Below are 121,948 nucleotides of genomic sequence, written 5' to 3' on the forward strand. Positions count from 1 at the left end.
GGCGGACATGAAAAGCAGGAGTAAATAAATGATTTTGAGGTCTGCTCTATTCCTAGAAAGCTGACATTAGTTTACTTATCGCTTCCCTCTTGCCAAGGCTGGAGTATGTTTCATTTGTTGAAATATTCATTTTCCCCCGTCCCTTGAAAGGAGCATTACAAATGAAAGCATAAATTGCTTCTGGACAGATCTTTGCTTCCTTCCTACTTGCCTCCAGAAACCCGTGTACTAACAAATGCAACGTTTACCTTGTGAATCTGCCAGGTGCCGGGTCATCTGCTGTTTACAGTGTGGAAAAACGACCTGGTAATTTATCTTTTTCTACTTGAACCATTTTCAACGTCCCCCCCGCCCCCGCCGCCCCTGGCAGACGGAATGGGAGCGGTGGCAGTTTCGAATCTCCGATGGAACCTTGCAGCGATGAGCAGAGCACGCACCGCGTTTGCTCCGGACCCCGTCAAACTGTTGCTGCTTTATGCCGCGCTCGGCATCCTGACCGTCCATGGCTTTGGGTGAGTGAATGTTTCCCAGGCCGTGTCACCATGGGCTGATACGATAAAGAGTGAAAATCAGCCCAGACTCTCTGCTTTCACGTCGGATGGCACGTAATTGCTGTCTGGAGCGCTTTCTGTATTTCTAATGAATAGCGCAAGACATTGTTTTGAAGTTAACATAGTGCAACGTGTCTGCCTTTAGAAAAATAATCCCGTTTGATAAATCTGAGATGACAAATTGGCACGGTCATGTTGTAATGTGCTATTTGCAACGTGCAGCCTCCTCCCGTGCTAGCTGCCCGGCAGTGTGCTGGAGAGACGGGCTTTTGTTTCCTTTGAGTACGTTAAATGGCAAGAATCTGGCTGAGAGTTGTTCCTTTCTCTGCTAGCTTAACAGATACTGCTCTTTCAGAGGACTGCGGTCAATCAGTGACTGTAATCTTTCCAATCTAACTATATTTTTCCACTGTTCTCTGAACTTTGAGCTCTGATTTCATGCCTCAGTGAGCTGATGAGTTTTTGTAATTCCTTTATTCCGTGTGATTTTTAATACGCAGTAATGGGAGCCCCTTGCCAGGCACTAAATCATACTTAAAGCTTCAGCTGATGCTATTCCTTGTCTCGGTGGAAGAATTGGGAACGCTACTGTGGTAGTTTACTTGTCAAAGTGGGTATGAAAAGAAACTAATTGTCAACATATTACTACAGCTTCCCACTTAGATTAGGTGCAACAAGGAAGCATTTGTCTGGGATGAGGATTTAATCAGAAATACTGAATCCGCCAAAAGAATGGGCAGCATTTTAGCTGTGGCATCGTGGAAACCTTGGAGACAGTCATCACATGAAGGGGCAAGAGAGGGGCTGGGGTGAAGAGTAAAGGCTCGTACTTGGGGTTCAGGTTCACTGCTGGGATGAATGGGATTAATGGGTTAATGACTCTATTGTGAACCAAGAATAGAGTCTAAAACTAATGGGTTTAGGCAGCTTGAGGAAAAAAAGGCAAAGGGAGACACTTAAACCTGGTTTCCAAAAATGCTGAGTGCACGCCAGTCCTTAGCATTGCAGCTGGTGTTTGTCATGGAAGTGTCCGACCTTGTATCTGTTCATCGTGTACGGCAGCGAGGTACCAAAGTGCCGCCCGTACAGCAAGCAACAGGGAGCGATGGGGCAAGGGCAGCAACTGATGGTGCAGATTTTACTGCTGACCACTTGGCCAGGTTATTTGGGAGGGCTTGATCAGCTTGAGATGAAGCCCGGGTTGGTGGGACACGGGTTGAGTTTCCCATGCTGGCTAGATGAAACGCGTGTCCTGCGGTCACCCCTCCTGAGTGCTCTGCAGACTTGCTCTCATGGTGGTGGTGTAGAGGACTGGGTCTACTCTTGGTCATTGAAGAGTGCGTCAGGTTTCATACAGAATTAATGCCAGTATGAAATGACTACTGAGACCTAGAGGTCACATGGTAGCTTTGGTGAGGTCTAACAAGCGTTAGTTCTCTTTGGTGTGTAGTTTTACACGGTTATAGGCCAAGTTGCTCTGTCCTCGCAACTGGGTGGTTTCACATGATGAAGCTTTTCTGTTGTTGAATGCAGCGGTGAAGAGGAGACCCTTAACCTCAGCAGCTCCAACAAGAGCGTGGCCAACCGCAGGTGGGCCCGGTCAGTGAGCACCCTGCCACAGCCCCGTGACTGCGAGCTCTCCGCCTGGTCCTCATGGAGCAAATGCGATCCCTGTCAAAAGAAAAGGGTGAGTGTTTGTGGTCTAGGCATGAAGTTTGAGAAACCAGGAGGCAGGACCTCCTCCAAGCCTTGTCTTTTTTATCCGTGGGGTCTGGCAAACAGCGGGGAGCTGCTGAGGAAAGCCCTGTACAGGTGAGGCTGCATGCTTTTGCTTTCAGGTGGCTTTTAGTTCTTCAGCTCTTCACCCCCAGTAAATCCAGTGGTTTCCAGGCTGCTTCGCTGTCCTGAGAAGGTGTAAGCCCAGATTTGGTGAAAACACAGGCAGGAAGCCCAGGCTTTGCAGGGACTTTCTCTCCCATCGCAGTCCTCCTCTTCCAGCTTCAGCGGGAAACACCATCCTTACTAATGGTCCCCTGTGGGACCTGGAGACACTCAGTGCCCCTCAGGATTAAGATGCTTTTTCTTGTCTGCCAACGAGCATTTTCTACCCGAGAAGCCCCATCAAACGGAAGTAATGATCCCACTAGCGTGAAGAGCAAAATCCCTGTTGCTAGAGGGACCTCTGCTAACGAGTTGGAGAAGCCGTTCCCAGCCTTATGCGGGAATAACCAGTGATGGGAGCTGGGAAGAGTGAAGCTTCATATCAAAGAGTTAATCTTAAAAGCTGGGAAGAAAAGGAGGGCTAACATATTGGACGGAGTAATTGACTGCTTCACAGCAGTGTTGTGGGCGGAAAAAAATCCCTAATGATACAGAGGGCCAAGTAAATACACTGACAGAAAATAACAAGGGATGTCGTTACCAGCGTTAATTGAAAGAGAGGAGATGTAACTGAATCCTTCCTTACTCTTGCAAATGCCCACACTACCCTGTCAGGCTCATTTAAACAAACTGTCAAAGAAAAGCAAACTTTCCTTCATCCCTTCCAATCCTCAATCCTTCCTTAGTAAAATTAAACCTGTCGCAGATCAGAAACCTTTGAAATGGGGCACGTTACCAGCATCACGCTTCTTTGACGACACTTTTTTTTTTTTTTTTTATATGACAGTAGTCTCAGATCAGATCTCCCCGACACAAAGTTTGTTTTTTAACTAGGCAAGCGTGAAATTCACAATTTCTGTACACTTGAGTCAATATTTTTTATTTCATCACAGTACAGATTTGCCCGCCTGGAACAACCTTCTCAGTTCAATGGAGATCCATGTGATTACTCTGACAAAGAAACCGAAGACTGCGTTACAAATAATCCTTGCAGGAATAGAGTTAGATGTGATGGGTTTGTGTGTGCAGTTACAGGTAAGGACTTACAGAGTGAGAAGTGGTGGAGCTCAGGTGGCATCTCTGACACCACCATGCTGAGCTTTCTGCTCCTACAAGGGTTTGCTGGGCTAAAGAGATGTCAGGAGTTGACCCGGGTCCATCCATGCCTGTGTTGCGTTTGCACCAGTGATTTTGAGTTGATTGGCCAACATCTGTCAGTCTAAAGCATGTCTTTAAAATCTCCAAATAGGAAATTAAGACCCAGTTATCAGTAAAATTATCAGTAAAATTTGTAAGGACAAGTGGATCTGACAGCATGAGGAGAACATGCATTGGGCATCCTTGACACATGCCCAAGAGCACAGCAGGTTCTGATGGTGGTCCTCATGGCATTTCCCTCCATCCTTATCAATGACTAATTAGTCGGGAGCACTGTAAGCAGTGTGGGGAAGCAAGGCAGCAATTAGCTGTGTCCAAAATCTCATCAGCCTCTGCTTTGCATCTGCGCCCTGGTGGCAGAGAGGACGGTGCGCAGGGAGCAGGGCGCTGGGGCAGAGGGGATGGGGCAAAGGAGAGCGACTCTCATCTCTGTTCCCTGGGATAGTGTTTTGGTGAGACTGAAAACCAAGAATTCAGGGATTATTATGGACATGGGAAGGTGGGGAAAAAAATAATACCACACACGAGATCTGCTGAACAGTTTGCAGCATGTTTGTTTTCTCAAAACTAAAAAATTTTAGCAACAGAAAAACTCCATCGCTTTTTACACTTTTAGTGAGGGATTTCTTTTGTTGTTTTTTTTTTTTCCTAGGTTGAACAAGGAATTTTAAGATTTTGAAAGTTTTGAGCAAAACTGAGCAGATGGAGTTTGGTGATTAAAAATCTGAGGTTTTCCATGCAGATAGAGAGGAAATATTTTCCAGCTAGTTTTGAACCGTTCGCCGCAGGAGTCTTTTCTTTTGTTTCTAGACTCCGAATCAGGGACTGTGCTTTTGCAATATTACCAGTTAGCATGATAAGACGTCGGTTTATTAAGTAATTTTTGGCTTGCATCCTAGGGAGATGCATTGCACGGAGGCTGCTTTGTAATGGGGATGATGACTGTGGGGACCAGTCAGACGAAAAAAACTGCAAAAAAGTGTTTAAAAAATGTGACCAGAAGATGGAGGAATACTGGGGAATAGAGAATCTGGCAAAAGGGTAAGTCAGCGACCTTCACGAGATGTTTCCGTACTTAAGGATAGGAATGATCTTATGTGGCTTCAGACATAAACATTGAATGGAGAAAAGCTGTAGCATTTGCGGTATCCAGGAGTTGGGATCCAACAGCCTTTGGGGTCCTGGTCCAAAGCCTGATGGGAAAATCCTGATGGACTCCATGAGTCTTTCGGAGAGAGATGAGGTGAGTTAAAGTCCCAGCTGTCCCCAGGAGTACTTGTGCACCCTGTGGAGGTCATCAGCTCAGCTCTCAAATGTGTCATGCAAGAGCCTGTGCACGCTCTTTGTCTTGCCAAAACCTGGTGGGTGAAGAGGGGAATGTCCGCACCAAATATTTCTCTAATATCTACAGGTATTTGCCCTTAAATTAACGACTGGGAGAGTTTCGGTAATTCAGTTATCTTGCACAGATGTAAGTAGAGCTAGACTCAGGCCTAGTTCAGTCTGTGGGGAGCAGGAAGGACCTAGCCTTTAGGAACCAAGAAACTACTTCAAACCCTGCTTTTGAAATAAAAACAAAGGAAGGTTCATTAAAATCCGAACATTGTCATACCATTCTATAAAGAGTGACTTAAACCAGCATCTTGGTGTCGTGGATGGAAATATTTGACATGGTTTTGATTCAGCAGCAACTCAAAATTTATTAATAGGTTGAGGTAAATCAAGAGGTTAAATTTTAGCAGCACTTAATCATTAACCAATTTAAGGATTTACCCGGCGATTTAACAAAATAATTGAACAGCGACTTGATTACAGATTCGAAAATAACAAGATTCGCACTAACTTAACTGTAAGGTGTCCTAAATCACTGTGTTTGTATAAATACCAAAACATATAAACACACGGCACTCGAGGAGTTGTACACACGCACCACCCGAGTCTTTCTCTACAAGGACCAAGGTCCCTTTGCAGCAGGCGACTCCAGTGAACTGACAGGTGCCCCTTCTCCTGAATCAATACGGAGGCCCCACCTCAAGCACTATGTCCAGTTTTGGGCCACTCGCCACAACAAAGACATTGAGGTGCTGGAGCGGGTCCAGAGAAGGGCAACGGAGCTGGTGAGGGGTCTGGAGCACAAGTCTGGTGAGGAGCAGCTGAGGGAGCTGGGGGTGTTCAGCCTGGAGAAAGGGAGGCTGAGGGGAGACCTTCTCGCTCTCTACAGCTCCCTGAAAGGAGGGTGTAGAGAGGTGGGGGTCGGTCTCTTCTCCCATGTAACAGGCGATGGGACAAGACGAAGCGGTCTCAAGTTGTGCCAGAGGAGGTTTAGATTGGATATTAGGAAAAATTTTTGCACTGAAAGGGTTATCAAACATTGGAACAGCTGCCCAGGGAAGTGGTGGAGTCCCCATCCCTGGAGGTTTTTAAAAGACGGGCAGACATCGTGCTTACAGATGTGGTTTAGTGATGGTTTTCATCAGAGTTAGGTTGATGGTTGGACTTGATGATCTGAACGGTCCCTTCCAACCTGGGCAATTCTATGATTCTGTGAACACATACACACAGACTAACAGACGGAAAATATTTGGATCCGGTACAATATATATACACCCACACTTGCAAAAGCTAATGTGTGTATCACAAACACATAGATAGATAGAGAGGTGGATGAAAGAGAGACTAGCCTATAATTAAAATTTCCCTCATAAGTTTAGAGTAAATACTGCCAATGCATCAGCATTCCTCAACGGGCAATAATTGAGACTCAAGAAGGTTGACTCACCCTGGCCCTCTAACCCTCAAGGTATTTGCCTCATCCCAACTCAGGGGAGATGCCGGTCACAGCCCGCTGCGATCCAGGAGAACTCAAAGGGTCTCACTAGCGTCGCTATTTATAGGGTCTGAGATAATGGACTTTCATCAGGTACTTTTGCACTCCGGCCCAAGTCGGACAATGGGATATTCTGGTACATTCCACCAGTTGTGCAAATGCAGAACTTGCTAGATCTTGAGGTTCTGGTAGCACCCCCCCTTCCTCCTTAGGCAACGATCCAGGAGGTGATCGATTTTCGACTGTTTCCAAGCACTAGGGGACACGGGAACCAGGTGCACTAAGGGGTTGCCATAACATTCTGCTCCGTTGCCTTTCGCATTCTTTCCTATTTTATGTTGGGTTGTTTTGTGGCCCAGGTTGCCATGTGGTCCAGGTGTTATGGGGTTGCCATAACATTCTGGTCCATTGTCCTTTGCCTTCTTTACTGTTTTATGTGGGGTTATTATGTGGCCCAGGTGGGGGGAAATCGAGCCAAGCGCTGAGTGGCCTTAGGTGGGGGGGGAACGTTGCGCCACCACACTTGGATTGCCTAAACTCTGAACCTGGCTGTGGATTTGTATTTTTGCACAGCGTATGAATTGGAAGGGGTGTCAAAATTTCTTGGATTTCTTTTCCATCAGTGAGAGAAAGTGGAATTTTTGTCCTTGTGTGAGCAGGGTAGGATTAACCTGTATGTTACCAAGCCCCAACTTTTTGGGGATTCAAATCCATATCTGACTTGATCCAGCTTTTACTGGCTAAAACTGTGGCAACTGTCTGCAAGATTGGATGGTGTGAAAAGAGTCTTTTCTCAATCTGCAGGGAAGAAAATGCTTTTTGCATAAAAAAAAAAAAAAAAAGGAAAAGCAAAAAATCATATTGTGAGGAAAAATTATAATTTCCTCCTTATTCTCTGGAGATATGGCTGCTGCACATGTCATTGCTAATGCTTTGTACTTCTGAGTTTAATCAAAATTAAAAATAATGTTGGACAATTATAGGAACATGCTTCTCATCTCTTTGAAGCTACAATTGCTCAGTAATTTGCTTTTAGTGGACTTCCCTTCTTTTCAGATTGTGCTAAAATTAGAGTTAATATTTTACAGCTTCAAAGTCATTATCATGCAAGCCTCTCTCCCCAAAATAAGGAGAGGCAGATCTAACAGAGGCCTGGAACACTAATAGGGACACGACACGGACTATGTGCAATTATTGTCTTTTTTTTAGCAAAGTTTTATCTAACAACTCTTGTTACTATTTGAGCATGAGTTTGTGGAGGTGAGTGCCATGTCCTCAGCTGTGTGCCGTGAGGGTGTCCTGCCAATGAGCAACAGAAAAGCTTTTACTGCAACAGATCCCATCAGCCCGGTTTAATCACCCCATCTAAAAAGATTGCAGTGCGACATCCTTTCTCAGCGCAGACAGGTTAAGACTACTGTCCATCATCCGCTAAAATCAAAGGAAAACTTCCCAGTGACTTCAAGGAGTAGGTGGACATTTGCTTGAGTATCTAGATCTTGTTCCCTGACAATTTTCACTCTCATTGACTGACCGCTGGTTGATCCTTGGCCAACCCAGCAAAGACTATGACTGATAAACCAGAACAGAGTAATGTGAATTAAAAATGACTATGGACTGATGATGTGGGTTGGCAAACCAGTCTTTGAAGATCCTGCTGGATGCTGCCGGCATCTGGGGATGATCGGGGTGAGCAAACTGGTGGGATGGAGGTGTGGCTGGTCCAGTTTATTCTGCTCTTCCCAAAGAGTTCCGGTAAGGGCTACAGAAGCTGCCAGTGCTGGTGGGGTCTCCTTCGTAGCTGGGTGATGAAAATTGCCCTTCTGAAATTACTGTATTCATTGAAGTGTCAAAATTTGACTCTGTCTTTCATTTTCTTGTTAGTCATTTAGTTTTTTCTGGAACAAATGGGTTGATCGGACAGTGAAAGAGGCAAAACTTTCGTTTGGGGTTTCAAAATGAAGAAGGCCTCAAAACGAAGAGCCCTCAGCCAAACAAAAAGTCTTTTGCCTTTCACAGCCAAGTCATTTGATGTTTACACCTAAATCGATGATAATATTTTGTTGTTATGCTTCACGTACAGGTTAAATATCTTCACAAACAACTTGGAAGGATTAGTTCTTGATCACAGGTACTATGCTGGGGGATGTTCTCCCCATTATATCCTGGACACAAGATTCAGAAAGCCATACAACGTAGAGAGCTATATGCCAGAGGTACGTGTCAGGTTCATCTGCAAATAAACATATCTTCCAATAAATTTAGAGGGTAATATCGATAAAGTTTCATTACGAAATAATTTTATCAAGAATTAGAAAACTCATGAGATCAAGTGGGTTGAGATTGAATTTAGCCCTACTTCTAGAACGTCGTCACACCCCGTGCGCTATATGAAGTTGGACAGTCCTCTTGTAATATCCGTGTGCTGGAATAGATGGCAATGTTCCCTTGCACCTTGTCATTGCAAAAACTGAGCTTAACCTTCCCGGTTGCCATTTGTGCAGGAGGGCCCAAAAGCCACCCACTGGGCACAGGGAGGTTGATTTTAGACGGAATTGTAGAGTGCCTTGAGAGCCAGGCTGGGAAAGCTGTAACAGCACACCGTGGGCTTTGTGCGAAAGCGAAGGCACCTGGCTCATTTCTGTGGCGCATCAAGGCTCTATTTCAAATATTATATATTTGACCTTCATGCTCTTGATGACATAGCGTGATATTTTTGAGTGTTGCCCATTAGGAAACCTTTTCCTCTTAGAATTCATACTTTAATTGATGCCTCTATTTAAGATTTCACCTTCTTTGCATAAGATTGACGTAAAAGCCTGAGGTCCTTGCGGTATGGAGGAGATAGTAGCTTTCCTGCCACTCTAAGTCAAGTATTCTTGAAGTACCAGTGTTAATAATAATAGTCCTTTGCAATTATACAAGGCTTTTCATCTTCAAAGTGCAAGCATTAATTCATAAGTATATTTGTATCTGTGTTCCTTCCCTATGCTTCAGGTATACAATCACTATGCAGGAAATTAAACGTGTTGTTTTTGCTTTCTGTTTAGACCAAAGGCAAATATGAATTTACAATGACTGAATATGACTCCTACTCAAATTATGAAAGCAACGTCCTGAAGGCAAAAGCTTCGCAGTCTAGCTTCAGCTTTGGTATAAAAATACCAAAACTGTTTGAACTGGGTTACAATTCAAACGACAACAGGTTCAAGAAGTTCATTCAAAGGATGAAAAAATTTTCTTCAACTGTAAGCACTGCTCCACTTAATTCTCTGCTAACACTTTATCTGTGTGTGTGTGTGTGTGTGTATCGGTTTGATCCCCATCATCAAGTCAACAGCCCGGACTAGGATAAATGAAATCTTTCCTCCCGATTGGATTTTTCAGTTTGTATTGGTCAAGTGTTTACTAAGGCCACAACGTCTTCGTTTGCGTTTACGGCACCCAGGAGTTTTTCCATTCCCCTGTCAGCCAGGAACTGGACTGCCTAACCTCTGAAATTAGCCACGATTGAGTGCAGTCTGTCCTGTGCCATGCTGGGCATCCACATTTGGATGTTTCTAGCGAAGTTGTTTTGTAAAAAATGAAACTAAGGAGCAGGTTCAAGAGGCCTCCCCTCCGTATGGTGAACTCGCTACTAGGAGATGTACCAGTGATGCTCTTAGCAGGTGCTCCATGCTGCACCCCAGCCATGGGACGCTGTGCACCTTGCCCTGCCAGCTGTTAAAAAAGTTCTTACCGCTGATGCCCAAACAGTCTGGCAGGTGGGGGGTGAATTTGTGCAACCAACACATTGATTCCTCCAAGGGAGTCTGCACGGGTAGAATTGGGGTTTAGCTAATGAAGCCAGGAGCCCAGAGTTCCCTGTGCCCTGCGGGTGAGTTTCAGTGACTAATCGAGAAATCTGGGGTGAAAGAAGGGCAAATACAATTTTCTGCAGTTCCAGAAATTTCCGCACCTGTACACACAGTCCAGAAACCTGTCTGCCGTGTGGGTGGCTACGGCGCGTGCGAACACTGCGGAACGTCATCTCACACGTGAAGGGCCATCCCTCTCTTAGGTGGGCTCAGCCAGGCAGGAGCTGTCACTTCGGTAAATGATAATGCAAACAGCGAAGCCAAGCTGTTCAACTGCAGGGCAGCCTTGACAATAACATAGAACAAAGACTGCTAGCAGCCCTTCTGCGGGTTTAATTATAGACTAACACACGCCACTTTACTTCGGCTGGTGTGGTCTGTCTGCCGAGTACATCATTCACCAGATCGGGGGACACACGCCACAAAATATGGACGGCACAGTCACTTCCAGTCTCGTCGGCGGAGGTTTGGTCACGGCTGTGGTGTGATGCACACTTTAAGCTGGCTGGAGATGCTTTAATCTAGAACTCTTAGGACTGCTTTATGGGATTCAGTCTGAGGTAGTGCGTGCCATCATTTGATTTCTTTTTTTCATCTGTTATTGCTGCAAACAAACCCAGCTCGTGTCAGTGGTTTAACAGCATCACTGATCTATGTGTCTCCCCTCAGTATAAAGTGCGCTCAGGAACAGCTGAGTATTCCTTGTTGCTATTAAACTGGCATTTGCTTCTTCCTGCAAAGAGGCATTTCCCCTGACAAGATCAGAGGTATATGAGAAGCATTTGCAATAGATAGCCATAAAGAAACCCAATACTAACTCTTGGCTTTATTAAGCTACAGAGGTCTATATTGAGCCCCCCTTGATGTGCTTGTCCTGCTGGCTCCAACAACTGGACACTAAATCCTTTGGACATGACAAAAGGCCTCTTCTGTTCCTGACTTTTATGCCAGGAAGGGGAGATATAATATATACCCACGTACACGTATCTATGCAGAGACATACAAATACACGTGTGTGTGTGTGAGTGTTTGTGTTTTCTTCTTCCTTTGAATTTTTGTAATGGCATCTTCTGCGGAATATAAATATGAATTTCAATCAGACAAGGAGTTACCGTTTCACATATCATCATGATTTCAGATGTTAACATTTTTCAGGAGAGAGATGGTGAAAGGCAGAGGCTGGTTGACACCATTAGGGGTGGAGCGGTCTCTTGGGATGCTGCTTGTGTCCGTGCATCCCGTGTCTGTCAGAGCAGAGCCTGAAGCCTGGCTGTCCCCATGTCCCAGTCGTGGCCTGAGGCACCACCTAACCTGTAACGGGTGTCTCTCCCTCTTCCTCCTTCTTTTCTCTCTGTAATACCGGTCAGAATCCTGATTTTCAGAAGCTAATACTAAAAGTTTTGGTTTTGGTAAGTTAAAAGATTTCCAGTTGCAAACTGTTAACTTGACAACTCCTGACCAGTGTTAATTGTTTGATGGCAAATAACTACAGATTGTCACACGAACGACATCCCTCACTTCTGGATTCTCTCGTGTTTCCGCATTTCGTGTAGTCCAGCAAATTTATTCACGCCCGTTCTGAGCTGGCTGTTGCCATTTATAAACTGAAGCCCCGAGCGCTGATGCTGCATTACGAGTTCCTGCAGAGACTCCATCAGCTCCCGTCGGAGTACAGCTACGGGGAGTACCGAGAGCTCTACAGAGACTACGGCACCCATTACATCACGGAGGCTACCGTCGGTGGCATCTACGAGTATACTTTGGTCGTGAACAGCGACGAGCTCCAAAAGGCAGGTACGCGCATCTGATGGTTGCGAAAAAGCTTCGGGGCCAGCTTTTTGGTGGGCAAACCCCTCTGCGGGCACCCAGTGATGGTTCAGGTCTGAGGCCAGAAACGAGAGATGGTGGAAGGAGGAATCGGCGGCGTCTCAAAGAAAGCCTGCAGGAAATACGGGAGTAGGAGCGCTTTATGGCAGTGAATAAAGAGCCTGGTTTTCAAAGCGTGTTCAGCATCGGGGGCTTCATCTAGCTCTCAAGCTGTGGGTGCTGCCAGTTCATAAAAAGGGCCCTGTAGCAAGTCTCTTAGACGATACGTTTTGGAGGCCGACAAGATGTTGAGATGAATGAGAGTCGTGTAGCTTAACGCTTTTGTTAGCTTTGAAAACCTTCACCTGAGTTCTTTTTCCGTTGCCTTTCAAATGACAGTTTTGAAACACCTTTAGCCTCAAGAGCTTTTCCAGCATGTAGGAAACAGTAAATAATTTGCTGGGTGACTCTTGTGCCTGACATTGCTCTTGCTCTTTGACTCTGGCTTCTTTTTTTGCGAGAAATGATGATTGTTGTGTAGGATAGAGCCAGCCGTGTGACATTAATCAATAGCTGCACTCTCTTATTTATTCATTGGCATGGGAGTGAGTAACTGCCTTCGCTGTCTATTTGCGAAAGCATTTAGTGGACGCTGCCGTGTGTGACACTCAGGCCGTTTGCTCTTCTGCTGCCTAGGAAATCGCTTATCCTGTAGTCAGGTACAGCCCGGAGGGACAGAATTTAGATTCGGATTTCAGATATTCAAAACATTAGCACCGCCCAATTTCTCAGCCATTGGTCTGGGCCCGCCACAGGCCACGTTTGTTTGCGCTGAAGGGTATTATTTTTTTGCATCAAAGTGCTACCTGACGGCGTCTGCTGACTGAGGTCAGGATCCTGCAGTAGTACTGGCGTTTTCACACGCTCCCCAGTGCTGAGCTGGGCTGTAAGTTCTCACCGGGGTTTGGTAAGTCCAGTCTGAGAATTCAGGTTTGTCCCTTCAGATCCGTCATCGTGTTTCTGTTGTCTGTGCTGGAAATCAAGTCGTCTTTTGCAGATCCAGTATCACATGCCGTGTCACCTTGGTTGGTACTTCCACTGCTTTCACACATGATCCGATACGCCGGATGTGTCTGTGGGTCATGATTTGATACCTTCTGTGGGAAAGTCGTGTGGCAGGAGAGAGATCTGGATTGTGCTGTACGTCCTTATGTCATAAAATAGTGCTCCTGCCTTTGGGTACATATGGACTATGAGCATTAATAGGGACCATCCTGCGTCAACCCAAAACTCGCTGCATCCTCTTTCCTGATCTAGAAACTGGCCAGCCAATATTGGATGTATGAGGAGAGCCGTAAGAACAGGACAGCCGTACAGTGATACTTGCGTTGTGAGCTCAAGTAACGGGGAACAGTGGGGGATTACAACAAAAAAGCAGAAAAAGAGATACTTGGATGTTCTATCTGGCGTTTCACCATGATAACTGCTTAAATGAGTGTCGGGACAGCAAGGAGTTTGGCGGAGGACTTTGGGGAAGAAGATATGATGGATTTACAGGTTTTTAGGGCAAATTCTTATATGCCCGGAAAAAAGTTATAGTAGAGCTTCGTGGAGAAACTTCCATGAAACAATTAAGGCTCTTCTGGCAGCAAAGAGTTGGAGATGTGAGCTAGCAAAGGGAGGAAAAGCCACTTCACCTGTTACTCTTAAAAAGCCCCTCTCCTGATGATGGAGATGGGTGGTTGGTCATCCAAGATGTTTGGTGTTAAGTCACAGACCAGTCTCCCACCCATTGACAGCTCTGCATAACCCAGTACAGCAGAGCTGGTCATTGAAAGCCTCTTCCAGCATTTACCTTGCATTTGCTCTTGGTTTCAGAGTTCTGTAAAATGTAGACATTTCATTTCATTTCATATGGTTCTGTTAAATGTAAAAAAAAAAAAAGGCTTCTTCATCTCATCTTCTTTTTTTCCCGAAGGAAAAATATTTATCAACTCACGTTTTCTGTGTATATGGACATAAAACATTGAGCAGTTGTATTAAAATGCTACTTTTTTTTGGTGTGTATTTAAGGTTATTCTCTGAGCGATGTCCAGAAATGTGCACAGCATGGCTTTAGCATTGGTGGAAATATTCGTGCTGTCTATCTGAAGCTTGGAATAACTGTAGCTGGCTGTAAATCCCTTTTAAAAGAGATTGGAGGTAAGCATGAAACACTTCTGCCATTTCATTTCTAGCCTTTGTCGTAGTGAAAAGAAGATTTTTTTGATCTTGCCTGCCTGAAAGATTTCTCCACGCCTTCACAGCCGCTCTTGAGTCTGCTGCCTAACCCCAGCCAAGCTTAACAGAGGTGGAGGTGTCTCAAAATTTGGGGTTTTTTTGCAAGGTTTTCTTTGCTGGGTAGAGAAGAAATATCGACTCAGTGTCCCAGGGAAAAGCACGGGCTGATCAACCATTATCCACCTGGCTGGTGCTATGTTACCAGTCCACCCACCTCTCAGCAGAGCTGGTTTTTGCACCCGAAAAAAGCCAAATGGGGAAAGCAGGGAGGTAACGGTGATGTGGGAGCCTCAGGGGACACATGGGAAGCTGGGGCTGCTGCAGTGGGAGGAGGGTGGACCTGAAGATCAGCGAAGGAGAACAGGTAATATTCATGGTGGTGAGGAGCATCGGGCTATGGAAGGACCTGCGAGCTTATAACCATAGGGAGGAAATTTACGGGGAAAGATACAGGGTGCAGGAGAGTAGGACGGGGGTATTGGTGCAAGAGAGCAGCAGGGGCACAGGTTTTCTTTATTAGGAGGAAATTTTTCCCTCTGAGGGCGGTGAGCCCCTGGCCCAGGTTGCCCAGAGAAGCTGTGGCTGCCCCATCCCTGGAGGGGTTCAAGGCCAGGTTGGACGGGGCTTTGGAGCAGCCTGGGCGGGTGGGAGGTGTCCCTGCCCAGGGCAGGGGGGTGGAACTAGGTGATCCTTAAGGTCCTTTCCAACCCAAACCCTTCTGTGATTTCTATGATTCTGGTGTGAAACATTGTGGCCTTTTTCCTTTCCCCTCTCAGTGGGATGGGTCATACACAGGGGGGTTTTGCTGTGAGCTTGTGTCTCGTCTGCAATCCACAAAGACATACCTGAGCAGAGCCGGCTGCTTTCTGAATGCGTTTTTGCAGACAGCACCGCCAAAAAACAGTATGTGGAAGATTTCATCGCCCTTGTTCGTGGCGGAGCGAGCGAACACATTACCACGTTGGCTTACAAAGACCTGCCGACGGCTGCGCTCATGCAGGAGTGGGGGGACGCTGTACAGTACAACCCCGAAATCATAAAGCTAAAGGTACTGTAGCCATCGCTTCCTTCAGCCTCACTTAGCCGGGCGCCTTGGAGAACTCTGTGTTTAAATAAACGGGATTTAAAAGGAAAAAAAAAAAAAAAAAAAAAGGGAAATTTCTAGGGCCAGTGATAGACCTGTATTTTGCAAGGTGGTTTCTCAAAGACTGGGTATTCGGAAAATCAAAGGTGCGGTGCGGTGCGTTAGGAAGGGTGCTGTGGTTGGGCTGGCATGAATTCAACAGCTTTAATCCTCCTAACTTGGCTGTGCAGATGTGGTCGCTTGCTGCCTGCCAAGCAGGTCAGACTCTCCACTTTCTGTTCTACCGATGTATCACCTATCAAAAAGGTATCTGGCAGCATATATTTTTTTAAGGACTTTTTTCCCCCTGAAATTTCTCCCGTCTTCTGTGAGCACCGGTGTCTATTTAGCTCCAATTCTCTCTGGTTCAGAAGGTCAAGTAGTTCACCGTATATGCCTGGGTGTTTGTGCAGCAGAGCTAAGCCTTAAAAATATGAGTTAGGTTTTGAAGAGTCAAGGTTTTTTGATCCGGAAGAGTTTTAGAAATGCTAGGCGCTGTAAAAGTAAAAAGTGAGCAGAAGTATGTAGCAATTCTGCCTCATCATTTTTAACGTCAAAATAAGTTCACTCTGAGTGAATAGTACGAAGGTGCAAGAGAACATCCTTTTAACCAGGAGTTTGGACTGGTAGCGGTGGAAGTTAATTTTATTATTGTGTAGTTGTCTTCGGTTGTCAAATTTAATTTCAGGCAAAAATATATTTGTAAAAGGTTTTTGCTTCTCATCGAAAATTCTGACTTTTCACTTCAAAAAAAAAAAAGAGGGGAATTTAAAAAATAAGAAGCAGAGCAAAAATTGGTAATTTGGAAGTACATACAATGATTTTATTATTGTGTAATTGGTTTTCAGTGTAAAATTTAATTTTAGGCCAAAATATTTATATTTGTAAAAGGTGTTTGCTTCTCATCGATAATTCTGACTTTTCACTTCAAAAGAAAAAAAGACAAAAAAAAGAGGGGAATTCTAAAAAATATGAATCAAAGCAAAAATGGGTAATTTGGAAATACAGCCAGTGCCTGTCCGGCGCTCGCTGCAGCCGAGGTGACGTTCCCAAGCCCCTGGTGTGGACAGACCTTCCAGAAATGCTCTGGGAGGTCTCTGGGCAGGAGACAACATCAATGCAACCTCCCGTGCTGGATCCCACGGGCAGAAAACTCTCACACATGAAATGGCGACGTTTCTTTGTCTTGCCTGGCATCAGTGACCAGGCTGCCCAGTGAAAAACCTCCGACGGCTGTAATGCAGATTTGGTATCTATAATCCTTCATTTCCATACCAATATCCCCGTGGGGCTTGGAGATCAAAAGTACCGGCAGAGTGTGACTAAATGTCAGCCCAGGAATGCTTAGTTAGGGAAAACTAAAGCAAATCAGTTCATAAATCATCTGCTGAAGGGACTTGGCAGGTCACTCTTAGTGTATTTCCTCATTTGTATGATCTGAATTCAAAAAGCAAAGTATGGATCACAGATAATTGATGAAGAGTGAATGTACAGCGGCAGGAAATGAGCATTTTTTATTGAAACATTCTTCTATTTCTTGTAGCTTGAGCCTGTGATAGCAGTAGGGTGATCTTTCATGCTTACTGCCTTGCCGTGGCCTATGCGGCAGGCATCTCTATAGCAAGGACGGGAATTTGGGATGGATCCTCTGGTGACACGTGCCAATGTCATCCCGACGGCGTTAGCGGGTGACTGGCAATGTTGAGACCGCTCTTTAACTTTCTCTTGCTCTCAGGAAAAAAAATAAATGAGCGAGTCCAAGTCTCCTTGGCCCCTACTGCCCGTTCACCGTGCTGTGCACCCCCTTATCTTCTCCCACCGACCCCACCTGCGGGTGAAGGTCACAGTCCTCCCCCTTCTGAAGGCAGTGGAAACCCTTACCTTGGTTTCATAAGGAGAGAGGTCAGTCTTGAAGTGCAGAAGTGGTTAAGGTGAAGGTGCGGATGTGAATGCCTGTGGCTGCGGTGTGTGGCTGTACGAGGAACGAAGGAGATTTTTGTGGGTGGGGTTTTTTTTCTGGGGGGGGCCCTTTTTAAATCAGAGTGAGAGCGCACTCAGGAAAGGTAAGTTTGAGCAAATCTGGTCTAAAAATGTCAAAATTTGGAAAATGGATGAGAAAGGATTTAATGAAACTTCTGTGGAACTTTGCCCCTTTGCCAGCTAACGGTACGGCTGTTGTATTTTATTATGCATTTTCTTTGGTGTTGTAAAGCAGGGAGAGGATCCCTGTAAGTAGTCCTGACATCGCTGCCTTGCTGTTCATGAGGTTTAAGGAAACACTAATGGGAAACCTGGAGCCCGTGCCACAAGGTCTTCATTTCCCTCTCCAGCTGTGCTCCCACCGAGCCCTGGGACGCTCGCACCATCCCGAACTTGGAAACAAATGCGGTTTCTTCCCTCCCTGTAGGCAGAGCCGCTCTATCAGCTGGTGACTCCAACTGACTTTGCTAATGCAATCACAATAAAGGAAAATCTGCGACGGGCTCTCGATGAGTTCCAGATGGAGACCAGTTCTTGTCGCTGTGCTCCGTGCCACGGCAACGGCATCCCCTTTCTGCAAGGTAGAGGGATTTTGCATCTCTTCTTTACCCTCTAAGAAATGAGCTGGGAATTTGTGGGGAGCGAGGAAGCGCGGCGAGTAATCTGCTCTTTAGTTTCTTCTCTCATTTCTCTTTCAGGTGATTAAATATTTTTTTTTAAAGTTGGTCTACTTGTAGAGTGCCGCCGGTGAGTAAAGACAGCAAAGTCAAGGGATGAGCCCCGTTAATGGGAGTGAGCATCTGCATCAGTTTTGTGGAGGAATTTGTTCCATCTCAATTATGCATTAAAAAAAACCCTTGACATCTTTAAGTCCCCTCCTTTGCTTTTAAGATTACTTCCATCCTCCTAGAGAACTGACTACTGTCTCAGCATTAATTAGTGTTTGTAAAAAGTGTTTTGAAGATGAAAAGCACCGTATAAGTGCCAAGCACAGTTACCGCCACCACCTCCCCCCATTTCTAATAGAAGCTGTCCTCCTTTGTAAGCAGGCTGTGATTTAAAAATGAAGGGGAAAAATAATCAAATTGAATGAAAAGCCGCACTGCCTAAACAGAGGTATATGATGTGATGAGAGCTTCTAACAAAGGGACCATTTTGTCGAGTGCATAATTCCAATCTGCATCTGCAGAAGTCCTGATGAGAATCGTTATCATCTAAATGTATCTAATGCCGAAACCAGCGCTTCAGGTACCAGCTAGTTGATTGTAGCACTTAAAGGATTCGTCTCGTGATTGCTCTTGTTTAAATAACTTTTTAGGTGCTGACTCAGGTTAGCGTTTCATTTAGGAATTTCTCCACAAGAGCTTTTAAATGACTGTTATTTTCCGAAGTGGGAGCTCTCCTGCGGGGTCGTGCCATGGGATGCTCACCGGGCAGCCGGCGTGGGGTTACGTGGACTTTTCCTTTGCCACCAAGCCAAGCTGGGATGCTCCGGTCTTGGGTGCTCATTCCTGAGGCTGCAGTTTCCTCCCTCCCTGCTCAACAAAGATGCCTTTCTTGGAGGGGAGCAGGGGGACTGGTGGTACCTTGGGTTGCCGAATTTCTGCACCGGCGTGGCTGGGCTCGAGGCGCCGTGCCGCGGCAGGAGCAAATGGCTGGGGGAGGCGAAAGGGGCGGCGGGGTAGTCACAGCCCCCCTGCTTTATTGCTATTTCATACTTTCACCATCGGAGAAAAACGCTGATATCATTTCACCCGCTGTCCCTCCCTCACAGAAGATGAAGCGCTGAGAAGAAACGGGTGTCCGCGGGGAAATGTGACTTGAAGTCTCTAATCCCACCTTCTCTGCTTACTTTCAGGGTCTGAGTGTAAATGCCTGTGTCCCCTTGGCTACAGGGGCACTGCCTGCGAGATCAGCAAGAGGAAAGGTAAGAGGGACCCCAAGTCTGAGGAGACGGTCCCAACAGGATTTCGGAGTGTCCGGGGATGGCAGATGATGGATGGGGAGTGACGCCCAGTGCTGGCTGTCCCCACTCTGCCCGGCCCAGTGCAGAAGGGATTAGGGTCCTGCAGAGGGACAGATGCACTTTGCCTGCCCTCTTCTGAATTTCTGTGCACTCACAAGGAGGTGGCTTTACTTTTGCAGTTCAAAGCTGCATAAATGCACCTTGCAATGATATCAAAATACGAACTACCTAATTTTACAATCCATGACAGGCCTCAGGTCTCCTCCAGCGGCTCTGTTCCCTAAATTTTTCCCTTTGATACAGCCAGTATGTTGCAAACGGCTTTCCCCCAGATATACTACCATGCATTTTAATCTTAAAATCTTATTACGTTGTTTTGAAGCATTTACTAGTGCTTCTTGGTCACTTTGGATTGCTGCTGTCTCCTGGCTGGTGCTCTTAACTCCTTCTAGTTTAGGGTGATCCGTGAATTTAATCATTTTGTTTACTTCTTCCAGCTCATTAATTTAGATGCTAAACAATACCAGATCTCAGGCACCCAGAGGTCTGGCACCCTCCCACAGTTTGACGCACTGCGTTTATCATTGCGCTTTGTTTACAGTCTTTTATCTAGTTCTCATTCTGCATGACTGTGTCCTAACTAAGCCAGGCTGAAATGCATTTTTAAACCAAGATTTCACCAAGCGGAGGGTCAGTTTTGTAGGTGTTTCTAAGGAAGCCCAGGGAGCCTTAATCCGTGGAGTCACTTACACCTTGTTCCAGTCTGCTTACCACACGCGTAATCGCATCCGACCCTCCCAAAGACTCACATCCATCCAGTTGTCAGCGTGTAACTTCCTTTCTCACTCCCCTTTCCTCCTTTTATGTATTGCCTCCGTGTTCGGCTCCGCGAGTCTCAGGGTTTTGAGTTTATGTCACTCACATGCTCAGGGTCCAGAAGAAACAGTGTAATAGGAAAAGCAGTGGATGGAGAGCTGAATATTCAAGCTGTTGTTCATTGAAGAAGAACATGCTAACATTTCCCCTAGCACCTCAAAACGTGGCTGACAGGAGTTTAGTTGCTCTTTTTCTTACCTGGCCTTAGACTATGTCAGAGAGAGAGAAACACCCCACGAGCAAATATAAAGCTACTGGATTTCTTTATTTTTTCCTTGACCTTTCTGTATAAAGTGTAGTTTGAACAAACACCAGAAATTCCGAACGGAGAATTAACATCTTTAAAACAATCACTCTTTGTTAATGACTCGAGTGTGTTCTTAGTGGTGCGGACAGGGCAGAGCTGTTTGTATTTAAATACGATTCGTGGAAGCTGACAGGTCTTCCCACGGAAAGAGCTGCTTTATTCTGACAGTCCTTTCTGGCCTCGGTGGTGTTTTTTTTCCAGATGCTGCTATTAATGGAAACTGGGGTTGCTGGGCCAGCTGGTCGCCATGCTCAGGGGGTCAACGAACAAGGAGACGACAGTGCAACAACCCTGCCCCGCAAAACGGTGGTTCATCATGCTCAGGGCCAGATGCTGAGACGGTTCCTTGCTAGAGGGAATCGTTAGCAGCTTACACAAAACTGATGAGCAGTTTGCAAACGGAGTGGGAAGATGTCACCTGGCTGGCTTACTGAGTTGGCCTCACCGATGGGTCTCATCCAAGGGAATTGAAGCGCGAACACTTCAGAAGACATTGGGAGCTGGGTGTGTGTTATGAATCACGCCTTTTGGACATGCTTCGCAGTTGTCCCATGGGATTGAATGTGCTTACTGTTCTTAAGATTTTGACTTTTCTCTGCCTTCATTGCAATGGTCTAACTGAGACGTGCTTTATCTCCTGCCCTGTTTGGTAGCTGCATGATTTTAAATTTCCCTGTCTTGTTTTTGAAAGTTCCTTTGAGATAAGAAAAGCCTGTTTGATCTTCGGTGCACCAGAATGCGCGCTAATATGCAGGTTCTGTGAAGACAGCTGTGTCATGTGGAGAAAAATACAGCATATTAAAGTCTAAATCTCAATGAGCCCAACAGTATCTAATGTGACATTTAAAGCCGCTGTGCCTCACTACTCCAGTTTCCCAATTTATTGTATTTAACTTAAATTGTCTGTTGTGTTAGAAATTGTCTTGAAGGAGTGAAAACCAAATTGTGAAGAACAGTCTGGTGACACCAAAGCATTGTTAGACTGTAGAGCGGTTGTACTCCTACCGCAGTGATGAGCTTCCTCCTGTAGAATAGATACCCTGAGAGTATTGGATTCACCCCGCTACGCTCAGATACACTAGTGCTCCGGTTCCTTGGGAAGGGGGAGGGAAGGACAGAGGGATGCTACTGGGATGGGGAGTTGGAAAGCAGCTGCTTGGAGATATTGGAAGGCAGGAGAGATGGCTGCACTTGCAGGAGAGGCTGGACCTTCTGCACCCTGACGAGGGGCTGTCACGTCTTTGCACGTCCCCTGAAGTCTTCTGGCCTTAGTAGTTGCCTCTGTCCCAGACAGGCTCTGGTTCAGCTGTCTGATCCCATGAAAGCCGGTATGGAAAGCTAGTGGACTGGCTGCACTGCTAGTCCACTCAGGTTAGGACATCCGAGATGGAGAGAGTTTGCTATGAAAAGAGCCAAAGCAAAGTGAGTGGTTTGCCCTTCGTATCGTCCCTGGAGCCCTGCATCACAATCCAGGTCAAACAAACGAGGAACTTGTAATATTGTAATACTGTGCACCGTTTCATGACTGACCTGGGCTTGGCTTGTTCCAGGGACGTGCCTCCTACAGCACCGTTGGTGGTTAATGATTTTTGCAAAGACATTTGTCGGGGAGACGTTTTACATGCTGTAAAATAAACAGCAGTAGCTTTGCTCCAGGAAAACAATTCCACCAGAGCAAAGTTGTTCATAAGTGTTGCGAGTCTTTTACATCTGCAAGGTCAAACATACTCTTCCGAGGGTTTTTAGCGATGCTGGTGATGATGGGTTGGTATCACCAGTTTCTCTCCTTTCAGACTGACGTTGTCTAAGTGTAATTCTTGTAAGAACAACTCAGGCTCTCTGACATCTGAACAATGGAACGTGCATTTAGTTGTAGCCCTCGTGCCGCCTCCACACTTATTGACAAGGTTTCTGTGACAGCTTTAAGAAAGGAAGAGCACATTGCATATGTAAAAGAAGAGTGCTCTGTATTCATTAGGGGCTTCATAATTGAGCTGCCAACCCAAAACATTTCCGTTATCCGCTGTGTAACTGTGGTATCTTTTGTGTGATAGAAATTTGCCAAGAGGCTCATTTAGGGTCATGGTCAAAGAGGTCACTGCTTATGTGAGTATGATATTCTTCAAAGCTTTTTAAAGAGACGCTGTAGAAGCTGTGCAGCAGAGGACGTGATCATGGTTCGTGGATGCCTGTGAGGACACATACTGCAGTGCGGTTGCCTGCCCTTCTCAAGAAGCATCGATGTAATCTGATTAAGGAACCTTCTCAGATGAGTTGAGTGGCTTTTGCAAATTTGACCGCCTTTCCCAACCATCAGGCTGGAGGAAGCGCTCTGACACGTAGCCATGGTGTGTCCATCCACTGCTACGGCAAGCAGAGCCAAGTGTAGCAACCTGAATTTGGGCTGTTGTTCCCAGTTCAGAAAAGCCCAGATTTTATGAAGTCGCAGTGCCTGGGCTTGGATATTTGGGGTTTTTTTTGTAGGAAGAGAGGAAGCGAGCTGACAGTCTTCAAGCAGGATAGTCTAACTGAAGTATGATTTCAGTAGTGGTTGAATATTGACCCTCTAGGCTTAGAAGCCTCCCATAAAGGACAGAATATTTTCTTGTCCTTGTGATTTTATGCTTTGATTCAACCAACTAATGATTTATTATGACATGGAGGGTTATAAAAAATACTCTGCTGAAGCTTTTATTGTCTCATTTTGGTATGCATTAAATTTTGGTGTTATCTTTAACTGGTGTCTCTAACTTCCACTTTCTGCGTGAGTTTAGATTAATAACCCATGTATGGAAACTTGGGAAAGCTGTGGGCACGATGCGTGCACGTTCAGCGCTGCTTGCGCTGCTCTAGCCCATTTCTCCGGTTAAGACACTTGTCGCAATGGGCTTTACTACACCCCGTATTATATTTTCACCAGCAGTTTGCTGGTGAAAAAAAGAAACTCAATAAACATGGAGAAGCCGTGTTTTCTACACCTCCCTGCTTGAAGACATCGCTGCTGTGATGTGTGCTGGATCTAGTCAACATGGCTTAGGACGCTCCCAAAAGAGTATTTCGGGTAAGTTTTAATTGCCACATCCAGCTTTCCCAGGACAAAGTCAACTCTTGCAGTCCCTAATACCTCCATGAGGAGCGGGTAAATCAGGCTGATTTCCAGCCTGGATTCGTTTTTTCCCTTTCTTTTCACGTCATGTAGACACTTTATGTTTATCTCTGAAGCTGGGACAGAGTCTAGGCTGTAAGTGGGGACTTGCAAACTCTGTGGTCATCCCCCCCAGTATTGCTAAATTACTTTACCGTGCTCCTGTTTCTCCTGCTATCAGGTGAATATAGTTGTTCCACCCCAAGTTCTCTCCTAGAGGGAGAGATTTTGTTGAAAGCGACCCAGCGAGTCCCTGCAGAGGTGTTAGTGGTCCCCAGATTTCCAGCTCCTGGTTCTTCTACCTTGATGGCTGAAGAGCCCAGTGAGCACCCAAGGCAACTGCCAGATTTCAGGTCAAATTATGCCTGCAGATTTGTCTTCCTTTTATATCCTATTTTAACACTCCCCTGCTTCTGTAAATCAACAAAACTGGAGACGAAGGCAGTAATTATTACCGTTAGGAATGTTTTTTCTTAGTTATTTGTAACGCAGCCCCAAGGGTCTGCTGTGTTGGGCATGATGCAGCAGCCCAACGAGTGCCAGTCCCTCCCCAAACGCTCCAGAATCTGGGGATTCTTTGGTTGCAGATTTTTAGGGGTAGGATTAAATGTTTTGTATCTTCCTGCGCCTCTGCGGTTCACCGTATAAAAAGGAAGGCGGTAATTTTTTGAGCCACTCCTGCTGGGGAAATTTTTTGCCCGCTCAAAAATCGCAGGCTGGGAGGGACGCAGGCATTGGGGTAGTTGCCGTGACATTGACCCCGAGGTAGAAAACCGCTCTGTCTCAAGCGCTGCCCTTATCTACTCTGCTGTTAGCTGGTTATCTGGAGTCTGCACCTTGCAACCTCAGGTGTATTGTCATCAATCATTTGCTATTTTCTTTTGCGTACTGGTTCCTCTCTGCCCTTCCTTTGTTAATAACCCAGTTTGCCTATATCCATAAAAATATCTGATTGCGATACCGTTTATCCAAAGCACCATACATCCATCATGTGCTTATGAGCAAGATAAACAAGGTCTCCTGGGAAATATGCCGCAAGAAATATATAGAATAAATAACTATATCAAATGTATGTCAGTGTGCAAGAGGGGAAAATCCATTCATTAAAGCCAGGGTAGAACTGCGGTGTTTTATGGTACCCTCTAAGCTTTACATTTAAGTAAGAAATGTACAGTTTTGCTGCTTATCTCATCTAGCGCAACTCTCAGGCTGGCCACTTCAGCATGAGATATATTAGCTTCTTTGACTGGCATTGTAAATGCGTAATTGCTCATAATCTGGTTTGGTTTGTTTGTTTTGGTTTTTTTTCCCCTCCAGATCTCGCAGGCGGCTTCTTCCTTTCTTTTGACTTCAGCTTCGCTGCTCCCGAGTTTCTGCCGCATGGATGTCTGAGCCCTGGATGCGGAGTGGGAGGGGAGGGGCCGCTGCCCAGCCGCCTTTGGCGTTTGAAGGGAACCCTTGGCTTTGTAATTTCGTTGCCCTGGGCTGCGAGGTGAGCCACGAACTCTGCGCCACATGCATCCTCGCTTCCACCTCTGTGCTCCAACACCCCGCAGTTCCAAGTGGAGAACGAACAACTGCAGGCAAATCCCAGCTTTTTTGCTCTTACTCGTGTGTGTTCCGTGGCGCTATTTCACATGCGGTTTCTTTAATCACTTGTATTTATTCCCTTTTTTGTGTGGTTCTCCAGCCTGGGATGTATCCCGCTAGAAATGGCTCTAAAAGCTGAGGATGCAGGTTGCCATCCTGCAGGCCCCGTCCCTCCCCAGCCTCCAAGGCATCCCATCTTTCTGTTCATTAGTTTCTTCCCTCTGGTCCCAAAAGAAGCACACTTGGCTTTCTAGCTAAAGTGACTTTATACACGCTTCTTTTCAGGCATTTTCCTGAGTCCTAAGCAGTCGGTGTAAAGGTAAGAGTCGCCTATGAGCCGGGCGAGTCCGTGGTGTAAGATCACTGTCTGATGTTCCTACATAACCTGCCAGCCCAACGCCAAACAGTATTGATAAAACCAGGGGTGGGAAAACTTACTTTGATCATTCCCCATTCCTCTGGGGTGTCTAAATCATAGCGATATACGGGTGCTTCATGCTGCTGCATTTTCCCAACGTAGAAGACATCAGATCCAAGCCCCTGGGAGAAAATTCCTCTCTGGGTGAATATCACCTTTACCTGGCAAAACAAGTTGGCGAATGGGCCTCGGCTTTACCACTCGTCATAGGGATTTTTCACAGAACAATTACATCTCAGAGTTTGAGACAACACGGCTTGTTGTTTTCATATACGAAACCAGCCTATGGTGTCATTGCCAAGCAAAAGAGAAGTGGTGGAAAAATTGTCCTTTGGCAAACACGCACACAAAAGAAAACATGGGGCCAGATCTTCAGGTAGCGTAAATCCGCCGCGGCGAAGGAGCGACACTGATTTACATCAGCCAAGTGTCAGGCTCTAAATCACCACTGACGCGCTGTTGAAAAACAAGCATTTCCAAGAATCAGAGCTATAGCTGAGCAATTTCTTTCACTAAACCGCAATTCCTTTCTACTCCCTGTTTCCATTCACATGTATATAGAAGTGCTCCTTTGTGCTTTGAGGTTTTGTTGCTGTTGTTGCTTTTCATAATGCCAGATTCCTTCCCAGGGCTTTTTTTTCCTCTTTCTTCCCTCGTAATGAAAAGCACAGTAAAATGAAGTGCCGTTCGCCTGCCGTCCACCCCAGGTTTTTGCGGCAGTTCATTAAGAAGAGGGAGCTGCGGGCTCTGGCTGTGGTCTCTGGACGCAGTTCAATACTGTGTGTATTCCTGGGCCGAGATTTACGTCTTACGTTCAGAAAAGCTCCTTAAATCAAGCAGCCCGTTAGCATCTTCTCCGGCTCCGGGTGTCTGGGAGATAAAACGCCCGCATGCTAATAGTCAGTTCATCACTGATCTTAAAGAAGAGTAGCCTTCGCTTGTGTGTGAACATCCTCTGCAGAATGGTTGTGTTCGAGCATATCTGTTGATTATCTTATTTATTTATTTAAGATTTTTCGTCAGCTTGGGTTCGCGTTTCGCAATGATGCTTCGGCATCTTTAGGCTTCAGCCTCCTCCCATACAGAGCGGCATATGGCTTTGCTGCAAATGCAGCCCTGGCCAATATGCTGGACTTAAAAAATCCGACAGCGCCAACTTATAAAAATTTCATGGTACATATGTCAATACCAACTGCATAAAAATGCAAGGATCATGAGCTTTTAATGGGTTTTCCAAAGGCAAATATAGAAATTTCTGCGAGTCAAGCTTACTTATGTCAACACTTTCAGTAAATTTATTTCACGACACGTTATAGCCCCGTGGTCACCCAGCAGCAAAACCACCCGTGTGGATTCCCCACCATCTCCCGTATCGCCGCCGGGCCGCTGTGAAGTGGTGGGGCTCCCATGGCATCTCGTGGTGTGAGGGGGGCAGCCAGGGCTGCGTTCGGTCAGCCGGAGCAGTTGGTCTGGTTTTGTACAGCGAATCCAGAATGTCTCCATATGGAAATGCAACACTTCACAATTATTTTTTCCCAGCATAATTCCATGGGAGGATTATTCCCAGGGTATTTATAGCCCAGCACGGACTCTGAACCGCTCTCGACCATATAACCCGTGGGGAGCGATGCCGTGCTGTGGGTTCTCAGCAGGCTTTGCTCTGCAGGTTCCTCCCAGCGCAGGGCTCCCCGCCGTGCTGTGGGGACGGGTTGTCGCAGTGCCGCCTGCGCTGCATCGTGCCCGACTGGCAGGGACCCCACTGGGACCAGCAGCTCCAGCGCCCATCCGTCTGTCCGCCTGGGAATGCATTAAAATAGGGGGGAAAAAAAAATAAAAAAAAATTATTCAGGTCTGAAGTGCTACATATGGCCTGACTGCAGCGGCATACTTTGGGTGGGAGCGGACTCCCTGGTCCATCCCAGCCATGCCCAGCGCACAGCTTTTGAGATCAAGGTGCTCTGAAGCCAGGGGAGATGAAGCAGCATCACCTTCTTCAGCCAACAATACCCGTTTCTTTTTCTCCACTGCTCATTTCAAAGGCTGCGGTTTGGCTTTCCTTTCCCAACGGGCAGCTGACAGCTCTCTCCGCGCTAAACTTTCCCACCTCGACCAAGCCAGAGGGACAAAAGTCTCCTAACGTCACGGAGGTGTTTTGAAAAGTCTTCCCGTCCCTTTGGAGATGGGTCATTTCAAGGCTTTTTCATTACAGTACAGACTGAGTTGTCAGGAGCGGTCGATACTATGGATTATGGCGGCGCTCCTGAATGATGGGAATGCTTGATGGCTGTCATTTACTGTCGTTTTTTATTTACTCAACTGGCCTTCATGCCTGGCTTGGGCACTTTATTAATCCAGACAGCACAAATGGATGTGTGTGCTCTTACTTAGTGCTGGCTGAAAAGCTGGGTTTCCCATCTGCTGGAACATCGTTCTTTAAAAAACTGGGTTTGGTCTTAAATTAGTTTTGAAACTAAAAATTGGCTACATTTCCCATGAGCTAGAAGTGCACGTGTCCATCCCCGTTATTGCTAAAAGCAGGGAGCACAGGGGCCGGCCAGTTTGGTGGGCTGCTCTGGGCCAGATCCTGAGCTTTCCACGCGCCTCATGATTCCTTGGATTTGGAAGCAACTCAAAGAACCTGAGATTTTTTTTGAAGAAGCCCGCTTTTGAGTCACTGAAGCAATGCTTTTGAGTTCCGCTTCATGAACCGTCTACCCATCTCTGCTCTAATTCCTTAATCTCATCACAACTTTGTTTTTCCAGTGGTGAGACCCTAGTTCCGAGCACAGGGTTGGAGGCCTGGAGCTCTGCCTGGTGGAGCTGCTCTGAAGATGGGTTTTTCTGCCAGCTTCATGTTGCTGAGATTTGGAATTTTTTTGCCATCACAAATCGGGACAAGAACGTACAGAAAGAACCGTGACTTTTTTTGAAATCAAAGAGCATGTTCCAAGGTTTGCTTTTTTTGCCACCCATTTGATTTTTTAGGACAGTATGTAAAGTAATAAAGGAATCCTAAATAAAAGCCTGTCACTTTGGAAAAACACATTTTTTCTCCCCCAAAATAGATACTTCCCTCTAGTTAAACAGTTACCCTACGGGGAACAGGGGGGGAAGTCTGGCAACGCGGTGATTTTTTACTAAAACGGCGTTTTTGGTGGCGCATTGCTTGAGCACCACGTCCCAGTCGCTTAGCCTGCCCCTTTCAGCCCCCCTTCCCTCCCTGCCTGTCGAGGTTTGCACTCTCGCCCTTGTAGCAGGTGTCCATGGGGGGATGCCGCAAGCGCTCCGGAGAATCCCCATCCCGAGGATGTGACATGCCGGTCAGTGAGGACCAGGTGACGGTCTCGTTTACGGTAACGAGCTGCATCCACAGAGCACCGCAGGCAGGCAGAGCCCACCCCTTCGCTGGCAATGTGGCACACCGCTGCTGCACCCCAGCTCGGCTTTCTGCAACGTGGCCGTAGGTCTCCAGCCATTAAACACGTCCTCATTTCCACTAATTTATTTATAATAACCGCCCGAACTGTTAATTTAATTCTTTTGCAGGGCTGCTTGGGATAGCGTTGCAACAAAAGCGATGCAGAAGCGAAGGCTTGATTGACGTGTGGATGCAACGAGCTGTTGGTTAATGACGCGGAGGGGAAAACCCTGTCCCTTTGCTGCTTTTGGCCCTCCCCTGCTACGGGTACACGCCGGGGTCTTACCTTGCCGCTTCGTCTGCTCGCAGGCGGGGCCTCCGTCACCTGGCCGACACTGGCAGAAACACGTGTCTCCCACCAAAATGGGTTCACCGTTGTTCTGGCACGGTCCGCAGCGGCAAGCGTTGAATTCCGACAAGTAATCGTCCAAAGCCCGTTTCAGGTTTCGCCGTTTGGTTTCCATGTCGCCAAGGTTGCTTCTGCGGAGAATTTCGTGGATGGGCTGCAGCTGCGTGGGATGGAGATGAATAGCAGGGAGACAATTTCAGCTGGGCATCAACTGAGATGGTACCACGCGGCAGTCAGAGAGCTGTGACATTGCTGGATAAACTCCGGGCTCAGAAAAAACTCATTTGTCTTCCTTGACAGCTCCATGTACATCATGCAAATGCATTACCACGGCTGATGGAACCTAGTAAGGAACTACCGTTCCAAAACCCTCCTCATCTTGGAGGTTTGTGTGGGATTGGCTTTTCTGGACACGCGTTGGAGTTTCAGTCTGGATTCAAATGATAAATTAAAGCAGCCTGGTAAGTCCATTTTTTGACTGATTTCTTAGTGCTGTCACGATCTCAGAGATTCTTGTGTGCTTTTTTGCCTTTTTGAATCAAAATGTTTTGGTAAGAGCTTTGGACAGCGGGTGTCATCACAACTTAATGCCAGCTTACCACTAATGGTGACAAAATTGTGAAGTATCCAGTAAAAGCTGCGTGTGAAGAATTTTACCTACCTACTTTTTGCCCTTTGATGCGGCGAAATAACATTGTGCCATTTACAGCTTGAAGAATACAACATGGCCGTAGTATTTTCAGTAGCAAAATCCAGTTCCTATATACCATTCAGCAAAAATAGTCCAGTGCGGGCAACTGTAATTATAACTTGCCCAACTGAATATTAATATTCAACTGGATATTAAAGCTAAAAGCTCAGGGCTGGTCTGAGGACACATATTTATTTTTGTCTATCCATGCGTCTGTGTGAACGCTGCGTGTCCTGGCTGGGAATCGGCGGAAACCAGTCCCAAAGAAGAGCTGGGCATCGTCTCATTGCGCAAGGAGCAGTGAGAGCGGTTTGTGGGAAGGATCAGCTGGGCTTTGGGAAGAGCTCAGAGACAAATTTGCACAAGGCTGTTTAACAAACGAGAGGGAGCTGCCGATAAGAGCCGCTGAAGTGGACTTGAGCACTTATCGGCAGCTCCGGTTGCACAGCGACTGCTGAGCTCTGGAGCAGCCAGCAGAGAGGTCAGCGCATGGTTTACTGGAAAACTGCAATAAGTTTTGCTCAGAATTGATGGGAACTTGTGCAGAAAGGTGAATAACCTGCAGCCTGAGTTCAGCTGGAACGGAAAGCGCTCCTACTTAGTCAGGGCTTTCTGCCGCCAGGGTGCTGCCCGGGAAGGTTTGCAGATTCCCTCTTGCCCCGCCAATAGCACAGATGGTTCCTGATTCCACCTTCCCTTCTCCTGCCCTCTGACAGAGCCAGGAGTGGGTGTGCTTTCAAACGAAGATGAGAGGGGTGGAAGTAGCAGTGTGTCCCTGCCATGTCCGCAGCTGCCCTCCCAGAGCAGACCAGTGATGGTAGCATCCCGGGGTAGAGGTGGTACTCCTGACCACAGCTGAGGAGCGCACCCGCCTCCTCATGCCTCCATGGCCTCTGGCCCTGGATTCTCTCCTCTTTTCCATCCCTTGTGCTCCCACGCATCTCCACATCTCTGAAGCCCAGTAGGATGCTTCAGTGGCCTTTCCACTGGACGAGGCATCCAATAAAATGAAGGGAGGAGGAGAACTTGGCTGATTTTTATGGCCACGGACCTTTCTTTGTGGAGCATGGAGAGAGACAGGACCCACCTGACAAAGCAACCAGGAGTCCCCTGGTCTAAAAACTCCTGGAAGCACCCATAGCAATACCCACCGTGGTCTGCAGAGGTTAGGCATAGCCACTGCAGCTCTGAGGCAGGTGAAAAGCAGGGGGGGTCTATGCAGAGCCTTTGCTGGGGGGAAGAAGACTCCTTCCCCAGCCCCCCCGCGAGTCCCCTGCTTATACAGGAGGGCGGACAGCGTCGGGGAGAATAATAGGGATGAATGCAACCGCAGAGAGCCATTCATCGAGAAGCTGTTTGGGGACACATCAAAAACTTAACTCGGCACTAATCCAGCATTAAGCTCCTTGTCTGTCTCCCTGCGGATGCAGTCGGTGGGAGATGTACTCCCCATTGTGAAATGAATAAGAGGTTACCAGATCAGTGGCCCATTACATTTAATCTTGTTCTGTGATGGGATCACAATAAAAATACGAAATGATCTGCTCGACTACACTTTCATTCCTTATAGCGGCAGAGTTTCTTCAACTGCAGAAAAGCCTTACCTCAAAATCAATAACAGCAGGATTATATTTTAATGACCTTCCCCAGTGACGATACATATTGCCATCCCAACTGTTTAAGAGCCCTCCGCTGTAACTGGTATCTCCACCTCTAATCCGGGGAATAATATCTTCCACAACTGCACTGTTGCTCTCAGCATCTGAAAAGTTGAATTGCACCCATATTATTTAGTTATCGTTTCCACACATATGCTTGAAACCGCTTAATGGAGGTGAGATCAATCGTGCAAGGGGGGCTGTCAGTGAGCGGCACTGATGCTGCCTCCTGAAATCGATGGGAGCTCGGCGTCCCCCGCTCGCGGGGCGAGCCCTGCCGCCTTATCACAAGGCAGTCGGTGATGAGTGGAACGTCACAAATGCTCTAAGCTGGTAAGACCTGAAGAGCCTGCATGCCTCCAGCCTTTGTTTCTAGTTAGCACGTGGGCATTGGATCACACTGTCTATAGCTGGCTAAGTGATTTACAAATCTGGCGCTTCTTAGCCTCTTTGGGTACTTCTTATACTCAGTTTTGACTTCTTGTCAATGTTGGCCTTGTCATCTGTGCCCAGTGTGTCGTGGCTATAGGGACTGCGGCCTTCCAGCCACCCCATGCCTCTATTTACAGATGTTTCGAGTTCAGGTATTGCTACCTTAATTCCTGCTCTTTCAAGAGCAGTCGGTACTCCTGGAGACTTGGACCTAAAGTTGCTTTGGTGCCACAATTGGGCCTGAGCCATGGCTGGGGATGGCACGAGAGCTCCCTTCTTTGTACCCTTCTGGACCCTACTTGAATCTCCATGCCCAAGTGACCAAAAGAAGTGACGCAAGATGCCTTAACAGATAACTGCCCTCCTATCGTACCAGTTTTCAGAAATCCTTTCTGCGCACAGGTAGAGGCTGACACAGATGCGCCGAAATGCAGTTTACTCATGCCGAATGTAAGGCCGATTGACCCCCCAAGACAGGCGCTTATCTCTTCAGCGCTGATGTCTGCAAAACAGAAAGGAAACCAGTAAAGTTGGTGACTCCTCCTGAGTGGAAGGATGCTCATTTTCCTGTGTTGTATTTTTTTTTTTCTATCAACGAAGAAAATATTCACTTATTTGTATGGCTCGTTTTTCAAAGTCAAGAGCTACTCCAGGCAGGGGGAAGCCTTTAGTCTCACAGTGGAAATGCCAATATTTTATTGGGGTATATTGGACTTATCCCATAACAGGTGAAAACGGAAATGTCCTCACTGTAAAAATGTTTCCTTTGAAAGTATTAGAAGAAAGTAAAAATCTAAACGCAAGGCTTCAGGCATGTATTTCCTTGTTTGGTCTCTTGATTTAAAAATAAAACGTGTTTTTTTTTACAGACTAACTTATAACCAGGGTAAAGCTGGGAATAGCAGCTGAAATCAATAGATCCGCGCTGATTTTCCTAAACCGAAGATCTGACCTGTGTATTAGTGGCTTAAGCACCATCTTAAGTAGCAACTTGCAAAAGGTCTGTCTGCGGAGAGCTGCCAAAACCTTACTGCCTGCTGCTGGGCTGCTGCTACCAGCACCGCCACATTCATCATGAAAATATGTAACTGGAGACCCATGAAGCGACTGCGGAGGGGAGAAGGGAACTAATGAGGTGGTTTCACCAAGGTAAGCAATGCGCATATTTCATACAGCCTGGGTTTATGTACACACTTCAGCGTACTGCGAATATAGGGCCGTCTTCTGAAGTAGTTAAAAAATCCATTGATTTCAATAAACGCGGGTATTGTAAGTAATAGGTAACTTTTACACTGCTCTTTTTGTCAGAAGACCTTAAAGTGTTTTACAAAGCAGCCGGGCGATCAATACCCCGGTATTGAAAGGGAGGCACAGAGGTCAGCGGGATTTGTGCATCATGGCTTAATGGGCTAAAGATCGAACCTCCAGCCGAGCTCCAGCCTAGAGCGCTGTCTGCTGAACTGCCTCACCCCAGCGCTGGGGAGCAGTGGCTTGTCTTCCTCGCGTTTAAAATACTGGCGAAACGCCCAGAGCTCTGGTTTCGCTGCCTTCTGCCCACCCTGCAGGAGAGGCTTGCTGGAGTTGCGGGGGGCGTGGACCTACTCGTTGGCTTGGTAGGTCCCAACCAGCGGAGGTGCTCAGCATCCCGAGAAAGGGGCTGCGAGTCCTGGATTCATACTGGTGAGAGCTGAAGCGTACCCATGACTTTAGGGGGAATTACATCCCGTTGCAAAACCGGGCCCTCGAGAAAGATTAAATGTGCAGCACTCAATTACTTGCACTAAACTGTTCAACAGTTGTAAACACAGTGGGTAAAGTTCATTCACCCAAAGCAACGTGAGTGATTGCTTATCTTGGTGTTGGAGTGCCATAAAATTAAACTTGAGGAACACCCTGATTAATCGATTCACCATGGTTCCCGTTGAGTAATTATGTTCAGCGAGGGTCTGTCAATACAATTTGCTATTGGTTGCAGCAAGATCGGGTCTTGATAAATGAAAAGTGGTTATCATTGCAAAAGGGTGGTCATAGAAAATATTGGCACTTGAGGGGGGAAGCCTTGATAGGTTTTTTTATATGATATAATTTGCGATAGTTAAATGTGCTCGAGTGATAAGATTTACTGCTGCATTTTGAATTAATCAGAATATATGAAGACTCTTTCTAATTTACTCTGCGCATAATGTTTCTCCCATAAATGTTCCTGTAATGTGTGAACACATTATACTGTTTTCTGCTAAATAATAGAACCATAACAATCTATTTTAAAAACAAGTAATGAAAAATATTGATGGCAGAGCAACAAGGGACCTCGTTCTGACATATGTATTTATTTCACTCATGACCACATCCATACAAGCCCTTGCAGCCTGAAAGCTAGAAAAGGGTCTGGCAGCAAAACTGCAGTCCTAAACCCTGCACCGGTGAGTGGTGGTCTATTCCCGGGTATCTAAACCCAGAAGGGAACTTAATTTTCAAATTTCAGGTGCTTAAAGTCTAGCTCCTGCCTATGTCTAGCTGGATGCTCAGCAACCGCCCAAGCTGCCTCTCGTTTAAGGAGGATTCAGAGTAGGGATCTCTTTCCTGGGCATGTGCTTTATTCACTGGTCTATAAAAAAGGAGTGTTTTCTCTTCCAGAGCATTTAACACGTAGCCTCATGGCGTAGGCGGGCTCTCAGGATGCGGCGGTTGATCTGAAGCGGGTGCCGTGCCGCTCAGCCCCATGGGGACTCAGCGGTACATCTCCAGGCATCTGCAAAGCTTCAGACTCATCTTTTGAAGCTCTGATTTTAAGACTTGAGCTCTTATATCCTGATCCTGACCGTTCCTCAGGGGAGGCGGATAATCCTCTTGCAAACACAGCCTTCAAGCATGGCTGTGATCACCATTAGAAAAATCGGGTTTTTCACTAAAAGCTTTTAGGAAGTGGCATATCAGTCACTGCAGGTGGGTCCTTCTGGGTCTACGTCGCGTGACGTAGAGCGCTGCTGACTTGGTAAATGTGGACTTTCTTGCAGAGTCTGGGTTAGATGAAAATTACAGAAGTGTGCTATGTTAGAATGAAAATTACATCTCTGCTGGGGCTCATTTTTGTCTTTTGCTGAACTTCAACACTCTTCTTTCCTAAGATAAGGCATCTCGTAGCGGTAAATCTCCTCCTTATATACAGAGCAAGCACAAGATGAAGCAAAATAATAGCCTCCCTCCACACGCTCTTGATTCATTCTTCCTCTGAAATTGGCAGGCTGCTTCCTGAAGACTTGCTTGCCAAGATCTTGTTCACTTCTATATCACTCACTCTTCAAAGTGAATAAATGATTTGAAGAGGCATCATGTTTCCAAACATTAGTATTTCAGTAACTTGATGAAAATCCTCTCAGTTGGTAATTTCTTGTGGAAAAATTGACATGGTTAAAACTCAATATGGAGTGCGTGATGGTACCAAACCATTTCAGACGGGAAGCAGAATTTGGGACAGAACCATGGAAATTAAGGGAATTAATGGAATTGCAGCAATTTCCACCAACTGCATCAATTTGCACCTGTTGTCCAAGATCACAATTTTCTTTTGCGTAGATGTCCAGCCTGGAGTTACCAAGGCAGCATTACCCTCAGCAGAGCAGAGTGATGGTTCTTAGGGAAAGTGGGATCTATTGCGTTGTCGACACCTTTGCAAAAGCTGACAATCTGGTTAGTGTACTAAAGTACCGTATTAGTGTTCTGCATCTTATGTTCTTGATTAGGAAAAATGTTATGCTTTGGCTTGCCAGTAATGGCTATTCTTGCGCTCTACACATCTACGGTGGATATTTTATGTAACTGAGATTTAGAGGTATGGCTCTCCAGCCTCATGCACTCTAATTGGTTGAGAACTGGAGCTAAGAGAGGTCTGTTAGCCTCCAGATGTGACACTAACCAGAGTAAAGCGGCAGAGGTATTGCCAAGTGCAATGCATTATTTCCATTTACAGAAAATTGGAACCCTCACTATTAGGAGGCTAAAATGCGAGTGGGCTATCTTTCTTTAGTCTGGATGAGTTTCCAGTCCTTGAGCATTCATAAGCATGGCCAGAACAAAGACTATAAGAAATCGCAGAAGTTTAGAGAAGTCTAGCAAGTGACACCGAAAGAAAGGGAGAAAAAGACACTCAGGTTCCTTCTTAAACTACCAAAATCTCACCCAGATTCTTCAGAAATTAGCACATTTTGCGACACTCAAGCTTATCCCCTGCTTTGTGGCCAGTGGTGCATCCATCTTGTAAACAGCACGTGGATACCCCTCCACCCCTCCACCCACCCCCACTGTGCATTTTTCGGCTTGCGACGAGTATGTGTCTATCGTGATGAGAAATGCCAGCCAGCTCGGCAAAGAGGGGCCGATGAGCACCCACCCTCCCAGGGCCCAGGGAGATGACGGCTGTGGGGAGCAGCCAGAGCCAGATGAATTACTGCGGTGGACCGGACCCACCCCGTGGTCTCCAGGTTGGAAACGCCCTGTTTAAAGCAAAGAGTTGTGAACAGAGAATTTCGAGTGGTTTTCTAACCTTTTCTTCTCATTTCCTCTTTGTTAATGACAAGGATGTACTCAAAGACGCCTCCCATCGTGCCGGATGTCACAAAGTGGGTGCCGTAGTTGTTGATGAATTTAGCATACATGCCGTAGTTGTAGGTCTCTGGAAGCTCCCACAGGGAGAGCAGCATATCTTCATCCAAAACAATGTTGTCCCTTCTCATCTTGAAACGGGCCGTCTGTACCTTCGTCACAGCTCTAATGAATCCAACATTCTGCAGGTAAAGAAAACAGGAGCTGCTGCTCAACGTTCTTTTTTTTTAAAAAAAAAAAAAAAGTCATTTCTAGGCTTTAGGTTTGCAGAGGAAAGCCTGAATCTTTGACTGTCAGTGGATGTTAAAGGCACGAAAACCAGCCCAGGTTTAAATGAAAGCAGTGGTAATTCTTTTTCAGAGAGTGTCTCTCATGTGCTGTGTGAGACGGAGGGCAGACCCATGGGTTTGGACGTTATGGGTTTTTTTACCGATGTGTGAATACGATCAGAATTGGGCTCCACATGATTCTCCTCCATCCTCCATTTCTGCCGTTTCTTTTTCTCTCGTTTCCTTTCCATACTGTTTATTCCCTTTTGCTTTTTTCTCAGCCTACACCGGTGATGCAGGGCAAGGACTCATGGCAAGCCCAGCCCAAGCGGGCAGTGGGGGGAAACCCTGGCCAGGAAGGTGCTGATGGGGAGAGGATTTCCCGGATATACCCCCAGGTCCACGACTCCTCTTCTAGATTAGCCATTGCCTCGGAGAAGGCTCCAGTGCAACCAGAACAGCCTTTTACACGATTCCTCCAATAATTGATCATCGCTTAGCTGCAAACATCGTGTGAGTCTAGACGAGGGCACAGTAAATACTATAATGGTGCCAATTTCCAACCGCTTTTAAGGCCATTTCAACTCAGAACACCATCAAAGTAATTCTTCTTTATTGTTTTCTGTCAGCAGCCAGGAGAAGTGGAGACGGGGCACGGTAAATGCGGGAAATACCAGCACTTGAGATATTAGATTGGAAAGAGGTCGCCACAACTAGTCCATGATGTAAATGCACTGTGAGAAATATACCCTGTTATCGGGTACTCTTCTTTCAGTGCCGTATTTTAACCTCTCATAAAAAGTAGCATATTTCCCCATCATAAGGCAGCGTGTATTAATTTGAACAAGATATATCTGCTACCGGAGATCATTCCCTGAGGACAACTGTTTTGATCAACATCTTGATATTTCCTCCTCCCTCATCGTCACTTTAAGCATTTTTTTATTTATGCGCTTAATGTAGCCATGAAACAGGATGGGGTGAGATGACATGTGTTGTGGTACTTCGTAATTCAATTTTATTCCCACTCCCTGTTTGCTAAAACGTAATAAGAACAACAAACAGGATTACTAACGATCATACGTTTGCAATTACAAGAACAAATTAAGGTACAATTACTATGTGTTAAGAAATGCAATTGAGAGAATAAACTGACATAAGTTATAGCCAGACCATGCGATGCACAGATGACACGACTGGAGCATATGCGTCATTGATTTATTTATTTTTTTTTACCTTTGCTGTGTATTGCGTGAAATTCTTCAGGGATCCTTTCCCACCTGATAAAGTGAAGCCCAGGTTTAATCGGATAGGAACTTGTTTAGGCCCAATTCCAATGGTAAAGCCTACTTTGTGGGATTTATCACTTTTAAGGGCATCAAGCAGATCCTTTGAATCATCGTAAAACTCAAAAGCGAATCCAGAATCAGCGTGAGCCTAAAGAGAAAGGAGCAGACATTAATTTTTCAGGTACTTCCCTTCCTTTTTAATTTCCAGTTCTTTAAGGAGCTGATGGTGCCTCTATTGAAGCCTGTGATGCTCCTGACACGGACTTCAGTGAATGTGGAATAAAGAACTGAGTCACGTGCTGTTTCATTTGGAAATATGTGAGAAATGCAGCTAAAGCCATGCATTTTGCTTCATCCATTTCCAGGCAGGGGAAAGGTTTTGGGTTTAGCCACTCCAAGCAGTGCCATTACAGGCAGAGCTGGTACTGGTGCCTATTAAGCTAGCTTGACACTTCCCATTACAAAATCCTCCTTCCAGTTCCTTACAGCTTTGCCAAATCCTAACGATTTGGAGTTATTTTTTTCTCTCCAGCCTGCTTCTGGATGAATTTATTTAGGAAAAAAATTCAACAGCGGTGATCCAGCCACTTGGGTTGGCAACGCTGGAAAACAAACATTGTTTTGCCCGTTGTTTGAGAGAAGTGACCTTTTCCTTGACAGCTCTGCTTTGCCGGCATGTGGAATTGAGCAGCCTTGCTGAATCTGGGCTGTGCCATTTGCCATCTCTATAAAAAGCTGGCTCAATTACCAACAGTGAAAAAAATCATCTCGCGTTGTCGTCAGTGACTTCCTAGACCCCGGTGGTAGTAGCTCCTAAGCCAAGGTGCGTACAGGGCACGCTCAAGCATCCCGCAGTGCCTGACCATGGTGCAGATGTCCTTCCACTGCCTACAGCAGATAAAGGGGAGAAGAAAATGTGGCCCGTGTGGTGGGTCTGTCTGGGTTGAGACTGGGGACTAAGGGTCACAGGAGAGTCTGCTTGCTGGGAGGACGTGAAAGCCACTTGCGATGAGCTGGTGGCTGTAATATTTCCCTGGATAATAGTACGTTTCATTCATTCATTGCAAAAAGCAAGGTAAATGTTTAGCAGCCTGGCCAGGGCACCCACTTACAACGTGGGCGACCCAGGTTGAATCCCTCCTCTACTTAGTTCAGTCTTCAACATCAGATGTGACTCTCCAGAGTATAGGCGTTGTGATACATGGTGATGGCTTTCGAGATCTTTGGCTCACTCAGAATTTGGATTTATGTCTCTTGTAGCCATGCCGTAGACTTAAAATGCTTTCAAAGATTGAACTGGTAGCATTGTTCCTGTTTTACACATAGCCAACTTCATCCCTAGGGAGGCAAGTGGCTTGCACAAGCTCTACAGGTCATTAATAGCAGAATTTAGAGAAAAACCGTTTATCTTGGCTCTGACTAGGCCAGAGTAAGCAGATGCCTGGGTGATGAAGCACGTTAGTTCCTTGATGTGCCATAAAACAGCATCGATTGCTTGTTTTCTTGGGGACAGCTGGAGGGAGGTACCTTGAAAGACAACCTATCGTGAATGATAAAACGTACGTAATATATTTGTAGGAAGCTTGGCTTTTAGCTGGGAACACATTGCTAACTTTGGCCACCCGAAGCACTTACTAGGAACTGGTATATGTGAAAGTTGTAAGGTTTGCGGAAATACTTCTCGTCGTCTCCGTAGTACAGATGTTCACACGCAGCGTCGTACTTCAGCTCCCGCCACTCTCCGTTGTAGACATACTCACAGTGGCCTCCAAAAAAATTAGGATCATATACATACTGGCTCTCTTCCTGTGTTAGGATATTGTATCTTGGAAAGAAATAGCATTCAGAAAGTTATCATTAGCTCCCGTTTTATTTCCCCAGCAGTCTCCGTCACTGTTTCTGTTCTCCTGACACTACACATTACCTGCCTGTCTCTGACTTTGAATTTGGATAGCACCTAAACTATAAGATTTGAGTCTGTTCTCCTTGCGTTCTCCTTCCCAAAGCTAACAGGAGACAAACAGACATTTTATTTCCAAGACGTTAGTTTGGACTCGTATGCTAGGGACGGAAGAAATCAGTTAAATTGTCCAATTACGAATTGTTACAGTTATGAAGGTCCCAAGCTCCTGGAATTCCTCCAGGTCTGCCGTGAGTCTCTTGCAGCCCGGTGCATCTCACTGTCACAAAGTGTTTCCTGGCATTCCCTGTAATTGTTTTCTATCTTTATTTCATCTCCTTCCTTTTAATAATGGTCCCATGTCTCAGGGGAGTTAGCACCCTCCCTAGACTTGCAGTCTGCTTGTGCTTTTTGCCAAGTCTCTCGCTTATTATTTCCTTACGCCTCTTCCTTCCTGCTCTCCAGCCATCACAGCTGCTGCCCTCTGAAATCCCGCCTGTTACTTAACATTCCCTGTACTTCCATGGCCCCAGATGAAGGCATCATTCAGGCTAGAGAGCAGCGTCGCTCCTCACAACAGGGAATAATCTTTGAGACCAAGATAGTAAATACTATTGCTCTTATGTGTTCTGTGGGAGAAACGCCTCGGAGAGCAGTACTAAATGGGGTGCTCGGTGAAAATTAATACGTCTTGAAAAACTTTTGATGGACTCTCCCAGGCCCTGGGCCAAAGAGACATTTATCTCTTGGACTCCAGAGAGTATTGGATCCAGCTGATGGGGAAGTTTTCTATTGGGTGACTACGTTCTCATACTGTAGCCCATGCTCTCCAAGTGAAAGTAGGCGGTATCTTGGTTAAAACACAAGATTAAAAACAAGAATGTCACAATGGACTATTTGCCTTTTTAGTTGCTCTGGATTCCTCTTTTGCACGTATTGCCTAACCAAAATATGAAACTGAACAGGGTAACACTTTTTCATGGATAGGAGTTTCTACCCTGCACATGTTCACGTGGAGCTCAGGCTCTCTGCCTTGAATCTGTGCTCTGAAGCCCTAAATCCTGGAGTTAAACCTTCACCTGAAGGATTAAAACCACCAGGATGCTGCTTCTCCAGAGTCTACTCTTTGCTTTAATATATTGCTTTTATCAACTGGAGAAAGCTTTAAGATAACTGGGATATACTTCTTACATGAGTATAAAGGGGACATCACAAGTACAGAGTAGCTGGGTGAGGCCAAGGTCAGATAGTAAATTCAAGACAGAATTTGAAATAAAAGCTGGGATGAACCCTCCTGCCTCCCTCATTGCTGCCCACGGCCAGGTGGGACAGTAGCTCTCCTTTGGCTTTTGTACAGCTCCCTATCAATCCGTGGAGCACTGCTGTTACTAAGGCAGAGCAATATGAAAACCTGAATCCAGTTTTGATTATGAGAGTAGCAGCTATTGATTAATTACTTACCCTTGGACTACTTTTTCAGAGCCTGGGATTGGGAACAGATGTTCACAAGGGCTTTCAATATCTTCATCCTCACAGTTAGCCTCATCCGATCCATCTCTGCAGTCTTGCTCTCCGTTGCACACAAGATGCTGTTTAATACAGCGACCTAAAGTGTACAGGTACAGGCGATCGCTTATGCGCCCTTCAGAAAACCTTTTTGGCAGCTTGCCCCGATTGTGCTGCTTTCCGCCCGTATCTCAGGGCCACAAGAAGTCACGCTGGGTGTTAAACCCGCGCTCCTCCATTGGGAGCTTGCTTTTCCCAGCTCCTTGGGGACACTTTTTCCTTTGCAACCTGGAGCGAGCACAGCTCGGCTGCCGAGCCAGCCACCTCCTTGGGCTCCCGTGGGACGGGAATTGAGTAGAGGTCACCTTACTGGCCTGATTTTATTATCTACAATCATGCTTTTGTAAGGGAGCTCCAGGAAGAAATAGATTCTCCACTTGGCTTAGGGAAGTCAACTCTGTCTGGTTAAAGTGCATGTTTTTGCCTCTTCCCATTGCAGGCGGTATTTGGGGAGTTTATTGCAAGAATTATAGGTCAAGAATGGATGTTTGCAGAAAGGGCAACTTGGAAGTTCTTTTGCTTCTGGGAGTAAGGAAAAAGCCTTGACCTGACATTCGTGGCAGGAGGGAACTGGTACCGCTGCACTTGCCTCAATGAATCAGTGATGACCCGCTCCAGTTGATGAGCTGGTGCGTCTTTCTAAATGTCAATAGAATTTTCGTTAAAAGCTCAAGATGGGAGTTTGTGTAAATTTGTGTAAAAACAAAAATCTGTCAAGGCTAGTCAAACTTTCAGAGAACAGCCGTAGTATATCCCAATCCTCAGAGCTGGGGATGGCTAAAAATAAATAAATCACCCCAACAGATTGCTAGTTGGATTCATGATTGAACTATGTCTTCTGCAGGGGGAGAAAGGGGTGCGTTGTGGGAGCGCTGGTGCCCATGGAGGGGAGTGTGAGCGTGTAGCACAGCAGTTGGAGCAGAATATTTCTATTCTCTTTGTTCCACTGAAAAATTAACCTTTTCCATGTCACACAGCCTTCATTTCTATCCAAATCCAAGCGTAACACGGATGGGTTTCTGTAAAAGTGGGGAAGAAAGCAAAGATGGGGAAATTTCCTGCTTTCTCTTGCATCACTCACCTGTTTCCTCGCACCGAAAGTCCTTCCCGCAGCTGGGGGGTCCAGTGCAGGTTGTCTCGGCACGACAAGCCTGCTCGTCCCAGAGGTGCCCCGCACATTGCCACCCGGAGAACCCCGCCGGCTGCACCAGCCTCTGGTACCGGTGCTGGACCGCACAGGAGAGAAAAACACCACCAACGCCTCACTTTTGCCCCCCAGAGACATCCCCTCCACAGGGTATACAGCAATTAGAGCTATCCCTTTTCTATACAGCAATTAGAGCTATCCCTTTTCTCTATATTGTTATTTTTCTGTCTATTCCACAGACTTTGCACGTGATAAATGGAGAAGGGGAGTCAGCAGAGAGGTGGGAGCTCAGCAGATTGGCTTGACGTTCATACGAGTGAATTTGGGGGGGCTGGAATGACTGTTTTTAAAAATCCCTTCCCTCTTTCATACCTTGGAGATAACGTGGCATTTTTCCAGTTACATATGCTTTGTCCCAGAACGTAACAGGCTCAGATGGACAGAGACACTAATTACAACACTGATCCTGCAACATTTCTGATGGATTATTAATGAGTATTGCTGCTCTTTAAACTAGGGGGGGAAAAAAAAAAGGGAAAGAGAGAAGAGCCAAATAATTTGCTGATTGCAAGCACAGGAACAAAAAAATGCAGGGATATAAACACAGTAGAAAGCAAAATTATGTCAGGTATTTGAAAATAAATTCTTGAATTATGAAGACATATGTGAAACGATATAAAAAATTGAGATCAGGAGCTGATGAATGAAGGCTGCTTTTAATTTCTTTTCATTGGAATATCCGCGTTAAGAATCAGGGGATAGTTAATTAAATCTGAGATAGAAAAGGAAAAAAAGTCTTGGGCAAATATTCTGGCCAGATTCTTCCAGCATTTGCCTTGATTTTGCATTTTGCTATTCTGCTGCCTTAAATGAACTTATTCCCCAGTTTACACCAGGGTTAAGTAAGAGCCTCTCTAGTAGAGGAGCATCTCCATCATATTTGGATGAGTTTACTGGATGCTTCAGAATGATGAATATGTATAATATATATAATTAATGTGTGTACATCCTCATCACAGACACATCTGAAGATAAATGAATACATTACGGGAGAGTCTTACTTTTTTCTCTTGGCAAGGAAAGCAATCAGTCCATTCTGACCACTGGCTCAGCTGGCAGTCGACGGGAGCTGGAGAATTAACATCTCTGCTGCTTCTTCTAAGGAGGGGAAGAGATAGCGGTCTAAGGTCTTTGAAGTTGCGTTTTAAGGAGGGCTGGGGGCTAGCAGGGAGAAAATGATCTGCGCGTGTGTGTTTTGCCACCAGGAACCTATTTTGTAGGAAATGGGAAGCATCCCTTAGCAGGGGTGGCGGTACCACCCGAGATGCTCCATCCAAGTATTCACCATCGGAACTGGTCGGGGGCAGCAGGTGCGGGACCCGAGTATTTTGTCTTGGGTTTCCTGCTCTCCCCAAGAGATCCTCGCCCTTTCCAATAGGTAGATTGCAATAAAATATATGTGCATCATATACATAAGACCAAACACACTGCGTAAACAGAAGGAATGTCAAGAAGAGACAGGTTTTAAGGAAAGGCTTCTTTTGTTTTTGGTTTTCTTCTCAGAAGCACATCTCAAACCCCGGGAGTAGTGGTGTTTATCACCTTGGGCCTGTTCTGAAATCTACGGATTTCACTTTTTTTATACCACAGTGAATTCACGATCAGTATTTTTCCCGACAAGTGTGAACTCAGGGTCTGATTCCAGTGGGCTTTGCGGAGCGGTGGGAATGGCTGCACCGACAGCGCTGAGAAGGCGAGGTACAAAGCCGCGTTGACTATGCGGATTTGTTGGCCGACTATTTCGAAAAGGAAATACATAAGTTCTGAGAAGAGGAAAATAACTAAAGGAAGAGCAGAAAAGCAGAACACGGCAAGGGTGCTGTACCGCAATGGCCCTTGGCTCAGACTCTCTGCACGTGCACTGAATGTCACCGTACAACAGCAAGAAAAGACTCCTCCTGCCCCCCAGCCCAGTCACTGTGATCCCTATTTCTGTCCCTACTCCTACAATCTTTTTTTTGTATAGTGTGTTTCTTTGTCTTGAGGAGCAATCTGTGGCGTGTCAGTACAGCTCTGTGTTTGCCACAGCCTTTGAAGCATTTTGAGGGGTTTATTCTGAGCCAAAAACATTATTATTGTTATTTTGGTGATTAACTAATGAGCAGTCTGTTTTACTTCCGAGACCGCACTCCAAAGAGAAATATTGATAATTAGCAGAGGTACGGAGCACATTGGGGATTCATCAGAGGCTGCAGAAGAGGGACTTACTCAATGAAAGCCACAACGGCTCAGCCAGGGAGCCCGTGGGTGCAGATCAGCGCGTGAGAGAAAACCTCGCCGTCTCTCTAGGAAAACAACGGGAGCCCGCAGACAAACAGGGAGCTGGAGGACACGCACGTATCGGCGCCTTTTCGCGCTGACAGGAGGATTTGTGGGCTGTATCCTTCAGCACTTCACAAAGTACTTAATTGGCTCACCTTCGATTGGGTTTTACATTTACCTCTTCATTATTCTGCCTTGTTTGATAAGTTCATCAAACATCAAAAATCTCGTCTTTGTTCATTTTCAAAAGGGATTATCGGAATAAGCCTTCATAATTAAGTGTATCACTACCACTTTTTTTTTTTTCCTTTCCGCCTTCCCCTTGTCTCCACGTTCCAATTATCACTGATGCCTTTTTTTGATCCATCTAAATCATATTTGCCTTTAGAACAAGCCTGAAACTAATAGCTGTAGAAAAAAAAATCCAGCCATTTTCCTATCATGACACTGTAGCTTTAGAAAAAGGTAACTTGTTTATTCCCTTCCTTCAAAGCCTAAATGACACTCGTATAGGTTAATAATATTGTTCAGGGATAAAAAACCAGAGGTATGCGGATTGGGCTTGGATTGAAAATTGGGTTATAAACATGCACTTGTTAACTCCACGTTGTCAAATGCAAAATAATTATAATGGAAAAGAATATGAAAAATATTCGCTCATAACTCGTGCTGTATGGGGGGAATTAATTCCAAGCGCCCAAAACCAGTATGGTAATTTTGGTAAGGAAGTTTAGGGCGGCTTAATAGTAATCTCTAAAAGAAAAACCATTATGCAAACAGTTCATATAAGAAGGAGTTACGATGCCTAGCTTGGGCTTTGGACAACTGCCAACGTATTTTATTTTTTTTTTCCCCAGTAGCTGTTTACAGAGAGCACAGTGTGCACATGCCTCAAGTCGGGACCAAACGGATGGGCTGACTGACTGGCCCGTGATTTCTATACGTAAAGTTGCGGGGGATGGGGAGCAGACTTACCTCTGGGAAGGCGATGCCTCGAGCTCCCTGTGTGCCGTAGCCGTGGCCTGATGGGCCGTTAAAGCCAGCGAGCATATAATCAGAGGAGAAAGCTGACACAGGCTCCACCGCATTGTTTTTCCATATGTAAATGTTTGCTATAGATTAGCTGCGAACAAAAGCTTTAGGTTTCGGGACTGTTAGAAGGAGCACGGAGCCCACCGGACTCCAAAACGGTGAGGTAAATCATTGACAACGGCACAGATCAAATGACAAAGAATCAGGACATATCCCGGCGGCCTTTGCCCTTTTGGAAACAAATTCCCAGTTTTCTGGCAAGGGAATATATTAAACTGTGCAACTGTTTCCACATTAAAGTCAATCAAGTCCTATTGCAGCAGCGTGTTTCTTGTCCAGCCTGCTCCCTCCTTTTAATTTGAAGGAGAGGAAAACTCCTTTTATTTCCCACAGTGACTTAACTGCAATTTTGGTGCCTCTGGTCGCTTTCCAGGGAAAAGCTTCCCTGGACAGCAAATTGAAGGTTATTACAAAATTACGTTATGTGGAACACGTGCCTTCCAGATACGTCAAGGAAATGTCAGTTCAGCCTCTTCCCATTGCCATTCCCATGAGATGGTGTCCCATCTCTGAAGCTGATGCGAGTTATCACCTGGTTTTTGGTGGCCCTGCACAGTCGCTGCAACACGAGAACCCAAATCTTTGTTTCCTGAAGTGATTTGGGGTGAGAAAGATATTTCCTAAATCTGAAATTGTGTCCCATCCCATAAGCTGTGCAGACTCGTCCTCTCAGTGGTGGCTCTAATGCGTTTCACCGGTTGGGGTCTTAACACAGAAGTAGTGGATGTGCACAGGTGTAAGAAAGCAACACCATCCAAAACAAGAACACCGTGCATTATTTATTATTAAGATAATAGTCACAAGATGAAAATATGTTTTCGTATGTTGGAAGAAAGAAAAAACGGCCATTGGAAGGACACTTGGTCGTGCTATCGCCCAAGTTGCCCCATACCTGTTTCCTCCAGCTTGCACGCAGACAGCAAAATTCCCCCACGGGCTCCTGGGCAGGCACAAAAATGCACAAGGAATCTCTAACTTCATTAGATATTAGTTAAGAAAAAAGGAGTGAGAGATCCATGGAGACTTTTGTGTTCGACCAAGGGTCTCTATCTCCCTGCTTTTTCTTCTGCATAACTGGGCTGAGATGCTTCATGCATAAATGAAGTGTTCCCAGCAGACAACTGGAAGCTTGAGCCTCAGTAAATTCAAGAGCAAGTGTAATTATTGTAGGAAAAATCTGGTCTTGGACTACTACAGCTATTAAGCAGACAGTGAATTGTCCTCTGTCCGCAAAAGACTGGGATAGAAGTGTCACTTTGTGTATTTCCCAAATTAATTGCAAAGCTCATTTCAATAGCGGGTATTGTAAATTATCAAAATAAAAGGACCTCTTACCGTGTTATCTGAATGTAATTAAAGTTCAGAATGACCCTGGGGCTTGTCTTTGCTAAACACGAAGTAATGTAGCTCATGGGGAGACTCGAGTGAGATGAAATGAAAACTGCCTTTTTGTGACCTTCGAGAGCACGTTAATGTAGTCCCTTACCTACTAATGCACTTCGGATGAGTTCAGAGAGTCCTTCTCCCTTCCTCGCCTACGCAAGAAGGACTACTCAAATAAGGGTTTTAATTTTTTTTTTTTTTTGATACTATTAAACCTAAATTGCTTTTGCCTGGGAGAAAAGCTGGGGATTGAAACTGGCCTCAGGCGGCCCCCACTGTTACCTCCCCATTACATATCACAGCCTCTCTGCACGTTGCTGTTAAGTCAGAACGACACAAAAAGGTTTCAGCCATGCTCAGAGAGGGCTGGTGGGGACGGACCCCACCGTCCCCGTGGTGGGAGCCACCCTGGCCGTCCGCCAAAGCTGTCTTCTTCCACATCTTCCAAACTTCTGCCATCCTTTGATATATAAATGGCTGCTTTGCGCAGCCAAGTGCCTCCTCAGCATCTAAGCAAGACTGTCGAAGCATTATATCTTTTCTTTTCTGATAGCAGCATCAGAAACACACCATATATATAATGAAAGTTATTTGTGGCACGTCTCCCAGGTGAAAGGCTGGGCTGGTTTGTGCAATCAGGCACAACAACAATTTCGCGCTGATAGGTGAGGTCGTTCGGGGGGGAGGCGCGCGCGAGAGATTTAAGCGGCAAGCAAGGCATACCACCTTAGAGGTGAAATTAAAGAACCTTTCTCAGAGGTGTTGTGCTCCAAAAGTGATATATATAAAAGTTATGGTTCCATTTATAACATTATGAATTGAACTTGTCTAAAATGCGTCTTGGATCCTCGCCTCTAAACCTGAATTAACTCTCTGAACCTCTGGCTTGCCGTGCTAGCCGTGCTGTCGCTAGCGACGCAGTCACCTTCAGGAGGGTGAGCCGCGAACTGAGGCCTTGGGGCTCTTCAGGAGCGTGGAAACACGGGCCGGGATGAGCAACGAGCTCTCTGCAGCAAAGCCTGAGTGGGAGTTTGCATCGTCACTTTGGGACTGTTCCCATCGCAAAGCTCTTTTCCCTGACACTGAAGGACTCTTAATGGGCTGAAGCTGCGGCAGGGGAGGTTTAGGTTAGATATTAGGAGGAATGACTTTACTGAAAGAGTGGTCAGGCCCTGGAACAGCCTGCCCAGGGAGGGGGTTGAGTCACCATCCCTAGAGGTGTTTAAGAAACGTCTAGATGTGGCACTCCAGGGCAGGCTCTAGTGGCAGAGATTGTAGGTTGGTTGTTTGTGGGTGTTTGTTTGGTTTTGGTGTGGGTTTTTTTTTTTTTTGTGTGTGTGTGTATGGTTGGACTCTATGATCTCAAAAGTCCTTTCCAAGCCTGAAGATTCTATGATTCTGTGACCCTTCACTGCCAACCTCTGATAAGAAGGCGCATAACTCCTCATTTACAACTCTTACGTATCTAAAATCAGATTAACTCGGCGTAAACGAACTTGGTCACGCACTTTTCCTCCCTGATAGTAACACAGGATTTTTGTTCCACTTCGAAAAGTCTCCACTTCAGTCCTCCAGGCTCTCTGCCCCAACAACGGGAGTTAATTTCTGCCTGCAGTATGCCTTCGTCTGTTAAATAGCGCCTGAAGAGCACATTCGGTACCGGGGCTGTCTACATGAGCCTAGCCCCAAGGTGAAGTTGTATTACAAGAGGTAACGTAATGTTGTTGTTGTTGTCCAGCAATTTGCATTTGTGCCTTCTTTATATGTAGATTTTTATTTTTAGTATATTCATATGGTTATCGCAGCGGGGGATACAGTTACTTAAAAGAATCATCCTTTTTTTATGCCAATGTTCTATTTATATTTTTTGTAGTACATTATTCAAGCAATACTGGAAATCTGTTTTTTGCTCCTGACTTGAAGACCATGGACATCTAACGACAGAGCCCTGTTCTTTCCTGTTCAGCTCGATACACCGTGCCCCCAGAGTTGTAGCTGAGCTTCTTGCTGTCGGTGTGACTGACACCTGCCATTTGTTCTCGCGTGGTTCCCCAGGGAAAAGCGCAGAGCAGACAGCCTTTCGTTCAGAGGTAGAGTGGGGTTTTTTTTTTAAGAAAATATAGAGATTGTTGCAACGTACAGAGGTTACAGAGATGTTAGATATGGCACGATGAAGAAACTGTGCCTGGCAATTGGAGCTCTGCCCTTGGAAAGTTCTCCGTTTCACACGTGCTTTTGCAGCACACATGGGCTCTCTCAGCTCAACCTCTCGGCAGGCGCCGGCGAGCTTTCTCTGCGCGGGAGCTTGGGAGAGAACTTCTGTTCTGCCAAGGAAGCAAAGCTGGTTACCAAGGTCTTCACCTCTGAACTTCAAAATCAAAATCCCAGCACAGATAGCTTCCAGAGAAGGGGTTAGATTTGGGAGGTGGCTTTATATTATATAGTAAACGGAAGACATGAGTCGAAATATTAAAAAGGATGTGAGACAAGTAATGAGTTTGCTATAGCTTGTGCTGCTGAGCAGATGCTCTCCGCTGGATGATGTTTCCGCAGTCCTGAAGGCCTTCTGCCCATGCGTCCTGCATCACTGCAGGGCAGGGAAAAGATGCTGCAGGCTGTACCTGACCCTGGTCATCAGCCTCCCGTGGCAGTGGGGTGACAGCAAACACTGCCTGCGGGTGCTGGCAGGAGCGGGCACTGTCACAGCGATGGTCCCACACTGTAGGTAGCGGTCGTGTCCTGATAAAAGGGCTGACCAACCTCTGCAACCACCAACATGCTTTTCCTCTGTGCATCAGTTGTGCATCTCGTTTCCTGAGGTTCAGCTGTTCTTCGTCCCCAGTTTAAATTCTTTGACCACTGAGTGCTCACGGTGAGATGGTGCATTGCAAGGACCAGCAACGCTCGCTGCCGTTTTTGTGCATCGGGCACGTGTCCCAGTTACTGAACCAGTGGCTGTGGAGAGGTGTGGGAAAAGTCCACCTAAGGACCAGAAGATGACCACTGGATGTGCCAGTGCTCATTGGGTGTCGGTGAACAGTGAACTGGTCTGATAATGCATCTTCTACCAGAGTAAACACTTAGCTTTAAACACGCGAGACGTTATACGGGCTTTATTGCTAAAAAGGAAGTATGCACTTAAATGTTTGTGGGGTCAGGGCCGTATTGCAGAGACAACCTTGTGGCTTGGTCAGATGGAAAACCTGGAACGTTGTAAGGCTTTGACATTAATTTCCTTGAATGCTACAGTCCTTCAGTGGGGCTGATCTTAAAACTTGTGAAGGGGCCGCATGGGTACCTGCACTGGCTCCTCCTAAACAAGCTTTGTCCTGGTCAGTAAAAGAAAATGTTAGCTTTTTGAATGCGGGGATCAATCATACTGCATTTTCTTAAATTCCTTGTTCATGCCAGTAATGCAAGACAGAACAAGCGGCTCGGTGGTGGAACAAGTGATCCTATCTCTCCCTCTGCTGGAAAACCACGATATGGCCTCCTGGCAGAAAAAGGGTGAGATGTGCAGGGAACCGGGCTGGGGTGGCTGCTCTGGCCCTCCCGGGGCCAGAATAAGGCATAAAAACTGAGCTAAAATCCCCCCTAGCACAAGGTTGTGCCCTGCTATCCCCTTTTACCCATTTTTCTGGGTTCTGAGGTGTTTCTTCAGATATATGGACCCTACTGCGTGGCACCCAGGAGCAGCCTTTTCCCTCACTCTGTGCTCCGTCTCCTTCCCCCGGTGCTGTCCCACATACGGGGCCAGTAGCTGTGACAAAGGAAAATAACTTGCCAGACCATCCTCAATCTATAAAATCATGACACTGGGCTAACGTTACCAGCGATTGTGTCACGGGCCATACTCGAATCTAGTTATCTTCCAAAGAAGACTGGACTGCCCAAAAATTTCCCTGGTCTTCACCAGTCACGCTGCTGCCCCTTTTAAACATCTGAAAGATTAGAAATAAATCGTATTCCCGAGATCTGCTGTTGGTTCTGGTCTATAGCAACACCTCTGTGAAAGCCAGAAAAAAAAAAAAAGCCAAATCTGTATCATACATCTATGACATGTGACAAATCCCATGAGTCACAAAGTAGCTGCAAAGAATAATGCAGGGAGAATAAGTTTGCCAAGTGCTGTGCTTGCAGCCCTTGGACTAATGTGTCTGTATAGGATAGTAATTGCAGCACTGCAAAAACTCCATCCAAATCATAAAATTTGAGATTTTTTAAGCAGGCTGAAATTGTTTGTTCTGGGGCGATTGTGCGCTCTCAGGAAGTGTTTGGTGCTGTTGCTCTCAGTAGTGGCATCTGAGGCTCCCATCTCCATCTCATCTGGGCTCCCCGGTTCAAGAGGGACAGGGAACTTGCTGGAGAGGGTGCAGCAGAGAGCTACCAAGATGATATGGGACTAGAACATCTCTCTTATGAGGAAAGGCTGAGGGATTTGGGTCTCTTCAGTCTGGAAAAAAGACGGCTGAGGGGGGATCTTATCAAAACTTATAAATACTTAAAGGGTGGGTGTCAGGAGGATGGGGCCAGGCTCTTCTCAGTGGTGCCGAGTGACAAGACAAGAGGTAATGGGGACAAACTTGAGCATAGGAAGTTCCACCTAAACATGAGGAGGAACTTCTTTCCTGTGAGGGTGGCAGAGCCCTGGCACAGGCTGCCCAGAGAGGTGGTGGAGTCTCCGTCTCTGGAGACACTCCAAACCTGCCTGGACGCGTTCCTGTGTGACCTGCTCTGGGTGACCCTGCTCTGGCAGGGGGTTGGACTAGATGATCCCCAGAGGTCCCTTCCAACCCTGTGATTCTATGATTTGGTTTTGTTGGAGTCAGAGCTGTGCCTGGGAACGCCTGTTCTGGGTTGGTGCTTCTGGTCCCCAAACCCAGACCAAACCCCAGGCTCCCGCTCCAAACTGCTGCCTGTTTAGTAAAGGCGGTGGACAAGGTGGTGGTTGTGTTTTGCTGGGACGTCTCCATCCATGGTGGTTTTGGCAGCGTTAGGTTGATGGTTGGACTCGATGATCTTAAAGGGCCCTTCCAACCTAGACGATTCTATGATTCTTACGGCAATTTGCAGCTTGGTGGGGAGCAATGGGAGGCACCAGCACTGCCGGGAGAGGTGAGGCAGGAGGGGAAGAGCTATTGAAGGGATTACTCCTTCCCTCCAGCCTTTCCAGGAGGGTGTAAAGTCCTGTTTTGTCGTCTCCTGACATACCTGTCTAGTTTCTCTAAGGAAATTGTGCCATGTGGCGCATTAAAAAGTGACTTACATAGAGCAGCGCCAGCTCTTTATCATCAGGCGTTCCCCAGAAAGGTCCAGAGCTGGAGAAAAAAGTCGGTTTCCACTTCTGCGGTGTTTGATCTACACAACACCACGGCTACAACACGCTCCCCGTGCAGTTATTATAGCCCAGCGTGATTTATGGCAGCCCTGGGGCTGCTGTCGGAGGGCGGTGAGGCAAGCGGGGACCCACCAGGGCTAGCACTCACAAAATGCGTGTTTTAAAGAAATCTTTGGCTTTTTTTTTTATTATTATTATTATTTTTTTGAGCCCATATAGAGGAATCTGCCCCGTCCTTTTCCGCAGGACCACAGCTCTGAAGTCACAGCCTCCCGATTCTGCAACAGCGCTTTAATTCACGGCCCGCGTTCATACCCCTGGGCGGGTCGTAAATCCTCCCCAGCTACCTGTACACAAAGCTGGCATTCATTTTCATCACATCGTGACTCCCGCCCCGGCTTGGGGGACTTCCCTGCCAACTCCCGGCTCAGCAGGACCCCCCTTTCTTCTCCGAGACCACCACGCAGCAGCAGGGCTTTTCATGTGGTGAGAAACGAGACTCATGCTTCGAGTCATGTCTCCAGTGACTGAGACTTTTTTTTCTCCTGTTTTTTTTTCCTGTTTTTTTTTGGTTTTTTTTCAGGTCTCATCCAGCTTGGCTCTGGGAAGCAGGGTCAGGTTAGGCTGGGAGAGCATGGGTCCCACTCGCGAGAGTGGTAGGGATGCTTGGGGCAATGCTTTCCCTGATGTCCATGTGCCGAGGAGGAATGTCCATCCGCAAGTCACGTATCACCCCGTTGCCCTCAAATCCATGGAGAGAAATCTGGGACATCTTCAGATTGGTGTCACATGGTTGGCCACCAGATCCCACACATTACGGACATACTTTACTGCTCCCTTTTCCCCCTAAATTCAAAGCCTGCTGTTGCTGCAGGGTTTCTTTTCCAGGCAGTTCTTTGGGAATGGTGTATATGAGAGGGCCGTGTCCTGGACTAGGACCCGTCTGTGATGGGTGAGTGTCGCCCAGGGTGCCGATGGCTCCCTGCCCACCCAAGCTCTATTGACAAACACCTCCGAATACTGCGCAGCGCCCGGGCTCCGTGCAACGGCCGGCTCTGCTCGAAGGAAAACATCAAGTGCTCCCGCAGAGAAAGATGAAATAATATTTGATCAGTTACGGAGGGAAAAAGAAAGTCCTGGAGCTCTCAGGTCACTTCTTGCTAAGCTAACCAGCTTTGGTTTTCCTGGGAGATGTGCTCCGTAACAACATGGGCTCAATGTTTGGACAGATTCTTTCAGGCTGTTCTCCAGGGCAGAGATACCCAGTGATGGGAAAAGTCTTGTTTGCCCTAATTTAACTGGTCTGTCCTTAGGACTCTGAGAAACAGCGCACCATGGAAAGAGTTGCATTGCCAGGGAATATGTGTGGGCATCAGCGAGGATGCCTGGTTTTGCTGTTTCTGTTTTTGTTTCTGCTCTCCAGAGATGAAGGAAACACTTGGTTCCTCCAGGGAAATGTCTGTTTTAATCACTCCGAGGTCTCTGGCTTCGGCTTGGGGAAGAGCCTGGTGCAGGCTGAGCTGCTGCAGTAGGATGGGTGTCACCCATGGGGAGACCTACAAAGAGGTGGGGGTAAGGATTGTTGCTGGGCATGGTGGGACTCCTCTGGTCTCCTCAGCTTCGCTTGCCCCAGGTGTGAGAAGGGACCTGAGAACTGGACACCATATGGACGCGGGTGCTATAGGGGCACCCATGCCACGGAGAAGTGCCCTTCCTTCCCTCAAAAAGCAAACCAAACCTGATTCTTCCCTTTCTCAGCCCATCCAAAGCCTGCCGCGGTCTCGACGTTCCTGGTTCGGGGAACCCGTGAGTGGGGTCAAGGGAGCGTGGCCAGGCAGGGTTGTGCTTCGCCGGCTCGGCTCAGCCCGGGTGAGGCTCTCCCCGCCCCGGGGCAGACCCACGCCTTGGCCCAGGTGCGTTTTCGGGCTCGCCCCGCCTCGCCGGGTGCTGCGGCGGCAGCGGCTGGGACGAGCCACGGAACGGGAAGCAGGGAAACATGCCACCGGGCTGAACCGCTGGAGCCGGCACGAAGAGGCGAAGGGATGGACGTGGTAACTGCTGGGGCACCGCTCCTTCCCACCCTCACCCCAGCGACGGGCTGCTTGGTCTCCTCCGTCTCCTCTGCCCACCCCCCCCCACCTCCCGGCCCCCGCTGAAAGATTTGCTGCTTGATTTTCTGCTGCTGATTCGTAGCTTTGGGGCTGTTATCTGCCCAAAGTGCCGGGGTGAGGTGTGCGCTCTCGATGCCGTGTTTGCTCTGCGTGGGGACCCCAAAGGGACAGCTTTTCTGCCCCAAAAGAGGGGTTGAGGGGCTCCCGCTGCCTGGTTTCTTCCCCCCCCGCCCGCCCTCGCTCTGAGATGAGCTGCGGTTGCTGACTCTTAATTTAACAAGAAGTAGAGGTGGACTTTTTTTATTTTATTTTTATTTTTTTCCGGGAGAAGCCAGCGGGTTAATGAGTAGCCGGTATCTGCGGCGTGCTCTCGTCGGCGTGCCCAGGGTGCCTGGGCTCGGCTCCAGCCGCCCCGCTGCGGGGCAGAGGGCAGCGCTGATTAAAGATTTACCCACGGGAGCACCCTCGGAAATCCAGATAAAAGAACGGATGAAACCAGAAAAATTTCAGGAGGGGAACGCGCAGTGCTTCCCCTCGGCTGGCCTGCGTGGCACATCTTGAGTGGGCTTTTTCTCTCCCGGCGTCGACGCGTTTTAGAAAAGCAAATGGAGAAAACTAATGGGAATTCAGTTTGGTTAATCTTTGGTACCGGCACAAACCTCCAGCTGCTGCTCTTTCTAAAAGGTGTCCTTATCATAGGCTTAAGCTGGGCTTTATCCTGCTTCCTAGAATGATATTAATGTTAGAAGAACATTTTATTTATAGGAAGAAAATATGGAAAACTTAGCTGTCCCCTGACTTTGTAATGCTCATAGCTTTCCGGCCAGTGGAAGTTTGTTTCCTTTTTATTTTTCTCCCTCTCTCATCTTGCATGGGCTTTTGCCAAATGTATTATTGTTATTCAGAGTGAATTATTTGGCCAGATGTAGCTGTAATGCACATTGGGAGCTTTTGGCAGTCCTTTAAATTTATTAGTGTATTCTCCCCACTTGTCAACTGGTCTAATTTACAGGGGAGCTGCGCTGAAGCCTCCCTGGGCTGGTGGGGCACTGGGACTTCGTGTGTGTCCCACATGCCTGCGACCCACCAGGCACCGTGTTTAGGCTGAGCATCTCCCTGAGCTGGCTTAAGGTGCTGGAGTCTCGGGGAGCTGGAGACTTGATCGGATGGGTCTGTGGCTTGAAACAGTCCCGACAAACATAGGAAGTTCCACCTAAACATGAGGAGGAACTGCTTTACCCTGAGCGTGGCAGAGCCCTGGCACAGGCTGCCCAGAGAGGTGGTGGAGTCTCCATCTCTGGAGACATTCAGAACCCGCCTGGATGCATTCCTGTGCCACCTGCTCTGGGTGACCCTGCTCTGGCAGGGGGTTGGACTAGGTGATCTCCAGAGGTCCCTTCCAACCCCCACCATTCTGTGATTCTGTGACTCTGACGGAAAATCATCCCCGCAGAGGCCGGGAGAACTCATTGCACCTCAGCCCTCTGCAAGGAAGTGGTGGGGGAAAATTGCATCAGGGCCATGCGTCCCTCCCACACCAGGTCTGCTCGTGACATCGGTACCAATATACCAGCAGGCTGCAAACTGAGGGAAACTGCGTTCTATCTGCACAGCGAGAGTGCAGATAGCAACGAGATAACCTTTCCGTTAATTAGGCAAATCATTTGAAGCTGCCATTTCAAGGCGAGAGGAATAACAACTCGAGGGGGGTGGGAAAAAGGGAGGCTCGTATCCATCCTTCTTTAATTAAAGGTAGTGCCAAGCTGGTGACCGTCACAGCCGTTTCTGTCACAGCCGGTGCCAGGGAGTGGCCTGACCCCAACCCCTGTTTCGCAGGAGTCCGCCTCGCCTGTGGCACGTTGAGCCATGCAGGTGCTTTTTCTTTTCTATTTTCTTCGTTTCCGAGGGCGCGGACGAGGGACCACGCACTACAGCAAAGGAAATCAGTAGGGAGAGGCAAACAGCATTGAACTCTTCAACTGCGGCGGCGGCACGTGCGAAAACTCGGAGCGATTGCATTAGGGCACCTCGCTGCTTTATTTCCTGTCTGGCATCGCTGGAGGGGTCGGGTACACGTGAGATTATTATTTTTTTGTTCCAAAATCTGATTCATCCTCCGTATGCCTCCGAAAACTCCCGTTCCCATCGGCTCGCCGCTGGATTAGGCTGTCTGGGCAGCTTACCCGGCATCGCGCTGCTGACCACTAATATGAAATATAATTGGAGCAATTCAGGCCTCTCCCCCAAGGGTTGTTTCTTTACATCATGCGCTACCCTGTGAAAGTAATAAAGTCAGTGAAAGGGGTTATTCAAGAGAAATTGTCAGTGTTTAATAAATCGTGCAATTAAATGCAATAAAACCTCAGTATGCTATTCATCTGTTCTGCCTTAACACTTAAGGCTGGGGCTTTTTTCAGAATAACGAAGTTCTGTCCTAGATAATTTTTTCCAATTTCCTCATTAGACATGTTCTCGTGAAGCCTTACAGTTCTCCGCACCGAGCTAAGCTGCCAGAGTAGTGCACCTAATGTAATCATGGCATATAAAAACTTATAGAGCAGTTCAAGGACTTAAGTAGCTCGTAAATTTTTCTTCATATTTTCTCCTCCCTAGTTCAGTTCAGGGCTGAATTGAAGCCACAACACTGCAGGCAAAAACTGTGGTCCTCTTTCTCCAGCACGGGACGGTGAGATTCCTGGGGACAAAGGCCCGAAACAAAACGTTCTTTAAATGGAGTTTTAAACTGTGCCGTCGCTGATCAGCTCTCTTTGTTCAAAACCGTATATAACCTGGGGTCTGGTAAATGTACCGGAGAGGAATTGAGTATCTTAGCCTGTATTCATCACATGGACTGGGAGATGCTCTTGCTGTCCTTGCATCCTGCGTGTTTGATTTGTGTGTCCTCTGCTTCGTGGGGTGGGAACAACAGCAAGGGGAGAAGCATCCAAAGAGCCACGGGGACCCTGAGCTGAACCAACATGGTGGAGGAAGAAGGTTTTGTCCCAGGGGTCATTTGGAGCCCACCAAGGGGGATGTTTGGTGCTTCTCTTCCCATGGTGGAATTTTCTAGAGGAGGCAGGGAATGGACTGGGGATCTCTGGAGCAGCATCGCCCTCTCCTCTGGCTGGTACTTGTGTACTGAAAATGAAGTGCAGCTTTCCTGCCCGGCAGGTGCACAAGCGGTATCGCAGCACCTCTGCTGGGAAGCTCTAATGTTCATTTTAGTGTTTGCCTGGGTGTCTCGAAGGAGATTCTCCAGCACTGGGTGATGTTGGGGAGCAGGAGCCCTCTCTGCCGTTCCCGCTGGCTCTGCTTGGTTGCGTTGCCGTGCTCTGCTCCTGTGTTTTCCCCTTATCTCTGCTCTATTGCCTTTATCCGGAGTGATTTGTCACCCTTTGGCGGATCCTTTGAATGAGTTAATTCTGCTCACCTGCTTCAAAAGTTTCACCAGGCTCTGCATATCCTTGGTGACCAGGGTGGAGTCTGTGGCCTCCTTCTCTCTGAAAGGATCATGATGGTATAAATTGCCTGTGGCCACCTCTGAAAGCAGATGTTTTGTGTTCTCCTCTCTTCCCCCTCCCAGGAAGGTGTGACTAATATCAGAGCCCTACGAGCAAAATTTCAAAACGACTCCAACTTGGCCCACAAGCTGGTGCAGCCGCGCAGGAAGCCTCCCACTGAGATCCCACCCAAGCCGGGCTCTGGAGGTAACGCCGTGTCCAGCCCTCTGCCTCTGAGTAAGAGAGAAGTGATAAAACCTAAGCATGAACCTGCCCAACCTGCTTCCCAACCCTCTGCGCTCACCCAGTGCAACCCCTTGGCATGGCCTCGAGCCAAGCTGGGTTACACGGAGCCGACGGGGCACAACGAAGACCACAAAGACAATGTCTTGGAGAAAGGACTGAGTTCTCCTGAGAAAGGTCCAGAGAAGCCTCTGCCATCCTCTTGCATTGATTGGCAAGGACCAGCCCAAACAGCTCCAGAAGACCCTTCGCTCACGAATTCTTTCCACCGTGCCCTGAAGATCTGGGAAAATGCTTTATCCTGCGGCGAGAAAGCAAATGTCATGCTCCCAACCCAACGGGCAACAAACTTATACGTGCACCCTTGCCCGGAGCAGAGGGCAATGAGTGCTCCGGCTGCATCAGGTGGCAGCAGGACGCGACCCTCTGGAAGCAAGCCCATGCTGGACTTGCCTGCCCAGAAGAAGGATGCACTGCGTGGCAGCGGGACGGCTCTTCCCCAGGCTCCCAGAGGACACAGGGGCTCTGATGGAGCTGCTGCTGAGAGCGCGGTGGCAACTGCGTTCTGCCAGGCGGGTTATCCTGCACCAGGAAAGCAACCTCAGCACCAGAAAGGTATAGTAGGCTGTACTCTTGACAGTGAGCATACGAGCACGTGTGTGTATAGGCGCTCTGAAGGTGCAGGATACAGCAGCTGAAGAGAGAAGCTGCTGTGAGTTGGGACCCTTAAACAAGAGGTGAAACTGGCCCATTGGAGCACTCCCTTCCTTCCCTGGAGGTCCTGTAGATAAAAAATGGGTCTCAAACTGCTGCTGAGCTTGGGGAAGGTGAGGGCTCCCCATCTCCACCAAATTTTTTAAAACTCACGATGAGGGTGGTGAGCCCCTGGCCCAGGTTGCCCAGAGAAGCTGTGGATGCCCCATCCCTGGAGGGGCTCAAGGCCAGGTTGGACGAGGCTTTGAGCAACCTGGTCTGGTGGGAGGTGTCCCTGCCCAGGGCAGGGGGGTGGAACTAGATGATCTTTATTGTCCCTTCCAACCCCAACCATTCTATGATTCAGTAAGAAATTGTCCACATTTTTAGAGTAGGATGAAGAGTGAGGGTAGGGGAGTATCTTCAGTTTTGGCCTGCTTCGGCCTTGTAAATGTGGCTATAACCTGCTATTATGTTTTCACACAGACATATAAAGGCTTGGCTTTTTTGCAAAGACAGCTTAGTTCAAATTAAAATGGCGTAAACGTGAGCTCCGCTCCCTCCCAGCTTTGAGAAAGGTCATGTTTGAGCTCGGAGAGCACATTCTCCTTGCAATATTTCTTCCAGAAACCGGTGCTAGGAAACTGGGATGCCGCGAAGTTCTCCTTGCTGACGTCACGCCGAGTGACGGGGCACTGAAAAGATTAAGTTTTTGTTTACTCTGGAAAGCCACCTCGCTCAGGCTGTGTGTGGAAAACAGCTACGCCTCTAAACCCTGGCAGATTAAACTGTTATCGGTACAGAAAATTAGGCTGGTATTTTATAATCCAGAGGAAGGGAGCTGTCGAGAGCTGAGGCCCCAACATGGTTCACTTTGTAAAAATCTGCGAAAACGGACATTTCCATTTACTTTGCCATTCTGACATGGCAAGAGCCCCACTGTGTGACGGGGACGCTGAAACTGGGAGGGAGCAGGGCTGGTTAGAAATGTCTGTATAACAACTAATGGTCCTGCACAGATTTTTTGCTGAAAGGAGGGCTAATTGCTGCCTGTGCTTGTGCTTCTCCGGAGCAGAACCGGAGCCTCCCTTCTGCCAGCCCCGAGCAGGAAAATGGTTTGACAGCCCCGGGAGCAAGTGGCCAAGAGTTAAAGCTCTCCCTTCAGTCGAATCCCTGGGTCCAGCCCCCGGGAAGCCGGCAAGACCCCCGAAGTTTGATCTCAGCGCTTTCCGAAGCTCCGCGCCTTCGGTCCACAGAGGAAATGAAACAAGTAAGAGATTTCTAGTCTTTCTCCCCAAACCTGTTCTGCAGAAAATGAATACTAATTCGCCGTTTATTGATATCTATAAAGCCCCCATTCCAAGCACGTGGAAATAAGACGCTGTTACTTGTTTCTAACATCTTCCTCAAACATGAAAAAGAGCCCAACAGTTTCAGTGAGGCTGATCTGATTTTTTTTTTATTATTTTTTTTTGCTCTTACTCTGGAAAAGGGATCTGCTTTTCCAGGCTGGACGTCATCCCCCATGCAGAAACCCACTTTCTTCCCGACTGCAGCGCGTTGTGAGCCCTTTACAGCTGGCTGTAAAGCAACAGCAGCTGCGTCCGCGCCGAGCCGATCTTTATCGCTCCGCTTCAGTGGGAAATGCCTTGACTCTGCGGCTCACAACTGTGGGAAGGCACAATAAAATCGGTAGAAACTGGTCTGCTAATCCCCCCCTTCTGTTTTGAATACAACAGAGGGCAACGTCGTTAAATGTTCCAACATCAAGAAATGCAAAAGTTCAGTTTCCCATAATAAAATCCTATTGATGTTGCATAATGGAATATTCTGGACCGCTTATTAAGCTGCTAAATAGTTTTTCTTTATAGATACAGGCTTAATTATAGCCAGATCTTTAGGCAGAACTCAAAGGGAGCTGCTTTTCTAGGAAGGGCTCGGCTAAACTCTCTTTGGCTTTACTGTGCCAGTGCTTATCGGTCTGCCCTGGCCTTGATAAGAATAAGAGAGAGGCTTTCACTGAAACTCTTTTCTAACCTATTTGCCTTTTCTAACTATATTAATTTGATTAAGGAAACTAGTTAGATTTATATGTCATTGTCTCCATGCTCTCTAAATATTGCTCAATTATTGATCTCTAGAAAGCCTGAGGTTGTTGCCTGGAAACATGAAATAACGACGTATTAACATAGCCACATCCCTAGTTTCTGCTGGCAATCTTATTTCACGCCTGCCTTTGTGTGTGGTGTGCTGCCTTGAGCGAGGGCCCTCCCCGTCACACCTCCCCGTCGCTGCAGCCCGTGTTCTGTAGGAGAGTGGTCTTGCCTTCAAAGGCTAATCCTCTGTGTCTTTGTGTGCAGCTGCTGATGAAGAGGATTACTTGACTCCTGAAAGGTGAGTTTGTGGTGAGGCAACGTGTGGCTCGTAGGTGACGGGAGCACCCCCATCCCGTGATGCTGGGGCATCCCAAGCTTGGGCAATCCCAAGCACAAATACAGGCTGGGCAGAGAATGGATTGAGAGCAGCCCTCAGGAGAAGGACTTGGGGGTGTTGGCAGATGAGAAGCTCAACACGAGCCTCCAGTGTGCGCTCGCAGCCCAGAAAACGAACCGCATCCTGGGCCATATTGAAAGAAGGGTGACCAGCAGGTCGAGGGAGGTGATTCTGCCCCTCTGCTCCGCTCTGGTGAGACCCCACCTGGAGTACTGTGTCCAGCTCTGGGTCCCCCAACATAAGAAGGACATGGACCTGTTGGAGCAAGTCCAGCGGAGGGCCACAAAGATGATCCGAGGGCTGGAGCACCTCTGCTATGAAGACAGGCTGAGAGAAAGTGGGGTTGTTCAGTCTGGAGAAGAGAAGGCTCTAGAGAGACCTTAGAGCCCCTTCCAGTCCCTAAAGGGGGCTACAGGAAAGCTGGGGAGGGACTCTTTATCAGGGACTGTAGCGATAAAAAGAGGGTTAACAGTTTTAAACTGGAAGAGAGGAGATTTAGATTAGATATTAGGAAGAAATTTTTCCCTCTGAGGGTGGTGAGCCCCTGGCCCAGGTTGCCCAGAGAAGCTGTGGCTGCCCCATCCCTGGAGGGGTTCAAGGCCAGGGTGGACGGGGCTGTGAGCAGCCTGGTCTGGTGGGAGGTGTCCCTGCCCAGGGCAGGGGGGTGGAACTAGATGATCTTTAAGGTCTCTTCCAACCCGAACCATTCTATGATCCCCGTGCAGCCTGGAGGGAACATCCCACTCCCGTAGACAGTGATTTGATGCAGCTCTGGGGGTAGGGCGAACCTACGTGGCAAGCTCAAAGCCGGCTGGGATGACCTTCTCCTAAAGTAGAAAGCTTCCTCCCTATTTTCTCCTCCAAGCTCTTTCAGCAGCGTGGAGAGCCCTGCTGTGTTCGTTAGGTCTGGTTCAGCTGGTTGGAGGGAAACACTGCCAGTGCTTTGCTTGCACCCACCCACTGCACGTTTTCCCTTCCTGTTTGCCATGCACTTAAGCTCGGTGTTTTTAGGAAAGAGGTGCTTTTGAGAACTGTTGCTGAAACAAAGCCCTGACGTAACTGGCAGGTGCAGAGGGTTGGGGTTTTTTTTGCCAGCAGCAGAGGAACTTGCCCTCCTGCGTGTTTGTGCGGCCACTGCCCTCCCTCCCCATCCCCAGGACTTTCAGCTGTCTCCAGATGGTGAGATTTTTATTGAGCGGTGGTCCACACTCGCTCACCAGAGGACGTGAGCCAACCGGTTCAGCTTCTGATTCCAGAAGTGTCTGAACCTGCCTAAAAATCTTGCAGACGGAATTGGTTTTGCATACAAGGGGATCCCAGCTTTTTCTGGTACGTCTCTGGCTTGCCCTGAGTGGGTCGTGTAGTGGTCCTGGCTCCGTGCCACAGGGACAGCAAAAGTGGAGAAAAAGATATTCGTGTGCGTTGTTTTGTCTTAGATGCGGGAATACGCAGCTAGGAAAACAGGAAACAATGGCTGAACCAGAGCAAAAAGAGGTGAATTCTTAAAATACTTTCTGTGCCCACACAATGAACTCTCGCGGCTAACGACACAGCGAGTTGTGCTTTTCACATCATGAGGTGTTCCTGCCAGCCTTGGCTCGTGTTTTGTTTAACTTTTAACCTGTACTTGTCAGAAGAGAACTGGTCAAAAAATAACCGGCTCCAAGGCTGTCACGCACCACAAGGAAGCTGTCCTGGTAATATATTGTAGCAAGATTAGCTATCTTCCTCTAATACTTGTGGTGTGGTCTCTACAATAGGTCACTTGTTAAATATTAACCGTGTGATAACTGGGGAAATGAGTGAAATGAACTCCAGAACGAAAGCAAAATCGCGGGGGTTTGGGGGCAGAAATTCGCCTCCCTGAAGCCCAGGGAGCCTCACCTCTAATGAAGCCCGGTCTCGTAGAGACGCTGACGTAGTTTTTTGTGCCAGCTAATCTTGAGCTCTGGTTCCTTGTTTGGGGATAAACACTCTGTCTTCACTGGTGCTACTCAAGGGTCCATCAACCCAGCTGTATTTCAGGATGGGTGTAGCACTGGGGTCTATATAAAGGGCTGTCTGGTGTCCGGCCAAGCTCTCGGGATGCTGTTTTCTCCCGGGTTTTATCCCCAGGGTTGGGCTGGGGAAGTGAAGGGTAGGGGTTTTCCTGGTCTCCTCTTCGTTAAGCGATGGCACGTGGGGACAAAATACCTGCTTGCGGTATTAATGCACTATGTATATGTGTGTCCCCGTGAGCGGGACCTATGTGTCGAAAACATGCTGTGGGACCAGCAAGCTGGCAGGCACTGCTCCCAGTACTGGGGGGCTGCAAGGGAGAGCAGGGGGGCAGCTTTCGGCATGAACACAAGCTTCTGCTCGACTTCAGGTGTCCTTTCTTACTCTGATTTCTCTACTGTTAAAATGCACCTTGAGGTCCTTGTTCCTCTTGTTCTGGTTTGCAACAGCTACTTAGTCCTGACTGTGTTGATGCTGCGTTGTGACGGCAGGGTCATTCAAGGAAGACCAAACCCTCCCTGAGGTTTTTTTTATAGGCTTACTGTTAAAAGACGGAGGTTCTCACTATAACTCTTCCCGAGGCTCTTTCACCACCCTAGCCTGTCCCCCGCAGGTCTTGCAAGCTGCGTCTTGTGCATTTGCCGCTTCCCAGTACGCTCCCGAGCTGCCGAAACCTCGGCTGCCGTGGGCGGAGGGGAAGCCTGGGGGCTTTGCCTGGGAGCTCTGGGAAAGCTTGGATTTCTCTCTGCACCCATTCCCAAACAAATCCGATTTGACTTGCCGGAGGAGGAAAAGAAAAAAGGAGAATGAGGAGATGGGGACGGGGCTGGGAAGCCCAATGCTCGAGGCTGTGCGGTGCTGTGGCTGGGACACCTCGTGTCCCCCCCGTGGATGGCAAGTGCCACTCGCCGTGTCAGCGTGCAGTGCGTCCCTTGATAAAGCTCAGGAGCAGGACGTTTATACGTGCCCTCTGATGTTTGTGTTTTCCCCTTCCTGTTTCCTGAAGCGAGAACCAGCATGCCAAACGGTGCAGCGGGGTTGTCATCAATTTTTAAGTCGCGGTGGTAGGTTTGAAAAATGCTGCGCTCCGATTTCCTTGGACCTTTTGTTCTGTGTCTGCTTGAGGGATCGCTGTAGGCAGAAGCCCATAATCCCAGTATGAAGTCTCCTGATGTGCCACGAGCCCTATAAATGCTGCCGGTCCTCCCAAAGGAAAAGCAGTGGGGGTGTGGAGTCGGGGGGAGGCTCGGCTTTCTTGTAGGCTCAGTATCAAAGCACTCGAATTCCTTGTCCTTAAGACAAATTTTTTTTCTTTTTCAGACTTCTAAAAGGACGAGAAAAAAAAAAAAATCACTTGTCTCTTTTCTCTCATCTTCTCAGTGCTCAACTTGAAGAGCAGCATAATGATGAAGAAACCCCGATGTACCTGAATCAGTCTGGGGACGCCACAACCTTGTGTGTCATTGAAGGTACTTCGCAAGGCGAGGTTGCGAGGCGAATTACACGCTATCTGGGACAGAGCCTTTAAAAAAGGAAATAATGTAGTTTCTCCAAGCTGAAAAAAAGCAGCTGCACATTGGTAGGGGTGACCAAAGATGACTGCCTCTATTGTCCCTCTGGGCACTGTCGCAGAATGAGGCACGGACAAAAAAGAACCAGCATGTTGGTGGTGAGACGGTGCTCAGTGTAAAATTGCGCTGGGGAAAAGTTAAAGAGACACTACCCATGTAGAAGAGAAAGAAAATAAGGTAGTGAGGCAAACCTCAGCATCTTCTTGGGAACAGGGTTTTTTTTCAGGGTACAGAACTTCTCCATCTCCGTCACTACTTCTTCACAGTGTAATTTTCTCTATCAGAGTTGCCACTGCTCTGCTTTTACTTTTTTTAAAGTTTTCCCTTTTGGGGGAGGTTAGTTTCTGCCTTGTGCATTGGTTTTCTCTCCCATTGGAACAGGAGCCAAGCAACTTCCCTGGGGGAGCCCACCACAGCCCTTTTGGGTTTGCCCCAGGGGCTATGAAAACTGTGGCCAGCCAAGCTCGATGCCGCAGTCCTCTGAATGTAAGCCAACATTCCAATAGCAAATTGAAGGACGTGGCCAGTAGGACACGGTGAATGTACCACGGTGAATGGGTGCCTGGACGCTGAGCATGTGGGCTGAAGCCGGGTTTTGCAACTTAAAGTGCAGTGACTTTAACACTGACTGAAATGTAATACTTGTTCACAAATATCTTTTCTAGTACCTAAGGAAGAGCCTCAAGAGTACAAGGTAAGTGTCCTCACAGCTGCTTTTGATCTTCTAGGCTCGACTGTACCATACATATAGTGCGTTCTATCTTAGAAATTTTTAATATCTGTATTTCTTATCTGCTGAGTATTTCTTTGTGTGTGTTGTCTGTGAAGACTCTCAAAACCTAAGTAAGAAATTGCATGAGGACTAATGAGGTTTCCAAACACACTAGGGGAGAGAGTCAATTCCCTCGACTTCCTCTGCAATCATGTAAGGAAGTGATAACACCATCTGGACGTTGGTGGTAGACCAAGTAAGTGTCAACCACCGATATCAAGATCATGAATTCTTGGAGGGAAAATCCACTGAATTGTTCTGGAATTTCCTGTCAAAGGTGGGGCTGGTGCTGGTAATCCCTCTGTGAAGGCATAAAAGCAAAATTGAGCCAAGTTCCTTCTCACGGCAGCACGCTTTGAGCTTTGGCTCATAAGTGAGGGCGACTGTTGTGGGCACGGCTGTATGGGTTTTCATCCCCTCCTGCTGGATATCTCTGCTGCAAACTATGACCTGACTCTGGTCATTTTACCCTGGCTACAAAGGGGGTGGAAGCTTACCTTGGCAGTGGAGATATCCTGCAGTGAAGGCAGGATAGTGCATCGCAGAGGGCAGGAATTGCTACAGCTGTCCCCAGAGAAGACCTGCTTGGTTGTACGGCCGGGCTCTCGGGGGGTAGCTGGGCTGAGAGAACACGTCGCCTCGTGCCAGGGGATGATCATGTACTGGGTATCAGTTCCGGCTCTGCTGAAAGAGGAGAAACGACTCGTTGGAAAACGTCAAACTCCACTTTCAAGTCCTGACTTGCAAAGCAATCAAATTGTCCAGGAAATAGCACAGGTTTCCAAATGCACTTATCTGTGCGTGATTTGCAGAGACGTTCTCTGGCTTGGCCGTAGTCTTATTTTATGGTTGGTTGGAAAATTCTTTATTTAATAAAAAAACCTTCCTCCTCTTCTGTAAGCTCTCCAACCTGTAATTGCTTTCATTCTGACCAGTAGCTGCACTGGCCTGATCCCTTGCACTGTTATATTATCCCTGTACAGTTTGTCAATATGTGTATCCCCTGTCCTGCAAAGTAGAGGAAATATCCTTGTCTGATGACTATTCCAAACGTAAAATGCTTCTGGGCTTTCTGAAGAAATATTTCTTTAAATACTAGATGACAGTTGAGGCCTTGTATAAAAGCTCAACTGCTGAGAAAAGCAGAGTGGCTGAAGGCTTTCCTCTTCTTTATTCTAGAAACAGAAGACCTTTTTCTTTGCCAAATCCAGGTAATTTCCTTTCCTTTCTCTCGAGCTTCTAACCCCACAACTAACCCAGGTTAGGGTTAGAATATTGTAACACTCAGTAAATAGAAAGAAATTTCATATATTTCATGACCAAGACAATGTAGACAATGATGCTCTTCTCTGTCAGCACTCATGGTTTACAAGATTATTTTCATTCTAAAGCAATATCTGGAAGGGAGATTTTCTTCTCTCCTCTGGCACACCAGAAAATCCATTGTCTTTTCCTGCTGAAACCTGAACTCTTTCAGCATAAGAAGGGAGAGGTGTGAGACTCGCATACTGGGACGCCGGGTTCCAGGTCCAAAGCCGTGTGGTAAAGGCAAGGTCCACACTGAATTTCACCCTATAAATGTCACCTTTCAAACTCCTTGCAGTGTGCAATTACTGTCACTGGCTGACGGCTGGGTTTTTTGATGGGGGTTGAAGAATCATGTGATAAAAGGGGGCCTCTTCAGTGGGAAAAGTTGTGATGCTGGAAAAAAGGTATCATGTTCTGCCTCCTGTTGCTGTATCTTCTTCCCTAAATTGCAATATAGTGTGGTGAGAGGCACATCTCACCGCCAGGTACCACCAATGGCAAATAGATCCAGCTTTTCCATTGCTGCTACTAGAAAACAATCATCTTAGTTTGTCTCTTTTCCGAGAGTGATTGCCATCACCCCAAGTAACCAGTGGCCTTTAGATTTGGATTTGCCCTTACTTTTAGTACTGGTGGTCTTTTTGGCATCTACCTCGTTCAGACGGAAAATGACTGTTTATTTGGGCACAACCATAAAGCAATCTGTCTGCCTGTGACTTTGCTAAAGCGTCTCGGTTCCAAGATGTCTCTCATTTCTGACATTTTCAGTCCTGGAAGAGCCATAATAGAGGATGAAAAAGAGGAAAAAACAAGTCTTGAAGGAGAGAAACAGGAAGGAAAGAAAATTTTCAAGGTACTGTATCCTTGAGATTACTTTTAATAAATACTGTAGGATGTCTTTTCTCCTTCTATCCTCCCTTTCTTTGGGAAACAATTGAAATTTGAGTCCTCGGTCCTGGAGTTTGAGGCCTGGGGTTTTTCTGCCTCCTCTTTTGCCTGCTCAATGTTCAGCTGCTGCTGCCTAAAAGGCAGGTGGTGCTGCCAAGCAGCACCTATGTCTGCCAGAAAGCCCTGATGGAAAAGGGTGTGAAACTGTTTTAAGTCCACAGAAAGATAACTTATATTCTTATAGACGTATATATGTAAGTTATGTTAACTCATATTAGAAAGCTGTTTCTAAAGACTCTATTGACCAAACCAAATGTCTGATCTCAGACAGGTGAAAATGAATACGTATCTCCCATTAGCCACACCAAGGAAGGTGGTAGAGGTGGGATGAAGGTGCCACAAGTGAAGCACGATGTGACCAGTGCCCAGACTGCGAAGCGTCCTACCCCACAAGGGCTGGCAAAAGACGGAGCGAAGTTCTGTGAGTATCTCATTGCGCTGTTGAGTGTTTCCTCAATCCTCAGGCCCATCTGTTGCCCAAATGTCTCTTCCATATGGGAAATAATGTTAAATTTGGATACAACTCCTGAACCAATTTAGTTAAACCAGGGCAAAAGGTTGCATGAGCATTTGTATTCTGGTCTGAAGCATTTATTTTGGCTTTGCAAATAGCTTCCTAAGTTGGTTAACCATCTGCATAACTCAAACCGAGGTGTTTGTTTTTCTAACAGATTGCCCTTATCCGAGAGAGCTGAAATCCATCTCCTCTGCTTCTCATAATTTATTGAGGCTCAGAAAAGGGTTTGGCTGAGGCTTGTGGTAGAAACACACGTGAGCAGGATGAGAGCCTGAAGCCTCCCCCATCCCTTATTAAGATGGATGGTGGCTCCTTGTTCCATCTTCGTAGTAGTTCCAGTGAGTCTTTTACTGACTTCGTGCTCCTTCTGTCACGATATTCGGAGGTAACATCCAGAGCTGGTGATAGGTGCACAATTAAACCCAGGCACGTCTCCTCTGTAAGCACTATTTTGCAACTTCAGGTGTAAGTGGGCACAGGGTCTATTCTGCAAAGGCTTTCGCCTGCCTGTGCAAGCCGTTGGTGTGCTAGGGCAGCATTTCAAAGATGAAAGAGAGAAAAGTACCTCTGTTGGGCTCTGCGGGCAGACCAGGAGTGTGAAGGAGGAAGTGTAAATTGACTGTGGTTGTTGTTATTGGTGTGGACCTCGGTTGTTTTATTTATTTTTTTAATTTTATTTTAAATCACTTCATAATAATTTTCTGGTTGGGTTGGTGTCTGTTTTTGTAAGAAATCTTGCTGGTTTGCTTGACCTTTGAACAGCTGGAGGTAATTTCTGTTGGTTTTGTGTTTTTTTTTTTTTTTTTAAATGCTCATGGTGAGCCTCCTGCTATTGCGTCACCAGAGAAGCTGATTCGGAGAACTGTTTGGTCCCCCCGCCCCCGCAACTCCCCTGGTCTTTTCTCCTTCATGGGGGTTTGAATGTTTTGCAGAAATTTTGGTCATTAACTAGACCGTATTTGGTTCTGGTACACCTGTGTTCGTTTAGAAACACTATCTGCTTTTATTTGTGTGGCTGCATTTCTACGTTATTCCAACTCTCTTAAACCAGTTTTAAGGATTTGATATTGCCGCTTAACAGAGTCCTCCAGGAATAATCTTTTTCACACCTCATGAGGTGCAGCTCTCATGGTCTATTCCAGCCCTTGGTGAAATACATCTCCGGGATGCCCTCTCTCCTTGTCTCCTTTCTGAGATGTTGATTTACAGGTGTATTCCCAATGGGCTGGCCGGTTATTTGGATCTCAGCATCTCCACCAACCATGCTAAGCCCACCCTTCAATCACTCTGTGAACATCCATGAATAGTCTCTTGGGACGTTTTCTGGTGAGGAGCGTTTAGGTCAGAGCTGCCACAACAGAGAATATTGATGGATGTTTTAATTTTTTTAAACCTAAAATATTTCAAAGCTTTAAAATGGTTTAAAGTTCAATGCGTTTTCTTTCTCAAAGTGGATCAGATCAGAGACTTTCCTGGTCTCCTGGAATGGAAGGTGTGTCTGTACGCTCTTATTTGTTGTGGCATCAACTGTTGTCCTCAACAGTTGTCCTTGCCCTGAGAGTAGTTCCTGAGAAAAGCTTCTAAAGCAAAGGTCCTTTCTCGTTTCCAGTGCCTTATGTGTATGTTGGTGCTCCAAAGCCAGAGGTAGAAGGAACAACCTTGAACCAAAACACTTGGCTGTCTCTGCAGGCACCAGAGGATATATATGATGACGTTGAGGAAATGCAAGATAGACTGTAAGCATGGACCTGGGCTCTTTGCAATGGATGTGCCTATGAAATGTCTTTTAAAAACTACGCTGCACCACATCCTCATATAATATTTCTGTCTTTTAGCAGCCAAGCGTCAGATGCCTCAAGTCAGTTTGCGTCAGCCAGCAGTAAGTGCAGCACATGGGGAAGCTCGAGCGGGAGCTGCTTTTAATTTGGGATGGTCCCTGGGAGATGATGTGAATAGCTTCATTTAACTTTCAACATCTATAGTGTCTCCTTCTGGCCCGGTTGCTCTAAATTCCCATTACAACCAGCGGGGAGCAATACACGTGTCTAGCATGGAATTCATTTGAGCAACCTCGAAGCCTCTGTAAGAGTAAAATGTAATGGCCTGGGTGCAATTTGTCCAGCAAACCTCACCTCATCGCCACTGAACTTGGTTTGTGATAATTGCATGCCTTGGTTTGAAGTTTCAGGAAACAGCTATGAAGAAACATATGAAGATGTTGAGACTGGGGGTGATAATCCAGCAAAACCGGAGTAAGTTGCGATTTCTTAGCTTGCATTTCGAAATGCTGACCGTACTTCATTGATTTCACATGCCAGGTACTGGCTGGAAGCCTTTTTTTTTTTTTTTTTTTCCTAAATGCAACTGCAGAGAAGTTGTATGGGTGGGCTTCCCCCTCTTCTTCCCTTTTTCCCCTTTGGCTGGCACTTAGGGAGCAAAAAATAGTTACCAAAATTAACCCCCTAAGCAGTGAGGCCTTTCTATTAGAGCTTGTGGCACTCTCCATCCATTGGGAGTGCTCCCCTTACAGCCCTCTGCTCGCATAAAACACACAGGACGCTCTTGCCACCCTTCCCTTGATCAAAAGCGTTGCTCGGCTGTAGCTGAGAAATTGCACCTTTTATTTTTTTTTTTTTTTTTTTTTTGTGTGTGTGTGCCAAAAGAGGTAATGCCCAAGGCACGAACGGGGACCTTGTCCCCACAAAAAAAAAAAAGGGACAAAACGCTCACATTTCAGATCGCAGAAGTTCGGAAAGCTGAAAGGAGCCCAGGCTGTGAGCTAATGCCTGCAGCTGACATGCTGTAACTAACTCGCAACCTGCTCTTTTTTTACGTAGCTTCTCAAGATATTTGCTTCCACGGGGTGTGTTATAAAAGCAATGAGTTTTGCCGCCTCAGGTTTCTACGTTGCCTGAGCTTCCCAAACGGATTAAGAGGTGAAATGGGAAGTCAGTCGTGTTTTTGCTTATTAGCTTTGTGTGGTTCCCTACCCTCGTGCAGTAAAAGGTTTCCTGCATCCTTTTGTAAGAAACAGAGACAGCCTTTGGGAACGGCATATGGGCTGGGGATGCTGCACACAACTGCTTCCAGTGCATCTGGTGGCTCCCGTCTAAGGAGCAGTGTGGGAGGAATAATAAGGTGTTGCTGTACATCTGCTTTTCCCTTACGGATGTGAGACTCGTACCGGCTTGCATCTGGATTCAAGTCTAGCTGATGTGCGCGTGTAGAGCCTGCGTGTGTCGGAGAGGGGGGGAAAAAGTATGGGAAACCTGAAGCCTTAGAGGTGACCGGGCACTTATTGAAAGGTGAAAGTGCCATTTCTCTGCAAGTTGTCCATGGGAGTTGAGTGGTGGATGTGCACGAGCTTCTCCAATGAGTGGGTGGTGTGTTGGCATCTGCATCTATCTCCTGGACCAACCACGCATGTCCTGCACCCGCCGGGAAGCGTGCCCAAACCTCTTCTGCGCCCCTCTGCACATGGCTGCTGAACAGCAGCAGAAATTAAACTCTATTGCTAATTCACGGAGGAGCAGCGCCTCTCGCTGGGTTTCCTCACAAAGCTAGGGTTTGGGGCCAAATTCACGGGGTTCAGAGGTCAGTGTCTTAACCCCCGAACGAGTCTTTATGGAATCTTTCCATTGATCCCATGTGCAGGATTAGGCATGCTGATACACATAAAGTATTTGTAATAGTACTTGCGCATGGGTCCTGTCCCCCATGTGAGGATCTTGGTTCTTTGCAGATAGAAAATCACTGTGTATCTTTGCAACCTCCCATAAGCTTCAGAGAGGAGTGTGTGTAGAGGAACGTCCTTCTCAAGAGCGTACACAATAAAAAATGTGTGATGAAGGATGGCACAGACAGATGCTCCTGATGTCCTCCTTTAATGCGCACTGCATGCTTCTGGGGAATTTTGTCCCTTTCGTCAGGAATTTTTACTCCAAATATACCTGGATCATTCCGTAGTTGCCGGGTTAGAGAAGGACAACTTCAGTTAACACCGAAAAGTGTGAAGCTAAGCAAAGGTTTGAGGTTGGACTTCATAATTAAGCACCTTTTGCTGTGTGGGTGCCTGACCCATTGAATCCATCATACCATACGTGATGCTGTTAAGTCTTAAACCCGACTGCTGAGCTGAGGTCTAAGGTCTGCTGACCTTCCTTTACCTGCTTCAGGATCTCTGGGGCTATGAGTATTGCATCTCCCACGTACTTCAGTGCCTGGTGCCTCTTTAGTTTAAAATCTGTTTCTGTTTTGGACAGAACAGAAAAACAAAAGAGATTTGGAAACTTGTTTAAGATAGAGAAGTTGACGCTGAAGAATATCAAGCTCAAGGAAAACTTCAGGTAAGAGAACGCTGGTTGTCCAACCCCTTCCCCCTCCAAACCTCAGGATTCATATTTGCAATAACTTGAGAGCAGGACATCTAAGAGTAAGGAATACAGCTTGATCTGGAAAGTTATGCCAGAAGGGCTTCTATGAACTCATCAGGAGCTGCTCTGGCAGATGTGGCCAATAGCCCATCTGTGCAGCTTCTCCATAGTCTCTGGCATGAGGAATCTACAGCAGTTGGTCCTACAGCGGTGTCCCAGTTTTCATAGGTTTTCTGCTGCCTTTGGAATCTTCCTGATACCTCAGCATGATGCCGCTACGCAAGGAAACGTAGAAATGTGACACCTGCTGCCTAGACCTGTGGGCCAGGATTCAGCAGAGACTTCTGATGTGGTTCTTCAGGGTTGACTTTTTTTATTCCAAGTACCATTTATAGTCAAGCTGGCAACAGCATCTGCTGAAGAAGTTTACTGTTGAGTCTGTAGTCTAATAAGTTAGGATAGAGGATATTGTATAACTTCCTGTAGTGCCCTTTCGGGTACTCTTAATTTAATATTCAAAACCCTGGTTAAGGTTGCACGGAAGCTGCCTTTTCCTCAAGTGCACAGTAGCTGCCTGCGGAGCCCGTCCTCCGCATCCTCCGTGGCTGCCAGTGTGTGCCTCACCCTGTGCACAGTGCCTGAGGCCAGGAAAGTGCTACTTTTTCTTATTTCTGTGGCAATTCCAGCTTAACCCTTTCCTCTTTTGTCCGAGGAAGGTTTGTTTTACTTAAAAACTTTTTCACAGTAGGTACTCCACCATGTTGGTTGCTCCTTCCTGCATTATTGCTAAATATCATCATAGGGAAGGAGGCACCGGGTTTCATGACATTGTCTTGTAGCAAAAAACCCTTAAAGCTCCTGCAAGCATCTCAGATACCTACAATCATTGTCACACTTACATTCCTGGGGAACCCATGATGTTGGCAGACTACAAAGAGGGAATTACTACTGACTACAGTTACCAGCTCTCCAACAACTGGCGTACTGTGTCCAGTTCTGGAGTGCTGTGTCCAGTTCTGGGCTCCCTGGTTCAAGAAGGACAGGGAACTACTGGAGAGGGTACAGCAAAGGGCTACAAAGAAGATTATGGGACTAGAACACCTCTCTTATGAGGAAAGGCTGAGGGACTTGGGTCTCTTCAGTCTGGAAAAAAGACGGCTGATGACCTTACCAACACTTATAAATAGTTAAAGGGTGGGTGTCAGGGGGATGGGGCCAGGCTCCTTTCAGCGATGCCCAGCAACAGGACAAGAGGTAACGGGCACAAACTTGAGCATAGGAAGTTCCACCTGAACATGAGGAGGAACTTCTTTCCTGTGAGGGTGGCAGAGCCCTGGCACAGGCTGCCCAGAGAGGTGGTGGAGTCTCCGTCTCTGGAGACATTCAAAACCCGCCTGGATGTGTTCCTGTGCGTTCCTCTAAGTGAACTTGTTTTGGCAGGATGGTTGGACTAGATGATCTCCAGAGGTCCCTTCCAACCCCTATCATTCTGTGATCAACCCTCTAGCTATTGGGAAGGGGCATAGGGGTGGGCAGGAGGAGGGTGCATTTGCCCATTTGGAGTGTTCTTTGGATGCAGTGTAGAACTTTCATAACCTGTGAGATGAACAACACATGGCTCTGGTTGCTGCCGTGGAGATGCTTATTTAGCAAGGGATGTAATTCTGGCAAATTTGGTTGGTGTCACGGTGGCACCCAGATCTGCCTCCATCGCTTCAGCTGCGAGCGCTGCGTGCTGCCAGCTTGTCGGTGCTCGTGGCTTTTTGGGCGATGCTGATGTGCAAAATTGTTTCTAAAAGCCTCTTTCTGTCCGCAGATTGTTTTCCGTCTCGGTATCAAATTTAGGTAAGCAACACGCATGTACCTGTCTCTTGGGGGTTTGTGTGTGTGTATGAAGAAGCAAATGTATTGAGTGATGGAAGAACAACTTTAGGCATTGTGCCTTTCTCAGAATCGTGTAATGTGGCAGTAGTAACTTTGAAGACTTCGTAGACATTTTTGCTTCATTTGAGGTGGGTTTTTTTTTGCTTGTTTTTGGGTGGTTTTCTTTGAAGACGAGCATTTGTTTTGCAGATCTGAATATATTTAGGAAGGCAAGGTGTGAAGCAGTCCATGCTGAGACACTGCTTCCAGGCTGGCAGTGGTGCTTAACAGTCAACCGCGCTCTGGCAGCTCTCTGTAAAACTTTGCTGCTTATCGTTGCTTGCTGGAGGGACACGTTCATGCCTCGTGTAAATGGGGGTGGATGCAAAAACTGTCCCCACTAATCCAGCCTTTAGAAGGTGCTGGTGTGGACGAACCCACGTCCTCAGGATGGAAACCCTGCCCGGGCTGGCTGCAGTGTGAAGCTGGGGCTTTGCTGCTGCTCCTGCTCCATCCCTGGAGCTGGATGGCCAAACCCGTGCAGAAAACTGCCCACAAACACAACTAACAAACCCAACCCTCCTGCCTTTTGTTTTGACTGGTTTCCAGAGTCCTGAGGATCTTCCTTTCACATTGCCTTGGCCCCTTTGGGTTGCGCGACCAGCAGCAGCCCCAGTTTTCCTCTGCAATCCGTCACTTTGAATACCAGGCTCAGAATGACATCTCCTAACAATTTTCTCTGCCGCGTTTTGGTTGACAGTGGCTGTTTCCCAGGAGGACACGGTGTACGACGATGTCGAGACGGGGCAGAGAGAGTCAAGGTGAGGAGGGTGCCCTCTCCTGGGGCTGGCCTTGGGCCAAGGAGATGTTCTTCTTGGCACAAGCCTGTGCCCCGGGGAGCCTGCAGTACTGCAAGCCACCGAGGGTCATGAGCTGGGTCGGGATTCAGTCCAGGTGCCCTCCCCATGTGTGTTTGATTTGGCAAGGAGCATCCCGCAAAATGTTTCTTCAGTGTTACCTAGTTAGTGCCAAGAGACGTGAAAAGGAGAGAGCTGCTCCCTGAAACACGTGAAAATTCAGATAGTTTTCCTAAGGAAGGAAAACTCCAGCTCCCAGACCCGATAATCAGCCCCGTCCTGGCAAGCTCCTTGTCAGAAAAATTACTTTTAATAGGAACAGCATGTCTCAATGTCTTGCTGCCAGATGATTGTGGCTTCAGCGCGTGCTGGTATAAATCGCAGCAAGTGTTTGCATTTCAGTGGTGGGTGTGGGGGGAGACGGGGAGAGAAAGCACAACTTTGGAGGTACACGGGTTTGGGGAGGGGGCACAGTCTGCTGGAAAATCCTGAATTTCTGTGTGGCTCTTTCCCCTCCTCTCAGAGAGAAGGATGACAAGTACAAAACCTGGATGCCAAAATTTCGGGTGGCGAAAGAGGATAAGGACCAAAGGAAAACCAGCGATGATGTGGAAAGGTCTTGATTTCCATTCTATGTTTTCCCATGTTGTCTAACTTTGTACGTGTCTCTGAAATGATTTGCAGGAGTGGGACGCCCCTGATTTTGCGCACATTTTCCGTTGGCTGCTGCTCCAGGGTCCTTTCCCTTTGAACTCAGCTTTCAGGAAACTTTGCAGAAAATATCTTGAGGGCAAAAAAAATCTCTTGGATCTGAGCTGTATGCAAGCGGGGGATACCCTGAGGGTCTCATCCTGAAGTTGTCTTCCCACGTAGCCAACACAAAAAGATGCTACTTGCTATATATTTGGCTGCTTTTCTGCCCTGGTCAGTCCCGTTTCTTCTTTAATTGTGCCTGAATTAAATATTTGATCTCTGTGGATCAGCTGTTGCTATTTTGGCAAGAGCACTGTGTTTAGAAGCCCTGTACACAAGGTGGTAATTGCCTGTGTGTTCCCCTTCCCTTGTTTTAAAGTATTAATTTCTTGGGTCTTCTTTTTCCAGTTGGGTTTATTCCGTTGCATCTTGCTGTAGCATTTGTGCATAAAAGGAAGAATAAAGCTTTTTGTTACCGGTGCTGCAAAAAATTCACATGGAAGTAGGAATTTTCCTTTCCCTTTTAGAGTAGAAGAATGTGCATTGCAATGAGCTTTTTCATGACCCAGTACCCAAGACTTCAAACGAATCAGAGATCTATTTTATGGGTCCTTACCACAGAGTTCCCGCGTGGCGTTGCTCACACGCCCCTTGTTGTGTTGCGCAGGGTCGTGCGTATAATTTTACGGACTCTCAGGAAGCCGATGCAATTTCAACTGATCCTCAGAGATCACAGGTCCTGCAGGCCGAGACTGCCAAGGAGGAATCTCTTCACGGCTTAAAAGTCCCTAATTTCAGCTCTTGTTAATTTTAAGCGCGCAAAAGTTAGCCAAGGGTGAATGATTTATTGCAAGGGGGTGGGTTTTGTTTGTTTGGCTGTTTTTTTTCCTGTCTCGGTTTTAAAACGAGAGTCACAGCTGGAATTTTATGTACAAACCCGAAAGAGTGGCATCTCCGTACGCAGGGAATGCCCCAGCATGGATGGCCGTTGCTCCCCTTGAGGCTGGTTATAAGAGCTTGCTTTTCACTTTACAGTGCCATACAAATGTCTGCTTGGGTGACTTTATCCTCCATGTGCTAAAAAAGCAACAAAAATCTGGAGACCTGTGCCAAGCCCCACTTCCATAAATGACTCAGGATGAGAGTTATCTGGGGACTCTTTGTGTTTGCATATAAATAAAACCAGAAGGAGACAAATTGCTGGGGGAAAAGTGAATTGTTGACTTCTATAAAAATACGACTGATTTGAAACACTTGATAGAGAGTTTGTTTGTTCCCACGCTGCTTACGGAGAATACAGTTATTCCGAATGGAGATACAAAATGGCTCAAGTTATGCTCACCAACAGGTTCAAGTTGTATATTCATTGTTTTATGAAAAATAGAGATGCGAACAGTGTGCTTTGCTCTTCCAAGAGTTCATTGCAGGCAAGAGCGGATTTAGGCTCTGGGTTGCATTTCCCAGGATGCCAGGGGTTATTTAAATTATTAAATTCCTGAGGAGGAATAACCCCATGCACCAGTACAGGTTGGGGGCTGACCTGCTGGAGAGCAGCGCAGCTGAAAGAGACCTGGGAGTCCTGGTGGACAACAGGATGACCATGAGCCAGCAATGTGCCCTCGTGGCCAAGAAGGCCAATGGCATCCTGGGGTGCATCAAGAAGAGTGTGGCCAGCAGGTGGAGGGAGGTCATCCTCCCCCTCTACTCTGCCTTGGTGGGGCCGCACCTGGAGTCCTGTGTCCAGTTCTGGGCTCCCCGGTTCAAGAAGGACAGGGAACTTGCTGGAGAGGGTGCAGCAGAGAGCTACCAAGATGATATGGGACTAGAACATCTCTCTTATGAGGAAAGGCTGAGGGATTTGGGTCTCTTCAGTCTGGAAAAAAGACGGCTGAGGGGGGACCTTATCAACGTTTATAAATACTTAAAGGGTGGGTGTCAGGAGGATGGGGCCAGGCTCTTCTCAGTGGTGCCCGGGGACAGGACAAGAGGTAACGGGCACAAACTTGAGCATAGGAAGTTCCACCTGAACACGAGGAGGAACTTCTTTCCTGTGAGGGTGGCAGAGCCCTGGCACAGGCTGCCCAGAGAGGTGGTGGAGTCTCCGTCTCTGGAGACATTCAGAACCTGCCTGGACGCGTTCCTGTGCCACCTGCTCTGGGTGACCCTGCTCTGGCAGGGGATTGGACTAGATGATCTCCAGAGGTCCCTTCCAACCCTATGATTCTATGATTCTATGAAATGGAGCTCAAGTTGTGTGTGTGTGTCTCTCTCTCAATGCAGAAAGATCTTCAAAGTCAAGAAGAGTGATGCAGAAGAAAGCAAGAAGATGGAGAAAGAAGAGAAGTTTTTTAGAAAAACATTTATGGTACGTGTCTCTCTTTAGAGAATTAGCTATGTCAGAGGAGGAAAGCAGCCATGTGTCATGCTTAAGAGATGCATGGTGGAAAGCTGTTGGTCCTTATCTATGCTGGGAGGGATGTCCAACTGACCTGCCTCCTTCTCCCCTAATCTGGGATCTTCATCTGGCGCATTGCTGGTTATTTTCCCCCTCTTCAGCCCCAAGCAAAGCCTCACAACCTATTCTGAGATCCCTTATCTCCATCCCTACCCACAGCCCTTAAAGACATCTCACAGGAGTCTAGAATTAACTTGTGCTTTTTATTTCTTCTCTGCAGTATGACAAGGAGATCAAGGTCATCAACACGGCCACTGCCGAGTGCTCGGTCCCCAGTAAGAGGAGAGTTGACCTCCCGCTCACAGCTGGAGAACAGCTGGATGTTATCGATGTCACGGAGGGCAGCGCAGTGATTTGCCGCAATTCGGAGGGCAGATGTAAGTTTGCAGAAAGTCTCTGGCATGGGTGGCCACTCCTCAATCCAGTTTGGAGGGGCAAGCAACAGTGCGTTCTTTGTGCTTAGCCACTGCGACTTCATTTGTTCAGGAGTTTACTAATTTACTTCTTTTTTTCCCCCTTCTGTCAGATGGGTATGTTCTAGTGGAGCATTTGAACTTCAGGTAAACTCAGATTTTATTTATGATGATGCATATTTTCTTCTCCATCCTGTGTACAGATATTTGAGATCTGGAGGAATGTACTTAAAACTTCTGAAGGCAGGGGAAGCTTAATGTAAACAGCCAGTATTAAATATTAAATAAGTATTTCCAGTTTTCGTCTGCTGTTCTGCTGTTACGCAGGTTTCCAGTCCAACTGCAGCTAAAAAAAAAAACCCGTCCAGTCATGACTTGTATAAATTGGAGGTTCTTGACTTGCCTTCAGATATGCTGTATTAATTCACATCTGCTGCAGGCGTGGGCCACTCGGTGTGTGTCGCCTTGCCAAAACACACCCTTAAGTCCCTTGCTGCAATATCGTTTCCTTGCATGCTCACGCATAATTGATAGAAACGAACCTCTTATTGCCCAGGTGCCCGTTGCTGCGAAACTTTCTTTTTTGTTTTTTGTTTTTTTTTTTTTGAGACAGACAGTACTAACTGCCCCGAGAGCCGCTCTCCCCCCTGGAGCATCCCTGAAGGTGAAGGTCTCTTCTGTGCTTCCCGCATCCGTGAGAGTCCGCCATGGTCAACTGTGGAGAGCTGATGCGATTGTAAATAAAGTTTTATTTTTTGTGCTTACAGTTAAATGTGCAAGAGACGTTTCCTTCCCCCCCCGCCCTCCATTATTTAGAGCATGTTAGTTATTTTCAGGATTTCTCACTTTTTGGTGTACCTCGTGGGTCGGCTCTGAAATAGCTGGAACATTTCTACACCTGCATGAAAAAAATTGCGCAGTTTAGTTCCTGCATCTCGTTACTGCCTGTTTTACGTGCTGGAATGGCAAGACTCCCCAAAAGATTTGCTCTTTGGAAAGCAAACCATATAGTTACGAACTGGTTTCGATCCTGACCAAAGTATTGAGAGAAGAAGTATGAAAAGTATTGAGAGAAGAAGTATGCTCTGCCACTCTTGCTGGGTTAAATATATAAAATAGTGGAAAGCTTGACTCATTTCTTTCCAGAAGACATTAAAAAAGAGTAAATAAAGCATTCAGGCAAAATTTACTTTATTTTTGTAAGCTAACTTAGGCATCCCAGATATGTAAAGGCTGACTTCTGGCTCCCACCCCCCCGCCTTCGCAGCAGCAGTTACCCAACAGTTGCCCCTGTGTTTGGGCTGTTCTCCGCTGCCGGCCTGGGGGATGATTGCTTATTTCAAGAAAAATGCTCCTAAATGGAGGAAGAGAAATATAAATTGCTAATGGCTTCTCCTCGGTGTATCCGGTGGATGCCTTTTCAAAAAACAGAAGAACGTGCGCGGAGTTTTAACATGGCTTTGGAAGAAAAGAAAAAAAAACCCAAACCCTAAATATCACTGTAGTGTAGAGCTGCTGCCCCTCCCCGGCACATTTTTAAGAGGCCATATCAGTTTGCTCATAAATAGCCTAAAAATGTAGATGGTTTAATTAGGAATTATTAAATGTTCCAGGCTTAAGAAAACACAGCAAAATAAAAGCGCTGTTTGCCACACGGCCATTTCAAAGCTGGCATAGAAGACATCAGCAAAACACAGAGCAAATATTGAACGTTGACTTTTAAGTCTATGCAGCCATTCTTATTTATTTTACCATGTGGTTACTATTAAGTGCGTTGGCCTGCATCCATCCTTGCAATTAAAAAAAAAATAAAAAAATAAAACAATCCCCTGTACGCATGCACAGCTTTACAGGCTTGCCAGCCCAAATATTTAGACTTCTGTAGCGGAGATGGAGAGTTCGGGGAGCTGAAGTGCGTGTTTGGCTTCAGAGCAGGCTGGGACGTGCACGACGTCCTTCACCTACAGCCTTTGCGGGGAATTATCCCGTTGGAAGTTGAGGAGATGGTTTACTTGGGGGGGATTTTTATTTTTTTTTTCCCCCGACAATGTTTAGGATTGATCCTGTGAAGAAGACACCGCCTTCCTCATCCTCCTCCCCATCCAGCACTAGCTCACAACTCCTGCAGTCTATTAATCACACGCTCTGCCAGCTCCGTAGGCAAATCTTGTATTAGCCACATGTGCCAGCTCATTTTTGTCTCCTGAGGAAGTTATTTTACATTTTTTTTAAATTAAATTAAAAAAAAAAAAAAAATCTCCCCATATATCCTGCGATACACGTGACTGCCCCCCCCGCCCGATCCCCATGCAACTACGCACAGTCCGTGGTGGGTTGCGACCCAACGGGATGCGAAACACAAACTTCTGCACCGGCGTCGGCAGCTGGCTTCACGCGAGGACGCCTGGCTTAAACTTAAAACTGCTTTTCTTCATGGACAGATTCCCATGCACGTACAGAAGGAAAGCGCTTGAGATAGGACGACTCAAGACAATACACAAACCTTTTACGTAGAGCAACTTAGATTTCCTCGCTTAAGCCACAGGTTGACTATATTTAGGTCAAGTTACTGGTCAGGAAATTAAATTCTTCCTTTTCTTTCTTTGATAGCCTTGCTGGTGCATCCTAAACACATCAAAACTTGAAGTTAATTCTCATGTGAATTTTAGGCCCCGTTCCCCCACGTTCCTTCTCAAAACGGAGCTCGTCGTGATAACCGGTCTGATTTGCTGAATCTGAGGGCGAACTGAAAGTTCTTAGAAGGCACTTAGAAGGCAGTTGTGTATCGCAGAAGCTGTGTAAGAAAGGAGCGTGGATAGCGACTGCAGCTTTGTGCCTTAACTGGATTGACTTCCCTCTGCGTCACAGGCGTATATGAACTAAGTCCCCAGTTCCGTCCCCCGCCCCAAGCACCTATCCTGCAGCGAAAGGTTATTTTTGCACAATATCTTTGAAATGCTCCTCCCCATGCTTTTGCCTAAAGAGTCAAGATCCGAGTCAGCACGGGTCCATCAGCTCTGCTGGATGCACGTCAATACAGAAGAAAACCTTCGGGCCTCGCTCCTGGCATGTATTTTGGGTTGGGGAAGCTGTTTCTGCTATCCATTTATATATTTTAATTCCCCTCTCTGCCCCTTCGTCCCCCCCCGCCCCCCAACAACAAGCCCTGGGGGCATCCATGGCCCCACAGCCGGGATGTGACGGGAACATCTCCAGAGGGAAACTCTACCAGCCAGCCCCAGCCAGCAAAAAGGGACTGTGCGATAAGTAAGTTTTAAAGATTTGTTGCTCTTGCCGCTTTTCATCTCTGAGTTTATTAAAGTGCAAATGTCAACCATGGAGACAGCTATCACATGCAGTGCGGTACACCGAGAAACACTTTCCACACCATAAATGGAAGGTAAAAGGCTTCGTTGTGATTATATCTAATGCACAGTTACTTGCACAAAGGACAAAACTGAACCTAGGCTCCGTGCCCTTCCACAACAGCTAGCCCCAGAAAGTACTAAAGCAATCAATTTGAAAACAAAACCTTCGCCGGTCCATCGGTTGACAACATAGAAAACGCCAAGGAGGACGGAGTGTTTATAGAGCTCAGGGTTTTTTCCTGAGCTTCACGTTAATGATATGTTTGAAGGGATGCTTACACTCGGAGCTTTTAAAAGTTCAGTATTTTAACCAGAAAACCCCCATAAATAGAGAATATCATAAATCATAAATACTCCCTATAGTATGAACGAAAAATTGCAATGGACTAGTCTGGTTCATCTCCCCCACAGAGCTGAGGTTTGTCTGCCCAGAGGTGCCGGGCCATGGACACTACAGTGATGCTCAGATTCAGTTTTGCTTTGTGCTCTAAAATTAAAAAAAAAACCAAAACCCAACAAAAAACAAATGCATTGAGGTACAAAACATGTGAATATAACATGATACAGAACACATGAACATGCTTTCAGCAACAAGAATAAATATCACCATGTCTACAGTACCTACTTCACAGCTTCGTGAGATGAGGATAAATAAACCATTTCAAAACTTGGAAAAAAAAAAAAAAAAGCCACAGAGATGAGTCTTACAAATAAACTTCGATTTTTAAATTAAGGCAGCTTCAGCAGGAATTTCAAGGCTTTTGTTGAAAACAGGCTTTTCGTAACACCAGAAGTGTACTCATGCTTTGCAGCCGGAGCTCTCATTTACCGTCCAGTTCTCCTAATTTTGGTGACCAAAACCGAGCGAAGATATGTGCATCCGATACACGGAAGATCAGATTTTTTTTTTTCCTCTCAGCAAAAGTCAGTGTTTGGTCAATAGTATAATGTGGGAATTCTAAAAAAAAAAAAAAAACACTTCATCTCTCAGGCACGGGAGTGAGGTACCTCTGAATGAATCGTTAACTCCGTGCCCAAGAGGCAAACTGGAAATTCAGAATTATGGGAAGCTGTTGCTTTGTTTTTTATAAGTGAATGACGACAAGAAATATATAAGGGAAGGGCTAAGGAGGCCGAAGGAAAGTGCTAAATGGAAAGCCCGCACCAAAGTAAGACCTGAAGAAAGGTGACTCTAGGAGGTACATCGTACACCTGAAACAAAAACAGATCCTAAGAATTTTCAGTAAAATACTTCAGGAGCCGGAGCGGGGATTTGTTTGGCTCATCCAAAGGGATGGATGTGCGATTCTTCTTCCCCCTTCTCCTCTCAGCGACTAAAAGGGTGAAGCCAAATAATTGCACAAGAAATGGTACTTCAAGTATTTAGAAACACGGCCTGCACGTCTCACCGGCGGGATTCTGCATAAACTCGGGAGGGGTGGGGGGGGTTGTGCACCCTGTGAAATAAAGCTGCGACCTCCAGCAGTCCGGATGTATGTCCAAGGCACAGTTTCATGTCCTGCGCATGGGGCGCTCCTCCTTCTCGATGGGTGCACACAAGACGAGTGACGACAAAGAGCAGTGAAATGAAAAGGAGTCGACAGAATGCTTATTATTTTGGTCAAACTTCCTCTATTCCAATACGAGTGCCATTATAATCACACGAAAAATTGTATATACAACAGACACTAACCCGTTGCTTCACTTTTTTACAACGCTGCCCAGATCGACCCCCGTGCTTCTACACCCCTGATGAAATGCTGAGTTGGGTGTACATGCGGAAGATGCATTTCTGACCCCTCAAGAGAAAAAAAAATAAAAATCCTGCTGCCTTCGCCTGCTCAGCTCTGACTCCTGAACCCCAAATTGTCCCAAACCTCATCGGCTTCGGCAGGGGAGGGTGGGAGGACGCTCCCGGCTCCCGATGCCACCTCGCCTCCCATCCCTGGCCGAGGCCACGCTGGGTCCGACGGGGGTCAGCTGAGCTCCTCCGGGGCTTTACCTAGAAGATGGTGTAAAAATACCATCGCTTTTCTCCGGGTCCTCTCGCACGCCGGGATTAGCGTGGGCGATGGCAGGCGTCCAGGGCACGCACCTACCCCGCTGGGCAAACCAAACTGAGAGGCCAATCACAGGGATGCCACCTACATTTTTTTTATATATATATATATATGTACACACACATATAATATATATGTGTATATATGTATACATATATCTTATGTATAATATATATATGTATATTATATATAATACATTATATGTAATACACATATATAATACATTATATATAATACATATATAATCTATACATATATATATATTTGCCAACTAGTACAGTACAAGCTATTTCTGAATTAACTCCTCCAGGAGCTGGAGGTCCATGCTGGGGCCTAACTGAACTCCAGCCTTTGCATTTTCGTCTCTCTCCCCCCCCTCGGGCTGAAGCAAAGTTTGGGTGAGTTTGTGGCTTGCAAAGCGCAGGCGTCCAGCGGCTTTTGAAGAATTGCACTTGGAGGAATTCAAGTTTCTGTAGGTCAAATAGGTTTACCCTGCTTTTCCTGATGGTCAGGCGTGTACCAGCATCACCGGGAAAAAAAAAAAAAAAAAAAAAACAAACCAAAAAACCCACCAAACCTGACCACAGTGTAACAGCGTAAAAGTTAAACTTTTCCTCTGGAAAATGTAACTGGAGGTCAGCAGCTTCTTTGTAGCTGGGAACCAGAAAATAGCCTGTGTGAAAGCAAAATAAATTATTAAAAAAAAAAAAAGGGCGACTTCTCAGACTATTTCAAAGCGCAGCGTGGATTTGGGTAAGGCTGTAAGGGACGGTTTAATCGGATGTGTTCCTCACGGCGCTACTTCCATCGGTCCCACTCGCTCCACTGCCTCTGCTGACATCGAGCAGGAACGGTGCTTCATCTCTTTGTGTCTCTCCATACGGAAAACTGAGCCACTTTTCTGGCCTTCCGGGCAGGACAGGCTTTGCAGATCCACACGTGAGTTAATGTTTGCAAGGGGCTGAGAAGATGCCAAGTGCTGCAAGGGCTTATTCTACCACCTACAAATCCCACCCGCCTCCAGGAAGCCAGTATTTCCTCCCAAGGGCATTCGCTGCCCTTTAATGCCATCAGTTCTGCCGGGTAGGAAGTCCCAGAGGGGAGGTGTCATTTTAAGGCGAGACATCTGTACATCGACGTCCTCCTGAACCGCAGATCGTATCTAATGCGCCAGCCCCTCCTCAACTGGGCTACAGGTGTCTCCAGGACAAGCGACTTGGCAACATGCTCAGGTGGGAGCGACGATTTAAACAGCCTTTTACAGCTCAAATACGTTTTTGCGGCGGGGGTATGGACGCTCCTAACTCTTTCTTGGGTGGAAATTAATGTCTGTCCCTCCAGCCACTCGGCTGCCCTCTCCTGCTCCTTTCCAAAGGGACTTATCTCCAGCACCCGAAACCATTTAGGGCTGTTTGCTCAGCGTTTGCTCGTGTCCCAGCACTGATCCGAAAGCTGCTAAAAAGCTGGGTGCTGCTCAGCTTCGGCTCTGGGGTGGTTATTTTGGCATGCAGGAGTCTGGATTCTCCATCCTCGCCAGGTATGACCCGCTCACACCACAGCACCGGAGACGCGCATCGTCCGAGAGCCACCGGGCACAGCACCAAAGCCATCCTCCGCCCCAGAGTATTTATTTCATCACGATATAAGATAATAAAAAGCTCGATACAAAACCTAGGAGTACTACAAATATTTCCAGTGTTGCTTTTAAAAAGAAAATTGTTCTGCTGCCGGGTTTTATAATCCAAGCACTGCTGCGTTGGATTTAGCGTACGAGAACTTAACAGCAAAACTGATTTGTTATTCTTTTTTTTTGGATGCTTTTGTGCAGCTTCTGGAAAAATTGGAGCTGTAAAGTCCCGATAGTGAGAATCCAAGCGTAATCTGTAACAAAAGTAAGGCAATTTTGTGTTTTTAAAAAAAAGGGACTTCAGGCTGAAAATGTCCATTTAACTGCCAGTAGATGGCAAAAATATCCCGTATTTGTCTTCATTACCTAAAATGATTAGTACAAAAGGCTTAATGTGTCGTTCTCTTCCTTGCTTCTCATAGAAACTTGCAGAAAGTATAAATTAAAGTGCAACTGTACAAAAAAAACTAGCAAAAAACCTCTACGGGTCATAAGAAGCTATCCAAAAGATGGATTAAATTTTTTTTTTTTTTGAGTGACCGCGTTCCTGGGATTAGCAAAAGTTCTCCTTTGCTTTGTTTCTTACAACAACAACAACAACAAAAAAAAAATGGGAAAAAAAAAAACCCACCCAGGATTTTTTTGGCAAAGTTTTCATAAAGCATTTGTTCCTTGACTCATTAGACTATTAACGTTCCTTCGCAATCAAGTAAATGGAATTAAATACCATAGCAAAGCCAAGCGGGTGCCAACGCTGCCCATTAGATGAAGCCTATGTAATCAAAAATAAAAATTCTTTTAAACAAAAGAGTCACACATGCATTCGAGTTTACCCTTGAATAACGAGAATTGAACCTTAAAAATCGCCGTAGTTTGTCTTAGAAAATAAAATCCTTTCCTTCAGATAGCCAGTAGTAAAGGAAGAGTGAAACGCTGGATTCGGATATCCCTGCCTTGTCAGCGGAGCGGTTGAAGGTGACGGTCCGTTGGGCAGCGGCGGGACGGGAGAGCCCTCCGGCGCGAGAAGCGAGTCTCCGGCGGCGCGAAGCTGCGAGCGGGGGATGGCGGGGACGGCGGATTTGGCAGCGATTTTCGGGTGGTCACAACCGGGCGAAGGCTTCCTGTGGGAAAGGCGGGAGGTAAATGCTTTGGAGCCGCGCCATGCTGCTGGCTCTCGCCCAGCCGTGATGACCCCCACCCCGTGGCGGGCAAAGAGATGGGTTTTCGGGGCAGGGGGTGGCGCATCCGAATCCTGCTTGGGATCTGGCCCCTGGAGGGGAGGGTGAGTGGGTTGGAGGGGGGGGGTGACGATTAAGGGCTGGAAGGCAAGCTGCCTTCACCTTTGAAGGTGGTGAGCAGGTCAGTGCCCTCCAGGGCAGTCAGGAGGAGGAAATAAAGCATCTTATGGGACATTCCTCTGCAAAGACTTGACACGCGGAGGCTTTCCCATGGCAACTTTGCAACAGGACCTTTGCACATCCCACCTTACCCCCCCCCCCCCCCATCTTTAGCAGGGGAAAAAAAAAAACAACAGAGGGGAGGGATGGCATATTGCACTAGTGCAGAAGTGTCTGAGCAGCTGCTGGTTTTAGGAGGAAAGTGTGACCAAAGGCATCCGGATGCGAACGCCGCAGAGCCACTTCATTACCCTGTTTCGTGTAGCTCCTGGCCGACCCCTCTGAGCTGGCTCAGCCCATCCTGGCCCTGCTCCGCACAGCAAAGGGGGTACAACCTCACTGCAGGCTACCGGCACCGCAGAAAGCTTGGCCATGGCTCCGTTAACTCAGGATGAACCAGGGGTGAGGTGTTTTCCAAAAACTCGGAGATATATTTGCTAGTTTACAGCCACGCCAACGTTTCCCATTTGGTTCACTTGGATAAAAAAGGGTATTGGATATATTTCACCACGGTATAATGAGTGAAATACAGTTATTCTTAATTTCCTCGGTGCCTTGTTAGAGGGGAGCATGTTTTGGGTGTGGAACTGGCTCTGTCGCAGGCTATGGAGCGGTGAGGGGTGGAGGAGGAGGAGGAGGAACGAAGGAGAAGAAACAAGGAAGGGATAAGTCGGACCCGATCCTCACAGTGCAATACCGTGTGCGGAGGGACCGGTGCTTCGGTGCCGCCCGTCAGCGAGCCAGGGCCATGATCAGGCTGGCGCACATCTCGAAGAAGTCCATGGTGTGGCTCCCCAGGCGCGGCGTCACCGAGGGGATGCTGCCGACGAAGGAGCCGCTCAAAGAGCCCATCAGCGACTGGCACTCGGCGGCCGCGGCGGCATCGATGCTCAGCCTCGGCCGGTGCAAGCCGGCGGCGGAGCAGGAGCGCTGCGGCGTGGACGAGCCGGACCTCTGCTCCATCACGTCGTCTTGAATATGAAAAAAAAAAGGAAAAAAAAAAAAGAAAAAGTGGCATTAATTTGGCATCTGCAACGTGTGTTTGGTAAGCAACTAGTAAGAGTAGTGGAGACAAATGGCTCAAAAGTGCCTTTGCTGACTTGACACAGCAGCATAAGCGTTTTGAAATGCAAAGAATGATTTTAAAATTTTTTTTGACACTGCCAAACCTGCCATTTTATGTGTTTTCCATCTCGCGTTGCACCATTTCCCGCTTACCATCGATGCTTTTGAAGTCCAAGAGATAACTGCGGTTGTCCACCTGGTAGAGCTGCAGGCTCATCTTCACGTAGTTGCCCGTCACCGGGTTCTTGCGGCGCACTCGGAGGTGGTAGGAGTTCACCACCTGCAAGGGGAAACTGGCTTTCAGGAGTACGATTCAAGGCAGCACGAAGACCATTTCTTTCCTTACTTTTTTTCTAAATACTAGCAAGACACCTTTTGAGAAAAACACGGTTTCTAGAAAGAACAATATCTATAAAACCAAGCAAAGGGTTCATGCCCTATTTCCTCATAAAGCCATCTTTAAAAATGCTTCTTAGGGCTCTGATTCACCAGGTGCTGGCAGACGAAGCTGCCGTGACCCATCTGCCAGGCACCAAACTGATGTTTGCTCCTCTCTGACCAGCAGCAACGTCCACATGAGCCAAAAAATCCACTCGTAGACCCACATACAAGGACGGTGTCCGTGAAACCAGGGCACCTGGGCAACTGGGGAGAGTAACTTCTCCCATCGGCGCAGCTAAATTCAGTGTTTGTGAATCAGCCCTGAGCTGTGCGTTTTCTCTTGCCGCTTCCCACCCCACAATCTGCTGCATCTCATTTGCAGTGAGATTTTTTTTTTGTTTTTTTTTCTCTGTGCTATATTTAAGAAGCAATTGCGTGGATGGGAAAGCTATTTTGATGAAGAGTCACATCTGAAGTTATTCTTAGGGTGGGAAAGACTATTGTGAAACCTCCTCGTACCAAAAAAGCTCCACCGCCTGCATGCAGACGTTGGGCTGACTTGATTTGTGAAGCTGTACCAGAAATCCATCAGGTTCGTTCGCTCTCTGTAAAACCGTGCAGCTAACAAATGCCTGGCTGGTGTAGGCATATGCATCTGGAGACAGTCCATCTCCTGGCTGCTGCAGTGAAATCGGGATTCTGGGCGCTACTTGACTTTAAATATGTGATATTATCAAAAATAAGGAGGAGATAGGAGGCACTGAGGAAGCGGCAGAGTGATGTTCACGCTGTACGTCACTGTGGGACCTGGAGCGAGGAGGGTGTCTCCTCCGGTGATGAAGATCTGGGCTGAAATCCTCCTTACCTTGTTCCCCATGCTCACACGAAAGGCCGTGAGTCAGGAGAGCTCACGTCAGCGACTGCACCGAGATTTAGTGAATCAGGCTTAGCAGAAAATAGGAAGGGCTAAGTTGGGGGTTTATTAATCGGCCTTTGAAAAAGATTGCGACTAAACGCTGCGTGGCTCTGAAGAAACACCTGACGGGAGCGCTGTCAACTAAAATGCCGTCTGGGTTTAAATCGAGCTTCAAGAAGGTGAGCCCTAAACCGGGGAAGCAGTAAGCGTGTCTGAAAGCACATCCGGACCACCAGCACCGCTCCCTCTCCATCGAGGAAAATGCCACCGCAGCGATGGTGCAAACTCCTGCCCCCAACGTCCCCCCGCCCCTCACCCGTGCATCTTTAACGAAGACGCGTGTCGTGCCATTTCAGCACACAGGACTGCTAGGACGCGGGCAGAAATAACGAGAGTTACTTTGCTCAGAAGCACTCGAGATGACCTCGCAAGGAATTAGCCACCAAAATTAGAAATGCGAATGGCTCCTCTTATCCCCGCAGCTAAACGAGGCAGAATCATCCTTCCCGTCAGAGGCTTAGAGCGTTCAGAAAGAAAACTCTTATTTCAGGCTATAAATAAGCACCACAGCTAGCATCTTAATGCAGCGTGTTTGTAGGGACAAGAAATAGCAGGGCTGGTGGCAGGGTGCGAGCATTTGTTCGGAAACGGGTGAGGCTGTAACCAAACCTACCAACCTCCCCGAGCAATTCAGCTCATGAGAAAAAGACCCTCGAAAAGCAGCAGGAAGCACCAGCACTCCCTACCTTCCACTCGAAATCCAGCTGTTTCATAGCGCGGTAGACCTCGGCCATAATGTCATAGGGTTTGCTCTGGCTGCGGATTCCCAGGTGCCACTTGGCCTTTTTGACAGTCAGGGGTTTTGGCTTGGTGGTGTTGAGGGCATCCAAAGGACATCGCGCTTTGGGGCTGTCCGCTATCAAGGGCGGCATCCGCTCGGGATGCGGCTTCACCCCGGGAGGGATGTGCATGGCGCTGTCGTCCATGAAGGAGCCGGTGGGGGGGCTGGAGGCCAGGTAGAACTCGCTGGCTTGGTTCATGATCCTCCGGTTGTCAATGACGAGGTGGTAAGCCACCGCCAGCTGGTCCTGAGGGTCACCGCTGTACAGGCTGTTCATCACCTCCGACTCTGTGCATTCAAACTTTTCACAAACTTCCCGAACCGCGTCGTCATCGATGACGGTGGCGTCGTAGGAAGGGTCCTCTGGGAACAGGTAACTGGGCAGCTCCTCCTTAAACCACTCGTGTTCCCTGGGGAAAGGCAGAAAGGAGACACCATGAGCTCGGTGCAGGGCTGGGGGCATAAGCTGGGGCAACCACTGCCACCAGTCCCCCACTTTGTCTAGCTAAGACTGATCCTCAGCTGCAGACTGGGGAACCCAACCCAGCCCAGCACGGTCCTCCCAGTCTTGCAACAGCGACGACGCTTTGCAAGCATGGCTGCTTGCTCACTGGGCTTTGCAGTAAGACCTCAGCACTTACGAGATGCTCACGCTTTTTGATGACTATGGGTCTGATGGAGATACAGAGCACCGAAGTTATCCAGGTACCTGATTCCCACTGATACTACAATGAAGTCGATGATTAAGTGGCTGAATGCCATAGAGAGCTTTGTCTATAGGTTCTATGTATCAACTGTAAACTTATAGAATCATAGAATGGTTCAGGTCAGAAAGGACCTTAAAGATCATCTGGTTCCACACCTCCCACCAGACCAGGTTGCTCCAAGCCCCATCCAACCTGGCCGTGAACCCCTCCAGGGATGGGGCAGCCACAGCTTCTCTGGGCAACCTGGGCCAGGGGCTCACCGCCCTCACAGTAAAGAATTTCTTCCGAATATCTAATCTAAATCTCCCCTCTTTCAGTTTAAAACTGTTATCCCTTGTCCTATCACTCCACTCCCTGATAAAAAGTCCCTCCACAGCTTTCCTGTAGCCCCTTTAGGTGCTGGAAGGGGCTCTCAGGTCTCCCTGGAGCCTTCTCTTCTCCAGGCTGAACAACCCCAACTCTCTCTGCCTGTCCCATGTCTCAGCATGTCTTGCCACATGTGCTGCTGCTCTAACATGTAATTAAATCCTCTCGTCTTAAAGAATTAAGAAATAAAAAAGGCATTTTACTAGTTTTTACTTGAAGGGTAAAATTGAGGCCATCCATTGCAAATGCGTTAAAAACCTGAGAACTCCTGAAAGTCCCAGTAACGTTTAAGTAGATGCGTAGCACACCAGCTAGCTGTAATGGTTACTATAAATTTCATAAAACGCTCACTGAGCTCCAGTTTTGCAAAATGTTTCTAAAATGGCTCGGATTGTGAGAACTTGGAAGTCCTACTGCCAGCCATGAACTTTTAATGATCTCTGCAGGCACAAATATCTGCTTAAGAACCCAAGTGTCCCTTTCATCTTGAATTTCCACAGCGATGCATGCAGATAAAAGGTTCGTGGGCACTGCACTCATTTGCCTAGACGAGAAAACTATGCTGCATTTAAAGATGAACTATTAACTCACATTTTAAACTATACGCGGTATTTATGGATTAAGTTAGTAATTCTTGTGTTTCTCCCCCTTTTTTATTGGATAGACACTCAGTACAATGATTACCCTCTTATTCCGAACGGGGACCCAGAGGGAGGTGGTCTTGGTAATGAAAAAAGGCTGGTGGATATTAAGTTCTTAGGATTATTGCACGATGTAGCTGGTTTTGCTAAGCACTATTAAGAGATTTTTGAGGCTATTTTATAACACAGTAAAATAGCATACATATATATATATATATGTAAAATCTATATAAAATCATCACCCTGTTCATCATCACCCACTGCCAGCCGGCAGAACCCACCTCTCCATCGGCGCAAAGAGGTGCAGGAGTGCTCCTTGAATCACTTGGGACAAAAACCAGCTGGATTAGCTGATACTCCTGTAAAGCACCCGGCCCACCTGCCAGCAGATGACCCCCAGGACAGCCACCATCCTCTGCCACCGGTACGCTGGAGCCCCCCCGAACACAGCCAGCCCACCCCATCCCACCTGGGCTGACCTGATGTCCTTGATGGTTGCTCGCTTGAGGGGGTCAACCTGCAGCATGTGCATGAGGAGAGTGGCGACGGAGCGGTTGAGGTATTCAGGGATGTAAAACACACCTCCCCGGATCTTCTTGAAGAGGGTGGGGACGTGCTCGTCGTCGAAAGGCAAAGTGCCACAAAGAAGGGCGTAGAGGATAACGCCACAGCTCCAGATGTCCACCTCGGGGCCGGCGTACAGCCTGTGCGAAGGCAAGGGCAGGAGAAAGGTGTCACCCCCCCCATCCTCCTCTCCTTAGGCTGCAGGTCCCACCGGGCGAGCTGGGGACCCTCAGCCAGCTCCACGGGGGCCAGAGCCACAGCCCACCCCAGGGCTGCTCATGCAGATGCCCCCAACCAAACCCGGCATGGCAGGTTTGGAAATGGCATGGCAGAGCTGACGTGGGCTGCCCACGCTCCTCTGGATGGACACGTACATCCCTGCATCCTCCAGACCCTCCAAAACACCAAACCCCACATTTCCAAGAGCTCTGCCAGGCTGTTTGTTCCTTTGCCCCAAAGGCTCAGCCAGCAACTCCGGTTCATTCCACGAGGCAGATCAAATGGCAGCAGATACTCTATCTCGGTGTGTTTATTTTCGGTTGAAGTTTGTGTGTTGGTACGCAAGCGCTTCCGACAAGCTGCTAATACGCTCCCTGGCATCACCAAGCCGGGACACCCCAAATATACGCGTTTTCCTGCTGCTTGCTCGCTCCATTTGTTTATCTCTTTTTGCTACAATGGATGCTTTCTCAGAGATTTTGGGAGGCGGTGCCTCCCCTCCACCTGTAAAACCCTACCAAAATACAGGGGCTGAAATGGAAATACAGAAGTCGCTTCACGCAGCCTCAGCATCCTGCACTTGCTCCTCCTGAAGAGCATCGCCGCAGACACACCAGCGTATAAAGAACGCCGGTCATCCATACAGCCACTTTCTGAACACCACCAAAACACCGGCTCCGCGCCTCCAAGGGTGAGACTTTCCACCAGCGAGGCCAGGGACCGCAGCAAAGTCACTTTGGAAACGCGGACCATTAGCCAGGTTCCCCTTTGGTCCTGCCTCCACGCGTGATTCCAACAGATTTGTTTTCCCGATAACCGCGTTGCCTGACCAGTTCATCGGACTTTTAAGCCCAAATGAGATGCACTTTTATGACGCTGAAACCTGAGCTGTCACGCTCTGCTGCTTTTGTGCTCTCCCCAGCAAAGGCAGCAGGAGCCGGTGAAAAAGTGCAACGTGTAGGTTTGGTTTTGGTTTTCTTTCTTACTTTTCCTGTTAATAAGCTGTATTGCCTGTATCCTTCAAACAGTCAGGCTCTGCACACTGGGACTTGCTAACAACGTGCCTTGTCTCCCATACGACCTGAAAATAACGTGCTTCTGGCCTTTATTGAAAAGGACATGGAAATGATACGAATGGTTTTTTGGAATCACATTAAGAGTTGCCGGCTTTGTCCCCCTCTTGACAACGAGGATTTACTTGCTTTCACGTGTAGAGCTGTAGTCACAACAGGGTTTTTGGATGCTGGTCTAATTCCTAGGATGCTCTGCCAACACTTGCACTGGTGTAAACAGGGATAAAATAATCATAATCACAGCTAAGACACTTTGAACAAAATGTTGTATTTAAAAGCTACAGTGATAGGCAAAAATACGCTGGATTAGGAAAACTAATGCTTGTGCAAAGGGTGATAGTGAGGAGATGGGTAGTTTGAAGGACCATGCAGAGGGATGAAAATTGGAAAATCTGCGTTCGCAATCCTTGCTATGCTATTATAGAGTTAGGGAAATAAGTACATTCGATGTAACTGAGGTTCCTGGCAGTAAGACACAGGAGGTAACAGTTCTGTATCAACGTGGCAAAGTCCAATTCAACCTTGCAGAGCGCGTTCAACGCGCCACGTGTTGTACAGATGTGGCACGCTGAGAGACGCAACCACACTGGAGGTTTGTCAATTCAATTCATCAGTTCAAAACAAAGTTATGACGGTTGAACCTCCTGTCACGAAAAAAGAACCCTAGCTTGAGGAACCAGAAGACAAGTATTTTCAATACAAGAGTTCAAAGTGTAGGGAATTGATTAAAGATACTCCAGATCCTTCTGTTAGTGAGTAGGTTTCCTCATTAACGCTGTGTTTTACATTATAGGTGGGCAAGAGAGAAGGGGCTGGTCTGGAAAACTCTTTCCATCTGAAACCTCAATATTTGCATCCAAAGAGGAATTTTCATCCTCTTTAATTAGCAATATAAACAGTCAACATCTGCTATTAATAAGTCCTCCAAAGTAAACATCTTTAGCAAAACATGTTCTGCTATTACAGCTATTGAGAAATGTAATAACCAAGAAAATGTCCAGATTTTTGCCAGTAGATTCACCCAAACGTATAAACACAGCCTGGAAGGATTCAGCTGCTTTTACTGGATGCGCAAAGCTGTTTCCGATCCCAAGGACAAATTGAAAGACCGTGTGCTCACACAGGCTCTGGTTAGAAGCGGAATGTCCTACCTTCCAGAGATGACTTCAGGGGCTGCATAATTTGGGGAACCGCAGCTCGTGCGTAGAAATTCGCCATCTGACATCATGTTGGACAATCCTAAAAAGAAGATGTTTACTACGTATTGATGCTTGACGTGAAGGTCCAAGCCACAGAGGACTCCCTGTCGCACAGAGGAGGAGAGGTATAGAGAGTGGAGGGGGAAGTTTGGAGGGAAACTGTCGACATCATTTAGATAGAGTCCTTTGAGCTGATCTGCAAAGCATCGTTATTATTATTATTAATAATATTACCATTACTATTATTATTTTCACCTCTAACCAAGGGAGGGTTAAATGCTGACATAATTTAGATAGAGTCCTTTGAGCTGATTTGCAAATCATCGTTGTTATTATCACTACTACCACCATTATTTTCATCTCTAACCAAGGAATATTCACTCCAGGCTAATTTTGCTTCTCTAAGTTACAAATCCCACAGTTTTCTTTCTTTGGCAAGGAGGAAATGAGACATACTTCATCCCAGAGCACTTAACGTTAGATGGGAATTGTGTGGGGTCACGGAAGTTGTAGATCTTCAAAAGGACTTATCACTGTTAGAAAGGACTCACCGGGACGGAGCTGGTAGCCCAGCTATTTCAATGGATTTCACTCGGTAACGCCACTTTAAAGACTCCTGTTACTGCTCATTTGTAAAATGAAGCGAGGCCAAGAGCACGTGGCCAAGCGTACGGAGAGCACGCATGAAAATAAACACACGCCGCCAGCTCGCCCTGGAATTAACTGCACCGAGTCTGTCTTAAACATAAATTAGCCAAATCTTTATATTAGGTGATTATACTAAAACATAGCGAAGATTTGCAAATTACTTCGCTGCTCCGCTCTTAGTGCCAGTACAGCAGCAGCCTACAATAAGTAATCCCTGCTTTTGCAAAAAAAAAAAACAAAAAAAAAGGCTGGTGTTTGTAACTGTGGGCTTTTCAGGTGAAGCAAGTGCTAGTGGTTAGGAAAACAAGGCTCTGGGTTTTGTACGGCGTGCTACGCCGACACGCTCCAGCAAGCGCCTCGGAGCTGGCTGCATTTCTGGAATGCTGCTGGGGTCACATACCAAAATCGGCTATCTTCGCATTCATGTGCGCGTCCAGCAGCACGTTCTCCGGTTTCAGGTCTCGGTGGACAACCATGTGTCTGTGGCAGTAATCCACCGCCGAGAGAATCTGCTGGAAAAGGCGTCGAGCTTCTGCCTCTTCAACCTGCGGGTGCAAGGGGAAATAGTCCTGAAGGCTGGTCTGCGCGCAGAGCTGGCGAGGGAAGGTTTGACTTAGCAAGGAGCCAAAATATTCCAGGGTGCAGAGAGCAAATCACAGCGCGCTTGTGACCAGAAGCAGCAAATAAAGCAGATTCGCCCCCCCGCCCCGGCCTTGCATTTTATAGCGTGCTAATGTTTTCAAACGATACAGCCCAGAGATGAGATCAGACACCTAAATTTGGCTGAGCTACCAAGGAGAACTTATTGGTGGCACCTATGAGGCAATGGCTCGCTGTCCCAAGGGGACCAGTTCTGCTACACAGCACACGCAGATCAAGGCTGGACAAAACACCCCGGAAGATGCTACAGGGAGCGATTCCTCATGGACAGATGGCTTGGGGGGGAAAAAAAGGCTAAAGGTGGAATATCATAATGATTTTAATTAGCTATATAGCTATATTAGCTATAAAGTTGTATGAGCTGTATCAGAGAAATTACATTTAAAATTATGAGGAGACGGATTATTTTTACTGATGACTTCTTAAAGACTGTCCTCCTGAAAAATTTAGTTTCTGAATGCAAAGGTCAGAAAAGATCCAGATTAGTCACTGAAAAGATAAATGTGTAAAAGACAAATGGGTAAAATGCGCTGGAAATCAGAACTGTAGGTAGGAAAGTAAATGGGCTCTGCTCCATCAACCAGTACGCTAGTCTAAACCAATTCATTGCAAATGTATTGGCTTTTTGTAGTACAGAGAGGAAACGTATGATGGGCTGATCCTTCACCTGAAGCCTTGTTCTGGATGTCCACTTCAGCCCATTTGCATCTCATAGAATCATAGAATCATAGAATCATAGGGTTGGAAGGGACCTCTGGAGATCATCTAGTCCAACCCCCCTGCCAGAGCATCTCCTTGCCCTGTGGTTGCTCCCTGCCTACGAGGATGTCCACGGGGCAGACACTCGTGATTTTCTTTGTAACCATAATATCACATTTCATGGGCTCAACCTATGCCTCAGGTGATTCATACCCAGCAGGATTACTGGCATTCGAAAATGTTGTTCAGATAAGCCACATCCTTAAAAAGTCTTCAAAAAACCTGACGTGGAGCCAAGGGGGAGGCGAATGACCGGGACGGAGACCATACCGACTGCTCTTTCCCTACAGTAAATCTGCTGCTGAACCGTGGGGGTTTTGACAGGCAACCCAGACCTAAAAATCATCAAAATATGCTAGTCTTCCAAATATTTGCACTAAGCAACACGTTACCTTGGATATTTTGGTTTGCGTATCGAAATACATCAGAGAACGTTGCAAAAAATCGCACGCAACTTTTGTGCGAGCCAGGTACGAGACACTCCAGATGGGATTGCTGTGAAGCAACTTCTATTTTGGGCCTTAACCTTAACCGTGTTCCCTTTAGCAGTCGTTTCGCTTCTAAACACCATCCTCTTCCCACACAAGTGTTTGGGCTGACACGGTACTGGCACTTACACGTCCATGCTTACAGATGTAATCAAATAATTCACCGCCAGATACATATTCCATGACCATGAAGAAGTCCGTTGGCGTGCTGATGACCTGGTACCTTCGAAAACACAAGTGGATTTAGGAAAAAAAAATAATGAAGAAGAATGGGGAAAGGCTTTTAAACAGATTATTAGTTTCATGTCAACCCTTAAAATAAGCATTTCTGCTTCTGAAAAGCCACCTCTTATTTCAAGTATAATGTTTCACTTGTCCATGAAAGGATCTCTCCTACAGACCTACAGTTTTCCTTCAAGCTTTTAAATAATCTTCTGAACTCTCTGCCAGACAATCCTATCGCATTTAGGACGGTCCTGATTTTCAAATTCCCATTTTGCCCAAGATCGGTAACAACAGCTTTAGAAATGAAGGCTTCATTAGCTGGGGGCAGGGCGAGGGTACATTTGGTTTCCCTCACATCAAGGAGAAAGAAGACCAAGAAGAACTCTAGACACTAGAGGGAGCTTCTTTTGGAAAGGTATAGATGAGCGCTCCAAAAGATCACAGCTATTTTTCACATATTAAATCCCTCTTTACATTCTAGAATGGCGGTGGGGGTTGGGGGGGAAGTATCACCCTTGAATCACAAATTTATTCTCCATTTTCATTCAAAATGACCCCCCCCGAGCACCGTGAACGCATTTCAGTGTCCCAGCTGGTACAAACCGCCCGTGAGGAGCTGAGGTCAACGCAGCTACAGGACATTCATGGCAGCACCAGCTGAGACCCCCTCCCTTTTATTTCAGACACATTGCTACTTGCTTTTTCTTTTCTTTTTTTTACAGCTGAATTTCCGTGGGTCGTAATTTGAAACAAACACATTTCAAACAGTTTTCAGAGATCAGCAAGGGAAGAGGTGATAGTCCCACAAAGATCAATGGGATCAACTGAATTTTTCTGAAGTGCTTCAGACCCAGACACGTAAGTTATTAACTGCCCCATTATTTCTTTTATATACATGTAAAAAGCTATTAAAAGAGGAGACTTATGTACCACGGTCTCCTCCTCACCTCTTTATTTTATCGTTGTATTTCATGATTGCAGTATGTACCATAGGAGACTGATAATGTTCAACTGGGTTTAATTTTTAGGCTTTAATAGTTTGACAAATGTGTGAACAGGACTTAACTGGCAGGATGCTGGACACACAGCTGAGGACTCTTGCTGGCTTTTTCGTGAAATAATACCAATCTGTTCTCCAATAAATCCCTGGAACTGTGAAGTTACTCTAAAGTCAACAGTTGCTGCATGGTTAGTTATTTAACTGTAGAGAGAATTTGTTTTCCCTTGCCTCTAAGTCCCAGGTATTTGCTATATCTCATGCCAGTTTTAAGGCTGACCTAAATGTCAACTTATCCTTGCAGTTACCATTCAACAGCTTTCTTTTATAGAAATGCCAAAGATATTATCGAGTGCCTCATTAACGTGGACTGGCTGCACAAACTGGGGATTGAGAAGGAATCCCAGAGGCTGGAGCGCAGGTGCTGATTTACAACTTAAATTCGGGTCCATCAGAAGGGCAACTTTGAAAACTTATGCCTGAATAATAAATTTAAAAAAAAATATATGTATGTTCCTTTAAGCTCCGGATAATCAGGCCATTAAAACGTAAATCCTATTGACTTCAGGCCAAGGCTTCACTCTACAAGCCGGGCTGCGCTGCAATTCCTCAGGCACGACTCTCAGCAGCTTCAAGTCCAGAGATATCAAGCCTAAAAAGGGTCATCACAAACAACTCCCAACGCAGGGAAGCCCAGACCCTTTCTACGCACCTTCACAATGGCCTCTGCATGGGAGAGGGGACAGCTTGGACGGGTTTAGCTGAGCAAAACCTGATGCGGGGACATCGGTCTGTTGGCTGTTACAACTCAGTCTCCCAATGGAAGAAGCATCTTCCGTCATTTCTCAAAGTGTCATCTGTGTCCCCTGCCGTAACGTAGCGGGAGACTCTAGAAAAGCAACGTTTGGCTCTAACATGCCAAAACTTGACCACACACTTAACGTTTTCTACTACTCTAAGCCACCTCCTGAAACCAAGGCAACTGCGTACGTGAAGTCTTTGCAGATGGAGGAGTAAGGCGGACACGCGGCAGAAAGGGTACTTACAGCTTGATAATATGAGGGTGCCGGAAGAGTTTAAGGTTTTGAATTTCTCGTTTGATCTTCCCAACCACATCCAGGCTGCGTATTTTCTGTCTGTTGAGTATTTTTACCGCTACTTTGTGCCCCGTCAGCTGGTGTTCGCCGACTATTAGAGAGAGAGCATTGCAAAGTCACTACACAGCGCAGCAAGATTCACACAAGCAATTTAGGACACTGTGATTTATAAGCAAAAAGCAACTCTTGAAGGGAAAAAAAAAAAAAAAACAAAAGATGAGGGGGTGAAATATTTTAAACTTGGTTTTTATCTCTTCACTTTATTGCTTTCTCAGTGGAGTCATGGAAGACAGAAGAGAGGGGACTTATCCATAAAAAACACTCACGTAGATAAACCAGAGTGAGTTACTGGAGGAGGTCATACCCAAAGCTAATTTGCGAGGATTTATGGCATGTAAAAGCTAGATGAATCAGAAACAGATAGATTTAAATGGCAGAGGAGAATCTCCACCGTAACACACTGGTTGAGTAAATCCCTAATAAGCCCGGTCTTAAAACTAGACCATCGCACTTCTTTTAAAAAAATGATATAGGGATTTTCCCTGCCCAAAATAGGACTGCGGAATTTGCATTACTAAAATGAATTTCTATTTATACTTCCTCAAGCGCGCGTCTTGGTTTGAGGACAAGCTGCAGGAACGCTGCTGCACGGCAAGAGCAAATGCTGGCTTTAGAAAAGATACAAACTTCAACACGGGTTTTTATAATATGCGCTTTGTGCAACGGAGAGGCTGATGCTTATCTCCTGGGTACAGGGACAAACAGAAACCACAAACCGGGAGTAGCACCGCTGGCACTGGGGGAATTGCACTAACTTAACAATAACGTGAGATGGATTCAGCATTGGATCCACTTGTTACCAATAAACAGATTGCGCAGAAAAAACAAATAGCTCGTTGGAAGCAAGATTTGTCGTGAAGTTAACAGCAGAAACTGCTTGAAGACTGTCAATCAGATGTTTGTATCTAAAAGGATTCTCTGGCCATGAGCTACCCCTTCTCACTATTTTCTAACGTGATACTAAAAATGGTGACATACGGATGGTTTTCTTAAGACTGCACAGAAAACCTGCTTACAGTAAATATTTGTGCTCTCTAATTATGAACGTCACCCTTCCAGTAATAACACAGGGCGCAAGGAGTTAATAATTATGAGCAAACCTGGTTATTACATTATTAGACTCTGTAATTTTGGAGGCCGTAACGAGCTGAGGAGAAGCAAGCGGGGCGAGCAGACGGCGTGAGAAGGGCAGGGCGGCAGCGCCGGCACCGCGCGGGGCACGCCAGGTCACTATTATTAGCCACCAGATAAGACCTGCCGGAGATTCTTTCCTCAGTAAGAGCATCCTAAAAATAAAACACTTTGCTGCCCTTGAAAATTAAAGCACCACTTTGCATGCCCATTTTATTCCTCGCAATGCTTACAACTACCAGGCGAAATGAGAATAAGCTAAGCTTTGCGGTAGAGATGCAATTTAGGGATTAGCTGAGGGCTGGAGGAGGCAGATAATTCCTCTTGCGCGGTGCCAGGAGAGCGCTGTAAATAGTCAGAGGAGGCATTTTCCCTGGTGCATCCTCGGGGAGAGGAGAGCGGGGCAGCGCTGGGCCTGTCCCAGGGCAGGGAGGCTTTCGCTGGAGCAAGACTCTGCAAAGCAGCGCCTGGGCGAGGGGGTCCAAAAGCAGCTCCGAGCTTTACTGGGGCTTGGGGGTGGGGGGGGGGGTGGGTGGGGTACAGCCTCTTCCGTCGCTGCAACAAATTCTCCCCACGTTGTGCCAACAGTCATCTTATAAAGAGAACCGATCTCTCATTGCTGAGGTTGTTGTGGTCTATACACGGTATATATGACACCGAGGAGGCTGGGGAAGGCACGACAGAGAGGGAGAAGACAACTTCAGAAGACACCTTTGAGAACAAGGGTTTTTTCCCAGCAGATTCCCTGGCCTATAGCGCTCCGACAGCTCTGCTCTCTCTGTCCTGGGAGCACAAGAAGCTGTACTTTGGAAGCTGCCCTCGACTCACTCAGTTCCATTACAGAATTACAACGCGCTAAGCCATTAGTTGGGAAACTGAGGAACAGCACAGCAAAGAGTTTTATCGCTGAACTAGGAAGAAACCCCTGATTTCTGCCGCCCTTTGTTTCAAGACAACCCTTTCTGGCCTTCTCCCACTATATGCTTTGAAAAATGTTTATTATACGCTTGGGAAAAAAAATAAAATGGCCATGCCCGGAATTAATAATTATTGGGTTTGATACTGCTGCCGAGTAGTACGTCCCCTTTCCATCCGTGACAAACAGCGTGTAACTCTGCGAAGGTTTGCTAGCTGCAAACACATTAATAATTAAAAATAAACAGTCTATTTTGTAATCCTTCCTTTGCTTACAGTAAGCATTAGATACAGAGATGATATTGTTTCAGTCCCCAGTGGCTTGTTAAGCCTTGAGAGACAAAGAGAGAACGTAATTTGCGATGTGGTGGGAGACTTTTAAGCCTTTCATGTCTCTCCGGCTGCAGCCTGTAGGTGCAGGAATTTTGACATGGGGCAGTAAGGACGACCGTCCCTCTGCTCGTGGAGTCGCTGTCTCTGACCCCAAGTGCTGGAGCACGTTGGTGGGATGATCCAGCCCATGTTGGTGGGATGTTGAGCCAGGAGGTAGGTCCCATGCCTCCCGCAGGCATGGAAGGGGATGCTCGTGCAGCTCCTCTCTAATGGGTTTATCCTCTCCTCGCCCCAAGGATGGGCAACGGTGGTCTCGGGTGGTGGTGAGGAAGCCACCACCTTCCCTCTCCCTACCTCTACGGATTAAAAGCCCATCAGGAGGAGGGTGGGCTGAGCAGCAGAATTAGAAAGGGGATTTGAGCAGATGTCTTGCCTTTTAGTGACAAGTACTCAGGTAAGCTCCACCGCAGCTGAAAACCAGCAACCAGGGCTTTCCTGGAGCGAGCAAGGAAGATGGATTAGACACTGAGGGGAGGAGCAGCATTGCACGCTGTGCCACAAAAAAAACCCCAGATGTAAAGGTTAGGCGGTAACGCTGACCCTAAACTCCAAAAAATGCCACCAAATGGGACATGGTGTGAGCATCCTTCGCTGCTACCCCATCTGCTTGCACGTGTGACTGCCTGGGCACGAGGATGCTTCAGCATCAGATGATGTTAAGGAAAGAAGGGAAGAGTTTTAATAGAATTAGTTTCTGAAAGAGGACCCTTCTAATTTAGTTATTTTTATAAGAGAAAAAAATGAGGAGGAATAGTATTTAACTTACAGTAAGCTGAGAAAATCATTAAAACCCCTCGACAACATGTTTTTTTTACAGCAGGTACCAATGAAGCCACCTCTGCGTGTGTGTTTGATATGGCTCAGGTAGCACAAGCAGTTAAATTTTTTTGCAAATTCTCCAGGGGAATGTAAAAGTTTAGGGAGGAGCAAGAAAACTCCTTTCCTATCAGCTGTGCCGGCCCTTATCTTAGCCCAAAGTTAAAAACGAAATCCATCCAAGGCATATATTTAGCACCGCTGTATTAATTCTGCCCCAGCGCCGCTTGCTCGTATGTTATATCACCCTTCCCTTCCCTTTCCTTCAATCTGTTCAGTCTCCTTTAGTTTATCTTCCCTCCAACGCCAGGTTTGTCCTTCAGTGGGAAAATGGGATCTGACCCCAACTCGAGGACCTGTGCCCATGGAGGTGCCCTCATAACCAGCATAAACATAACCCAAGCATTGCCGGTCCTTGAGGGACCACAAATTCATCATCTTGGTGGCCAACAAGCATGGGCAAGAAACCACCAAGTGGCCACCAGGGACATCGTGCGTGGCACCACATGGAAAAATATTTGTGTTACTCTGCCGGGTTTTGATTGAAGCTCTCGTTGCGCGAGGGCCGTGGTCACAGGAGAGCTCTTCGGGGACCCGCAGGGTGGGATGTGCCCAGGACAAACACAGCAGCAATTTCTCTAATCTGTTCTTACCAACCGGCAGTGGAGGAGATGCCACCTCCTTCCTTCATTGCTTCACTAAACTCAAAATCCAAGATCATTTCCGCAGTTCTATTTTCAGCAAATTAATCTTATCTTTGGCCTGGAGTTCAGGGAAAATAACTATCACCAGCTCCCCCTGTATTTGGCAAAATCCTATCTAGTAACGTTGACCCTTGGCACGAGACCTCCTATCCATCCGCCACATTCACATCCACCACGTTAACTCCTGCCACCTTCCTCTCTTGTAGAAAAAAAAAAAAAATGCTGCATTTTAATCACCATTTCCAGCTGGAATTTCAGTATTATCACCAAGATCCTGCTCCCATCTGCCAACCTATTTGCTCCCCTCCGTGCCTTGTGGGGTCTTTCCATAAATAAGATCAAGGAACTGAATGGGCGTAAAACTAACTGTTTCTTGCAGCGTTTAACTAGTTTTCAGGGGGATCGGTTCGCTGATGACCCATGGAGTGCTCAGGCAGAACAAACATCCCAACAGGGTGGCAGGGACATTTTCTGTTGTTAGATCTGGTTTCTGATGGCTCAAAGCGACTATTCAGCTCCAGCCACAAATCCAAGCTCCGGTTCCTGCTTCATCGTTACTAAATCCTTCCCTCGCATTGCCGCTTTTTAATTTCCTTAATAACTGCAATCCTTAAAAATTTTAATTTATGATTTCTTAATGTTGAGAAGGAAGGCCTCTCACAAAGTCTTGCGCAAGGCAGTTTGAAGAAAACACATCAGCAACAAGAAATGTCACTGATGGCACTGGCCGCCTCAGTGAAAAAAATGTATATACAAAGCTTGACCGAATCAGGCAAAAATGTCTTCGCTTTTCTCTTGTTTCTTGCTAAACAGGGTGAATATACTTTTTTTTTTCCTAAAGCTCACTTGTTTAAAATGCTATAATTCGGTATAAATAGGAGATCTAGTTTCTACATCCCAGTTTCCAATCTCACGTCCAAATTTCACGTGTCAGTTGTAGGCAAAATGTTAAGGAAAAAAAAAATATATATAAAGGGTACTACTTAGGCATAAAGGATGTTGAGCTAGGCAATCTCTTTTATGTTATTTGAAATGTTTTTTTGGAAACTATCAGCGTTTACCAACGTCGGGTCATATGTGGGGCGGGGGGTGTTTGTGCTAGCTACTCCTGAAAGGTGGTTAGGGAAAAAAGGCTATTGTTGGCAGGCTTAATTTGGCCCCCAAGAAAAAAAAAAAAAAATTGCCTCTGGAGCACTTTTTGAGGTCTGCTGGTATACATGAGTGATTTAAATGGTCCTTACTGTTAGAAGTATTTACTCCGATAATTCTTTAGTCAGTAAATTTGTGGTTTGGGATTAAACACAGCAATATATTTTTAGGGGCCTGATTAATGGTCACAGGTGGATTTAGCTCCAGTGGTTGCGGTGGTTTCTTTCCCCTGCTGTCAATTTTGGTTTATTTTAAAACTCCGGTCGCTGAGCGCGGGCACATCACCCCTTCCACCAGCCACAGCACCGCGGGGCAGGGGGACACCGAGCGGGGCAGCTGGAGCTACACCCATTCCCAACCAGGAATCACAGCTGTCCATTTTGCTTAGACAAGAAATTTGGTTGGGTTTGTTTGTTGTTTTGTTGTTTGTTTTTTTTAAATATCTTGATTCAAAGATAAAATTTGCGTGTAATGGCAGAACGCACAGGAGACAGAAGCACAAATCTTTGCAAACCTTACGGTCGGGCAAAGCGAAGGTGGTGCCTTGAAAATGCGAGCTGGCCACCTTGGCACGAACACAGAGGAATCCCAGCGTTACAGCCCAAGCCAGACCCGACCCCCTCCATCCTTGCCCGCGGCGGGAGCCGCTTCCCGGGCTGCCGGGCTCCCGGGGGTGATGTACGGCAGGAGAATCCCCTTTCGCTCCCGCTTCCTCACGCTCCGAAACGCTTGCCATCCCTTTGGGAAGGAAGGGGCGGCGGGGACCACAGCCCCGGCACCGAGGGGGGAAGGATGCCGGTCAGTGTCCGCTTTGCTGCCCAACCTTCCCACCGCCTTCCTCCCAGTCCGGGGAGGAAAGTTTTGGGGGGTCCTGCGGGGAGCACCGGCGGCGGGGGCTGCAGCGGGCAAGGGCTTGGGCGAGGTCTGCATCCCCCAGCACCTGCCCGCGACCCCCATCATCCCGCTCCCCCCGCCCACCACCACCACACCGAGAAGGGGCCGCCTCCCACCCCGCAGCCCCCCGGGGATGCTCCGCCAGCCGCTCCCTCCCCCGGACCCCGCCGCCGCCCCCCGGGGATGCTGCAGGGGGGAGCCGCCGAGGGAGGGGAGGCGATGCCCGGCGCGGAGGCCCGCGTTAACGGGGAGGAGGTGAAGGAGGAGGAGGAGGAGGAGGAGGGCGGTGGCGGTGGCGGGGGGTGCGCAGCCCGGCGAGCCCGGCCCCCCTTCCCCGCGGCCGCGTTACTCAGCTCTTGACTTTGCCGAAGGTGCCGACCCCCAGCGTGTCTCCCAGCACATAGTGGCCGATCTTCACCCGCCCGTCGTGCTTCTGCTTCTCGGCCATGTTCGCCCCCCGCCGACGGACCACAATGCACAGGGCCGGCCCGGCTCGGCGGGCGGGAGCGGCGGCGGCGGCGGCGGCGGCGGCGGGGCGGGAGCGGCGGCCGGGCCGGGTGCGCGGGGGCGGGCAGGGACGCGCCCCCCGCGGATGCCGGGTGGGGAAGAGGGACGGGGGGGGGGGGGGCGCACACACAGGCGCATACACACACCCCTCTTTAGGGTGCACCTGGTTGGGGGGGACGGTGCGTTAGGGCGGCATCGGCTGGGGTGACACCCTCCGCTGGGCGTGCCCTTCTTGGGGTGCGCCCTGGTGGGGGTTGAGCGCTCTGGTTTGGGGTGCCCCCGGCCGGGAGTGACAGCTTCCGTGGGTGACAGTGTCCTCCGGGTGCACCCTCCCTGCCGTGCACCTTCCTTGGAGTGACACCGCCCCTAGGGTACACTTTCCTTGGGGTCCACCTATCTGATGGGGACACTCTTCTTGGGGTGCGCCCCCCCTCTTTATGGTGTGCCTGGCTTGGGATGGCACCTGTCAGAGGGGGCATCTGGCAGCTGATGGCACCCTCCTTAGAGGGACACTTGCCTGGAGGGTGCAGCTGCCTAAGAGTGAGACTCTGCTTGGGATGCACCCTGCTTGCAGTGCCCCTTGCTTGAGTGCTTTATAGCACGCCCTCTTTGGGGTGCACCTGCTTGGAGGTGGTACCCTCCTTGGAGAGCATGTGCCTGAGAGTGGCACCCACCTGAGGGTGACACTATCCTTGGGGTCTGCCCTCCTTATGCTGCACCTTCCTTGGGTTGATCCCTCCTTTTGGTGACACTGTGCTTGGGGTGGCACCAGCCAGGGATGGCACCCACCTGAGGGTGACACTATCCTTGGGGTCTGCCCTCTTTATGCTGCACCTTCAGGAGGTCACCTGCAAGGTCACCTGCACCTGCAAGGAGGTTGATCCCTCCTTTTGGTGACACTGTGCTTGGGGTGGCACCAGCCAGGGAAGTTGCATCAGGTCTGTAGAGCACATCTGCACAAGAGGGATGTGCCGTGGGGTGGGAAGCACCTGCGAGGCTCAGCTGTACCTTGGGCTGGGAGACGAGGTGGGTGGGTATAAGGGATTGATGGGGATTAAATAACATGGGCAGGAAGGGGTGGAGGGTTGTGCTGGAGTGGTTGGGTAGTGGGCTGAAGGGGGAGAAAGGAAGTGTCGTGGAGAAGGGTGGTTGTGAGGTGGACAGTGGGTGTTGGGACTTGCCTGGTTGGGTGTTTGCCAGGCTCCAGGAGGAAGGCAGGTGGCACCGGTGGATATCTCCTTATTGTCCTTCACCCTGGACTGCAGGCTGGGAGAAGTGGAGACCCAGTGTGCGTCAGTAAGTTCACGTGTGTGGTTGGGAAGGGCTGACTTTGGGGTGATGGTGGTGCTGCCCACTGCCAGCAGCTGCTGGGCTGTGCGTTGGGGTGTGATGGTGGATGGGCAGTTCTCACTTGGCAAAGCAGCTCCAGGAGCCTTCTTGTGGGTCAGTAACTGTGTTAATACAAAGGAACAAAACAGATGGATGGGCAAGGAAGCATCAATACATGGGCAGTCAGTGCAGCCAGCTGAAACCATCTCCATAGCTTAGCTGTGCTGTCAGCTGCTGTTTCTCATGAGCTAACAACTCATCCTGACGATAGAATTACCCATGCCTTAGCATGTCAGCCCTGGGACAAACTGCAGCCTGGTGTGAGGATGTTGTATATTAAATAATAACACAGCCGCTCTAAGTGGGCTACTTCTTGCTAGAACTTCTCATTAGAAATGTACTTTTGGAGGAGGAAAACCCTGTCCTGAAAGAAACACCCATTTAGTGATCCCAACTCTTATCGGTGATGAAGGTTTCCCTTTTTACTTATTAAAAAGACAACTGCAACTCAAAAAAAGAAAGCCCTTGCCATGCTGCACAGTAACAGGCTGGCAAGCAGCTGTTTGCTTGTGTGATTGCTGTAAGGTGAAGGTCTCCTTGCTTTGCAGTCCTGTGGCCTCAGGTGCCTCTTGCCTGGGTGGTGGGACCCCTGCGGAGATGCTCTCCGGGGACGCCTGGGTGGTGGGACCCCTGCGGAGATGCTCTCCGGGGACGCCTGGGTGGTGGGACCCCTGCGGAGATGCTCTCCGGGGACGCCTGGGTGGTGGGACCCCTGCGGAGATGCTCTCCGGGGACGCCTGGGTGGTGGGACCCCTGCGGAGATGCTCTCCGGGGACCTCCTCAGCTCAGAGCTGTGCTAGGGGAAGGGGTTTGTTGTTTAGGTAGAGGCTCAGATCCGTTTCTCTTTCAAGCAGTTGCCCAATGGATGATTTTGGCCGAAAGTCCAAAAAGTTTCCTAAGTAAAGCAGGATGTTCTCCCTCATCTCCTAAATAGGATGTAAAGTTTGTCTGAACCACATGAATAGTTTGTATTTAAAAAAAAAAAACACCACCAAACCAACCATGTATGTTCATCCTGAATAAGCAGCATGGCTGAACACTGAAATCGGTCTAGTGTACTTGAAGAGTAGTTCTGGCATGTTTTAATAGTGTTAATTTTGACGTCTCCATTTCTTATTGAGCCCTGAGAAACAGCAGAAGGCAGTCACAAATGCAGTCCACGCTCTCCAGTAGTAAAGAGCTATTTGGGAAGGTGTGTAAACAAAGGATACCTGATAAAATAATGACCGGACTTTGTAACTGTACCATCATAAATAATAAAATGACAACTTAATTCAACAAATCCAGTAATATAAATAACTAAAACAACAAGCCCGGGGCAGGAACAGGAAGGCTGCTGCAATACAAAACCGTACGTAGTGTAATGAAACTGTATCTGTTCAATCAGGACAATAGATGCACCTAAAGGTGAAACGGTATTTACAAATATTGTTATTGTCTTATCTAAAGTTTGCTGTCTCCCGGAAAGCTTGAGAAAGCTCTGTCTTCTTCTTCTTGTCCACGCAGGCCTTTACCTCGCAAGCCCAGCTCTCCCCTTGTCCCCGCGCACGGGAGCGCGTGGGGTTTGTTTGATCTCCGCTTCCAGTCTTGGCAAGCCCTGACCCTGCCTGAAAGAGGCACCACAACAAATAGCTGAGATCTCAAATGGTTGCGTTTGCGTTGTTTGGTTTGTTTTTTGTTTGGTGTTTTTTTTTTTTAATGGTTAGACGAATATGCTTAAGAGGCGCTGCTGTGTGTAGATGTATTGTTTTGCCCTCTTGCTTGTTCCTAAAAGTTGGTAGCTAAACCTCAGAGCAAAACTGATGCGCCATGAGTGTTTCTGCAGCCTGATGTAGTTTACTAGAAATAATGAATTAATATTAATCGGGTTTCTAATCTACAGGGTATATTTGGGGGGGGTTAAGGTTTACAGGAGGCTTGCAGAAAGCCCTTTACTCGGCAGCAAACCTGTCACCAGGCGGGTGAGCACCTTCCCCCTGCATCAGTGTCGGTGAGAGCTGAGAGCACTCGCTCTGCAGGGCCTGGCGTGCTCCTGGAAAGCTCAGGCTTGGGGGAACCTGCTTAAATTTCCCCTCTGGCTTTTAAACAAACTACGTGTATTATATGTATGTGTATCTCTGTATCTATCTCATCCGCACGCACCGGGGAAAGGACGCTTTGCGCATCGGCAGGAGCTGGAGGGTCTTGAGTGGGACGCTGGGTGGGGAGGTGTTGCTAGGAGATGGAGACTCCAGCGTCTGGCGAAGCGGCCTTTTTATTTTTGGTGTAGACCACACGAAATGGTATTTGGCTGCGAAGCAGGGTAGAAATCTCTTCCCTCTGCTTTCGTTCATCTCTGAATGGTCTGGCTGTGCCTAGTAGCGTTGCAGCCTATTTAAAATGGGAATTCAAACGTAGACTGGGTGCTGTTCAGCCCAGCTGGAGGCTGGGTGGTTTGCAATCTCCGGCCTGTTATTTTTTTTTTCTTTCTTTTTTTCCTACTCATTGAGAAATCCCTCGTTTGAGCAGCGGGATATATGCCTCTGTTTAGGGGAGAGCATCCTCGTATGCCTTTGGTTCCTTTGTGGCCAGTTGTCTCTGCTTTTTCAGACGCTGTGCGTTAGCAGGCTGTTTTTCTGGGTTTGGGCTTATTAAATGCATCCTGCCAGGGCTTGTTCTCTCCTGCTCTGCTGCTTGTGCCTCTTGTTGCACCCCAGTGCCAGCCGGGAGTCAGATCCCCCCCATCCGAGCCGACTGCACCTTCACCTTCCTCACAGACAAGGGTCTACGTGATGGCACGGGGAAAGCTGCCGTGGGGTGCTGACCCGTCACTTGGGACATTTGGCTCCAAACCAGGGCTGGATTTACAGGAGAAACTAGGTCTGAATGCTAAAACATTGAGGTTTTTTGCGGCCCTTTTTTGGGTGTTGGAGCCCTGGGCAGAAGCACGGGGTGCCCCTCGCCGCTCGTGCCACGCACTCACATTTTGCCAATACCCATCTTGGGCACCAAACTCCCTTCGCTCAATATTCAAGTGGCTTTTTTTGGTAATGCGGGGCTGAAGAGCGGGGTGCTGGAGGGTTGGGAGGGCACCCGGACAATCCTGGGCGTCGCCTGTTGCAGCGCTGGCTTCGGTCACCGTCGGGAACCTGAAGAAGGGCTCGTAGCTGAACATCTCCAGATGTTCACCTATGAAGGTGTTCATCTGGAACACCCAGATGTTCCAGATGAAGCCCTATCAAAGGACTTCAGCTCAGCATCCTGAAGCTCTTGGCCCATTTGGGAAGAGGTTAGGATGCTGTGTTTTTCCAGTTTAACGTGACCAAAAAAGACCAGGAACACTGCATCTGTTTATACAAAAGCTCACGTTCTGGGGCACGCCATCCACCCCTTCTAAGTGCCCTAAATCTGTGGATTTTCAGCAGGATTTGCTTTCCCAGTCTGTTTTTGGAGGAGGTAGTTAATGAGATAATGCAGCAGTGGGTAAACTGTGACATGTGAAATGGTTGGGGTGGGTTTTTTTTGAATGTTAGAGAAACTACATGCATCAGAGGCTTACGCACATTAGATTTGTAACCGAGTAATTCCCATTTATATTATGTAAGTGATGCTATTTATCAAACGCCGTGTACTGGCCAAGAGCAGATGTTGCGCTGTCGTGCCGCGGCGTTGGAAATTAACTTTTCTGGGGGTGAGTTATTCAGAAACCACCTTGCGATTAGCTCCTTGTAACATAATGTAACAACATGCAACGTGGAAGTCTTATTCCAAAAATGCAGCGCATATGGGTCCAAAGTCTATTATGTTCTCGTCTTGGTATTGAGTGAAAATCTGGACTGTACGGCAACAGATGATGCTCTGGCGGGAATGTGTGCTGGAAACCCTCCCTGCGTCGGAGTGGGGAAGGAGCGTGGTATTTCTTACATTGGAAATAAAACATTTTAAGCATGCAACATGATAAACATTAATTTAATGAGGCGGCTGCTGAAAAGAGACTGTGTGCATGCACGCTCTAACCAGCAGTTAGAGAGGGAGACGTTTTCCAAGTGGTTTACTCCTCCTACATGAGAATGAGACTTCTGGATAAGGTTTTTTAAGGGCACAAATGGGTAACTAGGTACCTCATCCTATTAGAAGCGAATAGTAATGAATTCCTGACGATTTTTTTAATGTGGTCTCTGATTAGGGTGATGGCTTATTTGGTGGTTTTGAGGGTCACTTTTAAGGCCAGATGTGCACACTAGTCCTTTTTCTGCAATCACGGAATTGATCTTTTGGGCTTTATCCACAAATGTGAAGCGCAGTATGGAGGGGTATTTTTTTTTTTGCATCCCTGCAGTTTTACCCTCCTTTTCTTTACGAGTTGTGGGCAATCCAATTCCTACAGACACCTTGTAGCTTGGAGCTCAGCAGCAAATCCTGAAAGATAACTTCTAGCAGCGTGGAGGGGAAAAGGCAGCGACCGTGTGAGCTGCTTATAGCATTTTTTCAGTGGCTTGCCAAATATGTTTTCTTTTAGGGCATAATCTGCGAGAGCTGGCAGACCTTCCCTTGGCTTTGCCTAATTAGCTCAGCTGGGAAAGGACTTGCTGGTGAGGAGGAGTTTGAAGTTTATCCTCACCCTTCGGTTTGGACCCGCGAGCATCTATTCCAGGGACAGCCTGAGGAAGAGTTTAGGATTTGGTCTGCTGCCTGTACAGTAGATCCAGCCTTTTTTGACCTTGATGTGAAATGCTATTTAAAGATCCGTGACCTTGCAGGATCAGTCCGCTATTCCTTCGCCCCGTCTGTGTTGCCGCACTGTATCAGCGCGTTACTGCAAACAGGGTGGAACAACACGTTCCCCACGTCCACAACGGCCGGGACAAGAATAGGGCTCAAATTAAACCACGTGCAGATGGTATGAAATGAAGAAATACTTCAAATGAGGCTTGTTGAAGCATCAGAATCTGTTATTCGGATGGGACCGCGGAGTGCAGATGTTCCTGCCTGGGGTGGAGGGATGCTGCGAGGTCAGTCCCTGCACATCAAGCGCTTGGTTCATGTCCCAGACAGGACCTCGGGATTTGGGTTCAGCCGCCGTGGAATTCCGGGCAAGCTGTCAAGGACTACACGCAGTTAAGGGTTGAAGTGCCCAAAGTAGGAGAGATGGAGCAGAGCTGAGGTCTAAAAATCCCCACCCAAACCTTCCACTTGGCCGCTGCCAAGCCCTAATGTTTAAGGGGCTTTTATTTCATTTTTACTTTTAAGCTCCCCACCTGGGGACCTGCCAAAAGTTAGACCTCTCTGATTAACCCAAACCGCTCCGTTTTTAACAGCGCTGAGCTGCGAAGTCACCGAGCCCAGAGCAACCCAAGGCGCAGGTGTTCCCCCGCGCCTTAGCGGCTGCCTCTTAGGAGCATCTTCAGCGCCTTGTGGTACCTGCAGGTCAGGACAAAGCTTTGCGTGGGGGAAATCAGGAGTGATCTTCAATAACCAATTTTGAAGTAAATCTAGATTATTTTCTTCTTTTTTTTTTTTATTTAGCCCTCAGTCTTTCTGTGTTTCAGTTCCCCATCCTCGTAACTCATTCCTTCTCCCCGCCTGTGTCCGAGTGGGCATTTTAGACTGGAAACTCTCAGACCTGTCCTGAAAAATGTATGTATTTACGGCAGGACGTTACACTTCGTGGCGGGCTGGGTGGTGTGATGGGTTGGCAGCACCTTTGAGAGATTTGTCCCCGCTGTTGCCTGTGTCCGAGCGTCCCTCGGCCGGGCTGTAGCACATAGTCCTATTTGTGCCCGTGTTTTTAACGAGCGTGTTGTTTCAACCGAAATCCTTCTTTCTGGGGCCGGCGCTCTGGGAGAATCGCTCTCACTCTCTCTCACCTCGGCGGGGAACTGAGAAAGGTTTCCTTTAGTCAGCTGGGGGAGAGGGGGAGGATTTATGAATCGGAGAAACGCATTCCTGATGAGGAATAGGCACATTCCCTATTTTGCGCCCCCCCCCCCGCCGCTGCCCAATAAAAGCACCATTTGTGTGGCAAATAGCCAAGGGTTTTATGAATACAGCTCTTACTTTCTCCAGCTGCTAGAAAACCTTTCTCAAATGTGAATTAAAATAAAAAGCCTTGCTAGACACTCTTAGCACTCATAATTCTGCTATTTTTGGTCTGCGGTGTGGAGTTCTTGCATCAGAAATCTTAGTTTGAGAGGCTTGAGTGGCTTCTTTCGAATATTATTAAATTGAAAAAAAAAAAATAATAATTGTGGAAGATGTATGACTTTAAATAATCTCCCACACTACAAGGATCTTCAGGAACTCCAAGTGATTATGTCCCTAGATTTGACGCTTCCCTGGTTATTCGGGCTCTAAAAATCCTATTTCTGATATCTTTATATAGTTTTGCCTTTCCTTCAGAAACCGTCAAGGTGGGGTCTTGAGAAACCGGCGCAGTTGGGATTAAGTATTTTTGATCAATCAGCTGCTGGGGAAAAGAAAAGGTCGGGACTGCGATCCATGCATGGGAATCTTTTCCAGGTTTTAAGGAAAGCATTTTAGGTTACATTGCGGGAATGAGCTTTGGTGAGAGACCTGGGAAACCATGGTAACGTTGGGAAGATGGTTGAACTGTGAGTTTGCAGTTTGCGCAGCGGAGTGTGAGCGGGGGGGGGCGTCAGGAAGGCAGGCGAGGGGCAGGGAGATGCGCTGGCTCGGGGAATCGTAGAGGAAAGGGAGAGCTTTTTCCAGGGGGGATGAATTTGGACAGTTTGCAGCTGTTAGTGATTTTTCTCTCAGCATCAGCCCTGTGTTACCTGTGCGTTTGTGCTGGGATTTTGGGATATTTCCCCGCTAAGCGGGACTCGTGCCTTATCCAGAGTCCCTCGGGAGGGTTATCCCGAGCAGGGAGCTCAGGGTGGTACCCCCCTGAGCAGTTGCTGCAATGGGGCATCTTTTCCCTCCTGTGTTTATAATCCAGCTGTTCCTTTTCCTATAAAACCCCCCACCTACCTCTCTGAACCAAAGCCGGGTAAATTAGGAGTTTGTAAAGCAAGGCAAGCAGGCTGCTTGGCCGGTCCCAGATATCTAGATGTAGTGTCTTTTAAAAACAAAACAACAAAAAACCCAAAAACAAACCAGAAAAAGCCACTAAAAAAACACTCAAAAAACCCCCACCTTCCCCACCCTCCCCCCCGCCCCCGGCAATTGCAAATATCCTTTTGAGGGAGCAGCCGGAGTCACTTTGGATATCCGCAGCCAGCGGTGACCAAGGGATTGCTTTCCTGGAGGGAAAGGGGCTCGCAGGGTGCCTGCGTGGCCACGGGCACATCGGGGACCCTCCCAGCCTGTGTTTGAGTGATGAGGCAGCCAGCCGTGAGAGGGGAAAATCCGGACAAAAGCAAAATCTCACCCGCTCAGATTTTGAAGGTGAATCAAGAAAATGTGTCTGGAGGAGGGGGAAAGAAAAAAAAAAATAAAAAAATCTAGTTTTATATAGGTTGTGGTGCCGTTAAGATGGAGTGGATGTAAGTTGCAGACGTTCGCTGAACGAGCAAATCTCGCCTTATAAATTTGTACGACACGGCAACAGGATGGCTTAATTTATTTGCAAGAGCAGTGGAGATTTTTCACTTCCGTTGCATTAGCCTGAATCCCAACTGGATCAGAAATAAGTAACAGAGCCTCCCGGAGATAGAAAACTAGCCAAAGAGCCATCGGTCTGCACTCAGAAATTCAGATTTTTTGCTGGCTGCTGAGAAAAAGGAAGTATTTCCCCCATTGTGCGCATCAGTTCAGGCGGGATCATCTTCTAGGATGAAAAGTTCGGGGACCGTGACGCTTGTGCCAAGGCTGCGGCGAAAGGGATGCTCAGGGGTAATTAGGCGACCGGGATTTCTGTGTGTCGGTGCGATGGAGGCTTGTCCCAGGCTGCGGCGGCGTCGTTCATGTAGGTCACCAGGCTTAACAAGGCAGAAATGGGAAACGTGTGTGAACTGTTGCGCTCGTTTGGAGAGAGAGGACTTAATTGTCTAGAGGCTTTGATGAGAAAGAATTGCTAAAGGCTTTAATACCCACTGCCAGTGTCAAAGAAGTTGTTGTCCGTTGGTCGCTCTGCGGGAACTTCGTGTGCCCTGGTGTTGACGGAGCAAGCTGCCCGGAGTTCCCCTGCTTCCGTACAAGGGTAAAAGCATCTTACCTGGGCAGTAAACATCCACCAACCAAAGTGGGGGAACGCTTCGCAGCGCAGCAACCTGACTGTGTGTCAAAGCCCTTAAAACACGCATGTAAACTCTGACTGGCAGCACTCGTCGGTCATATTCCGCTCCAAACTGCGTGGCTTACCGCCATGTAAAAAAAATCTTAATGAATTAACGCCTCACCAAAGGGACATTAACTCATTTTACTGATCAGAAGCTAAACCACAAATCACACATAATAAAGGGTGTTCTCCCCGATTCCCAGGCTTCTGAGTTAACCTCTAGACAATGCTTTCTTTAATAACTCGGCACTGTATTGCGAAAATAAACCTGAATTTGATCACCCATGTTAAAAGCAAACAACCCAGAACCTCTTTCATGAGAAATAAGAGTCTTTTGGCTAAGTTTTGTGTACCTAAGTAACGGCGCTGTAACACACTAATCATGCCCACTAGATGTATGCACCAGTATTACGGGATGGCTAGAGATATCATTTTTTGCTTAGGCTGTCTTGCGTGCTTAGGGCATCAATTTAATTTTACAGTCCGCTTGATACGATTGCTTTTGTAAGCAGGGATATCATTTTTCTTGTGTCCTGTTGCAAGTTTGTGCCTCAGTATAATTTTCCAGCTCCTTCCAATGCGTGCTGAAAGCAGTTGGCTTTTTCCCCATGGACTTCAGTGTATGTTGTATCAGGAATTTACTGGTTAATTGGAGAAACGGTGAGAAATTTACTAGTTAATTTGAGAAACTAGTTTGAGAATAGTAATGATCCTGCAAATGTTTTCTGGCCACTTCATGTGTTACAGGATGTCACCCTACAGTAGCATTTTGGGCCAGTTCTTGTGCGCTGTGTAAATGAAAGCCATTTTCACAGCTGGCCTTCCCATCAGTTCTTCCTGCTGCCTAGAGATTAGATCTCCTAATCTGGTTTTATCATTTCTGTGTATCAGCCATACTGATTTAAACCACTCTGCTCTGCTAAGGCCGTGGAGCGCATCCAGTCTGAGGATGCCCTCTCAGATGTGAGCTTTGAGGCTAGCCCGACCGTGGGAGCCGTGCTCGCATCCTCTGCGGAAGTCTTTGGAGACCTGCTCTCAGATGAGAATGTTAGTTTTTCACAACCCGCTTAAGTAGAAATCAAAATGGTTTTTTGCCAAGTTTGCTGGGCTGGGAGGAAAAATCTGGAATATGCAGATGTAGGTGGAATCTCATGAGCTTCCCTGGAGAGCCCTACACCAGCATGTATGGCTGTGTAAGCCAGTGGTTGCGGTGGCAAAGCTTAATCAGCAATAAAATGAGTTCTCGTTAAGTCCATTATTGTCATAGCTGGACTGGGCTGGGGGGGTCTAACAAGTAGGAAACAACAAATGACTTTGGGTCTTGTAAGTTGGCGTGTGGAAACGGAGCCCCGCTATGTCTCACCACCATCTGAGCCGCACATGTTCAGCGAAGGCGCTTGTGATTTGGCCGTTATCTCTGTATGGGGGGAAAAGTGGAAGATAAATCTGAAGGTTTTTCCAGACGAAAGGAACTTTTCGAGTAATACTGAAAAGCGACGGCGCAGAGCCAAGCTCGGTTTTGGCCCTTATTTTGAGCTGAGTAGAAAGGAAGTGTGGCCAAGGATCAGCTGGAAAACCATTCAACCTTCTTTGAGACTGAACAGCAGCTTTTGCTGAGAGTCTCATATGAAATACAAGCATGAGAAAAATCAAGAGAGCGATGACTTATACAGTGATTGGCAGCATGTCATGTAGGACAACTTACAAACTCACCTCCTGAAGGTTATATCATATACGATCATGTACTCTTGATGAGGTGGAGCTATAAAAGATGAGAGGTTATAGAGGAAAAAAAGATGCTCCTGATCCTTTTCACATCTCCTGACGAGCCCTTCCCTTACCTGCCCGTGTCTCAAATTCTCTTTCAGACCCCAATTCTGTTAGTGTAAGTGGAAGTAGAGGGATTAGCTCAACAAATTCACGCATCCTAATATTGAGGGCGCTTTTTTTATTCGTTAAATTCCTCACTGTTTGTTGCATCTTGGTTCTCTGACCTCCAGCGCACGCTCTCTGTTTCTTCACTTGACCATACTTTCTGTGAGTCTTTATTCTCAGGTTTTTTTTATAGAGTGCCCAGTCTGACTCTTTCTTTTTCTTTTTTTTCTGACTTGCCTCTCTTCTTTCCTGATCCCATTGCTCCTCTCACCTCCCTTTCCCTTCTTAGGTCTTTTTTTTTTTTCTCCATTGCTTCCTTGCTTTCCTTTCCTCTTCCCCTTCTACCTGTTTCTCTGAAGGACAGCCCCAAACTCTCCTTGCGCCTTGCCTTTATCCCTTTAACTTTGCTTCCCTTTCCTCCCAATTTACTTCCCTCCTTTGATCTCTCAAATCCACAAAAAAATGAATTATAACTGTTTATTCTTACAAGTTGTTTTGTCCTTCAGCTCCTATTCCTGCTTCTTTTGAGATCATAAAGTCTTAAGTCTTTCCCTTCCTATGAAGTCTCAGTCTCACCCTCCCACTTTCAAGGAGACTTTCTGCTGAGTGGCCTCCTACTCTGGTCCACATCCTCAGTTCCTGTGAGGAAGAGCTGGGACAGTCCTCTTTGCTGCTGAGCATCTTTTGGGGAGGACGAATGTAACTGTAAGTGCCTATCAAAGGCATATTTGGGACAAGAGGGAAAGGAAGAAGGAGAAAATGATGTGAAGCTTGGAGAAACCTTCTGGGCAGTTGGCCCATCACGCTTTTCCTAGTCCTATTCTTCTATGTAAAGACATGAGATGAACATAGCTTCGTTGCTGAGCTAGGATGTCTTTGTTGGATATCTCACCGGATAGTTGCGATGACTCTTTGATTCATTGAGGAATTATATTAATTTCAATTGCATTCTCCCCATAAATGGTGGGTGCTGCTTTGCTTCCTTTCTAAAGGGATCGGAACTGTAAGATGGGAAATGGTAGGTGGGGTTATTGGCTAATGGCTATTTTAGCAATTTTAGGCACATTGGGGCTATTGTACAGAGATTCCCCTCCAGTGGTTTAAGTGAGCTGGTTTTGCTGTGCTGTGGCTAAAAGGAAGAAACAGAAATCGGATCCATCTCATGCTTAGCTGTGCGGCGAAGTGACTCTGGATGGCCAGATCTTCATGCTGAACTGCATACAAGTTTACCCATTTCTCTTGTCGTGCAGAGTGGCTGTGATGTCCAGGTTGGCTTTGAATTCCACCTCTCTCTTCAGTCTGTAGCAACCAGCCCTTTACGTAGTGTCATGATGCAGGACGCGCTTGATGTACATGTGAAGTGAAGGCAATTTTTACTCTTAAGGCAGTCCTGGTGCTTCTTGAGCCTTAGTGAAGAAAGAATGTGGGGTTTTTGTTGGTGCTCACAGCTGAAAGTCCTGAGTCCTTGCTGTTTATTCTTTATTTGGAGTCTTTCCTGTTTTTATGAAGGATGAGGCTGGTGACTGTAGGTTTGCTACAGGGTTGTTATGGGACTCCTGAGAAAAATCCCACAAGAACTAACCTCCAATCCCATTCCACTCCAGCGGCAAAGCAGAGGTCTTTTGGTCTGCCTTCTTTACCATAAACACCGAGCAGTGTCTATTAGGAGAGCTTTCCAAAATAAAAACCCTCCCAAACCAGAAGGCACCGCATACGCTATTTCCAGTGGCAAAAGTGAGACTTGTCACTTAATGCATGACTGGAAGGCGTTTCGGTATTCAAGATATGCAGACCTGTGGGACACGTACTTATGATTGCTTGATATTCCCCAGTTATTTTTAACTGATGTATCATCTGATGCAAATTGCTCTTTATGAAAATGCAGAGTAGCTTGAAGTAGAGAGCTCCTAAAGTCTTGGTTCAGGCAGCATTTTACCGACCTTTGGAATTCAGAAAAACCTCAGGGTCTGTCTCAGAGAAATTGGAGATGTAAACATCTGCTAGGCTGCCTTTTGCGTCCTACGGGGAGTTTGTGTGCTTTTTTAGAGCACCTAACGCAGAGGGGATTTGAGCCGTTGCTTGGGATCCCTCGGCGCTATGGCACAGCGGCTGGCTAATAAGGAGACATTATTCCCTGTAATGTAACGCTGCTACTATTTCAAGTATTTTGTTCAAGTTCTTTAATGTCTCCTTGTGATCATCCCCTCCTGCGTTTTTAATTATCAGCGTTTTAAATGAAGAAATGCTGAATTGTGAAAGATTAGATAGGGAACCACTCAACATCAAGAAGCTCTTTGCTCGGGGCGGGGGGTGGGGGGGCTTTGAACGAGGCTGTTGTATTGATTTGTTAAACGAGAGCCTGTGTTTTATCAGCCACGCATATGTCAAATGGCATCGGGCACAACAAATATACTTACAGCTTCTAACGGGAAAAGAGACCCCATCCAGTGCCGGCTGGTTGATGTGAGCCAACGAAAAGAGCGAGTCTTTTTTTTTTTTTTTTTTTGGAAATGGGGAATGATGGAGTAGGTCTATGAGGGAAAAGATTCAGCTCATTCCAAAAGCGAGGC

General features: G+C 47.3%; 4 protein-coding genes across 10 annotated transcripts; 2 read left to right on the forward strand and 2 right to left on the reverse strand.

The window, feature by feature from the left end:
• Positions 1 to 275: 275 nt before the first annotated feature.
• On the forward strand, positions 276 to 23,630 carry C8B (complement C8 beta chain). The gene is made up of 12 exons (XM_063344679.1): positions 276 to 512; positions 2,085 to 2,238; positions 3,326 to 3,467; positions 4,490 to 4,631; positions 8,501 to 8,633; positions 9,468 to 9,665; positions 11,828 to 12,068; positions 14,154 to 14,282; positions 15,245 to 15,408; positions 17,891 to 18,044; positions 19,322 to 19,390; positions 20,814 to 23,630. Exons 1-12 carry the CDS (start codon positions 376 to 378, stop codon positions 20,963 to 20,965), a joined length of 1,815 nt encoding a protein of 604 aa, XP_063200749.1. The 5' UTR covers positions 276 to 375; the 3' UTR covers positions 20,966 to 23,630.
• Positions 23,631 to 26,677: 3,047 nt separating this feature from the next.
• On the reverse strand, positions 26,678 to 46,620 carry C8A (complement C8 alpha chain). The gene is made up of 11 exons (XM_063344913.1): positions 46,384 to 46,620; positions 44,148 to 44,244; positions 43,021 to 43,165; positions 41,835 to 41,979; positions 40,109 to 40,298; positions 38,421 to 38,621; positions 36,857 to 37,097; positions 32,687 to 32,815; positions 31,828 to 31,985; positions 29,470 to 29,692; positions 26,678 to 27,562 (listed from the first exon to the last, which is right to left on the reverse strand). The coding sequence occupies exons 1-11, from the start codon at positions 46,494 to 46,496 to the stop codon at positions 27,411 to 27,413; spliced, it is 1,794 nt and encodes a 597-aa protein (XP_063200983.1). The 5' UTR covers positions 46,497 to 46,620; the 3' UTR covers positions 26,678 to 27,410.
• Positions 46,621 to 55,119: 8,499 nt separating this feature from the next.
• FYB2 (FYN binding protein 2) lies at positions 55,120 to 83,150 on the forward strand. Of its 4 annotated transcripts, XR_010072148.1 has the most exons (21): positions 55,120 to 55,272; positions 58,916 to 59,690; positions 60,844 to 61,038; positions 62,129 to 62,162; positions 65,640 to 65,728; positions 66,496 to 66,524; positions 67,782 to 67,813; positions 68,679 to 68,763; positions 69,126 to 69,279; positions 70,985 to 71,111; positions 71,211 to 71,254; positions 71,558 to 71,627; positions 73,638 to 73,721; positions 75,565 to 75,593; positions 76,372 to 76,432; positions 76,992 to 77,084; positions 79,442 to 79,526; positions 79,837 to 79,993; positions 80,143 to 80,176; positions 80,643 to 80,765; positions 82,640 to 83,150. XR_010072148.1 is itself a non-coding variant. In XM_063342701.1 (20 exons), exons 1-20 carry the CDS (start codon positions 55,264 to 55,266, stop codon positions 80,650 to 80,652), a joined length of 2,196 nt encoding a protein of 731 aa, XP_063198771.1. In that variant the 5' UTR covers positions 55,120 to 55,263; the 3' UTR covers positions 80,653 to 80,795. The 4 variants fall into 4 exon arrangements, 3 of the variants coding, with proteins under 3 accessions (XP_063198771.1, XP_063198772.1, XP_063198770.1); XM_063342701.1 differs by lacking the exon at positions 82,640 to 83,150 and having other exon boundaries at positions 80,643 to 80,795; XM_063342702.1 differs by lacking the exon at positions 82,640 to 83,150 and having other exon boundaries at positions 71,214 to 71,254; positions 80,643 to 80,795.
• Positions 83,151 to 83,320: 170 nt separating this feature from the next.
• PRKAA2 (protein kinase AMP-activated catalytic subunit alpha 2) lies at positions 83,321 to 107,904 on the reverse strand. 4 transcript variants are annotated; one of them, XM_063342703.1, is made up of 10 exons: positions 107,744 to 107,900; positions 101,277 to 101,418; positions 99,138 to 99,231; positions 97,502 to 97,646; positions 96,406 to 96,493; positions 93,878 to 94,102; positions 91,590 to 92,094; positions 89,700 to 89,826; positions 89,179 to 89,452; positions 83,321 to 88,205 (listed from the first exon to the last, which is right to left on the reverse strand). In XM_063342703.1, exons 1-9 carry the CDS (start codon positions 107,835 to 107,837, stop codon positions 89,214 to 89,216), a joined length of 1,659 nt encoding a protein of 552 aa, XP_063198773.1. In that variant the 5' UTR covers positions 107,838 to 107,900; the 3' UTR covers positions 83,321 to 88,205; positions 89,179 to 89,213. The 4 variants fall into 4 exon arrangements, with proteins under 4 accessions (XP_063198773.1, XP_063198774.1, XP_063198777.1 ...); XM_063342704.1 differs by lacking the exon at positions 107,744 to 107,900 and adding an exon at positions 107,010 to 107,736; XM_063342707.1 differs by lacking the exons at positions 83,321 to 88,205; positions 89,179 to 89,452; positions 89,700 to 89,826; positions 91,590 to 92,094; positions 93,878 to 94,102 and adding an exon at positions 94,119 to 95,461 and having other exon boundaries at positions 107,744 to 107,903.
• Between the last annotated feature and the right edge of the window lie 14,044 nt (positions 107,905 to 121,948).

This window comes from Chroicocephalus ridibundus, chromosome 8, assembly GCF_963924245.1.
Source record: "Chroicocephalus ridibundus chromosome 8, bChrRid1.1, whole genome shotgun sequence".
Lineage (NCBI taxonomy): Eukaryota > Metazoa > Chordata > Aves > Charadriiformes > Laridae > Chroicocephalus > Chroicocephalus ridibundus.

What these genes read in the sequence shown, in the direction of transcription:
- C8B (XM_063344679.1), top strand. Translation starts at nt 376, where the DNA reads ATGGGAGCGGTGGCAGTTTCGAATCTCCGATGGAACCTTGCAGCGATG. An exon ending in TGAAAAAATTTTCTTCAACT is followed by an intron (nt 9,666 to 11,827) that starts GTAAGCACTGCT and finishes CATTTCGTGTAG; the next exon opens with TCCAGCAAATTTATTCACGC. An exon ending in CGACGAGCTCCAAAAGGCAG is followed by an intron (nt 12,069 to 14,153) that starts GTACGCGCATCT and finishes TGTGTATTTAAG; the next exon opens with GTTATTCTCTGAGCGATGTC.
- FYB2 (XM_063342700.1), top strand. An exon ending in AACCTTGTGTGTCATTGAAG is followed by an intron (nt 65,729 to 66,495) that starts GTACTTCGCAAG and finishes TATCTTTTCTAG; the next exon opens with TACCTAAGGAAGAGCCTCAA. An exon ending in AAGCTCAAGGAAAACTTCAG is followed by an intron (nt 73,722 to 75,564) that starts GTAAGAGAACGC and finishes TTCTGTCCGCAG; the next exon opens with ATTGTTTTCCGTCTCGGTAT.
- C8A (XM_063344913.1), bottom strand. Translation starts at nt 46,496, where the DNA reads ATGCGGTGGAGCCTGTGTCAGCTTTCTCCTCTGATTATATGCTCGCTG. An exon ending in TTCCTTGCCAAGAGAAAAAA is followed by an intron (nt 43,166 to 44,147) that starts GTAAGACTCTCC and finishes TGTGCGGTCCAG; the next exon opens with CACCGGTACCAGAGGCTGGT. An exon ending in CGAGCAGACGAAGCGGCAAG is followed by an intron (nt 27,563 to 29,469) that starts GTAAGACCCCGG and finishes ATGCATTCCCAG; the next exon opens with GCGGACAGACGGATGGGCGC.
- PRKAA2 (XM_063342703.1), bottom strand. Translation starts at nt 107,837, where the DNA reads ATGGCCGAGAAGCAGAAGCACGACGGGCGGGTGAAGATCGGCCACTAT. An exon ending in ACATCTGTAAGCATGGACGT is followed by an intron (nt 97,647 to 99,137) that starts GTAAGTGCCAGT and finishes TTGCACCCGCAG; the next exon opens with GTTGAAGAGGCAGAAGCTCG. An exon ending in GCAACCATCAAGGACATCAG is followed by an intron (nt 92,095 to 93,877) that starts GTCAGCCCAGGT and finishes GCCTTTCCCCAG; the next exon opens with GGAACACGAGTGGTTTAAGG.